Raw genomic sequence first — 112,758 nt, 5'->3', positions numbered from 1 at the left:
CGCCACCACCACTACATATTTTTATATAGGTATTTATGTCTTTTAAAACATATTTCATTTCTATTCCTTAAACCAACCAAACACTGTAATATAATACCTAAAGTCTATTCCTTCCGCGAACCAAACAATATAATACAATTCATATTCTATTCCTTGCCTATTCCATTCCGTGAACCAAACATGCTGTAAAGGAGTGTTTGGTAAATAGCTGTTGGCTGATTGGGTTAGTGGGTTTGACTAGCTGATAGCATTAACTGATTGTAAAAAAATATTTGATAAATTAATTATATATTAACTGATTACATATAAAATAATTTTTTCAAAAAACTGATCGAAAAAGCTACTTTTGAATAGCTTTTTAAATTTTAGCATTTTGAAACAATAAATTATTACAAAAAATTAATTAAAATTTCATATTAATTTTAACCAAGTTAAACAATTAATAATAATGAAATAAACCAAAATTAACTTATAAACTAACTTTACCAACAGGCCTAAGTCATCCATAAAATTCATAAAGAATTTATCTCCTGCCAAATTAAAACTCAATAATGTATTTTATGTAAGAATTTAATAATTTATATAGTGCACCGCCCACGTTAACAATATATATATATATATATATATATATGACCTTTACACTGCCTACATACCCAAATTCTGGCCATGGATAATCTTAAAGCTATCCCATCCTTTAGAGACAGGCAAATTCTAGTTGATACGAAGATGATTCATGACTTGACAGGGAACTCAAAAGCCAATCATACTTGGGTATAGCTATTTATTGCTGGATGGTGGAGGTGATATATTATATATATATATATATATATATATATATATATATATATATATGCCCAATTGCCCACTTTAGTGTTATCATCTTATGTTGTAAAAAGCCTAAAACTCTCAATCATAACTAATCTACCTGCATCAATTGGCCCACTATTTCACACTTTATTATTAATATATATATCACAAACCATTTGCAAAACTCACCTTTTTTATATTAGAGAAAAAAACAATTAATAATCTAACAACTACATAAAGTGAGGCTAACCAACTCCTCCGAGGCTCGTTGTAAGGAGAGATCAAACTCTCGTTTAGGGTTCAGAGAATTCATATAACCTCTTCAAATCCTGACCAATTGAGGCCATCTACTTCATACAATCTTTAGCTTCTTGACGAATATGTGAACACATTTGCACGATCAATGTCTTCGTAACATATTTCGAGTAGTTTCTAGAATGAAGTGTTGGTGCTCATGGATGGTTATTAGTTCGAATCTAATGTTGGTATCACACCCTAAACAGTTTCGAATTAAATAAAAGGTTGCTATAATATGTGAAAAATATGTGTTTAAATGTATTAGATTATAATACTCATAAGGTGTTGATAAAATTATGTAAAGACACGCGTGTCTCTTTTCTCGTGATTCAAATTTAAAAAATGTAGATATTAGTAACCTGTTTAATATTTGTTTAATTGTCAAATTTTATTCAATTTTAATACTCCGTAAAATAAAGGCCTCAAATGTATTCATTTAAAAAAACAAAGAAAAAAGAAATCATTACTTATAAAAGAATCAATAGTCTTATCCCTTTCACAAGTGGAGAGTTTCACACACAACTCGGACAACTATTTGACGCCTCTTCGACCTTTTAGTCAATTGATGATTTCTCCTTTCAAATATTTGAAATGCATTTACTAATAACAGAAATAATTCTTTTTTTTTTGGAAGTTACTGGCTCTATTACATTGTAGTATCTGTTCATATACTTTCTCAACCTACTGAAACACAAAGAACCAATAACGCCTTCACTGAGGCTTGAACTCATAATCTTCCAAATGGAAGTCTAACCCGGGTACCATTAGACCACATAGTCCTAGTAATAACAGAAATAATTCAATTTTATGAGAAATGAAATTTCATTTTCTTGAACATAGACATATTTTGTAATTTGGAGGAGTGGATTTTTTTTTTTTTTTTTAAAATTAAACTCATTTAGTATATATACTCTATCCTCAAAAGAAACAAAAAAGAAAGAGTTAACCCAATCAAGTTAAGAGCTGTCTATTAACCTTTTCGGTTTGAGCTAGTCAGTTATAAGAAAGTTAAATTGGTTTACTTCTTTAATGTACTAAAAAAAGGTTTACTTTCTTAATAATATTTTACCTATTAAAGTTGAATTTTTCAATTGAGACGGTCATTTATGAAAAATATAAATTAATTTACCTCATTGTGATTATTTGCCGGGTAAGGCCACATGATATATTCCACCCAGAACACACATTCAAGTGGTAATTATAAGTTTTTTACATAAATAACAAAAATTAAATTTTACTCAAACATGCATTCAAATAAGGATGACAAACTTTTCTATAAATCAAACTATCAAAGAGAAAAAAAAGGTTAACAACTATACATGTAATAGAATTCATTAAAATATATGCCATTTAATCAATAATCAAAATATATGCGGTGGTAATACATATTAATATTTATTTAATTTTGTCTTCTATTTTTGCATTAGAGAATCAAAGTAAAGACTAATCATTGAACACTTTTGCTTTTAAGTCAACAATTTGTGTGAGACTATTTCACTGTAAGATGGGTCGAGTCGGATTAGATTAAAATGAAAATGTAATACTTATAGTCTTATACACACAAATGTGGCAAATTATGCTGTGAAATCGTACCAAGACTATATGGTCTAATGGTACCCGGGTTGGACTTTCATTTGGAAGATTATGAGTTTGAGCCTCAGTGGAGGCGTTATTGGCTCAGTGGCTCAGTAGGTTGAAAAAGTATATGAACAAAAACTACATTGCAATAGAAAAATGCTATGGAATCGTGTTCACCTTTCATAATTATGAATATATAGGTTCAAACATTATAAACATATAGTTATGTAATTATGAATATAGAGATAGAGATTCAATAATTGTGAATATGAAGTTTAAAATTATGAATATATAGCTTTATAATTATGAACATATAGTTCAGTAATTATAAGCATAGAGTTCTGTAATTGTGGATATAGAGTTCAATAATTATGAATATAAAGTAAAAATTATGAATATATACCTTTATAATTTTGAAATATAATTCAGTAATTATGAATATAGAACATAGTCCACTTTGCATCTTACAAAATAGACACAGTTCCACAGCATAACAATTCGTAGATAGTATCACACGAATGTGATACTTTCTTTAAACCGCCGCCGTCGTCATCATCTATCTCTAAAAATGCGTGTTTTGCAGCATGCTAGCTTAGTTTAATGATTGATGGAAACACAAAACCAAACCCAACAACTTGGTATAAAGTACAAATTTATAATTGCAAACTAAATATTACGATTTTGCATCAACAACATTGTACTCAATAATCTATTAGGATTATAGGGCCACGCTTGGAATAAAGTGGATTTGTACATACACCATTGTTACAGAGTATGCAGCTCTTGATTTTTCCCAAAATTCAAAAAAAAAAAAAAAGATTAAGAATTCTTAGGAGAATTTACAGAAGTACAGAACCCATTTTTGAGTTGGCAACAAAAAATCAACGCTGTTGAAAATAAAAAAAAAAAAAATTAATTATAGAAAAAATTACATTTCTGGTACTCCAATTATATTCGTTTTATAGACTTAGTCCCGTGTTACATGCACGATCATCTTTTGATCCTTAACTTTTGTCCAAAATGACAATTTTAATTTCTGAATGATCAAATCAGTCACTTTATTAAGTGATAAGAAATAGTTGCGAAAGACTAAAATCTTCAAATCGAGCATAACTTAAAGATTAAAATGATTACGCTCATAACTCAAGACTAAGACCGTAACACGAATATAAAAAATGCAATTTTTTTTTTTCTAATTGAAAACAAAAAGACGAAATTAAAGGAGCTTACTGCTTAGAGTAAACTCGGATGGGAGTGAGTCACACAGGTGAGTCGAACCGGAGGGAAGTGCGACACAGAGGGCAATTCGACTGAGTTCTGAGCCACTTATCGACACACTCGGAGTGAAAGCAGTGGCGGCACTGAGGAAGAGACTTAACCTTATCGCCGTCCTGAAAAATCCCGAGACAGATGCAGCACTCCGCTTCTCCGCCGCCGTTTCCGGAGGAGCGGTGGAGCGTGATCGGGATGCCGTCGATGACGCAGGGATCGAGGCCGCGCGGCGGCGGCGGCGGGACGAGCTGCGGCGCGTGGGCGGACTGAATCGGGCGGGGGCGGAAGCGGCAGACCCAGCGCGCGTAGAGGACAACGAAGGTGATTAAGAGGATGATGGCGAAGAGGACGACGATGAAGAAGAGCGTGCGGCCGCGGATTTGGAAGTTACTGTCGTCGAACTCGGAGTAGTGCCAGTGGAAGGGGTGCGACTGCGGGTCCTGGTAATCCAGCGCCGCCGCCTGCGACGGCGCCGCGGTGATACGGCGGAGAGAAGACATTTTTGGGGGATCCGATCTGAGGTTGTGTTTGGTTAGTCGCATACACGACGATGCTTGTCGTTTTAACCTTTTAGCTCTCCGAAAGAGGCAGTGGCGGCTATTCACTCGCTCCCCCAGCGCGTGAGGTTCTAAACCAAGTAAATAAACAAACAAAAAAGATAAAAGACAAAAGAATAAAAGTGACACTTGTGTTTGACTCTCTACTCTCTCTTCAATTCTTCATCCTCTTTTATCATTTTTGTAAAAAATAAAATAAAATATCTCAATAATTTTACCTCTCCTATTCATATTCATGCCAATCTATTTCTGAAAGTGACACTTGATTGCTTAACATTCAAGATATTTTTCTCGATTAAAATTAAAATTTTATCTTATAAACTTTTAATTGCATAATTAGAATACTATTGTATTATTTATTATCATCTCTAATAAACTATTTGATATATTTTGTAACGATGCATGAAATGATGGGTTTCAATTATGCTTAATAATTTGATGAATTATTTCAAATCTTGAAATGTGAACAAGTTTTGATCAAATATAATCTAAAATTATTGACACTAAATATGCGTATAATAACAAAGATCGATCATGTAGTTGTGAAAAACATCAACTAATAGTTTGATTTTGACAAGAATAATTGTGGGAGGGAGGGCTATGGAATGGTTGTGACTTGTGAGTTTCTTATAATTGAGAGCAAAAGAACAACATATATGTATGTATATGTGTGTCTATATATATATGATGGGTTTAAATGTGAACAATCACACCTATTAAAAAGTGAGAATTAATTTTTTTCTTTCTAAAAGGTTGAATCTCCGACCCCACTCAACAGAGCATCTGGGATGATATAAATCATGATAACTCAACTGAACCGGCTAGACCTTTGCTTACTGCGGACAAGGAGCCCCCCTCACTTTGAGAGGTTGCTCCCACACTGCCGCATGTGAGACTCGATCCTAAATTTCACCCCTATGACCAGTTGAGCTGCCCATGCGGGCAAAGTGAGAATTGATTTAAGCCACTCATCCGGATTCATCAGTGTTTAAGAATTTTAGTAAAAAAAATACTTATCAATTTTATAATTATTATAAACTTTGAAGTTTACAATATTTATAAAACTAGTCACTCTTTTTTTTCTTCCTTATTTATAATTATTATAAACTTTGAAGTTTACAATATTTATAAAACTGGTCACTCTTTTTATTTTTTTCTTCCTTATTTATAATCATTATAAACTTTGAAGTTTACAATATTTATAAAACTGTCCACTCTTTAAAAAAAAATCAGCAACTCTCAAATGTTGATATAACCAAATGGATGGATTATATCAATACTCACTTTTTACCTAGGAATATGCTCTCACTTGTTGATAGTTGCACATTAGTTATTTACAATATATAGGATCAAATGCGACAGGCTTCCCAGGTGCGACCGTGTGGATACATTTGGTCAGTCCATCTAAAACATTATCAAAGGCTGAAATTCAATGAGAATAAGAAAAAAAATGTGATGACATTTTTGTAATTTTATAAAATTACAATTGGATTGACGGTACAGTGGGAAATGATTAAAAATGCGTTTGAGGATGCTTGAAGGTGCATTTGAAAACGCTTGATAGTGCATATAGAAACTTTTGTGATGATATGGGGAGGAACATTTAGAAATTCTTGACGGTGCATTTAGACTTAGAGCATTTCCAAATGCTTCTCCCCCATGTTATCACAAGCGTTTTTAAATGCACTGTCAAACATTTGTAAATGCACCATCAAGTATTTTTTAATGCACTTTGAGTTATGTGCGAATGCACCATCAATTACATCTTAATGCACCAACATTGTAGAAAATTATTAAAATATCACCGTATTTTTTCATTTTTATTGATTTTCAATTGTTGATCATATTTAGATGGATGGATCATATATGAATCTGCACGTCTGCACCTGAGAAGCGTGCCGCATTAGAACCAGACCTTATATATATGTGGGTGTTCCAACGTTTGATTGCACATGCGATGCAATTATTTTAGAGACCAAAATATGTGATGTCTTATTGGTGGACCTTTAATTTTATGACGACCAAATTGAAAGAAGTGTGGGTATGTTTCTCTAGTTGGCTTCTTCTCGTTAGAAGTGGAGTTAAAGATCATTTATTCATAAGTATCTCGTTTGATCCATAGGCATTAATTGATTAATGATTATGCACCATATCTCAACATTAATAATGTGACACCTATCTTATAAAATATCCATCAAACATTCAAAACTTGCTAACTAGCTATGGACCATGAATCCTATCCTACGTACCTCACATCAAAACCTGGTTAGTTGTGGGATGTGAGGCAGTGTTTTGTATTAATTACTTGGATATCTTGCCTGTGGCACATAATTTTATTAGGTGATCAAGTGGTGAGTACAAAACTAACTTTTTATACCATTAGTATTATAATATGTTAAAAATGTTTTTTTCGAGATCTCACTTGTTGGAGTATTTTAATTTATCAATTGAGATTTAATTAAGTCATATATATATATATATATATATATATATATATAGATTAAGGTATGTTAATTTCGGTTGAATGAATGCTATTTAATTTAAGAATTAATATTTGATGCATTGCTTATGTATATATGATCATAGACGGAGCCAAAGGGGGGGGGGGGGGGGGAGGGTCAGCTGCCCCCCTCACCCCACCTCCACCCCTACCCCTGCTCCATATATAATTTTTGTATGTATATATGTGTATATAGTACATTTTTAAGTATTAGTATATAAAAATTGTTAATTGTTCATAAGAAATGAGTTAAAATAGTTGGTAGAGCATGCATTTGGTTATAATAAAGGTTAGGCGTTTGAATCATATAGTTTTTTGGTTCCTTCCCTGTGACTCTAACACAATCACGTTTTAATAGTTTTTTTAATATTTGATACACATATACATACACACACACACACACACACACACACACACACACACACACACACACACACACACACACACACACACACATATATATATATATATATATATATATATATATATATATATTCAAATTATTTTATCAAATTAATTATGTTTCATATTTTGTTATGAATATTTTTATAAAGTTTCGATTTGTTTTATTTTTCGCCCATATCCAATAATATTTACACCTATATTTCTTAGGTAATTTATTTATTTATTTTTAAATATCTCTTTTATTTTAATGTTTCGCCTTTACTGAAAAAGAATTTGTGAATCGGTCCCTATTGCGCCTCCCCCCCCCCCCCCCCAACAAAATTCTTGGCTCCGTCCCTGTATATGATATACACCGTCGGAGAAGATGTCACATCATTTTTCTTAAATGTCAATATAATAATTTAGAAAGTAATATATATTGAATTTAGATGTTTAGATAGATATAGGAAATTAGATAGCTTTTGTTAATTAAAAATAAAGAATTTTTAATTATAATATAATAATTTAGAAAATAATAAATTTTACAAATATAATAATTTAGAAAGTATTATATATTGAATAAAATAGATATAAAGTATCAATGTACCGTGTGAATAATGTTTATGGTTGAGATTGCTAATCAATTCATTCATTGTACTTGAAATAATGCTTATGGTAGATAATTTTTGTTATATGAATGAACCGTTCAAATTATTATATAAGTAATAAATTTGTTTAGAAAATTAGATAGGTAATAAATAATAAATATGTTATGGAAATTAGATGAATTTTGTTAATTAGAAATAAAGAATTTCCTAATAAAATACATAATAATTTAGAAAGTAATTTGTAAGAAAAGATTTGGTCAATATTATCCTTTTTTATTTAATGATGTGACACTTTCTTTTTTACTACTAGTGTGTATAGTATTTATACACCCGATAATGTATTAAATATTTGTCCTTAATTATATTGGTTTGCGTCCAGAGCCGCTAACCCGATGGCGTGTGACTATTGATTACAAAAAGAAATAACGATACACAAATCAATTTTTGTATACCAAATCTTATATCATTTGATTTGATATGGCTCCATTTTAATTAGTCAATTCATTTGTTGCAATTTCTAAATTACTAACAAATATAAAAATTATAATATTTAGCTGTTACTACATATTTTCTCCAAAATCGAGAAAATCCCAATTCAGATTATATCACATATGTCTAGGTGCATGTCCAGTAAAGTTTAATCGATGCCTTCATAAAGTAAATAATTAATTTTACTATTTAAAAAACGGCTGGATTCGCAACTCTTTTCTTTTATTTTTTTGAAAGGGGATTCGAATCTTTATAATAATAATAATTACTAATTACTAGTCACTTTAGATATAAACTAATAAATGGGGCAACCAACCTAATTAATCGGGTAGTTACTAGTTAGCTAAATTTCATGTTAGAGCTGTCTATTAGCTATTGGTTTGAGTCGGAATTTATCAGTTATTGACGCCCTAAATCGGTTTATCAAGTTACATATTTTTCTGTAAATCAAATATAAATTAATAAATAATTTCTTAGTAGGATTTGTGTGAAACCATTTCATATTAGATGTGTAATACTTGTTAGCTAAACTATAATAATATTCTATGGTCTTATGAAAATTAACGTATTATATTTTGATTAAAAATTATTTTATGTCTCATGTAAGACAGTACGCAAGACTTATTCAAAGTTTATTGTAAGAGTGGAGAGAGAAGAAAAGAGTATGACCTATAAAGGTGTATTTTTTATGGATTCACGTGAAAAAAAAATGGTGTTGATATAAGTTTCATGCACTAATATTACCAAACGGACGTGTTTAAAGACTTACCAAACTTTTGTTTTTTTTTTAAAAAAAAAAAATTCTCTCTTTCTCCTTCAATTCGGCCTCTCTATAAAAGAAACTATAAAATAATAATAATAATAATAATAATAATAATAATAATAATAATAATAATAAATTTAAAAAAAAAAAAAAAAAAAAAAAACCTTAAATGTTGAGATTGATGTTATTACATGTGGGTATGTACTGGGAGTGTACTGTAAAACTGATCCGATGAGCAAGTGGCATGGTTAAGGAAAGGGACAAATATCATTTGTGAGTAAGAAATTTGTCACCCACAACAACAACAACAAAAGATCACAGAGGTTACATGTCTATATTAATTGTAACTTGATCTCCAAAACTCAGCTCACGCTTCTCTCATGTTTCTAGCTTTAATTTCTACATTATTTTTACTTTGGATTTTTTTATTTATTTATTTTTTATCCTGTCTTTGTTCCTACGTCATTCTCCTCCACTTTAATTTAGTATTATCTATTACGTGACGTGACGTGCACTAGATAAATATAGTCATACTTACTTGGACCGATCAGCCTCTCTAGTTTAATTAGTTTTGTGAACAATTTTTTTTTTATTAATTTAGTTTGATTTTGCTCTCACTCTTTTTTTTTTTAAAATAGAAATCACATTGATTTTCCTTATAAATAAATAAATAAATAAATAAATAAATATATATATATATATATATATATATATATATATATATATATATATATAATGGTATATTATTCTTGTCCGCAAAAAGTGAAATTTTTTACTCTAAAGCCCTCACACGCCAGTCCAACGAAATTGTCGAGGGTAAATTATATTGACTAAGTGACCTCTTAGATAGGAGAATCAATGTCGATCTGGTGCGTATAAATATCTTATAGATGTAATTCTTAATTTATGACGCTCCCAGGTCATAAGTTATTCTTAAATAATGAGGGAGGGAGTGGGGGTTCACTGGCCATTTCATTAATGGTTTGTGCACGGAATAAATTTTGTTCATGTGTAATATGATATGCAAATCGCACACGAGAGATAAATCACATTAAAAAAATTTTATGTAACAAGTCAACGTGTTAATAACAATTGAACTTAACTTGTGATTTTTTAATACGTGAATAATATTCTAGCTACCTATTAATTCGATCACTACATTTATGTCGCATCTACCATCGTATTAATTAATTATTACTCCGTATTAGATTGATAGTCTCTCCTCTATCGCCTAATAATCCACTTAATACAAGCTAGGGGGATGGGGGCCACCATCTTATATTAATGATTTAATGGTTGGACTGACAGTAAGTGCTCTCTCGCTTAACAAGCCAAATGGGGAGGCCATTGTTATATATATATATTGATGGTTAGATTAACGGCACAGCTTCTCTTGCTTAACAAGTAAGATCAAATCATTGATACACTATATGTTAGATTAAAAAGCTAATTCAATCTTATCACTAACCATAGTTTTTTCAGTTACAATTAATTTAGCATTAATTAGTAGTGTGAAGCAAAAGTTGAGATTGGAAAGTGGATAAAGTTGACAACTTTAAATATCTTTATCCAAGTCAAAACATAGTGGAACCCAAGGCTATAGCAATTTCTTCTGTAGATCCAAGTATAAAAATACATAATTTATATACTAAATGTTCACAATTTTTATATACTAAATGTTCAAAATTTACATATTAAATGTTCACAATTTTATATACTAAATGTTCACAATTTACATCATGAATGTTCACAATTTGAAGAGTAAATACCCAAAATGGTCCCTTGACTATAGCTAAATTCACAAATTGGTCCTCAACTTTCAATTTCACCCAATTAAGTCCTTAACTTTGTAATTTTAACACAATTTGGTCCTCTATCTATTTTACCGTTTGTTGACTGTGATTTTTGAGGATATATATGTAATTTCATGGTCCATCGTCGATTTTTTAAGGTTCCGGTTACATTTCCAGACCGCACTGTTACATTTGAATCCACTGTCGAAAGCAATCTACCAAACCCGGTCACCTTCTTCATCCTCCCTTTGGATTCAATGTAGTTGAATTCGTACCAGAACGAAGAAGACGACGTGTTTCCGAATCGGTGCAACGTCATCCTAGAGGCCTCCACGTGCTCCGACGAGAGCTGAAGGTTCTTTTGGAGATCCTCGATCACGGTCAACAAACGGTCAATTAGATGGAGGACCAAATCGTGTCAAAATTGCAAAGTTAAGGACTTAATTGGGTGAAATTGAAAGTTGAGGACCAATTTGTGAATTTAGCTATAGTCGAGAGACCATTTTGGATATTTACTCCAATTTGAATTGTGAACAGTCAATATATAAATTATTATGTATTTTAATCCGAATCCACCTTGCAAGATGGACCCAGATCCATGGCATAACTATTGCAAGGCTATAGCACACTACTAGTGGGCCTCACCTAGGAGTCTAGTATTGCTGTCCAAGAGTATTTTTGGGCAATTGGGTCGAGCTATGGTAAATATTATATTTTTAAACACTATTGGGTAATTTAGCAAATGCTAGCTAATAGTTGAAAATTAGTTAAAACCTAAAAAATTTATAAACTAGAAGCTAAAAGTTGAGAGATGTTAAATTGAGTTAATACTTAATATAGTCTTCGACTATAGGAGTTTTACTTAATTTAATTTTAAATGACTTTTTGTGCTCAATTTAGTCTTCGACTTTAATAGTTTTACACAATTTAATTCTTTGTTAAAATTTCTGTTAGTTGAAAGTTAGAAATACGGTCCTAATAGTAATTTCTCATCCTTCATCCCATTTTGGGATGATTCCTTCTTCTTCCTCTTATTAAAATCCACCAAATCTTCTTACCAAAATCAACTTCAACCCTAAATAAATAAATATTTGCCTACAAATTTTTTTTTTTAATTAAGGTTTGAAGTTGATTTGGATACAAAGATTTGCATTTCTACCTGGATCTTAATAAGAGGATGGATGAAGGATGTGAAATTACCATTAGGATCATATTTCTAACAATCAACTAACATAATTGTTAACAAATGACTAAATTATGTAAAACCATTAAAGTCGATGACTAAATTAAGTACAAAAAATTATTTAAGATCAAATTGAGTAAAACCACTATAGTCGAAGACTATGTTGGGTATTAACTCTGTTAAATTAGTTGATTATGATTAAAAATGTTTAATAAAATTGGGTAGTGGTAAGTTAATAAAGGTAAAAAGACAAAAACGAAGACTACCGTTATAAAATTTATATATATTCAAATTTAAATAGGCATATATATTGCAATTTAAGATTTTAAAATAAAATTATAGTATAATTGTGAGTTTTTTTTTTTTTTTTTTTTAAATATAACTATACACAAATGAAAAAAAAAAAAAAAAAAAACCAAAGATATGAAAATCTTTAAAATATGAAATAAGATGAAGCAATTAAATAATTTATGTTGAAAATATACTACCTATTATTGTGGGATGATAGGATGGGTTCCAATAAGAACAACCATTCTTATAAAAAAAAAAAAAGGGATTGATCTCAACTAACCATTATAAATTTATAATTCATCAATAATTGAAAGTTTTAATAATAATAAAAAAAACACAAAATTAATTTTTTAATTATTGTAAATTTTTAAGTTTATAATATAGGGTAGAGTTCCAGTGAGAACATGTGCTTAGGTGAGAACATGAGAACACATCATGTGCATCCATCTAATATTTTTTAATGGTATAGATTAGATTAATCGCGTTTGCATACATTTAATGCGCGTTCGCACACACTTAATCTAATCTAGACCATTAAAAAATATTAGATATATGCACACGACTTGTTCACACGTTCTCACCTAAACCGGTGTTGACATATGATCTTAAATCTTTATATATATATATATATATATATATATATATATATATATATAGTTTCATTTATTAATTACTACTTGACATCATCATGTACACCCATTGCATACTATACGAAGCAAACCCTACAACTCTAATTATCTTTTTTTTTTTCATAGAAATACTGGAGTTTTAATTACTATACATCCATGCATTGTAATAAACTACAATGGGATTGGGCTAGCATAGTCCGAATATATGCTAAAATGGGATTGGGCCTTTGTAAATACTGGATTATATATAATTATTTGTGATGGTGCTATAGCCTACAAACATCGTGCCTGAGCCTATCTCGTTGGTTTGGGCAAATTATATCGTGCACTGCGCATCAAAATGATGTCATTTTATTTAATAAAAAGAAAATGGAATTCGTTTCGCGTCCTTCCGCATCGTTCCATAAAAAATTAACTGTGTTCTTTAGTTTCATTTTATATACACTGCAGTTTCAGTTCAACACAACTACAGTTTCATTTCGATATATCTACAGTTTCATTCAATATTTATACACTCAAATATGTGAAAATGTTATTTAATTTTATTTTATATACAGTATAGTTTCATTAAAACACAACTACATGATCATTTCGATATAATTTCAGCTTCATTGTACAATATACACTCAAATATGTGAAATGTTATTCAATTTCATTTTATATATACTGCAGTTTCATTTCACCACAACTACAGTATCATTTTGATATAACTGCAGTTTCATTTGATTATGGAATAAGGTTCAAATTGACCACTGAACGTAACCTGAAAATGCAATTAGGCCACTGAACGAAAAAAAAATGTAATTAGGGAGCTCGTTAGGCTTACTAAATTTAAATAAACATTCATTGTCCTCATTTAGGACATCATGTTTATCTTGACCTTTTTATTACACAATTTCACTTGTAATCACATTACAGATGTGTTAATACAATACCTTGTCTTTTCCTATTCTATATCTCATATTTGTTATTTATCCTTTATTTATTGATTTAAATAATTCGGATGACCCGAATTAATTTATTCTATCAATAATTTTGTTCGCTATACTTTGAATCTTATGATGTTTTAATACAAAAATGATAGGTTAATTTGATATGACCAAAAATTTTAGAATTAAAATGTTTAATTACTCATCAGGCGAGTCATCAAGTTGTGAAACTAACCAAGTTTGCTTGCCATGCCCGCCCGATTAGCTCTACGCCTATCTACAAGTCTACAGCCCCATATCCTTTATATAATAAAGCTATATGGTTTGGGAAATAATTAATGTTATAATTAATGTCACAACATCCTTTATTATATATAAAAAAAAGCACAACATTTAAAAAATAAAATAGCTATATATATTATATAATCATATAAAAATATACTTTTGAAAAATAAAATAGCTATATATTATATAATCATATAAAAATGTGTTTAACTAGAGTTTAAATTTACACATACAAAATTTGAAATTTGCTTTCCAAATGTAATTATCTTAGTTATTATTTGTATTGTGAAAATTATAATATAGATGAAATACAATTAAGAATAAATCAATGTAATTATGTAAATTATCTCTATAAATTTATTTGAATATGCACATAATTAGAGATTATATTAACCATACAAAATTATAATTATAATTATAATTTTAATTGTAATTTTGTATTCTATAAATAATAAATACTTGACCAATGGAAGCTCAAAAATATTATTATGTTAAATAATTTAAAATATTTTTGGTTTTCTATTTTTTATTTATATTTATAATAGCATAATTTTTTTTCTCTACATCGCGCGGGTGAATTACTAATAAGAAATAAAAGAGGAAAAAATCTCAAAAGTCAAAAGTCAGGATATATATGATACTAAACTTTTGTCAAACTTCACTCCAAAATATGTAAATTGTAACATGAAACAATCTTTTTCAGACAGCTCTCTCACATCGTTGACTAGTCCGTCTATTTCACATTGTCCACCTCCCACCCCACAATAGCCACCAGTGCAACAAGTTTTTTAGTTGCTATTATTACTCAATTTGGCTTTAATAATTACATAATCAAAGCTTTAATTTAATTAGATTATTTCTTTCAATCAATCCGGGTATATATGGTATTTCACATACTTCAATATTTCAATATTTACTGTATGTAAATTATTGCATGTACTGTCTGTTTGTAACGTTGTATTTTTAATTGTTGAATTGCTATACATGTTTAGGGGACAGAAATACAGAATAATGAGGGAGAAGAACCTACTACCTACTATATATTATGCATATTTTACTTTTATATTTTATGCTTACAATTTAAACTTGAATGTGGATTGTGGATCTCTATCTAGCTTGTGGCCGGAGATTTGAATTGAATTTCAGAGGTTTTTTTTTTTTTTTTTTTTTTTTTTTTTTTAGTTAATTTCATTAGAGATTTCTTGTATTTAGTGACAATTTCAAATTTAATCCGAGACTATTGTTTTTGTCGTTTAACATCTCAAGTTATTGTTTTTCGAACACTTTTAATTCTTTTCATGACTTTTTCTAATTTTAGTAAGTACATTTTTGTTTCTTTATATTATTTTTTTGTTATTTTTTAATTTCAATCAGTTTAATTGATTATTTAAGATTTTACTAAAAATCAGTTAAAAATATGATTACTAAAAATCATCATACATTTTTTCCCTATTGAGTTTATTCATTAATTTCAAGAGTTAAATTTATTACGGAGTAACATTTTTGTAAAATCACAATTTATAATGTTTTTTTTTTTCTCACTGCACAGAAATTTGCACCGCCCTGTTTTGGTTCGAATCATCTCAAAAGTCAAAACTGGCCATTTGTAGTTTCTTATGAAGGCATCGGAAGTTTACAACGTCGTATTCAAAAATTTAAAAATAAATTGCGAAAACTTATTTTTAATTTTTGTTAGTTGTAATGAATAGGGAAGTTCTATTTACACCACCCATTTTGCTATTTACACCCCCCCTATTTAATAGGTGTAATAGCTTTATAGGTGGTGCAAATAAAAAAGTGCTTTTTGCACCACCTCATTAAATGTAGTCAAACATTAATCTTTATTTTTTATTTTTATTTAATAATCAATCTCTTTATTATTATTATTATTATTATTATGTTTTAATGCATAATTATTTTGTTCAATATTTTTTAAAATTTTTATTTTTAATACATATTTTTTTTAAATTTCTATTTTCAATACATCTTTTTTTTTGTTCGATACATCTTTTTTTAAGTTTATATTTTCAATACTTATTTTTGTTTATGTTTTAATTTTAAATAAAGAGAAATAATAATTAATTTTGTTATTTTAATTTTTTTATAACTCAAATTTGTTGTATATATTATTTTAAATTGATTTAACTATAAATTGAAATATAAAATGATTACTAGTGATATTTGAAATAAATAAATATAAATTGATTTTCTACCTATCTTTTATAAAGATATATGTGGGTTAGAGTTCTAACAATTTTAATGTAGTTAAAATTCTATAAAGATATGTGGGTTATAGTTCTATTGAGACTTTGAAATATAAATTGATTTTCTACTTATCTTTTTATACTGTAAATACTGTAACAATTTTATAAAGATATATGGGTTAGAGTTCTAACAATTTTGATGTAGTTAAAATTCTAATCATAAAATAAGTGGAGGTCAAAGGCTTCTAATCATAAAATAAGTCTACTGCATGTGTTCCTACACTCTTTCTATTTTGAATTTTGTATTTATGGTCGTTCTTCCGTCTCTGTAAAATAGTTTCCTACAATTGTGTATTCTTTGTAGTATATGTTGCTCTATGTACTCAATATTACTCAATAAATTGATTTTCTACCTATCTTTTTTATATTGTATTACTGTAAATACAATAAATTGATTAATTTACAACTCTATTCACAACAAATTAAATTAATTCAGTATATAGATAGACTCACAAGTCACCCAATAAATAAAATCACAAATTCAGTACTCTTTATACTATAATTTTCTCTCTTGAAATGGAACAATGAGATTGTTATTTAGTCAATTGAGAAATTATATCTAATTTAAATGAGTCCTAATTACCTAGCAAGGAAGAACAAACTGGCTTAAAATACAAATAGCAACACTCATAGAAATAAATAACAATTCAAATAACAACTTAAAATACCTCATAATGTCTATGACTTTGATTTTGATCATTGTAACTAAGTAACTGGCTTTGATTATGATTATTGTAAAAAAAAAAAAAAAATCTTCTATCTAATGATCCATGACTTATAGATTGTGTGATACATAGGCTCTGTTTACATTAGTTTGTTTACATATTAAAATTTAACATTTTGTCTTTAAATTAATTAAGAGAAATAATTTTATTAGTTATATTGTCTTTATTTTTCTCCAATGTAAAAATTCTTTACATTCAGATTTATTAATTGATTATATTCACTACATTGTCTATTATCTTTTTTTTGTGCACTGTTTTTTAATTAAATATCAAAGTTATAATATAAGTAATGTTATATGTTTATTTACCAAGTATTTTATTAATACCATGAAAAATTTTAAAAAATATAATTAATAAAGCCAATCATATTAACTACTTGAGGGATTTGTTGACAAAGAAAGTATTCAAATCACACAACAAATTGAAGTGAGAACTACGTCACGATATCCTTGTTTGACAATCAGCAGTTAGCGGTTAGCGTTAGCGGATTTGACCAGCGAATTATATCAACGGTTGGTAAAAAGATATTTGAATTATAATATTTGCGGTGAAAGTTGCAGATAAATTAAAAGAGAAGAGAAAAAAGTTTTAATTGAGAAGGGTAAATTATGTCATCTCTTTAAAATAATAAGGATAAAGATGGAAAAAAAGTTAGGAAGTTAGGAACTTATTTTGAAACGCTACCTAAAGTAGCGTTCCAAAATAAGCTCTTATTTTAAGCTAGAAGCTTATTTTATGAACATTACAAAACATAGTTTATAGCTTATTAGTAGCTTAAAATAAGCTATAAGCTCCTAAATAAGCTCTGCCAAATAGAGCCACCACACATATATATAGTCATATGAGTCCAATTTGTATTCTCTGCCACCCAAATTACCAGTAATTTCATCTCACAAACATCAATATTGAATAATTGCTTAAAAATATATATATATTGAAATTATAAACTTAAAAAAAAATATGTATTACAATTAGCAATTTTGAAAAAATATGTATTGAACAAAAAATATATATTGAACAAAAAAAATGTATTGACAATAGAAACTTAAAAATATATGTATTGAAAATAAAAACTTAAAAAAATATTTCATAAATAATTAGCATTAAAAAATCAAAAACAAAAAAAAAAAAAAACAAAAAAACAAAAACAAGCAAAACAGTGACGGGGTTCAATTTTTTTTAATTTAATATTTTAATTAATTAGAGTTTGAATTAAAATATTATTAATCACCATCATAAATAAGGTTTGACCAAGTGGTGCAAATAGCAAAATGACCCTTATTTAGCTATTTACACCACCTATTAATTATTAAAAGTTTTCACCTTTTTATAACTTCAAAATACTTTATACCTACTTTTGGTCAAAGGGGGTGCAAATAGCAACACCCAATGAATATTTACTAATTATAAAATTAATCAAAATAAGAAAGCAGTAAATTGAAGTATTTAAGAAATAATAGAGTAATCGAAATAAGACCCAGAATTTAGGTTAAGAATATAGAACGTGACAAAAGTTAAATTTTATTCCCATTATAAAAATATTAAATATTTTTAAAATTTTCCCTTCAAACCAAGACTGTGTCCAGTAATTTTTTTTTTTTTAAATTATTCCAAACGAAATGAAGAAAAATTAGAAAATTTGTTAAAATGAACGAAATTGTTTCCTTCGTCGCAAAGTAATTTAGGAGAATCAGAAAGAGTTATCCACTTGGAATTTGGAACACAACAAATGTACAGTAGTGTCTTCATCTGTTACTTTTGAGTTCTTCATCCCGATTTTTTTAATTGTTTATTTGATAATTCCGTAATATTTTAATAACAGAAGATTACCTTTTTCCCATCAATTTTTTCCCAAAACACCCAGCTTTGATGCCGACTTCAATGTCCAAAATTGGAAATTTTATGGGGCAACCTTATTCTCAATTATAAGTAAATTATAACCAAAATAAACGGATTTAGCATAGTTGAAGTCTATATGATTTTTTAAAAAAAAGTTCTACCTAGACACCTTTAATCTGTATTATATTTAGATGAAGCCAATATGATTTTTTGTCACTTAGACTTATAAAACAAAAACAAAATTTACTTGATGCACATCCCCTCTAGTAGTGGCAGGTTTCCTCCAAATAAAAAATGGGAATTTCATAATATTCCAAAAACAAACTCAGATACGGAAGCAAACCAGGCATGAATATGAAAAATATAAACTGTACAACTTTAATTATCCTTTTTTTTTGGCCATGCATATTAGTACAAATTCTTATGGCTAATTATAGTATATAGGTATTTGAAAAACAGAAATTAAAATGAAATATAGAGCGGATAGACATGAAACTGAAGAAGACAACATAAACAAACCTTAAAAAGATGGATTTAGTATATATGTCTTGTCCCTCGGCCGATCGATGAGGAGAATGGTGGATTGCGGCGTTTGTTGTTGCATGCAACTCCATTTCTGCAGATCCCAATTCTCTTGAAACAAATTAAAGATGATTAGATCTTTCCGAGGTTGTCTTGGTTGAAATCGAAGAGTTGATATTGATCGACGTTGGGGTAATCCCAGATGCTTGAACCGGCTAATCCGTCTTCTCCGGTGGGCCAGAACATGGGGGAGCCCGGACTTCCGAACGCCGGCGGCGCCGCCGCCATGGTTGATGAGAGTGACAAGCTTGAGCCCACGGAGCCCACCAGCGAGTTCATTTCGTCGTAGAAGGAGAAATCGTCTTGTTGTTGGGATTGGGTTTTGGGGTCGCTTTCGGGGTGGTTGGGATTTGGAGGGGGTGTAGGGTTAGGGTTAGGGCTTGGGATTGAATTGCACAGCACAATTGCTTCGCTGCTGCGGAACGGCGGTTGCGGTGGTTGGGGTAGTTGGAGGGAGTATTGTTGGAGAATCTCCGGCGGGTATTGGAAGCCGTAGGGTATGTACGCGGTTGCGGCGGCGGCGGAAGGGGGTGGGACGAGGCCGAAACCGGGGGGTTTTGGGAGGATGGGGCGGAGGTTTTGGGTGGAATAGGAGGTGGCGCGTTTGGAGGACTGCGAGGAAGACGAGGAACCGTCGTCGCTATTTCCCGACGGTTGGAGGTTGAGCTGCGCCTTGGAGCCGTAGAGCACAATGGCGGCTCGGTCGTAGGCTCGGGCGGCGTCCTCCGCCGTGGCGAAAGTCCCGAGCCACCGCCTCGTCCGCTTCTTGGGCTCCCGGATCTCCGCCACCCACTTCCCCCAACTCCGCTGCCTCACCCCTCTATACTTAAACTTACTGTTGTCCGGCCCGCCTCTCCCTTTCCCGCCGCCTCTCTTCCCGCCACCACTCTCGCCGCTCGCTGCGGCGGCGTTGCAGTCGAGGTTGTCGCCGGAGACGTTAGAGGTCGTCGGGGGTTGAGTAATAATGGAGTTGTGTATATTTGGATTGATTTCATGAGTGGCCATAGCTTAGCAGTGGAGTTAGGGTGCCTCGTGAAATGGTGCCCAATGAGTCAAAAGAGATGACTGTAGAATGGAAGGCCGGTGATGCCAAAGCTTTACTGTTAATGGTGGATGAGGGCGGTGGATGGCTGTTTATATAGAACCCTGTGCGTGTTTATATATACACGACTGGCTGCGCATGCAGACTTTTTTTTTTTTTTTCTAATGTTTCGTATTCCACATTTTATTTTTTTGTGTTGCAATTCTTCTTATTTTTTGGGATAAAAATTACCGTGCATGTTACGTGCGGTTAATTTAATTTAATTATTTTATTTTTAAATTTCATATTATTTACAATAATTTTGAGATGAACAGATTTTAGAAATGTAAAAAAACAAAATGTAATGAAGAAAATTACGAAATTACTTTTAAAAAAATAATATTACTCGTACTTGAATAACTTGAGATATATATATATATATATATATATATATATATATATATATATATATATATATTTATATATATATAGGTCCGGATCAGGTGAGGACCTAATCTTAGGTGAGGACATGAGGACTAATCTTGTGCGTTTGTTTTTTTATTTGGATGGTCCAGATTTGAGTTCTTGAGATGACATGGATTGATCTTTTTTGTTAAAGTGGGATAATAGTGTCTTTTTCTATTTTTTAAAGTGTGAACGCATGTATAATCCTTGGCCAAATTGGTTTCCTATTTTCTTGGATCATCACCGTTGCAATTTGGAGCCGCGATTTCTTCATCATTGATTGAGTGTTCGCCCATGCAAACTAATCAGTATTTTTTATTTTTTTTCGCTTGTTTTTTTGAGTATAATATTGTCTATATTTGGATTGTCGTGTATATGTATAAATGCCTGGGTAGTACGATTGTGCATTCGTGTGTGCTGATTGTGCAACCTAGTGTTGTAAGTTGTGCACTATAGGCTAGGGAGTTGTGCATTATAGCACATAGTTCAATGCATCGTAGAACATTGGATGTTCACTGTATGATTTTTTGGCGGGGTTTGAATGCACAACAATGAAGTTATTGATGCACAACACTCAGCATAGGAATGCACAACACTCAGTACAGGAATGCACAACACTCAGTACAGGAATGCACAACATTTTGTATAGGAATGCACATCTTTTAATAAGACTGATTTACCTTAAATTTATATATTTTAATATTTTAAAGGGATTTGTTTTCTTAATCCGTGTGATTTGTTTCTTTTAATCTCAATCATACATCATTCTGATTTAATGGTCTAGATTAGTCCTCGCGTCCTCACCTGATCCGGACCATATATATATATATATATATATATATATATATATATATATATATATATATATATATATATATATATATATAGAAGAGCGCTCATATGCGGCGGGGTCTTACGGTGCGGCGATGCGGTCAAATTCCAGAATACACCAACAGTGTTAACAATATGCACCAACAGTGTAATAAAAACACACCCCAATGAAATGTAATAAAACATCACAAAATACACCACAGACTCAAAAAAACACACCATATAACTCACCACCCCCAATGGTGTATTTCCGAACAGTGTATGGTGTTTTTACTCACACCTAATGGTGTGTGTTTGGTGATCCAGGGCTCTGTTTACTCTGTTTTGTGTGGTGTATTTCCTAACGTTGATGGTGTATATTTGGTGAACTATTGGTGTTGCCGCACCGTAAGAAATAACCGCACCGTAAGACACTGCCGCACCTGAACCCGCCTCTATATATATATATATATATATATATATATATATATATATATATATATATGTTGCACATAAATTTCACGTTAAATGTATAATTAGTTTATTTTAATATTGTGTGTCATTATTTGTTTTTATAAATCAGTCTTTATATTGTATATAGGTAATTAAGTTAGAGTGTATTAGTATACAAATTTGTTGATGAATTTTATACTAATTTATTGAGACTAATTCGGAAGCCGTGGTTAATGCTACTAATAAGAGGAAAGATGAGAATCGTCCGGAGGTAGAAACCCTGATTAATGACTGCAAAGTTATTAAGAGAGGTGGTTTTGTAACTGTACGTGTTATCAACCACGTCCTTCAAGAAGATAACCAGTGTGCATGTTTTCTCGCCAACTTGAGACAGAGCAGTCAATTGGGTATAACGATTAATTAGTTTTTACTGATTTGCAGCAATATCTGATAATTAGTTTTCTTTTTAGGGCTTTAGTATTTGTTGTTGTTGTTTTTTTTCCCTATTGTGTATAGCATTTGATAATTTTGCCATCAAAACATTGATTTTGATCATGATTTTGCTGTATTGTATTTGCAAATTTGACTTTTATTAAGAATCTATCTATATTTAATTAATTGTGTAATAAATTAATAAATTTATTGACATTATTACTAAAAACTAAAAAGTGTAAATAAACTTAAATTTATTTTTCCTTTCCTAGCAAGAAAAATAAATAATTTAATAATTTAAACATATCCACTTCCCGGTGCAAATTATTCCCTTTACTAGATGATCATCATCTCTACTTTATATTCCTAAAGAGCCAAAACCCTAGAATGGGAAATTTTATTTATTTATTTTTAAAACAAAGTTTCAGTTCATTCAAAATGAGACAAAAAAATGTTTTTTTTTTTTTTTCAATTCAATTTGGGTATATTTGATTTTTTTTTTTTTTTTCGATTGAGAGATTTGATTTTTAATTCAACAGTACAAACAATAAAGAAAGATTGACCAGATTCAATGTCTATTCAATTTATTTCTAGATTTAGGGTGAATAAACTCGCTCATGTCATGGCTAGAGCTGCTCGTTCTCTTATTGGTCCTTCTAGTTGGTTAGATTCTGTTTCTCCTTGTATTGAACTTTTGATTTAATGAAATATTGAGTTTTCATTTGAGAGAGAGAAAATATGAATTTTAGTTTGTTGTCTTTTATATATATATATATATATATATATATATATATTAATTGGAAACAACTAAAATTTTAAATTTAGTATGACATTAATTATATAAATCCAACATCAAAGCTTCAAATTTGGTAAATGACAATGATACTTGGAAGGAAATTATAAACGGGACTTGTGTTAATTAGATTGATTAATTACAAAGGATTTAGGGTGAAGTGTCAAATAGCACCCTGAACCAATTGCTATATGTCATCCTGCACCCTATACTTACATAAGTGATTATTCGAATCACAAACTAAAAAAAATTGTCCACCTAACCTTTTTAATAGGTTTCCCTGTTGCTTTGATGACATGGATCCGGTTAAAGGCTGACGTGGAAGCTAATTATGAATTTCGTTTATTTATATTGGATTCATCTTCTCCTATCGCAGAAGCTATGGAAGACGACTACTTCCGGCGACCCAATTTCCGTTTCCAGTTCTCCATCGAATTTCAGTGCAAACTAGAAGCCACAAGTCTCTCAAGATTCATCCGCCTATTTATTCACAGCATCCTTCTCTCCTTTTCTCATTGTCTTCTCTTGTAGTCTCTAGCTTCTGCTTGTATTTTCTCATTTCAGTCCTGAAAAATGGCAGAAGTTGAGTACCGATGTTTCGTCGGTGGTTTGGCCTGGGCCACCACCAAAAGCTCTCTCCATGATGCGTTCTCTTCATTCGGCGAGGTCATCGAATCGAAGGTCTGTCTGTCTCAGAGCAGTGATCGAGTCTCGGTTTGACCCGATTCGGCTTTGTTGACATAATCTCTCTGTTACTACTACTATGTTACTTGACTTGACTTGATTGATCTACTGTTCTCTCTCTCTCTGTTACTATTTTTTACTATTACTTTCCCCTGAAACGGTACGTTCATCTTCCTCTTTATGTTGAGAGGTTAAGATCGATCGCTTTTGTGTTTCGCCCCTATACGTATATATGTATTTTCTAAGTTTGGTGTTATTATTGTGTTTTTAGCTTTAGATTTCGATGGTGTTGACTTTGTTGTTGAATTTTGTGGTGGATCAGATCATCAACGATCGTGAGACCGGGAGATCCAGAGGTTTTGGCTTCGTTACCTTCAAGGATGAGCAAGCAATGAAGGATGCTATCGAGGGGATGAACGGCCAGTCTCTTGACGGGCGTAACATAACTGTTAACGAGGCTCAGTCTCGCGGAAGCGGTGGCGGCGGCGGCGGTGGCGGTTTCCGTGGTGGACGTCGTGAGGGCGGAGGCGGTGGTGGCGGTTATGGTGGCCGTAGGGAAGGTGGTTACGGTGGTGGCGGTTATGGTGGCCGCATAGATGGTCTCCTTTGGGCTGTATGCGGTTGTGAATTTTTATAGCCCGTTTGCCCAAAAAATGGATTAAAGTCCAATTGGCAGGAAATTTTGGCCGAAAGGAGTTGGATTGAAAATGAATGTTATATTACATTAAACTGATGAATGGATGCCACATATTCTCAAATTGCTGCCACATCTACAAAACAACACACATCTATGCCAAATCACCTCCACATCACCAACTTATTACCTTTAACTTGAAGGCTACCTGTAAAAAAGGCTAGGTAAACAATTTTTTTTGGTTTGTGAATCGAATAATCACTTATGTAAGATTAGAGTGCGGGACGACATTTCGTTATTGGTTCATGGTGCTATTTGGCACTTGAGCCAAAGATTTATGTTATAAACAAGAATTGTTTGTCTCATATTAGATGATGTGTTTTACATTGTAACGCATCTCAATGTCACATATCACCTTAGTTGATCTGGGAATATTTTTAGAATTGATTTCTTTTAATTTTTCTCATTTTGGATAATGTCACTCTACTACTCTAGCAGCACGTTTGGTTCATGGAATGAATTTGGAGGCAATAAGAATGTTATTACACAAGAAATGGAATTGTATTCTATTGTTTGGTTCGCTGAAAGAATAGACTTTAGAAATTATATTTCAATGTTTGGTTGGTTAAAAGAATAGAAATGGAATAGGTTTTAAAGACATAAATACCTTTATACAAAATAATAATAATAATAATAATAATAATAATAATAATAATAATAATAATAATAATAATAATAATAACAACAACAACAACAACAACAACAACGTTGCAGGAGGAATCTCAACGCGTCAAGGAGAGGCTGAATGATCCCGATTTCGCGTTTTAAAGGCTCGACGCGTCGAGAACCTCATATCTGCGATTTTCTACTGTGAAAAATTATTTGTTTTACCCCTTCTTTTGTCCAACTATATATAACATCATTTTCTTTCAAACCCTAACTATGGACTGCGGGTTGGGAAGACAGATGGAGTGAAGAGAGGCGATTCTTCATACTCCTAAGGAAGAAGGAGGATCCCCACACCTTGCTAGAAGAAGAACCATTGCAAAAGCTTTGAAAGGAAGATTGGAGGATCAAAAGCTACCAACAAGTTGAAAGAAAGGAGCTTGGAAGACATATTTGGGAGAATTATCTCTTCATCTCTTCTTTACTTTAAGTTTATTTGTATCTTCCTTGACATTATTGTTGTTGAAACTATGTTAGCCATGGTTGGCTAAGCTTTTCTTTGGGATTTTTGGGTATAAAAGTGTTTATGAACCTATATGCCTTGTTCTTAATTTTCTTAATGAAATATATATTTGGATTTTATATCTTGTGTTGCAATTGTGTTCTATGTTGTTGATGCTTGTAATTAAAGGCCTAAATTACTTATTTCATTGCTATATTTGTGTCTTGATGGGAGTTAGGATATACATTAGGACACGCACAATTGCACTTGACTATGGTACCTTGGGAGAGAGCATATTTGTTAAGGGATTATGAGATTATCTAGATTGCTTGTTCTTGCAATGGTTATTGTAACTATCTCATGGGAGTAAGTATGTTTCACTTGTCTTGTTGTGGGTTGGAATTATGGGAGTAATTTTTTCATATTTGAATGCAATCTTCCATACTCGATTTAACCCAATTAATTGTTTCACTTTAAGTTGGCAATAGGTAATTAAACACTTTGACCTTCAAAAATCCTGCTCTTTATTTTATTGAAATCCTCAAATTCACTTGCATTATTTTACTCCTTTTGGTTACATGTTTGTAGCAAATTACCTCTTATTAACAGTAGGAATAGCTTCATATGAATTAGTAGCTAGTGCTTAATATCCCACTTCTTTGTGGATCGATAACCCTAGAATACTCCGGGTATTTGTTTGTCAAAATATGCTACAATCAACTGTGTAATATAAGGCTATTTTGGTCTTTCTATGCTTGTCTCTTATCCTTTACCATTTCTTCCCCTCGGAGACCATGTTTGACTAAGGAAATTAGATAATTAAACCTAAAACCTAAAAACCAATGCGAATCAGACCAAAATCGAAGCAACAAAGCATCAAATCCGACGTTCATCCAAGCAAATCCCAACCAAAATCGAATAAATTGGAAAGCTGAATGTGTGGAGCTGTTCCGCCATTCGGATCCTTCTGCTTAGGATTCGCAGGTTGTCTTTGTACCTCTTACAACATATCGTCTATTTTGCGTTATGCGTTATGGAAATTGGTGTTGGCTTCCGCGTACTTGGCCTACATGTGTATCTGCTGCTGGTTTAGTTTGTTTATGGTGTGTTGTTGTTGGTGGATTAGGGTTTGCTGGTCGGATATTTTGGTTTCTGAGTCCCTTGTCTTCTTCTCCATCTCTATTAGGTCCGGTGGCCTTGCTGCTTTTTGAAGGAGAAACCTCCGCTGGAGATTATTAGGGAGAATCTCTTATTGGCTCTACGTTAGAACAACAAACAACGTTAGAGAGGAACTCCGGCGAAGTAATAGAACTGCCACTGCCGCCGCCTTGGTCCACCCATCCACGCTGCAAAACCAGTGGCAACGCAGAAGACGGCACCGGAGAGGAGGAGTTCGTCGACCTGCTCTGCTTCGCCAGAAAAAGGGATAATAGGGGATGCCAGATTTCATACGCCGCCACTGCCCAGCTAGCTTGCCCGGAAAAACAAGGTCGTCGACCACCACTGTTCAACCATGCTATCTACCTGATCAGGTCACCGCCGTCACCACTGCTTTGTCGAAGGGGTCACTGCCTCTGTACACGCCGGAAGGGAAAGCTACGCTGGAGAAGATCGCAAAGCTGCCACACGCCATAGAACCGTTGCTACGCTGGAGTTCCTCTCTGTCGTCATTACCCAATGTAACGGAAGAAAGGGAGGAGGAGGAAGATGGTGAAAGTGTGACAGGCAAAAATGATCTCCACAAGTTCAAGGAATGCACTGAACTGAGGTGTTTAACTCTTCATAGGTGAACCCAACGTCCATCGTCCTTTGGTTTAGGTGAGAAAAGGTAAAGGAGAATAGGCAAACATAGAATGACCAAAAATATCTCTAGATTACACGGTTTCTTGATGGAAATATTAACGATGGACTAAAAGTTGAACAAGTTCAATAATAGTGGTAGCAATGTGGCAAAATTAATTAAGGTGGACTAAAATTGAAAATGCCCCTATAACAGTAGGACTAAAAATGAATTCAATCTTAAGTATATATATATATATATATATATATATATATATATTTATATAATACATTATATTTATTAAACATAAATGTTAAATAATGTGCAAAAGGTATTTTTGATATTTGTAATATAAAAGCTATTCCAAAGAGCATGAGAATAGTTAATACCAAGGCCCCCTCTAGGAATAGATATTCCCTTTGCAAAGGTAATAGCTCATTCCTAGGAATGTTATTCGCACGACAATATGACCAAAACAAACAATGGAATAGGTATATTCCAATGAGTGTTATTCCATTTCTGACCTATTCCATGAACCAAACATGCCACATGAGTTCATTGGGAATCAATGGTTTTTTTCCCTGCATTTGTTTCATTTTAGGCGATATATTGTATGTTAAAACACATATCTATTCACTTTCATAATTTTTTTGCTTCTGCAAGTAGATGTGACTAGGGGCGGAGCTACAATGGGGGCAGCTGCCCAGCCCCATCCCATATATAACCCTTATATATATATATATATATATATATATATATATATATATATATATATATATATATATATATTACAAAGGTTTAGTATAAGTAAAAGAAAACAGCATATATTAACAACAATGAAATGTTAGGGGTTTGAATCTAATTTATGGCATGAATGTAGTTTTTATGGCTATTTGAATAATAATGGTGAGACTTTCAAAAAACAAATTAATGGTGATATTTTCACACACACACACACACACACACACACACACACACACACACACACACACACACACACACACACACACACACACACACACACACACACACACACACACACACACACACACACACATATATATATATATATATATATAATGAGGTGTGTAATTTATAATGTGTTTTCTATTAGAATTATTTTATTAAATTAATTATGCTTCATATTTTGTTATAAATTTTTTTATAAAGTTTTGATGTGTTTTATTTTTCGCTCATATCTAACAATATTTATGACTAACTTCTTAAGTGTTTCATTTTTTTTTAAGCGATCCATTTTGTTTTAATGTTTTGCTGCCCCCCATGAAAAAAATTTATGGATTTGTCCTTGATTTAGAAGATCTTGATGTTTGACATTTTGTTATAGACTTATAGACAATTTTTATTATTTGAACTTCGCCCCCACTCAACTATTTTTCTGAATCCGCCACTGGTTGTGACAACGTATCCACCCACCCCCGATGTCACCTGTCACCTTGATTTCTATCGGAATCAAATTCTTTTTTATCTCTTGTCTCATTTTAGTGATGTCACTCAACTACTCAAGGGAAAGGTCGAAATTCGAGTTGTTTGCATTATTTAAGGCGATGTGTTATATGAGTTTAAGTGGTAAGGGGCTTATAAATAATTTATACATTAGAATATAATGTACAAGTTTTGTTTAAAGAAATATTTGAGCTCTTTAACCTAATTATTAAGACATTAAATATCTTTATATAGTTGTTTACGCCAAGTCGCCAACTAATATAGTTATAGTTAATGTTTTGCTTTAGTATAATTTTTTTTTATATGTATATAAATTAATAACAAGCATTATATTATATATTATATATATTATAGTTATAGTTAATGTTTTGCTTTAGTATAATTTTATATGTATATAAATTAATAACAAGCATTATATTATATATGAAGTTGAAGTTTTAAATTTAGTATGACATTAATTACAAAATTCAATTTGCCTGGTTTTATTAGTTATACTTAACATTTTACTTTAGTATAATTTTATATGTATATAAATTAATAACAAGCATTAATGCATTACATATAAGATACAATTGGCCTTGTTTAATTAATATTGCACTAATAATGCATTAAAGTTGGTCAATGACGATGATATGAAATTTACTATGAAGGAAATTATAAATAGGATTTCTGCTTGATAGATTCATTATATTAGTTATTATAAAGGATTTAAGTTATAAATGATAATTGTGCTTTATGTGAGAAAAAAATTCGATATCACCTATCACTTCAGATGCTTTGAAATACTTGTTAATCAATATTTTTTTTAGTCTCATTTTGGATTATGTCACTCAACTACTCTAGGAATATAATGCACTTCGAATCAAGTTTTTGCATTCATTTCATTTTAGGCGATATGTTCTATGATAGTTGGCGACCGACGACGGTTTAGTCATCGTCGGAAATTTGTCAGGTGTGATGTCGGAACAGAAATGACATGTAATAACAGATCATTTATCAATTATTGGACTTCATTGACTCAATTTAATAAGTTATTCTTGAGCTTCATTGACTCAATTTTTTGGAAGCTAGGAATGGTCCGATCCGGTGTCTAAACGATGTTCACTTGGCGGAGGTCATGGCTATTAAATAATTTCTCTCGTGGATTAAGGAAAGAGCTCACACTACGGTTATTGTTTTTTCTGATTGCCAGACAGTTTGCTCCTTGCTGAATACCTCCGGGATTGATTTATCTTATGCTGGCTGTGTTATTGGTTTTTGTAAGGAGTTTCGTCGACACTTTGAGACAATGCCCTTTCAATATGTATCTCGATCAGTGAAAAAGTGTGCTCATTTTTTGACTAAAGCGGCTCGTTCGCAAACTGGTCTATTTAATTGATTTTCTTTTATCCTTGATTGTATTGGACATTTGATTTAATAAAATATCGTCAATTGATTTTTTAAAAAAATAATTATTTACAAGTATTATACCTGAAGCTAAAACTAATAAGATTTTGATTACTGAATATAAATATTAAATATATCTGTTTTCATTACTTTATACCTAATTTCTTACGGTTTACTCTGTATATACATATATATATAGGCCCAAAAAAGTCTAAGTCAGTTTGGGTTGATCGTTGAAAGGCCTAATCGAGTTGGGCTGGAAGTTGGAGTTCTTTAGGAGAAATATATAAGTTTCTAAATTTTATAGAAAGAGATTTATTTTTTGTTCACGTGACATCTCCGATATGAAAGGTTATGATCGAATCTCAGTGGAAATGATGTTAACTTTTTGAGTTTCAATAGGTTAAGAAAATATGTTTGAACAGATACTACAATGTAATGGAGTCAACAATATTCAAAAAAATTAATTGTTTTGAAAAAATTAATAATTGAACACCAAAATATTATTATATTTTAATACATTTAAATTATTTTATTATTAATAGAAGATAAAAAAAAATTATCATATTACAACAATACTAGTGACTAAAAATGAACTGTCAATTATATATTTAAAATAAAAAATAAAATTAACTCTTATAGTTTTCTACGCTAGCGATACTATTTATAGAGCAAGTTACATTACGTTACGTTACATAATTAAATAATAAAAAATAAAATTAACTCTTATAATTCTCTATGCTAGCAATACTATTTATAGAGCAAGTTAGATTACTTTACGTTACATAATTAAACAGTAAGTGACCAAATGTTTAAAACACTTAAATTTCTTTCACTTGACTCAACACGTTTTATCATCATAATTAGGCACATTCAATATATACTTAAGGATTGAATGTGCCTAATTAGATGCATAACTCAAAGAGTTGATGATACCAAAAGTAAAAAAGTATGACAGAAAGAAAGAAAGGTGTGGAGTTAATGGACGACAATGGCTTCTAATTCTGGTCTTGTGATTCATGATTGGCGTGTACTCACTCAGATTCTCCGTCGAGTGAAACAAAACAGTAGCGCCGGTAAATGTAGAAATATTCACCGGAGACAATTAAGCTTGTTTGACTTTTCATTCCCATGAGTCATGACATAGAAAAAGAAGGGTAAATTATGAGTGGGGAAAAATCGTAGACTATCGTAGTCACAACCCACTCCGTCCAATACCCTTCTGACGTCCACTCTTCCGGTCAGATGTACGGCAACCCTTCACTTTCCCTTTCCCTTTCCCCTCTCCTTCTCTTCTTCTCTTTCCCCGGTGTTTTCTCTCTTCTCCACCGGCGAAATTCGAGCGCCGACGACTGAGCCGGATTCCATGGAGGCCCCCGTCGCGCAGAGCAAGCCGCGGCCCCACGCCGGCGGCCGCGAGGACTGCTGGAGCGAAGGCGCCACCGAGACTCTGATCGAGGCTTGGGGCGACCGTTATATCAAGCTTAACAGGGGTAACCTCCGTCAGAAGGACTGGAAGGAGGTGGCTGACGCCGTTAATTCTCGCCAGGACGGCGTTAAGCCGCAGCGGACTGATATTCAGTGCAAGAACCGCGTCGATACTTTGAAGAAAAAGTACAAGCTCGAGAAATCCAAGTCGTCGCCGTCGATATGGCCGTTCTACCACCGCCTCGATTTCCTCGTCGGAACTACCTCCGCTACTCCGCCGCCGCCGCCGAGAAAATCTACCACCATCACGCTCACCGTCAAGCCCGGATCGAGCCCTAACAACGCAAAACCAACCGCCCTAGTTTACTCCGGCGGCTCCTCGAAGCCCAATTCTAGCGGCTCTAACAACAGCTCCCTCGGCGGCGGCGCAGGCGACGATGACCTGCTCTTTACCGGCCCAGGAAAGAAGCGTAAACTCGACTATGTCGATCTATCGGAGGAAACTACGGCGTACAAGGAATTAGCCCGGGCGATATTAAGATTTGGGGAGATATACGAGAGGATTGAGAGCTCCAAACAGCAGCAGATTATGGAACTGGAGAAGCAGAGGATGGAGTTCTCCAAAGACCTTGAGGTTCAGAGGATGAATATGTTCATGGAAGCTCAGCTGCAGCTCGAAAAATCCAAACGCACCGCTAAGCATTCTCCTGCTCCTGTTGCAGGTGAAGTTTATGGAATTTATTTATTACTATTAATTGCATACCTGAATTGATTTGAAGCTTGAAAAGGCTAGGGTTTCTTATACAGTTCCATACTTAAAGATTAAAACTTTTTGACCAATTCTGTAATGGTTGTCATTCCAAGCCAATTGAATAAAAAAATTATCAACTAATCTGTTCATTAAGAGTGGATTTTCTTGACAACATCACTTTAGGACATACTGTCTAATATAGGTATTGTTGGCACAGTGGGAAAATTGTTGAGTTCTGTCATGGTTACCATATAAGGTCACTAACGAAGTTCGGCCAAAAAAAAATTGAGGCTTTTTAAGATCTTAAGCATGTCTTTGTGTTTAGCTGGCTGCGACTTATTCACATAGTTCCTGTTGAGTTTTACTTGTTTTTTGGTTGATTGTCGTTCTTACAGCTCAAATGATGAAATTTTGAACACTGTTCGATATGGTTATTGGGATGTAGCCATATGAAACTTTTGCTTGTGCCTGAACATTACCTCGGCTCATTTTTCTACATGGTTATTGCACCTGTGTTGATTTCACTGTCTCAGCTATTTCTTAAAACGAGAACCAACTTTTTATATCCATAGACATGCCGAATGTAGTTTTGGAATGGTTATCGAGCAGAGTTGGTGCTTTAAAATGGGATTCACTTGGAATGGAGATATGTCTATCTCTTAATTTGGTTTCCTTTGTTGATTGTTTGCGATTTTCTGACAGTTTGATTATGGTGTAATAGTAGTCTCGGTGATTATTACATGTTTTTATTCCAACCTACTATGTAGCCACTTTGCTCATCTTAGGCTCTTAGACACTTAAAAGTTAAAACCTTTTGTAGTCTATGTTGTGCTGTTTATAGTAGGCTTTACCCTTTCGGACTAATTGATTGCTGATAAAAATGGACTCTAGATGGTAATAATTAACTGTGCCTTTATTGTAAACAAATTGTACTAAATGAACATTCATGTATGTGCGAGACTTAGGTGTATCCCAATAATTAGCTTATATTTTACCTTGATTATGGGAACAAATTCCCCGTGTTCCCACTTTCCTTCTCATCTTAAAGTGAAATAGGTGTGCCAAAAGTTTTCAGGAATGCGTGGACAATTAAGTCCCTCTTTCCATGAGAAGACGATGCAAAGTCATGAACCCTGGTTCAATATAGAAAGGCGGAAAGAGGATGCAATATTTGTTTGAAAATGGTTGTCAAGAAGAGAGAAGAATACGGGCTATCCCCGTGATCTGTCATCATGGCAGACACATCTCGACCCTTCGAGACACAGATAATATCTCTGTGATGCATAATGTCTGAATAGAATGTTTGATATCCACGAGGATGAGTCGCGAGTTAACAGTAAAATTTGCCCTTTGTACATGGATTTAGATTCTGTGGTTGCATCCTCTTTCATACAAACCACAGATTGATTGTTCCAGGCTGTATGTTTTAAATCTTGTTTGCCTTCTGTCCTCAACTTGCATATGCCCAATGATTGAGAGTTGAAATTACCGGCAATATTGAGTGTCATTGATTCCTTTTTACGCTCGCTAACTGTTGAATTACCATTCCCAGGAAACGAAGCTGTAGGCGAGGCGACTTGAGAGAAGGATTCGCAATCCGGGGGCATCTGTGAAGTGTGCCCGCCACTCACTGAAATGATTGATTTCATATAGTGGCTTGTAAATTATCTTATTCTTGAAGTCAATAAAAGATCTCAAGAACTCCTAGAATAATGTCCTTCTATTCATTAATGTTGTCTTGCTTAGTGTATTTTCTGACATGTTTCTCCCTATTTATCAACTATAACATCTTCTTCAAGAAATTGCTGGTTTGGCTTCTTATTTGTAATCATTCTCAGAACATATTTCTGTGTCTGTGTCTGTGTCTGTGTCTTGTAAATCACTGCTCCTACCCCCCCACCCAATACATTCTTTCAAAAGTGTGAAACAAGCAAAAAAAACCCATTTTTTTTTCAGGACTGATCAAATCGATATGGGTTCGGATGTGCAGGGAAAGGTTCATTTTTAACAGAGCTGACAAGCAGCTTTTGTAGGGTCCCATTCCCAGAATTACTACCATACAGGGAAAAAAAATTTAATGATGTGATGTATTATAATTAGCAATTGTCTAATCAATAGATTCTTTAATTAGTTTAATAATTAATAATCAGAGGTGTTACTTGTTGGGGGCCGGTAACTTAAACATTTTCGTTGGGATTAAGGAATTCAGTGTCAACTGTAAACAGTAAGTAAACCAGAATGTTTTTATGAGCAAAAGAAAGATTGTGGAATACTTAAAAGGATTTGTGGCTAATGTTTTCACCACAATCTCTGTTCCATATAAATAATAAATAATTAATTACATTAAACTAAGTAGCATGAAGTCCCAATGCCATTCTGGCCATGGCCCTCCAGATTATTACCTGCCCACAGTTTGTCACTCAAAAACTAACTGAGCGGACAAAATATTACTACATGGAGGGATAAAGATGATATTAATTGATTAAGGGAATGGGAATTGGCCAAATGGATTGAGTGATCCAGTGTGATCAAGAATCAGAGAATTCTGGTGATGATCATAGGTGCCGGAGAAGCCACCGGAGGGCGGAAAATCCAGGTAAGAAGAGGGCAGATTGGCGTTGAGATGATCATAATTAAAGGAGGAGGAAGAGGAGGAAGCGGCGGTGGGGGGATTGGCGGTGGCGTAGAAAGCGAGGCGGGCTCTGGCGAGGAGGAGATCATTCTGGAGCTCGGCCATGCGGCGCTGGAGGGAGGCGATGGCGCCAATGCAGCCGTAGACGGGGTCCCTGAGGCGGACCTCGGCCTCGTAAACGAGGGAGTTGACGGTGTCCTCGCGCTGCTCCTCCGGGACCTCGTTCAGGATCTTGCTCACATTGCTGGCGCCGAACACCTTGTGAACTTTGGCGAATTTCTTGGGGTCGTCGGAGCGGAAGTAGGGGGCGAACTGGCAGTTGGGGACGCAGCGGCGCTTCAAGAACTTGCAGGCGGCGCAGGAAGAGCTTGAGCGTGGCTCCTGATGATTCTTCATGCCTACTAGCTAAGCTAAGCTACCTATAGAAGCTCCGATCCGATCCTCTTTTGACTAATATATATATCATATATGCCCCTATAGCCCACTTCCAAACATTATATATATTGGCTCTTCTTATGTAGTAGTAGTAGTTGTATCACTTGTATGCTTTCCATATGATGGACGTGATAATAACAATGGTCTGCCAACATGGTCACAATCCCCAAAATGTTTTCCATTATTAACTTTTTTTTTTTGAAAATTTTCTGCGGTGCTTCATTAGAAAAATGCTGAAATAATGTCTGGTGGGTGAGTATTCCAGTACATAGTATCAGGTTGCTGATAAGCCGTAGTGGCTAAAGCATGAGCTAAATAATTGTCCGATCTAGAAATATAATTAAAAGAACATGAGTGAAAATAAACGGCAATTTGCCTGCAGCTATCAATGGCATAGCCAACGTAAGAGCGAAACGCAGTGGTTGATGATGTAAGGTAGCGTTGTAGTGTCAAACAATCCGTGTAGATCTCAATATTCTGTTCACCTCGATCCTTTAGCCATGATAAAACTTCCTTACACGCCAAAGCCTCAGCCATAAGTGGTGACGTACAGGCCGGTAGCGGCGCGGTTAGTGCCGAGATATAGGCTCCATCTCCATCTAATAAAACGGCCCCTACAGTTGCATTCCCTGTCTCGTGTAGATATCCCGCATCGACCCTGCATCTTCTCACTGGCGGCACAGAGGATCCGGCGGCGTCGGCAGCACCGCGGCCGGCGGTGGGACTCGCCTGGGCAGCGTGGCGGTTTTCTGTCGGCAGCGTAGCAGTGGCAGTGGCAGCCACGGCTGGGCGGGACTGAGTCCATGCGGTCTTGGCTGCCGCTGCGGCTCTGAGTAGGGACCCCGGGCGTGGTAAAAATGCCTCCCAAACTGCACCATTTCGAGCTTTCCAAATATTGTATAGAATTGATGCTGCATATAACATTCCATCAGAATCTAAAATATTTAGAAGTTCCCCAAACCAAACATGAAAAATATCCGTGACAATATTGGGGATTGTAAGGTTGGATTGATCCCAAATGTTTCTTGCAAAATCACACAAGACTAATGCATGCATTGTATTCTCATGTGATATCCCACACATAGCACAATATGGGTTCACCTCCACCCTCTTTAAAAGCAAGTTCGTAGTTGTAGGCAAAATATCACAAATAGCTCTCCAGAGGAACATTTTCCACTTTGGTGGAATTTTTAGTCTCCATAAAGCTAACCAATTAATAAAGGGGCCTTGATTATTCTCATAATCTCCCACCAATCGTCTGTACCCGCTTTTCACAGAATATAATCCTCTCGGGTCCCCGTACCAATACCATGCATCATTATAATCCCGGGATACAGGTACTCTCATAATTCTCTCGACATCCGTAGGTTGAAATAAATCTGATAAAATTTCATTATCCCATGTACCAGTTTGTTGATCTATTAGCCCCACTACTCTGGCCTCTCGTAACTGTATAGGCATCTCTGTTTGTATCATAGGGTCCTGGTCATCTAGTAACCATGGATGGGTCCATATAGATGTAGTTTCCCCATTCCCAATTCTTCGTCTGACCCCACTACAAATTATGCTCTTTGATGCCATTATACTCCGCCAACAAAAACTGGGATTATTTCCTACCTGCGCATCAAAGAAAGTATCCCTGGGAAAATATCGGCTTTTGTAAACACGAGCTACTAAGGAATCAGGCTTAGTGAGCATTCGCCATGCCTGTTTCCCCAACATAGCTAGATTAAATGCACGTAGGTCCTTAAAACCCAATCCACCATACTTCTTAGGAACACATAGCTTGTCCCAAGCCTTCCAGTGAACTCGGTTGTCCGTCCCAGAACCCCACCAATATCTATTCATCGTTCTTTCTATAGCCGTGCATACTGATATAGGTAGCAAAAAAACACTCATTGAGAAGGTAGGCATAGATTGTGCCACACTTTTCAACAGTATTTCTTTCCCTGCCTGAGACAATAGCCTTTTATTCCACGACCCAATTCTTTGGCGTATTTTATCCTCAATATATGCAAAAGCTGCCTTTTTATTCCTACCCACAAACGAAGGTAGACCCAAATACTTGCCAAAGTTTGGTGCCTGCTCCACCCCCAAAACTTGGGCCACACTTTCCCTATCCACATTACTCGTATTCCTGCTATAACAAATACTCGACTTGTGGTAGTTAACCACCTGTCCCGATAGATCCTCATATACAGTCAGGCATTTCTTTATCTCATTAGCCTCCTCCACATTAGCCTTAAAGAATAAAAGGCTATCGTCCGCAAAAAACAAATGAGAAATCTGAGGGGCACCTCTTGCTACCCTACATCCATGAATTAATCCCGCTCTGTTAGCCTGTTGTAGTAACAACGAGAGTCCCTCCGCACAGATAATAAACAAATATGGGGATAGCGGGTCTCCCTGTCTCAAACCACGCGTGGGTATTATTGGGTCACTCCTTGAGCCATTTATCAGAATACTATAGGAGACTGTGGTCACACATTTCATAATCAAATCAACCCATCTATCATGGAAACCCAATGCCATCATCATATTACGGAGAAAAGGCCACTCCATTCGATCATACGCCTTAGCCATATCCAGCTTAAGTGCACCCCAGCCCCTCAATCCACACTGTTTTCGATTCAGAAAGTGCCCCACTTCTGCAGCTAATAGAATATTATCTGTTATCAATCTATCTGGGATAAAAGCACTCTGTGTCTCAGATATTATTCCTTCCATCAAAGGCTTCATTCTATTAGCCATCATTTTAGCTATTATTCTGTAAATGACATTGCTAAGTGCTATAGGGCGCAAATCAGTTACTAACTCTGGATTACTCTTTTTAGGGATCAACACAATATCTGTCTCATTCAAGCCAGACGGGAGGTCACCTGATTCAAGACAGTTCAGCACAAAACTCGCAACATCCCCTCCTACCACATCCCAGAAATGCTGATAAAAACCCGGATTCATTCCATCCGGTCCTGGTGCTTTATCCGGATACATTGCAAACAATGCATCCTTTACTTCCTCCAGATTAAATGGCCGTAATAGTGAGTCATTCTGCGCCTGTGATACCCTGGGTTCTATCTCCCCAAAAAAATCATCTCCAGTTCCCGGACCCCCAGAGCTGAAAATATTCTTAAAATAGTCCAGAATGCTATCTCTCATGGGATCCCCCTCCAACCAATCCCCATTGTCATTCATTAATCTAAGTAAAGTATTCTTTTTCTTTCGGTGAGAGGCATACCTGTGAAAGAATTTGGTATTGGCGTCAGCTTCCTTGAGCCAGTGCTGCTTGGCCCTCTGCCTCCAGTATGCATCCTCCTGGGCCTCAGTGCGACTCAGAAGTTGCTCTATTCGCTGAAACTCGACAAGAGAGGCCGAGTCAGTGCATCCTCTCAAACGTTGTTGATCCCGTTTCAGCTGCACAATCTGTTTCCCATACTTATGGAACCGATCCCCACCCCATCGTGTTAACCGGTTTCCACAGTATTGAACACAACCCTGTAAACCCTGCCCTCTCCCTTCCTGCCACGCCTGCTCCACCACACCCCTACATCCCTCATCATATAACCATGCCATCTCAAACCTAAAACCCCTTCTTCTAACCCCATCCCTCCCTACCTCCTCCTGAACTGTGAAAAAAATGGCTGAATGATCTGACTTCCTGGTTCTCAAATTCATAACCTTTACATGGGGAATTATATTGCGCCACTCGTTCGTTACTAGGACCTTATCAAGTCTCTCCTCAATCCAGTTTGCAGTCCCTTTCCCCTTCTCCCAGGTATATGGGTATCCAATCATTGGCAACTGGGCTAATCCACAATCCTCAATCGTCTCCCCAAAACCTCGAAGAAGGCTATTCGGATGTGGATTTCCCCCTCTCTTCTCATACTGGTATAGCAAATCATTAAAATCCCCCACCACCACCCACGGGAGATTCGATTTTGCCGCCAACATTCTCAACAAATCCCATGATTCAGCACGCCTATTACGGTCCGAATAACCATAGTAACACGTCATTCTCCAGGCCGGATGACCTGTCATAGTTACCTCAATATCAACGTAGTTTCTTGAGTAACTAAGGAGTCTCGCCGTATTATTCTTCTTCCACAATAACGCTAATCCACCACTCAAACCATCATTGTCAACATAAAATAAGCCTTCGAAACCAATCGTAACACGAAGACGCTCAGCATGATCTCGCGCTACCTTAGTTTCTATTAGAAATACAAAGTCGGGTTGCTTTTTGGACACCATGTCCACCACCTCTCGAACTGTCCGTGGATTACCCAAGCCACGGCAGTTCCAACTCAGCGTACTCATTGGGTTGGGCGGGTCTGTGATCCAGAACCCGCCGTAAACAAGTTTTTTGAGCCATCCACCATCGTCACATCTGTACCATCCCCTCCATTCTCACGGCGGCGCTTGGCCACTGCCACCACCACCTCTTCGGTCTCGGACCTCTCGGCCTCCTCAACCGGGCTACTCCGTACCACCGGTCGGCGGCTCGGATTCCCATGCATCGGAAAGTCCTTCGGCTTTCCACCGAGAGGAACCAACCAAGGGTCCCCTATCTCCCGTGGCCCTCGGTTTCCTCCCACTCGTAGTTCCGCAGAGTACGGATACTGTTCCACCGGTATTCTTGCTTCCCGAGCCTTTATACAAAACTTATAGGAGTGACCCAGCATACCACAACAGAAACAGAAAGTGTGCAGCCTCTCATACCTGAAGTTAACCCAACATGTTGTCCTATCCCTCTTCAGCAATTTCATCCTTCTCTTAATCGATTTATCAACCGGTATAGACACCCGAATACGATAATACGTGATCCAAGGCTCCCCAATAAACCTCTCGTCCAGTTTGACAAAAGTTCCAATAAAATTCCCAACCTGCTCAAGAATCGGGATCCCCGTGTATCCCATCGGTAAATCATGCAGTTGTACCCAGAGATCAATCGTATCCAGCACAACATCAATCGGCATCACACCATCCGGAACCCTCTTGCAAACTAACGAATGATTGTTAAACGACCACGGCCCCTCTTCCAGCACATACTCCACATCCGTCTCATGATAAAAAACAAAGAGGAACAGATTCGGTTGAATTTCCGAAACCTGAACCCCTCGTACCGGTTGCCAAACGGATGCCATGACTTGCCGCATATACTCTGCCTTAATGATTTTGTTCGTCAGAAAACGGCCCACAACGCCCCACGTCTGCTCCGTCACCGCCTGGCCACCGCCTTCGGCCATCCCTGCCGGCGCAAACACGGCATCCTCCTCCTCGTCTAGAACAATGTCCGCCCACCGTCGTGTCAGCACCGCTACACCGTCCCCCTCCGTCGCTGCCATACGCACTTGCCCGCTGCGACTAGCGTCGCCAAACAGTGATGATCACCGGAAAAAATGTAGGAAACCGTCGGAAACCTAGCAAACCCTAGGGGAGGAGAAAACTCTAGCAAACCCTAGAGAGGAAACTGATCAAACATATTGACTATAGTTTTCCATTATTAACTTAAAACTAATAAATCTTTACCATTTACCCATTAATTATTTAAAATATTAAATATTGTTTATTTTTAATATTATAACTTTCCATAGGTGGTTGAAAAGTTGAATTCCCAACTCCAAGAATCCTTACGTCAGAATTCCCTCGTTGAATTGTAGGCACATCTTTTGGGTTTTCAAAGTCAAGAATCAAACCATTGACCTTTGGTTAAGAATGGATGAGTCCCTTCCATTCAACCACACTCTTGACCTTTGGCTAAAGATGGATGAGTCCCTTTCACCCTTCCAGGTTCTCGAAAGAGCATCTGAGATGATGTAAATCATGATAACTCAACTGAACACAGATACTAGACTTTTACTTACTGCGCACAAGAAGTCCCCTCACTTTGAAAGGTTGCTCTCACACTGTCGCCGGTGAATCTTTACCATTTACTCATTAATGCATAAGGTTGGCTCAAGTAGACCAAGCTTGTAGTTAGGGACTAAAAGTGAGAAATAGCGGAAGCCTTTGGCTCATATTTAAACACTGATAAACTACGCATATTACAAACATAGATTAGGATTTGCCTCAATTGCTCCCCTGGTTGTATTACCAATTCTTGTAATTAAGATTTGTAGTTAGTAATTTATTTAAGAATTAATATTTGATGCACCGTACCGCTAATGTACGTATAGAGGCTATACAACAACGGTGAAGGAAAACTTCTTATATTATAATTAATATTCTAAGTATATTAGGTCAACTTCTTATCATTTGTGATAATATAAATTGTAAAATAAATACTTTTATAAAGCAAACTTTCACTCTTAAGTCTTAACTAAAGAGAGGACCACTACTTTGCACGAGACAGAGCAATGATCCTTAGTAGTACATATTAAGGAGATGAATATATAACATCCATATACAAGTCATCACCTGACAACTTATTGTTATCTTCTTCTCATTAACATTACATCTTGGTGACACCAATTCAAATATGATCCTTAATACCTTGTGATAGAATTAATTGACTTGGGTGATCTGAATTAACTAAGTTTGAGTAAAAAATATGAGTAAAATAGTAAAGAGGAATAAATTGTAGTAATATTTCTTGAATTAGTGATAGTGTATTACAAAGAATATTGTAGTATAATGAATTGAACTTGATTGTCTAGCTAGGCAAGACAATGCTAATTTATACAAAGAAAAGTCCAACATTATTCCTAAAGCGTGGTAAGCCGAGAGGTTAAGTCAAGGCTCACCATTTTGAGCCTAAAGACGAGTTCCAGGGTGAAATTGGTTGCTAGCCCTGGAGCCTTTACCCCCTACTTGGGTCTTGTCCCTTGCGCTGAGCCCCAATCCTTCGTGCCTTGTCTAGAGCATCCTCTTACTCTTGGGCCGCGTATGTTTTTGGCGCCCACTCGTGGACAAATCTCAATATCTCCATCACCTTGAATTGACATAAAAACCATCAATAGTTATTGATGGGTTGGATACTGACAATCAAGTATTCGCCCACTACCCAAGTGGCCGGTTAGCCCATGTCCATATTGGTATGAGATTTGGGATACTTGTCTTCTCATTTATGGAAGGTACAATTGACCAAAACCATTTTTCTTCTAGCCAATAACAACGTTTATTCTTTTCCCAAATCCCCTTAGTGATATCCAAATTTCTTTAGCAATATATTTTATTTTCCCAAATCCCCTTAGTGATATCCAAATTTCTTTAGCAATATATTTTATTTTCGATCAAATATGTTGACCAAGTATCGACTACTTTGATCGTAAAATCAGCAATTATATTAAATCTCAAATTATCTAAAATTGAAGTTTGTAATTGGCTCTTCTCAACTGGCCTATTGGTGGAAGATATAAGGAATTTGGATGGAAAACAGGTAAAGAATAAAACTTTTCAAATGGCCGATAGGTTGAAGATATAAGGAATTTGGATGGAAAACAGGTAAGAATAAAAGTTTGCAAGCACAAAATATTTTCAATTGGCCTATTAGCTCAGTTGGTTAGAGTGTCGTGCTAATAATGCGAAGGTCACAGGTTCGAGACCTGTATGGGCCATCTTTTTACTGTTTCCTGCAAACTCCACAGAACCCTCTGATTTCGCAGTATACAACTTAGCTTTTCAGTTTGTAAAAGATCGACTATGAAAGAGTTGTCCACTCATATCATATATATATATGTTTTTGTTCCCTGCACTACTGTTGGTACTGGGAAAGATCAGAGGAGTGCAGGGGAAACAGTACAGTTTGTAGTAAAAAGATGGGGGGCATGGATGTCTTTTGATGAAGTAGCATGGGAAATGATAGTTCAACAACAAAGTAAATGAGACAATTATATTGTGCATTTGTTGCTTCATGGGACCTTATGATGATTCATTATCGTCTGGCAAAGTTAGATGAGATGTTTTGATTGATTACTACGTTGTACGTATAAAAAGATGGAGATTTCACAAGAATGGGGAACCCTATACCTTCATGTATTCATCTACAACATGGAAACCTAGCTACCTATACTAGCTAACTGCCCATTAACCCTAAGGTAGCTACCTATGTAGTTTCTCATGAGTTCATAGCACATGTAGTGTGTGTTACCTAGTAGTGGAGTTGGAAAAAATGTTGCCTACATGTCTCCCTCCCCAAGCCCATGTCTATCTATACTACTCCCACTTTTGTGCTTATATTAGCTATACTAAGATATAGATAACAAATTGTTTCAATAATTGGTGCAGCCTATTTGTATGTTGGGTTTATTTTAGTCTCAGGGTAGTGATTTAGTAGATGATCGAGCAATTGTATTTAAATTTATCTGTTAGCAGCAGGGTGGAGTTTGAACTCCATCATAGACGATCTAGAGATGAGCTATAGCAATTTGTGTTGGGGTTGGTGTTGGTCCTTGAATTGTGTCCAGAAGGGTAGGATGGGAGTTCGAACCCAACACAAACGATCTAGATATGAGCTCCAATAATTTGATTTGGGGTTGGTGTTGGACTTCTTGTGCCCAGAAGGGACAGGTGGGAGTTTGGACCTTATCACAAACGATCTATAGAGATGAGCTCCAGCAATTCGGGACAATTTAGTTTGGGGTTGGTGTTGGGCTCCTAGTGTGCAAAAGGATATGGTGAGAGTTAAAACCCTATCGCAAACGATTTAGATAATGAGCTCCAGCAATTTGTTACAATTTGGTTTGGGGTTGGTGTTGAACTCCTTGTGCACTTAGGGCAGGGTGAGAGTTTGAACTCTATCACATACGGTCTAGAGATAAGCTCTAACAATTTGGTTTGGGTTTGGTGCTGGACTCCTTGTGCACGTAGGGCAGGATGAGAGTTTGAACTTTATCACACACGGTTTAGAGATAAGCTCAAACAATTTGGGACAATTTGGTTCGGAGTTGATGTTGGACTCCTTTGCACAGAAGGGTACAACTTGCTAATGTTTAATAATAACAAGTCTTTTTCTTAAGATAAGATTGACAAGCTACACCCCATTTGCTCAAATTTAGACAGCTAGCTAGAAAGGCAATTTGGATAATCAGTTAAAGTTTCACTGAAGTAGTACCCATTTATGAATATAATGTGCAGTTATTATTTGTGGAAATCTTTGGTTCACATTAAAGGTAATTGTATTTGCTGGTAGCCACTTTTGCTACATTATATTGATTATCATCTTCTCCCAAATTATATTGATTATCATCATTTATATGATTGACTTCACATTGCATTCCCAATTGAGTTTAGTCGCATTGTTAATTTAATCATTATAAGATTTTAAATTTGACTCTTAGTGAAAGCGGTCTATTTGTGTTTTCTATTTGAACTAATAAATCAGTTATGAAAAATCTAGACTCTTTACTTTATTTTTCAACTAAAGTCACACAACGAACTTAACACAAAGAGCACATTCTGCTAATATTGCATTCTTTATCTTTAAGAGTACTACAATATGTATTATTATTGCTATTTCAATCGTCTTATCAAAATATCTCTCTAAAACTTCAAACCAAGTGGAAGGGGTGGGGGGGTGTTTAGACCGTGGGTTATGTTATCTTGTTTAGGTTAGTGTAAATGATATCATCAAAGCAAATTTGAAACGTGGTGGTTTTTAGTCCTATTTTGGTTGAAGTTATCTCGAAAAATGGTGAAATTATAGAAAGATTTTTTCCTTTATTCATTGAAGATTATGATATGAAAACTCGTCGGCCACCTATAATTATTAGTCCATTCTTTACAAGTAAATGATTCTCAACAAGGAAATAGCATTTGATTCTCACCACTTAAATTGCTTTACAACATTTGAAGCATAATAGCATTGTTTTAGTCAATACTCTCAAAATAACATTCCAAAATTAAAGATTCGCTTGCGTGCTGTATTTTTCAAATAAAGAAACGATTATAATTTGACATAATTACACTTTTTAATTTGTCAAAAAATAAATAATAAAAGAAAGATACGTCGACTAAGAATAAAGAACTTTTTTTTTGGAGCATGACAAGTGAAAGGTATTACAAAGTATTTATCAACAGATAAAACGCAATTAAGTAACTATTTAAATTACCAGGATTATGTGGTCTAATGGTATCCGAGTTGGACTTCCATTTGGAAGGTTGTGAGTTTGAGCCTCAGTGGAGGCGTTATTGGCAATTTGGATTATACCGCTAATAATTTGTGATCTAAATAGGAGTTTAGTTTATTTTAAGTGAGATCTCAAGTTCAAATATTGTCAATAAAAAAGTAAGTATTGAGAAAACCTTTTTAGATAAGTTCTATTTGATAGCTAAACTAATTACCTAATCCAAAAAAAAATTAACAATTTAGCTTCATTGAATGCTGCAGCGTATTTAATTTACCATAGCTCTCCCATCAGGATTTCAACATTTCATGACCAAAATAGGCTAACTTTGCAGACAATCACAAGATAGAGTAAAATCTTCTTCTTCTTTTTTTTTTTTTTTTTTTTTTTTTTTTTTTTTTTGAATTTGATAACTTTGACATTTAATTGCGTGGAGAATATATATGAGATATGTCAAATTGATGGTAGTGCTATGTGCATCATCACATTTCATCATCTATCATAATCATACATTATATTGTGGAATATATATGGGATTTAAATAAAGTTTGTATAAAATCGTCTTACATAAATATATATTCTCTTTGTTCTATTTTATATGTTTAGTTTGATTAACGAGATTTGACTAAAATTATTATTAAATCAAGTTTTCATAATTTTAAGTTCAAAGTATATAAATTTTATATATTTAAAAACTACATTAAAAGTACTATTAAACAAAAAAAAAAAAAAATTTAAAACCTTAAAGAAAATAAACAAAGTAAAAAGAGTTGGTAGACAAATAAATAGTAAATATGACATATAAAATGGGAGCGATGGAGTAATATTATTATTATTTTTTTAGCTAAAATGTAATATTTCTTTTATAGATATTGAAAAATAGAGTTAGTACGAGCTGGGGTCCTTCGAGTATAGTGTCAATGCCATGTTTAGTCCTAAATTTTCAATTTAACCACACATGGCCCTTCAACTTTCAAATGTAACTACTTGTGGTCCTTCCATTAGTTTAATTAAGGGTAAAGTTAGGACCAGGGTTGGTTTAAAATTTAAAAGTTGAAGGACTATTGGTGGTTAACTTGAAAGCTGAAGGACCAATGATGGTTAAATTTGAAAGTTGAAGGATCACAGGTGATTAAATTGAAAGTTTTGGACTAAACGTGACAGTGTCACTATACTTGGAGGACCCCATATGGTATTAACTCTTGAAAGATATTACCTCCTTTGTCCCATTTTACCTATCAGTCAAACCAGCTATTTTTTCTTTGTTTAATCTACATTGTGTTTTTAAAATTAATTTTAAAATTGAACTTTTATGTTTTATAATAGTCATTTTAATGTAGATTATAAATTTTACATACTAATACTATTTTTTTAAAACACTCATAATTTTTTATAAGGTAGTATATGTTCTATACTTTCTCAAACTTTTTTCAGTCCAAATAATCAATACTCCCACCACATGGGTTCGATACTAATACTAAACTTAATATTATGAAAAATTGAACTAAAAATAACTTCAATCAAGGACATAAAATCGAACCAAACACATAAAATTGCACCGGAAGAATACATTTTATTTAACACCAAACTTATTCATGACATTTATTTTTAGTGATGTGTACAAGGATAGAAGATTTTCAATCAAGAGAAATTTAGACTTCATCATCATACTTCATATCCCAAGAGACATTAATTCCGGAAATAATGCTTGACCAAGTAATTAGTTGATAGACAGGTACCAATGGCTTAAAGGCACATGGATTCCTAAGTACTTTGTAATGTATGGCCTGGGGCACTGTTTACCCTTTTGTTGTTGTTCCTACGTTGTAAACAACATATGCCAATGCTCTAAAAGGAATTTAATTCTCTCCCCCTTTGATGGCAACTCATGACATTTTCCCCATCAATTTGCACGCCTTTGAGTTGAAATAACACAACTAAATCAAGTGCACCCATTTGATGATAAGGACACATCCATATATAAAATTATTTAAAATATCTCTATGATCTGTGCACACGCATATGTAAGTATACTTGTACCCGTGATTATGTGTGCTTTTAAAAAGCTTATAAGATTTTATCTTTAATTTATTACTAAGTATTTCACATCACGATTGGTAAAGAGTATTACTCATATATATTCTCAAATTCTGTTCTATTTTTTTTACTCCATACTTGACACATGACATGGCAAAATGTCAGTGTGCACAAAAAGGTGCTGCCCACTTTAAATATATTTCTCACACTGTCACTGTCGAAGTTCGAACTTTGATCTCTTATCCTAAATAGTGCCTACTGAAACAGTATAACAATATATAAATTCTACTACCACAATATGATGTGATGTAAATTATTATCAACCAAAAATAAAATGAAGTAATAATATAAAAAAATGAATGATTAAAAAAGTTGAAAAGATAAAAAGGGAGAAATGTAAAAAGCCAAAAATTGTCACTTCAAATGAGTAGGAAAAAGTAACTCGAAGAGGCACAATAGATAACGCTCCTCCAAAGTCCAAAACCCCACTTGGGAAGAAAGTGTTAAAATAATGATTGTCGTTTCCCAACCCAACAAAGAGGAAAGGCCCGCAAGGTGTCATCTCACCATTTTTGGAACACCAACCAACCCCTTCTTTTCCCCTTCACAAATTATTCTTTAAACCCACACCCCAACTCACAAACTGTTGTCACTTGACCACAACGTCTTTTAAATGTTATTGTATTTAATAATGCTGACTTGTAACACGTGAGCACGGCGTAAAGTGAGACGCGTCGAGTGTATTCAGGATCGACGAATTTTTTTATTTTTTATTTTAAAGGGAATTATTAAAAAATGGAATATGGTCCGGCCCACAAATTGATATGAGATCAGATGAAGTACCAGATTGAATTGATATCTTGAATTGATTTCAAATGAAGGGTTGTGTCAAACACTGTAGCTTGATTTGCTCTCTGTTTTTTGCTCTTTTCTTTTCTCCCATCATCTTCATTGCACTTCTATAAAGTAGTTCTTTCCACCTCTGCCTTTACACCACCCTTGTTTTTCTTTTGTTTTCTGCGATCACTTCCAAATAAGTTTTATTAAATAGACTCCCAAATCATACTCTTTAAATTTTATTTATTGATATGGCGGGCATTGATAAACTACTTTTTTCACGTGGATCCCAATACTAAATGTCTACATCAAAATTTTGTGTGTGGATTAGAAATTAGGAATACATGTAGTATTTTCGTTCCAAATACCCCCATTACATTACGTGTTCTCTCTCCCTTTTTGGGTTAATTTTTCCCAGTAGTAAAAAAAAAAAAAAAGAATTGGGAAAATATCTATTGTTAATTAATGGGATTTTTTTCTTCTGTATTTTTAATGGGAATAAACACATAAATATGAAGAACAAGTTTTCTTGATTTAATAATGGATGAGAATGATAGGCCCAATATGTAAGCCCATTTGATTACATCTATATATAGGACCCATGAACGAAAGCCCAGAAAGGTCCATGGGGCAAATTATATCGTGCACCGCAGTTCATAATCGATTATGCACCACGTATCAAAACGACATCGTTTTATTTAATGAAAAGAAACAGAATCTTCGCAAAAAATAATTCTTTTCTTCAGTTTCATTTTGTATACACTGCAGTTTCAGTTCAACACAACTACAGTTTCATTTCAATATAACTACAGTTTCATTCAATATTTATACACTCAAATATGTGAAAATGTCATTTTATTTTATTTTATATACACTATAGTTTCATTAAAACACAACTACATGATCATTTTTCAATATAATTACAGCTTCATTGTACAATATACACTCACTCAAATATGTGAAATGTTATTCAGTTTCATTTTATATATACTGTAGTTTCATTTCACCACAACTACAGTATCATTTTGATATAACTGCAGTTTCATTTGATAATATAAAAATAATACATGAGACAGTGTCGGTTTAGATACACTGTAGTGTCACTCCGTTATAACTGCAGAAACGACGCCGTTTTGATGCGCGGGGCATAATCGATTATGCACCGCGGTGCACGATATAACGACTGGGTCCATGGGGAAAATTATGCTGTGGAATCGTGCCCACCTTGCAAGGTGGGCATAGTTCCAAAACGGTGTCGTTTTCAACGAAAACGACGCTGTTCTAATTTTTAAAAAATTGTTATTTATTTGTCGTTAATGGCGTTTCTCTCTTCGCAATCGCATTATTTCGTATTCGCAGTACATATTGGTATTCACACTCAATGCGATGAAACTAATCCAATTGAGTATCGATTTAGATCCCGATAAAAAGAGTTATTCCAATGTGTTGTTTACTCAAACCCCTTCCACTTATATTACACAAATGCGATAAAATCTTTTGGTTACCAGAAGTAATTTTTATTATGGGCAATTATGATTATTTAAGAACAAATTGCACAATATTATACATAAATGTGCAATCATACTAGAGCCTAACATGCATACGTGAAGTGCATTCTCTTAAATGCACTCCAAATTTTGAAGTGCATTCTCTTGAATGCACTCCAAATTTTGAAGTGCATTGGTATAAAGTGTATGTACTGATCAACACTACAAAATGCAATAATTAATAAATAATGTGCCCTCAAAAATATGTGAAACACATTTCTCTTGAGTGCACTTTTACATATCATTGGATGCACTTTGTAGTTATGCATGATATATATTTTTAAAGTTTAAAATAGAGTCAATTTCAGGAATGGTCCATTGACTAATGACATTTATCAATTTTTATCCTTGAGTTTCAATTGGACCATAAATGATCCCTTGACTATTAATATTTGCCATCCCAGTTTTCACCATCGACTCTCAATTTGACTATAAATGGTCCCTTAACTATTTATTTTGTTCCAAATTTGGTTTACTAGTTAAATGTCCATTTATTAGTGAATATTATATTTAACTGTAATAATGCAAAAATTGACTTCTTGTTGAGATTAGAAAGTTGGGTTCATAAACTTAATACATTGGGTTCACCATTAGTGGACATATGATGAACCAAAATGTTACATTATTATCCTTAAATTTAATGTTTACTAAATAGATGTTTAACTAGAGGACCAAACTTGGAACAAAATCAATAGTCATGAGACCATTTATGGTCAAATTGAAAGTCAATGATGAAAATTGGTAAGTCAATAATCAAAGGACCATTCATGCTCCAATTGAAAATCGGGGATAAAAATTAGAAAATGTGAATAGTCAAGGGACCATTCTTGGAATTACTCTTTAAAATATTTACAAAATATCGCTTTTTTTTAAAATCCCTGCTTTATATGTTGATCTTCCCTAGATCAATGGCTAAGATAAGTTTGTAATTTTTACCTGGACAGGCGTTCTCACGAGCTGAGATCCATCGTTGTGTGTGTGTGTTTTCACACGCCCAAGAGAACATGTCTCTAGAAGAAAAGCACAATTCAATCTCAACCTTACATCTATAAAAATCGAACGAATCATAATAAATTTAAAAAATACGGTGGCATAATTGTAATTATTGTCGATTGAAATAAGAGTCAAATAGGCCACTCAACTGCGCACTCAATTGCAATTAGGTCATCGAACTAAAAAAGAATGCAATTGTGTCCCTAAACAACGCAAACTCATGCAATTCAATCCAAAAATGACATGTTTACCTGGAGAGACGGTTACCAAATTTTAAAATATATTTTTTTAATAATTTTAAATTTAAAAAAAAAAAAAAAAAAAAAAAACCTACGTCGTCTCAGGCCGTCTCCCTAGCCGGGGAAACGGCCTGAGACGAAAGTTGCTTTGTCTCAGGCTGTCTCCATAGCCGGGGGGACGGCCCAAGACGAATTGAAGCTACCACTTCGTCTTCGCCGGAGACGAAGTGGCAGGCAATTCTCAGGCCGTCTCCATGGCCGGGGAGATGGCCCAAGACGAAGCCACCCCTCGTCTCCGACGGAAACGAAGATTTTTTTTTTAATTTAAATTTAAATTTAAATTTATTTAAAGACTTTTATGAACTTTAAGAGTTTGGGGGTATTCAATTCAAACTTTTAGAGAGTCTTTAAAAGTCAAGCGGTATTCAATCAAGATTTTTAAAGAGTCTTTAAAAGTCGTGTGGTATTCGATTAAGACTTTTAGAGAGTCTTTAAAAGTCATGTGGTATTCAAAAAGTTATGAACTTTTGTAGACTTTTTAATTTTAAGACTTTTGTAGACTTTTCCTTCTCAAATATAAATAGTTGAAATCCAACCATCAACCCCAAGATTTCAAAATTTTCTTTCTAACAACTTTGAATGTTGTCTCTCTCTATTTAAACTCTATTTTTTCTTCATATTTAAACTTTATAAACCTATCTAAATTTAATAAAATTATTTTTTTCTTCATTATCCTATATTTTCCTCATACCTAAACTTTACCAATTTTTCTCTCTCCTAAACTTTACAATCTTTCTCTAAAAATTTGAAATAATATTATTTTTACTTCATTATTATTTGTTTATATTGATTTTTATTTTTTCGATCTATTAATTTTTTATCCCTAACTTTCTCTAATTCTCCAAAGTCTTATATATTGCAAATAATAGTTCTTTGCATGATGTCTAGCAATATATCAAGTATAATTATATATATATATATATATATATATATATATATATATATATTATAAATATTAGATTTATTTTTTTATGCAACTTGTAATTATATTTTTAAATATTTTATTTGATCAACTCTTTTATTATAAATTTTATTATTCAATATTGTTATAAATTTCTAATGAAATAATTTTTTTGATGCTTTTTAATAATATATATAAGTAATTAGCATATAAGTCTCAACATACTATGGATAAAAATAATAATGTTGAGAGTGTTGATGTGGGTGAAGAACTATATAATAAGAAAATTTTATGATATATTAAAATTGTTTTGTAAGAAAATTATATAAATGATAAGAATCAAAACCATTGAAAGTTTGTAAGGATGTATTCAATTTAGAATTTCAACAACTTTTGTAGACTTTTTAAAATAAAAAGTTGATAAAAGTCTGAATGTTTTTTATATAGACTTTTATAGAGTCTTATAAAGTTTTAAAAAGTTTTGAATGACTCTATGAAAGTCAATCAAAGTTTATTAAAATCTATCATTTTAAAAGTCTTTAAAACTCTACAAAAGTCATGATTGAATACACACCCCTTAATCTAATCTAGACTATTAAAAAATATTAGAAGGATGCACACGATTTGTTCTCATGTTCTCACCTAAGCCGGTGTTCTCATATGATCTTATATATATATATATATATATATATATATATATATATATATATATATATATATATATATATATATATATATATATATACGAGTTAGGGTTTTGATGTTTACACTAGCCTTTCCCACATATCACTAAAACCTGTTACGTGTGTATGTACCCAACCAGACATCTGTCTGTGTCCCTCCCCAAAATCCAGAATGTTGGACGCAACACTTTACACTATGAACTTTCTATCCACATGCAATAACAGAGATTCGGTACAGAATTGTTATAAGTGGTCGCATTTTAATCGTTTTCACCACCCCAGACCTACGATAATATGCAATAATTTTTATTTTTTTTGAATTTTTACGTACCTAATCTGAGGCATGTTTGTTATACCCAAAAACCTACAAGGCAGGAATTCGCAGTCAATTTCTCACCTTCTATATCGACTTACTTCCTGGGTTAGTTTAGTAGTACTAGTAAACTGCTAACCATTAAAGCTGCATACTATATATATATACGTTCCATACATGATTGCTGACATATCTTACCATCTAATACTATATATAATTTTAGCATTATTGTTAAGCTTTCTTTGTTCTTGTGTTTAATCCCAATGCATACATGCATGGAGCTTATAAAATGATGTACATTACAACCCTAACCAAGTTGATCAGGTTATTCACTTGGCTGCAATAAGAGCGGTCAATTAACCTTCTTAGTTTGAGAGGATCAGCTAACCTAGACTGATTTACCTCATTCTAGTCCTTTGTCAACTAGATCACAAAATAATTCGGAATTTATCCCGTGCAAGTTTTTTCCTCATTACTAAAAAATAATTTGTTTTAGAAATAATATTATATTTGGGTGTATAGTTTATGCATTGAAATTGCAGGAAGAAGAAGACAATTAGGATTGGAGTTTGTTTACCTTAATTATATATGTTGCACATGAACACTGACAAAGATAGGAAATTTGGGCATTATATTAATCAATTCTGATTAATAAGGCACTGCATCCAAATCTCACTCAGAACGTACAATAGATTCATATATTTTGACGATATGATTGATCACAAAGAGAGATGTAGTCCGCTGTTTTCGATTCTTGTCGGCTGCTTTGTCGTCCCATGATGTTTTTCCGACGAGGAGGAGAACAGTGAGAGAGACAAATCGGTGGTATCAACGCCACCGACGTCGTACTCTCCGGCATCTTCCTCGTCGAGTTTCAGTCTTTTTTGATCATTCTCGTTCCTCGTCCTTAACGATAGACTCAAATCAAGATTCACTTGATGATCGCATGAAGAATCTGGCAAACTTTTCCTTTTCAATGTGTATGTTTCTTCAGCCGCCGCCGCCGCGGCGGCAGGGCAGTGGTCCGCTCCGTCCGGCCGGAAAACCCCGACACATTCTTCTAGAATGTTCCGAGTCGTCTGCGGCGGCGGCGCCACCGCAGGAGGATCTCTCCCTCTGTCTAACTGCAATTTCTTTAGGAGAATCTGGTTCGCCGGAGAGCTTCCAAATTGATGAGAACCCAAAACCCTTTGAGCTGGGAAGAAGTGAGGCTGATGGAGCTTCTCATTCTCCATGTTTTTGCACGCCGCCGCAGATTGCCGGGAAATCGCCGCCGCCGTCCGGAAATAATCAGAACTGAGAGGATTATTATGACTATGATGATTACTATTAACGTTGTTGTTGTTATTGTGCGATCCGTAAATGTTTCCCCCAAAAATCCTCTCACCCGCCGGCCCATGTAAGCCATGTCTGATCATACTTGAAGCTCCGCCATTGATATAAGGATTGTAGATCGCATTCGCTTGATGATGACTCCTTAAAGCATCTTGGAACCTAAAAACACAAATCAAAAATAAAAAATTAAGAAAACCAAGATCGAAATTGAAATTGTTGTCAACAACAAATCAAGCTCGATCCCTTGATGAATTGTTTTTGATAAGTGGAGCTAGGGATTCAAGGTAAGATTCGAGCTTCAAAAATCCCTAAAAATTCAAGGATTCATCCTCGACCTAATTAAAGTAAGATCGAGTTTCAAAAGTCTCATCCTGAAAAATGCAGGGACTCATAATTATAGACCTAATTAAGGTAAGATCGAACTAAGAACATAGAAAATGCATACCTTACAGTGGGATTAGTTGTTTGGTTAAATCCTTGTAGCCTTTGGAGGTGGCCGAAGTTAAAGATATGGTGATGATCTCCATTATCAAGAAGCAGCCTTCCATTAGAAGAAGTAACTGCTACATACCAAATGTTCTCATCTCAGACTATACATGAATTTATGATGATATATGGATCCGACCCAAACAACTACAATTCCATATATATGTATATGTGTATACTATACATATGGAGAGAGAAAGAGAGGGAGAGAACCCTAGTTTTGGGATGGATGTGAAATTGAAACAATATAATAGATCCAACAATTACTTACCTTGATTAAGGTCATCCATCTTCTTGCTTCTATACATCTGATAATCCAACAAAATCATCAGAACCATCCATAACATAAGATTATTATAACAAAATAAACTGAATTATTAGATTAAGAAAAAAAAAAAAAAAAAAAAACTACCTGGAGGTGGCTCTTGACATGGGCTATGCTAAGGCCTTTAATGTTCATCAGTTGAAGAACCAACTTAGGTGTTGCCCCTGAAGCACAAACAACATAAGACAAACAAGATCATCATCAACATCAAACATCATCGTCGCAAATCAAGAAACAATAATATGTGGGTAACCCGTCAAGATTGCTAAGGATATGATATAGATTTGTAACCACAAGGCCGGTCATCACGGATTGAATTCAAATCCTGTCTTTCTGGTATGAACTGATCAGCTATGGACAACTTATATTAATTACCTGATTCTTTGTCGGCAAGATCACAAGTTGGAGTTTATTACCCTCGGGTAGTGGCGAGATGGAAAGGAGGGGAAAACAATAAGTGCAGAAATGAAAAGAAGATTGAGAGAGCACATACTATCTTGTCCTCCAAGGGTTTCAACGGCGTGAACGAAGCAAAGATGGAGGTCCGGCGTCCACCGGAGGCGGGGCGTTTTGGAGCGGACGTATTGCCTTACTGACCCAGAAGAGTTTCCGGCCTTCTTTCCGTCTTCTTCCACGGTGCTGTTGCTCGAGCTGCTTCCATTATTGCCCTTGCCTTTCTCGCTAATTCCTTCTTCTTCTTCATCATCTTCTTCTTCTTCTTCTTCTTCCTTTAGATCTTCTTCGATCTGGGTTTCAGGGCTTTTCTTGGACAACTCTTCCGGGCTGCAACTAATCCCCCCTTTCATCTCCTTTGATCTCCACTAGTTTTGCTTAGCTTGCTTGTGAATATAAAGGGCTTTGAAGATTTGGGATATGATGAGGGTTTAAAGCTATATTTGGACTTTTCTTCTCAGTGTAAACTGAAGTTTGGAGCTTGGAAAAAGCTGTTTCTTGGGAAGATTGCACAACTTTCTTCTTGCCAAAAAGTTGCTAAAATTAGGCATGAAATGAGCATATAAACACAACCCCTCTCTCTCTCTCCTCCCCCCTCCCCCCTTTCCCTATTCTATTTTTGTTTTTTAAAATTACATTAGGTATCCCAACTCAAGCCAGACTAATCATAAGCCTAAAAAAAATCTCGAATTGTTCCTGTCAGTCCCTAAGTTCTCACCCTTGTCAGTCAAGGTGACTCCAAAATTCTAGTGGGATCAAACGATCCCATATTGCCGCTTGCATAATTGGTAAAAAATCTCAAGTTGCTCCATCAGTCAATAAGTTCTCACCCATGTCTGTACATTCTGTGTACAAGGAGTTCAATCGGTCAAGGTCTAACTTAATGATCCCAGGTTGTGATTCGAACGGTATATTACTGCTTGCATGATTGGTCGAACTAGTTGAGCTAGCCATGCGGGTCCCTTTTCTATTTATTTAAGAATGCATAATTTGTATGTTCATGTGTGGATTATAATTAATACGATTGAGATATACCTCACTTTCTCTGTATAATACTTAAGAATTTTGTAAGAGAAATATTGGATTTGATCTGGGAAATTCTAGTCAAATTGGGTAAGTAAATGGTATATTCTTGTTCATTTTTATGGTTATTTTTATAGAGAATATATATATTATTATGTTGTGGCCTGTGGGTTTGAAGTTGTTCAAAACCCTAGCCTTTTACTGGTCAAAGGACTTGTTTTTCTTAATTAATAAAATTATTACCTAATCACAATATTGCAGAAGATGAAATTATGTTTTCATCTTACATATGCCTCTCAATTATAGATTTTAACCACTCTCCAAACTAATCCTTTCCTTCCTAGCTAGGGTGGTACATATAGTATATGTATATGGTACTAAGAGTTAATTATTAGTTTGGTTATCAATTACTCACGTAATTATGTGATTATGTAGTTTGTATATTTACATTATTTTCAAACTTCACCTCTATGACCAATTGAGCTGTCCATACGGACAATTTGATGTTTACATAACATTATTATTCACAGTTTTTTCTTCTTCTTTTTTTTTTTTTTTTTTTTGGATCAAGGGGAGAGCAAAAAGAAGCACAACCCTATACTACCTATAGGTTTGTCGATAACAATAATCTCATACTGATTAGCTCTGATTAATTTGGTCAAATAGTCTGTCACCTAATTTTAATCCTGGTAAACATATTCCACTTTAACCTAGCAACCCCGATTAACATTATTCACAAATTTATTGAACTATTGAATTGTATTTAATATAATTTTAATGATGTCATCAAAAAATGAATAGGTAACGAGGGATGGTAATTCACGAAATACATTTTTATTTTTTAAAGATTTTTTAGAGTTGAAACAAAATTAGCAACAAATAATTAAATTTGAAAGTAAACCATTATAGTCAAGAGTTAATTAATTAAATCAAATGAATAATTAATCTTTTGGGATTTGAGGTCAAAGTTGCTAGCTAGGGTTGTTAGTGAACTTTTTTGGATCTATTAATACGTACATATATAGCTAGACCAGAAAGAGTTGTACTGTAGAACAATCTCACTGTCTCTTGAATGCATCCCAAATTAGATCAAGATTCCAATTACTGTTTAATTAATTATTAATTATTGAGTATTATTTAATTTCTGCTACTTGCACAGTGGATTATTTACTAAAGAAATCGGTTAACGTTGGCAGTGTCCACCATGCATATCCACACCAATTTTCAGATTAAAATATTATATTTTTTATTTAACGTAAAAAAATTATGTCTATTTATTTATTTATTTTAGGTGTATATATATTGTACGTAGCGGGTATCTTGCTAATAATTGACTTGTGTCATCTGATCTGACAGTTTTATTATTCAGACAATAATGTTTTTTCTTATTCTTCTTCCTCACGCCACATATAGTTCCTAGAAAATTTTAATTATATTCTTATGATATATTACTATCGAGGTATATTCTGATTTTATTAAAAAAAAAAAAATTAAAAACCATTTGATATGATGTGTGTTACGTTAATAAAGAGTAAAATAAAATAAATTTTTTTCTAATGTAGTTTAACTTTGTTGTGTGATATGCAAGTAATTACGTATGAGTGAAATTTATTTAGCACACACTCTCAAATAGTAATGACGAATTTTTCTTGTCATCTATAAAATAAAATAAAATGGTGTAAAGGTATATGCACGCATTGCCACCATCAAAGATGTCGATCAATACTAATGCATTTTACATCAATTTCAAACTCAAAATTTATTGATAAAAAGAATAAAGATAATAAAATTATATATGAGCCACTCTTTTTTCTTGATAAATCAGAGCACATCACATTAATAGAAAGTATAAAATAAAGTTTTAGAAATATTCCGTATTAGTCTTTATTGTGACGTTACATATCACAAAATGTCATAATAAAATACCCAAAAAAAAAAAAAAAAAAAAACGACATTATATACATTGTGTGGGTGACAACAGACATGTACTACTGTTAATCACAACAAAAATGTTACGGACAAAACACACCATCTGATTCTTATCTATCGTTAAAGATTTTGTCGGATGGGTAACCAAATGTACGACGTACAGTTACAAATATACTTTTTTTTTTTCCTTAAAATTACAGTACCTTTTAATTTCTTGTACGTTCTTATGACATTGTTTTATAGAATTTGTATTTACATTTAATTATCATATAAACTCTTTTGTACTTATTACGAAGTATTATATATGGAGTTAATCATTCACATATAACTAATAAATAAAGAGTTCTGAACTATCAATATGTATTCTTATGTCATTGTTTTACGGTTTGAACTAAGTTTTTTCTTTTTTTTTTTTACCTTGTAAATTTAATAATATTTTATATACACTTTCAAAAGATATAATTTCTATGAAAATTTTTAAAGTATCAATCATACCAGGTACAACCAAAAGTGAATGTAAAAACTTTGGAATTTACATGTACAAGCTTAGCTCACTGGTCCATAGACAGTATTTGAAAGAAAAGACTAGATTTAAACATCAGCAGTGACAGTGTGGGAATTATGCCCAAAGTGAGCATATCCTTTATACACGTAATTTACATCCTCCCAAATGCTCTGTCGGACTGGGGTGTGGGGGCCCTTGAGGTTTGGGATTCAACCTTTTGGGAGAAGAACAATTTTGGGATTTATACCGGCATATTGGATGCAATGTGGACATTCTCCCTACAATTTTTGGAGAGGTAAATTGAACTTTCCTTGATCCTATGTAATAGCATGCAAACCACACGGGAGTCATCATAAATTACACTAAAAAGACTCGTGCAACGGACTCAACCAAGAGGGTGTTGACAAATTTCCTATTATACGTACCTGGTATAAAAGACACTGATACTGATTAATATCGTAAACTTTTCTTAAACGCTATATACTAACACTAAATTAAACATTACAGAAAATCAAATTGTAAATCAATCAAGTCTTGTTAATTAAATCAAACACATAAAATGAGACGAATTGAATAAAGTATCAAAACCGGTGCATGCATTACCTTGACCTAAAAAGGTCAGCTGCCATTATAACAACTTTGGGTGCTTTCATTTCTCTACCATTATGCATGAGAAATAAATATTCTTTGCTCGTGCGAAGTGTCTTACTGAATTTATCGGCTGAAAATTCACCCCCAAAAAGTAAAAAAAAAAAGTTTTTAATTATCTCGTGAATGATAAGACGAGCAGATAAACTCACAGCCGTCCAAAGCCAAAAAGTTAAATGTGTTCTTGTGATGATAATTGTATATGTTGGCCTGGAAAGAGATTGGATTCCCACTCCCCTCCTAACACAATCGTGTGATTGAGACAATTTCCTAACGTTGTGGTACCAATTATACTCTCTACCTTACACAAATTAATATTGAAATAAAGTTAGTAAAAAATTATTAATTGTGAATAAATATTATGAAAGATTTTTTTTTTTTTTTTTGGGGGGGGGGGGGGGGGGGGGTTAAAAATAATGGAGAAGAGAAGTAGGTTATATATTCATTCTTACCTTTACTCGATCTTGGATTTGATGAAATTAAATCTTGCAGTGGATTTCACCAACTCTCCCGTACATAAAAATGTTAAGAAATTCAATGTAACGAGTCGATATTTATTTATTTGTAATTTAATGATAAGATAATGGTCCTTTAATTATACCAAAAGTATTTGCCAAACCTACTGGCATAAAAAAGTCTCTTTCTTCAAGGTATTTTAATTAGTCTCTCACTCTCTTGTATTTAATTTATACCACAACCCTTCTTTTGATATTATGCACTTGTATTAATTCTAATTCTTTTCTTATTTTTTGGAAAAAAAAATGCAATTTATTCATTTTAGTCTCTGATAATTGCAATTGCAAAATTAGTCCTCAATGTAGCCAACTGCGTACAGTTTTGGTTCATCGCTAACTTTTGCCGCCATTCTGGTACCCACAGTTTATTTTTTACTCGGCACCTAATGCCGTGTTTTATCGTACACTGCTATTGATCATTTTCAATATGTTGTACCGTGTTACAAGATAAGATAAATAAAAAATAAACGGTGGGTGACAGACAAAAGTTAACCACCAACATACAATGTATGGAAGAAAAAGAGATCATTAAAAATTGGTTTTGGTAGGGCAATAAATTCTCTAATAGCCAAAGAAAAGTTTTCCAAAATGAATTTATTGAAGTGTATTGTATATATGTGTGGGTGAAAAGTTTTGGTAAGGTGGAAAGGGGCTTGTGAAGACTATAAAAAGGGATGCAAGCAGGGAGGTTCGTTGGTCTTCAAGATATACATTAAAAATAACCCAAAATTCAAGCTGTAAAGTCAACTTCCAACACCACACATGTTTTCTTCTCTTAATTATTTTTCTAATAATATTAATAATGCCCCAACCATGCATATATATGCATTTTTTTTTTATATAAAATAATTTTAAAAAAATCGTGAAAGCTATTAATGCGGATCAATCTTTCTCCTCCCTTGGAGCATGAGAAGCATGTCTGTCCTTTTCCCTTTCTTTATTGTTACAGCAGCTATATACCCCCCATACCAATATTTTCAACATAAAATTAAACATTTATTAGTATGCTAAAAATTATAACTAGTAACGAAATTGTAACTTTATTTCTTTATACTTATGTAACAATCATCGTCATGATTCGATGATTGTTTTTCATAGATGAAAAATAAGGTTTAATCTCATTTATCGATTCAGTCAAGATCAAGGATCCAGAATGAAGTTATTTTTTTTAAAAAAAAAATGTGGTGACATATGATAATTTTGTGTAAGTTAATTTTTTTGTCTTTCAAAGCATTTTTTTCCTTCTTGCAGAGCACAATATTGTACCCTTCAGAGTATAATGTTGTGCCTTACAGAACACACTGATGTGCCTCCAGAGCACACTGATGTGTCTTCCAGAGCATATTGTGTGCCTCCCAAAGCACATTGTTATGCCTTCGAAATGCAAAATATTATTTTGCTTTAGAGTACACATTGTTGAGCCTTCCAAAGTACATTGTTGTACTTTCAAAGTGCATATTGTTTTGTCTTGGAGTACACATTGTTGAGCCTTCCAGAGCATATTGTTGTGCTTTCCTGTGTACACTGTTGTGCTTTCCAGGAGACAATTTGGTGTCTTCCATGATTTGAACAAAATGCAAAGACAATAGATCAAAGATGATTTACTAGAGAAGATGACATTGTGTAGATTAGAAGCACTTTTTTTTTTTTGAATCGTTGATGATCTGGACAGATCAAAGGCTCATATTTCTAATCACTTTCGCACCTGAAGTCTTTTCTCTCTCACACACACCACACACACGTGTATGTATATATGTAAAATGAATGTGCATGCATGAAGAAAAATAAAGAAATTTGGAGAGGATCTTAACATGATTGGTGTACATGCATGGTCATATATGGTCATGGTCATAATCAGTCATAACCATGCATGATTGCATGATGGATGTATGCATGGCCACTGATCATGCATACTCATAGATGATATGCTTGGTTGTATATATATTCAAGTTTAGAAAAATGCCGGGTGTATTTTGCCGATATTTTTCTTTAACTATACATGAATACTAATTGTATATTACGGAGTAGTTTCTTTTTATTGAACAGATTTTGAAGCATTTCATAAAATTTCCACAAATTTATGGGAAAAAAATGTTTCAGGAATGCTAATCGTTGAAAGTTTTTGTTCAACATAGAAACTTTTATTAAAGGTGAGCATTTAAACATCTCAAACACATGCATTTTCTCCCAAAGAACTTATGAACATTCCCCTAAAACATTTCAAGTTAGTTCCCTAATTAAAAGACTTCAAAACACATTTTCTAAAAGTAGCTATAGCTAGTAAACAATTAATATTTACACGTATTTAAGGAAAAATACTTTCAAAATTCAAACACTCTCATATCGCTGTTGGAAATTATGAAATTTCCGACCACCTGAAAGTGATCTTAAATCAAGTCTAAAGCCTTGTTCCGACCACTTTTGGTATCCGGAAAAACCTTTGTTGCTATTTCCGACCACTTTTTGATTTCAACTTGATTTAAGATCACTTTCAGGTGATCGGAAATTCCATAATTTTCAGCAGTGTATTTTGTAAATTTAGACATTTTTCCAGCCTTTCCTTATGTATTGTGTCCTCGTTTCTTATTTTCTTGCCACCTAACTTCATATTTTAAAGTCCGGACTTCAAATTAGTTTCACTATAAGAGTATTTTTTGAATGCGGTGTTTAAGTCTTATTTACTGAACGTATTGGGTATGTCGCAATGAGTTTTATATGCTATTTATTTATTGCTGTTTAAAATAATTCCAAATAAATATATTTATTTTTAAAAAATGGGTATTATATTAGACAAGAGGATCTCAAGTTCTCAACTGCTACAATATAGAATTAGACATTTTATGCCAACTTATTCTCAGGGTCAAAATATATACTCCAAATAAAGCTTGACTTAATTAACCGAATTGTCGGGCACCGTTGATTGACAGAAGGTTTGTTGAAATCCAACGGCCGATGGACTTGCATTGAAACCTAAATATGCTTCACTGAACATATGATTAATTAAGGATAATATAGACAGATAATATTATTTAAATGCTTCATTTTCTGATCTAACGTGTGCATGGATGGGTTTAGTGTCATAATTAATTATTTTTAATTTAATAATTGTATTAAAGGTATTGTTCGTCTCCTTGTCAAGCATTTTTCTGTGTCCCATGTGAATGACATCTCACCTTCCATGTCCCATCTGCCCATTAATTTTTGTTATTTATTGCCCCATTTGTTAATAAAATTCAACAGACACTTGAAAGTTGGATAATTATAGTTTTTTGAAAACGAGAAAATTCGTAATCACTATTTGAAAGTGTGCACTGGATAAACTCTGTCCATTTGTAATAGCGCCTAAAAGTTTGCAATTTAGTACAAAAATTTACCTATAGTTAAGTATTGAATATTAAGTTATAATATGATACAGTAACATAAAAAAGGGCATTTTTTAGTGTCTCAATTGTGACCATAGCAAGATTTATTTTAACCTTTAAGGTTTTTAACTAAAGCTTAACGACATGGACCAAATTTGTAAGTGGTTGTAATCGTTATCCGGATGGCAAAAACTTGTGTAAGACTGTCTCACAAATCCTTATCTGTGAGACAGGTCGGGTCAAGATGAAATGTAATACTTATACTAGCAAATGTAAAATTAAATCATAAATAAAATGTTTGTTACTTATAAGGAAAAACATAATACTTTTGAAGAAAAATATAATACTTTTATATTTTGATGGAAAAATATTATTTTTTTACCAAAACTATTACAATGTCCTTTATAAGTATTAGATACATATTACGGACCCTATCCAGACTATGTACCTTTAATTAACATATTATATACATGTTGCAGTTAACGTATTATATATCAACAGTTAACATATTATGTATCTTCAGTTTATTTACATGTACATAATCTGTTAACCGAAGATACATAATAGGTTAACGACAAATACATAATTTGGATTAGAGTCCACAATACACATGATGAATTTTGATCCATAATATAATTTACGGACCATCTAAACTGATCTAAGCATGAAATGAAGTTTCACACAAGGCATTGACTACATCAGAGTGAAAGGTCTAGATGGGTCTTTGCAAATACTAATGTCTCACTCTTCTATAATGTATTCGCTTGGTTTCCTCTTTAAGGAAAGACAGGTGTCTCAAATGCCCCAATTTCGTCAGGGGTAAGTATATCTGTCACTAAGGATGTTTTTTTTAATGTTATATGTTTACTGTTTATATCATTTTATATAGTACGGAATAATACATAATCCAACCTACTCCAACAGAACTATTCCCAGTAATAGCATTCTTTTTAGTTCATTCTACAAGTAATTTTCCATCATACCTAATAAGTTCATCTCACTATTAAAGAATTATAATCAAATGTTCCATTTAAGCAAAGGTCTCTTAGAAATTTCGGCATTGTTTATAAACAAGGAGCATATTCAATAATCTAAGAGCATATTCCCAGTACGAGTAAAATGACACAAATATATGGATCAATGAAATGAATGTAGCAGGGCATATACCATAGTATCCACAAATGGGGTAGTAGAAAAATACGAATATTTGACTAGTACTATGTTGTTTTGCTTTAATTTCAAGATAATTTGCATCTGTGAAATGAATTTATTCACAGTACTAGCACTATTTGAGGTTTTGAAGTACAACATGATATATGAAGCTGCCTATGCCACCCAGAGATAGAAAGGGATTCAAACTTTAATTTGAATAAAACGTTAATCTAGATCTATTTTGCGAAGAGGGGAAAGTATGTAAGATTTACCTTTGGTAACTGGTAAGATGATGGCGTTAAGCTCAAATTTAGCTGTATTGAATTGAAGAAACAAAAAATTTTCCAGCTTCTACAATGATGAAGAAAAGCTAAACTGCACACCGGTCTTCGCCCTGTCATGTTCTTGTTGTTTCAATATGTGGCAATAATTGACCTGAAAAGTAAAATGAAAAATCAGAATTTTTTTTTAAAAAATCCCTATTGAGTTGCTTATAAAACAGAGATCGAGTTTATCGATCTAATAACAGTCCTGCCCATTTAATATGTGCAAATGATGCATCATCCTTTAATTTTCAGTGTCTCGTCAGGGAGAAAGGGGGCATTTGTGTAAATTCAAATTTTGGAAAGGAATATTGGATTAGGAAACACAATAATTTTGGTGAGTAATGGATAACCTTCTGAAATTATTTCCTCCACCTGATGACAGGTTCTTGCATCTCGCCAACTTGAACTTTAAAAAAACAAAACAAAATATTACATAAAGATTGTAAGGTAGATGACAAACCTCCATACGGAATAGCTTAGTTGGTATAATGATACCAAATCCTGCTGAGGATCTAAATGAATCTTGGAATTTCTGAAAAGAGAGATCTCGAAACGCGTTTTCGGACAATTTGTTAGTTCTTCCGGTACAAATAAATGCATGGCCATGAATACCAGCTTCTCTCAATATCTTCAGTGGAAGATCGAAAGAAAGATCAGTAAAAGCAGTAATGGCAAGGTCACCACCAATAAAATCCAGCCCAGAAGCATTATCAGAACTTTCACCATTAGCACTTTCTCCAACTTGCCTTCTAGGCTCAGCAGGGCCGAGTCCCCTCGACTTAAAACCAAAGATAGGTGTTGGGCCACCCAAGAAGCAGACCGGAGAAGAGTTGCCACCCATGAAAAATCTCTGAGGCAGATACGAGGGCGTGTTTAGAGATCCATTTCCCCATGGAAGAACAGCACCAGCAGAAATTCCAAAGTTCAATGCAGCATTGTAGAATCCCAAGGGTAAAGCATATCGAAGATCAAAGACCTATTTACAAAACCATGACCTTAGTTAATAATATACATAATTTGTCTAGCAAAAGATGCAAGGTAAATACCCAATGATCTCTCCCAAAAGTAACTAACTTTAAAAGTAGGAAGTAAGATATGATAGAAGTAGGAAAATCCATTACAACAGAAGAGTTACTAGAAAGTAGTGAAGTATTAGGAAAGAAACATTGTATAAAGTGTATAAGAATCTTCACAAAAATAGAGAGATGAAATAGTCAGAATACAGCTTGCAACAAATACTCATGCAATAAAGTTCTTTACAAAAATAGAAAGATTATCCTAAGAATATAGCTTGTGCAACAGATACTATAACAACCTATGCAATAAAGTTCTTCACACATAGAAAGGATGATATACTAAGAATATAGCTTGCAAAAATACTATAATCAATCCATGCAATAAAGTTCATTAACAATATGCTTAAAAGATGCAACACATAAGAAAAGTTATATGAAAAAGAACATGATAAAAGGTTACTAAACCTGACGTATAGAGCGTAAGCTTCGATAATCTGGTGAAAGGCCAGAAATTTCTGATGTAGCAACAAATGCATATCCTTGGGTCGGTCTCAAAGGTGAATCTCTCAAATCAGTTCTAAATGTATACTTCAATGCTGAGACTAAACGATGTCCAAGCTGTCTCCTTACAGTTGTAGATGCCATTTGTGATGGATCTGTTAAAGCTCGCCAAGAGATATTGTATTCTAACTCATGGTTTCTGGATGATAATAGGCCAAGGGAAAGACCTAATGCACGCTCTTTGTAAGAAGAAAACTTCAACCAATCTTGAGAGAGAAGAGATAACCTAGCAGTCACAGGAGTAGTCAACCTTTTGAACCTAGGCAAAGACAAACCGGTGCTAATCTCTGATGTTTGGTCCCAGCCATAAGCCAATGAACCATCCCATATATCACCATAGCCAAACAAGTTTTTCAACTTCAATAAGCCTTCAAGTGACCAGCTTCTAGCCTACAAAAGGACTATAAAACATTATCACAAAAAATGGAAATTGCTAAGCCATTCACACATAATGCAGCAGTAAATTAGAAAGCATCTTGGACAGAAAAAGAACCAGAGCCAATAAATACATAATAGCATATTAGCATGGGCAGATATATTATAAGTAGCAGGCATTTGATGCACAAATCAGCTGATAGAAACTAGAAACATCTAATATATATATAAGAAAGTACTCTTGACCTTTCCACATTCAGACACTAAGAAGAAATTATTTAATAGAATGGAAGTACATTAACTGGAAATTCCATTGCACACAAAGTGACCTAAAGTGAGGCCGTATTCTGGCATAGGTCTACACTCTACATATTTTAGATTAAAAAGTGCACCTTATCAGAATGATAACATTTCTTTATTATGTGACCTTAGAGTTTGGAGTTTTTTTCCAGACACTAATCTGCTGCAAAGCAGGTATGTTCTCTCTCCTCACCTAGCCACTATCAATATCAACTTCATCTGTGTAGTTCCACACTCCCTCCCTATCTCTTTTCTTCTCCATTTCCAGTTTACTATGAAGACCGCTGGCAAAATTAGCAGAAACCTTGGAGCTGAGATTTTAAGCCATGAAAAACTTGATGATGTTCTTCCAGTAAAACTTAAGCATTGCTGCTAATTGAGCTCACTGACAACCAATTCCTAGTTGTTGAGTAAATTGTTATTGTGAAAGTTGAAGATGCCCATTTCAAATGTACACACACACCTGCTTCTCACTCCTTCCAAAATCCCATAAAAGAACTCCTAAATATTGTGTGTTTATTAAGCCACTTTTGACAGATAACAAATTGTCAAGTGCACAGTATAACATGTTGACTGTTGAGGATGTGTTATTTTTATGAATAAAGTGGGTGGGCATGGCTAAGAATAAGAAAATAATTTTCTCTAATGTATCTCTTGAAATAAACAAGCACTTTGAAATTTAAAGCCTCAAAAGTCAAAGTTTGATTGTTTCAGGTTCTTGCCATATATATCCTCTAAATCGTATCACAAACTCCATGTCTCAGAAGTCAATATCCATAATGTCAGCATTAATGATATCAGTATTTATTATTAATAGAATCATAGCCACAGCATTATATGAATAATGAATCATCTTCCTCTAATAATCATCAACCGTTTCATTTAAATATGTAATCCAGGAACCCACACTAGATTGGTCCACCCCACTTCCTGATGCATCAGTCAAACTAACATAAAGCCACTCATTTTCATAGTCTCTGCTTTCCAGAACCAGATACTTTAAGTATGAATATGTGACCTACACAATCTACTTCTATGCTCTTTGAATTGTATGAGTTATTATGTATGAACAGATACACTATACACACAACAAGAAATTGCCTTTTTCAAATCTCCAGTAATTCTAAAGCACCAGCTTCACCAACAATTACCAGTTACAAGTAGGGATAATTATCAAAAAATGGCACAAACTTTACTGAAATTCAAAATAATTTAAGAACATTTATATATTGAAAAATTAATACACAGACTTAAGGTAAAAGAAAAAAGTAAAGTAAAGTAAAGCAAACTCATATGATTTAAAGTCTTCCGTTTTTAGTCATTAACCCTCACAAATATACCAAGCAAAAGCATTTTGAAATGGTATAATCAAACTTCATAACACCAAGTACATTGTTCTAGTCTTGAAGAAGCTGTGTCCATGTCAATTATTACCCGATAAATACAGCATAGAGAAAGATCAAAACTAAATTGAGTTGAATACCTCAGGCTTTGAGAAAATCCCAAAGTTCCCACTAAGAGGATTTGCAGTTTCAGTGACTTCAACAACCACATTGGCAGTCCCGGGGAGCTCCGGCGGTCCAGCATCTAGAGTAATATTCACAGAATCGAAAATTCCAAGGCGATGAAGATTAGCATTGGCAATACTAGCGGCTTGGAGCAACTTCTGGAACGAAGTGACAGACTTGAGGGCTTGGAGCTCGGCCTCGATGACCGAATCCTTAGTCTTGGTGTTTCCCTTGATCAACACATCATGAACACGCAACGGGACTCGTTCCGTTGACAATCGCCGGAACAGGTTGTCCATCCGCATCCGAGTACCTTCATTAACCGCCTCTGCTTCCTCTTCTTCATCGATATCTTTGTAGTCCTCTTCATCACTGGCGGCGGCTGCTTGGTTCGACCGTGTTTCATTTTCCTCCGGTGAGGCAGCCATGGGATACAGCTGAGGTGGTCGAGAGGTTTTTGTAGAGGGTTTAGAACTTAAAAGAGTTGTCTTTTACTACGGAGTATTACAAAAAAGTTAATTCCAGCCATGGTCACGTGATTATTGCCATTTTCTAAAATTGGTCTTCTACTTTTAATTTAGACGAAAAAGACATTCACCAAAGGTCCTTTTGTCTAATAAGTCCATTCGTTCAATAAGCGTTTGTTGACCGTCAGTTTAAGGGACAAATTTGTCTATTTATTATATTGCTTTTTTGTTCCTAATTTTCCTCTGCTCAACCTCTCCGTCGTGCGAGACCGAGTGGACTCCCTGCACAAGTTCCTTTGCGACTTAGTTAACAGTAACACTCTTCTCGGCAAACACGAGACGGACAGGGTCTCAGCCGAGATCACCGCCGTCATCCACCAGATTATCATCAACGGCGCTGCACTTCTCGCCTCCACTCAAGCCGCAAACGGACTAATTCCAAAAGCTCTAACCAAACGTCATCTAGTAAGCTACTGTGTTCGGAAACTGGTCTCCTTGCGCCGAAGGAGCGTGCCGACGAGGATTCCGACATCATCGAGCTAGACGCGGTGGAGTTGCTGGCGGAGCATATTCATTTCTGCGAGATATGCGGAAAAGGATTCAAGTGAGACGTGAATCTCGGGATGCACATGCAAGCTCACAAGAACCAATTCAAGACGCCAGAGGCATTAGCGAAGCCAGAAAAATGCTTCGAATCGATCTCGGGTCGACCCGCCATGTTCTCCTGCCCCTTTCCTAGGTTGTTCCCGCAACAAATCACACAACAAATTCCGGCCCCTCAAGTCCGCAATTTGCGTGAAGAATCATTTCAAGATAAGCCATTGCCCGAAGATGTACTCCTGTAACAGGTGCAACAAGAAGAGCTTCTCAGTAATGGCGGATTTGAAGAGCCATATGAAGCACTGCGGAATATCCAAATGGAAATGCTCATGCAGAACCAGTTGTTCACGCAAGGATAAACTGTTCAGCCACATAGCCTTACTCGAGGGGCACATGCCCACGGTCGAAACCGAGGAAGCGGCGTCGCCGGTGCGTGAGGCAGAGGAAAATTAGGAACAAGAAAGCAATATAATTAATAGACAAATTTGCCCCTTAAACTGACAGCTAACAAACGCTTATTGGACGGAAGGACCTTTGGTGGAACAATTTAGAAAATCTAGTGTCTTTTTTGTCTAAATTAAAAGTCGAAGACTAATTTTAAAAAATCGCAATAGTCGGAGGACCATTGCTGGAATTAATTATATTACAAAACTTGACTTGCTCAAAAAAAAAAAAAAAAAGCTCTATAATTGTAGTCTTATTATATTATTATTACGGAGTTTATTTTAAAAGTGCGTTAGAATTAAGTATAATTATAGTTCGATTTGAATTTAATCGAAACTTGAATTGTAGGGGCTGATTTCAATTACGGTTCAAAATCAAAACTAAAAATATTTCAATTCAGGTTATTAAAATCGAGAACTAGAATTATCAGTGAAAAAAATAAAATTTAAAAAATAGAAAATATTTGACTTTAAAGTTTTAGTTTTTTTTAGTTTTAATATTTGATTTAATTATTTTAAAAAATTTCAGAATGAAAAGAATTCTTTTGAAAAAATAACGGATGAATCTGGACTATTTAAAAATAAAAAATAGAATAAAAAAAAGTTTGAACATATGATTCAAATCGGGACTGGAATCTTCCTAAAAGGTTTTAGTTTTGATTTATCATTTTTCAAAGTCGTGAAGTTGTGAACTGACAAATTTAGAATTGGAACTGAAGGGTGGTCCTATCTAATTAAAATTATGGAAAATTACACTCCTATTTCTTACTCTATCTCACAAATACTTGATGTAGACATATTTCTTGGGACCCACATGATGAAAATAATCAATATTTGTTTGTCATGTCATGAAGTACAAGTAAAGTATTAGAATTTGGGAATACATGTAATAGAACTCTAAAATTATAAGAATTAGAGAAAATAACAATAAATTTCAAATATATATATATATATATATATATATATATATATATGTTGATAGGACAGTATAAATTATTTAAAAGTGGGAAAGAACTGCAATTTAACATTAAACTATTAAAATCATCTAGCATGATTGAGAATATATATATATATATATATATATATATATATATATATATATATATAAGTTTTAGGAATAAAACTGAATAAGTTGATTAACTTCAGTAAAAGGCTAAAACAATAAATACCAAATAGGTTGTAAAGAGTTCTTCTACACATATTTTCAAATCCTCTCTATTACTTTTACCACTTTTATTGCTTAAATGACAAATTATGATAAGACATTTTTATCCTGTGAATCTTACTAAATATATTTATATCAAAAGTATAAATGTAGAGTAAAAGTTAGAGTAGCCGTAGCATTCTTCATTTGTAAATATGAGCTGGGAATGATGCAAAGGATCTCCCAACACTGTCACATCTTCGCACCTCTGGAAATAAAAATTTCTCCATATGCCGTCTCCTGTTTAACTCTAATGAACTCTTCTGTGGCAAAAACTGAGTACAAACAACACAACTCATCTTCAGATTTGAATTAGTGCAAAAATAATGAATTCAGAACCTTATCAAGGAGGAAACAGAGATATGCGTACCGCAAGTATGATAAAACATGCATGCTGCCTGTTTCCTGCTCATCCCAATAGTCAAGTCATTCAAACATTCTACCTCTGGTGAACCGGGTGTATTGAAATGAGTCTTCAGCTGCCTGTGGGCATCATCATGCAACTAACAAAAATTAGTTGATCACATAATGAATCTGAGTTTATAGTTAAAACTGGTGAATTTTAGAAAGACATAAACATGAGTTTAGTTTACATGCGAATAGAATCAGTTATCTTATCACAAGGCTGGGCAACAGTTGGATTTTGTGTCTGGGTTGGTCCAGTTTCTATCAAGTCTGCAAAAAGAAAACAACAAAGTTATGACTGAAATGCTGGACCAGAACAACTACAACTAAGGTTACAAGTCAATGAAGAAAGCGTAATCAGTATACCATTACCAGGTGTGAAACCAGTTTCAGACAGTTCAGATAATCTCTTCATTTTAAGGTTTACTTCAGGACCATTTTCTGCTACTGGTTCAAGGCTACTGCTGCTATGCCTGGATGAAGAGTAGGGCCTCTTCCTGTTGGACCTAAATAATTGTGAATTCAATTGACATATTAATCACATAATATTTCAAATGAGTATAATTATGATTGCCTGGATTAAAAGAAGATTAAAAAAAAAATACGCAATTAAAACTAACCTCCCCAATTTGAGGTCAGAATTGGATGATGGGAAGCCATGTCCAGATTCTGAGCTAGGGATAGATCTGATTCCATTCCCTGAAGACCACAACAATGTTAAATTTACTTCACTGAGTCCCAAGGTTAATGCTAGAATTGTCAAACATAGTATAATTTAGTATACCAGAACCTCCTGGTGTGGCCATTGGATCATTAACAGTAGGTTTGCTTACTCCTCTAGCGTCACTTAGTTCTGTGTCTATGTTTGGAACATTGTTTCTCAGATCCTTCTCGAAATTATCTGGTATCTCATTGAAATCATCCACTTGTTTCTCCCTAGAAGCAATCATTTGGGGGTCTACTCCACTTTGAAAATCCTCAAAGGGCTACATAACCAAAATACTCAATCAGGCAAAAAGATAACTGAAAACCTAATAACAAGTTTTTGGAAAGGAAAATTAGTTTACATTTCCTGAAAGATCTGGAAAAGGATTTCTTTCTAATGGAGATGATGATGATGGTTCAGGGGGTCGGATGCCAGAGGTCCTTCCTGCACATGAAGTAGAATTTGTCTATTACGACTCATGTTTGCAATAAGAATCTAAAAAATGATTTATGAGACTATCTAACCAGAAGGTGAATCGTGTGGAGGCTGGGTACTTTTCATCCATAGGTTTAAAAGAGGCATTGGATAATGAACTTCTCTACTCCCTTTTGTTAATAGCCTCTCAATTAGCACAAGAGGAGGCAACTCCATGAGCCTGGCTACCTTCATAGTTGAAAATGCATCCAAATTCTAGAAAGAATAGAAAATTTGACATGTGTAGTTGAAGAGTGAGATTTCCTAGCAGAGTTCAATTAAATTCCATATGAAAATGTCTGTTTGTGATAAATTCTTACCATTTCTGCTACTCTTACTATTTATTGAAACATATCTTGTAAATGAAACTAACTATGCTTAAGGCAAGTGGAAGGTGTGGAACCAAAGGCATTGAAAAAGTAGATTTTATCATTTGGACCCCAGAGGCATACCTTTCTCTTTCTTCCTCTTCTTGAGACTATATCTGAACAATTTTGAAGCCAAGTTTGATATATGTGACCAGGGATGATAATCTGATCATTATCCATGGTAAAAGCTCTAGGCTTTCTTGCTTTCTGTCGAGGTGGAACTGGCCTTATATGGTCCTTTGGCTGCTAAGTATAATATTCAAATACAAGAGTAACCAGAAATGCTCTTAGTTTTTCATTTTACCAGACTCTATGCAGAGTTTTTCTTGTTTTATAGGTCTGTTATTTAGTTACTCATGTTGGAAAACAAACCTGAATATCTCCTTTTCCTTCATCAGATTTCTGATTGGCCAGATCTTCAGGATATTGTTCCAGAATCTCATCAGCTGCAAGAACTGAAAAATATTTAGTCTGTAAAGGATGTATGCTCAACCACAAATCATTCTCTCTGCCAATATAAAGAAATTAGTCTAAAAGCATTTACACACACACACGCATAAAATGTTTTTTGATGCTCACCATTCTGCTGCTCATGTCTACAGTGCTTAGGTGGAGATGGTATGAGAGTATCTGGGATTTGAGTATTGTCATGATCAGCAAGATTTGTCAGTGTCTCATCTACTTCAATATCAAACCTGCCATGAAGTTAAAATAAAAATAAGTAATAAATAAAAGTGCTGTTTTACCGTGAGAATGAAAATGCACAATCTATTTCAGTAAAACTAAAGCCTATAGAAACCCCTGTTGAGAATTGGGTTATTGTTGCATTTGTAACAGAAACAAATTAAGTAACTCTAGAATTTGGGAACTAAAAAGTTGAGATTAACTAAAGTGAATATGGAATTCACCTTTCAAAATGATTGTTTAGATCTGTATCTTCACGATATGAGTCAAACCGATCAAGTAAGGTAATGTTATCTGCGTCAACTGGAGGGAGGACATGGATTATCAAAACTGATTGTAACAAGAAAATTGATAATCATGGTATTAGTACTATACCATCCTACCAAGGCTCATTATATTTACCTTGATGGAAGTCATGGCTTGGATCTTCTTCTAGATTGATATTAATGTAAGGATTTTCCACATTATCCAGACTCTACACAAACAAAGTATTATTGAGATTAAATCCAATATGCAATTTGTCTTTAAAAAATAATTATGGAGTAGAGTTTTATTTCCAATCAAGCATAAAAAAATGCACAATTTGTCAGTCCTGAAGCATAATCAGCAATAACCAAGTAGCTATAAAGTAGATCTCTATAACTGAAATTAACTAACCAAGTAGCTATCAAGTAGATCTCTATAACTGAAATTAACTAATGATGCTAATAGTGAATGAATAAAAGGTGAAAACAAGAGCAACATTCAACAAGAAACATATGGAATGAACATGAAACAAAACTAATCATTTTTTGTAAGTTTTTAATTAACATTTTTTTCAATTGAAAATTTGAAATAGCAAGTGTTTTTCAAAATTAACCACTGCAGCATAGGAGGTATGCTGGAAATCCATCATATTGATTGTGTTGGAATGCCGAATTTGATGCTCTATTGATCCAAAATCATCCTCCCGGTTTTCTGGCAGAGTCACAGCTTCATACCTTCAAATAATCAATATCACCATTAAATCAAAAGGAAATTTAGCAGATACTCATCAATGATTCAATGATAGTTATGTAACCACTAATAAATATCAATTAATAAATCCCAGTTATTAATTTGGACGGATGTTAAAATTCGTCTGTCCTGAAAGTGACTAAAGATCAGGTTAAAGTACGCCGAAACTATGCCGGAGATAATGGCACTCACTTGGCTTGTGCTTTATTTTTGGGATGCAGGGTAGGATCGAGTGTAACAGCTTTGACCTTCCAAGCTTCATTCAGTTCCACCTAAAAATTTCGAAATATTCATTAAATTTGTTGAAAAAAATCCAAAGGTGAAAAATAGAGGAGGATACAGCGCTTGTGAAGAATCGACGCTTACCAGAAGGCGGTTCACGTCATCTGCAGAAACAACAAAAATTCCAGCAACAAAAGCAAAATCGTAAGTAGGAATTATTTCCCATAGAAAACTTAAACCGAAAAATTAATAAGCGGAAAAGCTCGGCAAATGTTCACCATAAAGAAGTTTCACTTTTCGCTGATAGACAATCACAACTCCACCTGAAAACAACAATAATGAAAGCGGCATTGCAGAGCTAAAAAGTAAAAACCGTCTTCTATTTTATGAAACTTTACCCATGAGTATTCCGGAAAGTCTCAGTGCCATCGGAACCGACGGATTCAAAATCTCTTCGCTGCATAATTTAATTTCCGAAATCAGTGAACCAAAATGCACTAGAAACGAATTCGAGAGTAAAAAAATGAATCGAAGAAAAAAGCTCATTACCATATCTTAATAATGTTCAGTTTGTTTAGCTTCTTCCTGTTCAATTTTGCTTGCATAGTCGCCGCCATCCTTCATAAGCACACAGAGAAACAACGGAGTACAGATTTGAGCTCAAAAATCAATGGCGGCAATACAAGAGAAACGAAAACTGACTAGCATTATGCGGAAAAGCATAAGATAAGATAAAACTTCACCATATTTGACCGAGAGGAGCTTTGCGAGCGAGAAGCAAACGCGAATAGAACATCTGATCGTCGTTTTCAGCTGCAGAAGTGCAGAGTTTTGAACACCGAAGAACTTGCAGAGAAATGGAGTTACTGGCGGTTGATGCTTATATGTGTACGTATAGAGAGAGAGAGAGAGAGAGTATGTGTGATGTGTGAGTCCGGGCGCGTTTAAGTGCATATACCCGCCATAACAGAACGAGATACGCTAGCAGGTAGAGAGCATAGGGGAATGCAGAGAATTGTGTTCTAATTGCTAAAGTCACTTGGAAAGGCATACAATTTCTGTGCCATAGCTCTCTCTGCACTCCACGTGTCTTCTGTGTGCCTGCTTAGCAGTGCAAAATGGAACTTAAGAATCTCTTAATCACTCTTCTCTTGCTCAAATTGATATTATATTAATTATATACACCCAAAAAAAATCAATTCAATATTGTAATTATTAATTAATATTATAATACAAATACAAGATTTTAATAAACATTGCTTACAATTTTTCTTTTTTTTTACAATAGCACTCAAATCATTATAATACACTAGTGTGGCCCTTAGGTTTGATTTTATAATTTGATCCATTTTCCCATCCAATGAAATGTACGGAAAAAAGATCAAATTCATAAAAGCTGAATTTTATAAAATATGAATAACTTATTCTCAAGAATATTATTTTTTTAGAACAAAAAATCTACAAAATAAGCATAAGCACTCATGAATGATGAAACTATCAAGTTTTATGTTTTTTTTTTGAACAAACCATAACCAGATTTCATTAAAAGATACCAGTATTGTTACATAGAGGAATGGATACAAAACGAGGAATATAGTCAAAATACTCCATACGACCCTCCTCTACACAATATAGAGCTCTCTTGGCTAAACAATGAGACACCATAACATGTTGCCGGTGAACAAAGGCGAAAATTTACCATAGGCATTTGACTTAAAAGCTCCCGAATGTCGTTCACAATTAAGCCAAAAGGTGATATATTCCGTCCCCCCGCCACCGCCGTTGTGACTAGTTGAGCATCGGTCTCAAGGACCACCCGCTCCCACCCCTTTCTCTTAATCCAACTTAGTGCCTCTCTAGCTCCTAAAGCTTCCGCCTCTTTTACCGTATGCAACCCATGCTTAGCAAACATTACCACTCCCCTAACCGTGCCATCCCAGTTAAAGACACTCCATCCAAACCCCATGCGCTGTCTTCTATAATCCATTGCAACATCCACCGTAACACGAATCCACCCAGGGTCATACACCCTCACCTGCCCGTCCCGAACACTAAGCAAACCCCCCCTTGAAACATCACCATCCCTTCCCCTGATCTCACGCCAATTCTGAGCATAGGACAACGCATAACACACCATAGTTTGAGGGTCCGTGTCCTTTTAATGCCAAACCATAGAGTTTCTAGCTTCCCAAATTGCCCACGCCACCATCACCACCTGCTCAATCATCATAATAGATAAGCTTCCAGACCACAATTCATCTAACCACCCATGAATAGACTCAATATAACCCATATTCCAGTCCCCATTTAACACACGCCAACTCTTATGCGCAAATTCACAATTAGCAAAAAGATGAACCGTGCTCTCGTTTGCTTTTCCACACAACACACAAACAGGATCACAAGGTACGTGTTTTAACAGTAAAGCATCTTTGGTGGGAAGCCGAAGCGTGCATAAATTCCAGAAAAAGCATTTAACTTTTGGTGGCACTCTCATCCGCCATATACCCCTCTATGCTACCCCGTCCCCCTGTCCAAACTCCCCCGAGGCCAACCTATATGCGCTACACACCGAATACAGTCCATTTTGCTCCCGACTCCAAAAGAGAGAATCACGGCCCCCCCTAGCCGACAAAGGTACACTCAAAACCAAATTTGCATCCCGCTCCTCCAAAATATCTCTTACCACCCCATGATCCCACTCATTCTCATCAATACGCATCAAAGAACTCACCCACGGATCCCCCAAGTATTCCTGACTCGGTGTAGTAACATAAGGATGTCCCCCAAGTATTCGCCCCAAACTTTAGTCCCCTCACCATTTCCAATCCTCCATCTAACCCCCTTCCTCACCAACTCTTGTGTTCCCCAAATACTAGACCACACATATGACGGATTTGAACCTCTTTTTGCCTGCAAAAAAAGTGGATTTTGGGAAATATCTCGCCTTAAAGACCCTTGTAACTAGAGCATTTGGTTTAGTAAGAAAATTCCACCCCTGTTTTCCTAACATCGCAAGGTTCATCTCCCGCACTCTCCTAAAACCCATACCCCCATACTTCTTCGGCACACACAAATCACTCCACCTACTCCACCTTATTCCCCCTCTTTCCCTTCTTTCACACCCCCACCAAAAAGAATTCATGATCCGTTCTAGATCATCACTTAAACCCACCGGGAGAGGAAACACATTCATCGCATAATTTGGTATACTTTGCAAAACAGTCTTTAGAAGCACCTCCCTACCCCCTCTAGACAAGAAACGGTTCCCCCAATTCATAACCCGAGCCCTAACCCGGTCCCGAACAAACCCCAAAATTTCCTTTTTTTTCCTCCCCACATATCCAGGTAGACCCAAGTATTTTCCATGTCCCTGCTGTTCGCCAATCCCTAAACTCCCGCAAACAGCCTCCTTATCCTCCCTATGCACATTCCGTCCAAACACTATAGATGATTTATCAAAATTTACCTCCTGCCCACTCGCCATCCCGTAATCTCTCAAAACATCCCTTAGAATCTCGGCTTCAAAATTGTTTGCCCGAAAGAGCAACAGGCAGTCATCTGCAAAGAAAAGATGGGATATTGCCGAAGCCCCTCTCGCTACCCTTAACTCGTGCAACATCCCCTCCTCCTCCCGAACTCTCAACATAACACTTAAGCACTCCGCTACCAAGATAAATAAATAAGGTGATAACGGGTCCCCCTGTCTTAGCCCCCTCTCCGGTACCACTGGCCCCCACTCTTTCCCCTCCACCAACACCGTATAGCGCACACTGGACACACACTCCCTCATAATCCCCACCCATTTGTCACTAAACCCCATCTTCGTAAGCACTTGACACAAAAAACCCATTCAACCCGATCATAAGCCTTACTCATGTCAATTTTTAGGGCCCCAAAACCACCCCTATCCCCAGGTTGACGTTTCAAACAGTGAGCTGACTCAAACGCAATAAGCACATTATCTACAATCGACCTCCCCGGGATAAAAGCACTCTGGGCAGGGTCAATAATAGAGTCCAGCAACACACGCAGGCGAGTGGCCAGAACCTTAGCAATAATGCGATAAATTACATTACATAAAGAGATAGGGCGAAACTCAGACATATTCTCTGGGGTTTTACATTTTGGAATTAACACAATATGTGTATCATTCACCTGCTCCGGCATCTTTCCAGTATTCATAAACAGACAACAAAAGGAAACTACCTCGGGGCCTAAAATAGACCAATAGTTCTAGAAGAATCCCGGAGATAAGCCATCCGGTCCTGGAGATTTATCCGGATGCATCGCGAACAAGGCAGCCTTCACTTCCTCCTCCGTGACCTCTCTCACCAAAGCCGCATTCTGACCTTCATCAACCCGATTCTCCAAATAGTTAACAACCTGACCCACATCTCCTCCACCAGCCGTGAACAGGGCAGAAAAATACCTCACCATAATCCCTCCCATCTCCCGTTCATCCCGAATCAGCACACCCCTCTCATCCCTTAGGGCCGCAATTCGATTCCTCCTACGTCTTGTATTCACCGAGTTATGAAAGAATCTAGAGTTACTATCCCCCTCCCTATACCACAACTCTTTCGCCCTTTGCCTGAACTTATCACTCTGATTTCGTAAACAGCCCAAATATTGACGTTGGACAACCCCAAACTGTCGTACACTCTCCCCATCCCGCAAGCCCCGCAGCCTTCCCATCTCATTTTTTACACCGCCGAATAACCTCAACCTCACCCTTGTTCTGGCCCTTACCCCAATTCCACACTCCCCGACCACACTCGCTCAACCTCTCCCCGATCGTACATCCCTCCAATCTATCCCATTCCCGTTCCACAACCTGCCTGCACTCCGGAATATGTCCCCAACTATTCTCGAATCTAGGCCTCCGCACCACTCTCACCGGTCCACCCCCCTCCACTGTCAAAAGTAACGGCATATGGTCACTCGTGCTGCCCTCCACCGACTTTGCTCTAGCGTGTGGCCATAAATCTCTCCATTCACCCGAAACCAATATTCGATCGAGCTTTTCCCTCACCCAATTGCATGTACCCCTTCTCCCAAGTATATTGGCACCCATCAAACCCAAAATTGGATAATCCACTCTCCCTAACAGCATCCCCAAACCCCCTAAGCAACCACCTAGGGTACGGAAATCTCCCCTCTTTCTCCCAATCCCACTGTAAATTGTTTAGATCACCCAGCAAAACACAAGGCAAATTATTTAGAGTGGATAAGTACCTCAAGAGATCCCAAGTCTCACGCCTCTGGCTTTGATCAGGTTCCCCGTAGCAACCCGTGAGTCTCCAACGTGACCCCCCCCCCCCCCAATCACTCTTGACCACTGTATCAATGTAGTGGTTTGAATACCCCCTTACTTCAATATCTACCCCTGCATTCCAGAGGAGCGCGAGCCCCCCCCCCCCCCCCTCTTCCCGTAGCATCCACAATAAAGCAACTATCGTACTTAAGTTTTACTCGCACCCGTTCAAGACGTCGGGCATCCATCTTCGTTTCACATAAAAAAATAACTTGGGGCTTCTTATGATAAACTAAGCCCACCAAGAACTGAACTACCAATGGGTTTCCCAGCCCACGGCAGTTCCAACTTAAAATATTCATTGGGTCGGGTGGGCCTGGATCCCAGGGCCCACCTCACAAGAAAAAGAGTCTTGCTGCTCAATAGTCATAGGACTAACATCATTTAAAACCCTCCCCTCACCATCCGTACGCCTTCTTTTAGCCTCAATAATGACCACCCCCTCACTTTCTCCCTCACCATTTAATCCCTCATTTATGACCCCCTCCCTATTCAAACCCACACTCATTGCCCCAACCGTTACTCCCTCTCTCACAGTTTCACTACTCCCCACCTCTCCTTTCTTTTCGGAAAAACGGCGCTCCATCACAGCCCCCTCATAAATCTCATTAAACACACCATCTGTTACGCTTGCAACCGCCTTTCCCGCCACCTCCGGCTCCTCCAGTACAAGCCACCTATTCTCCGGCGCCACCCCCGTTCTCCGGCCACCCGCCCTCAACCACACACCATACAGCTTACTTCCGCCATCCATAGGATTATCCGCCGCCTCCGGGCAGAATTTATCTGCATGCCCGATAATCCCACACTCGAAACAAAATGACGGTAGTCGTTCATAGCGGAGATCAACCCAGAACCACTCCCCCCCCCCCCCCCCGGTTTCTTCATTTTCATTCTTGCTTTCAGAGGATGCTTAATATCCACCTTCGTCCGAACGCGCATGAATTGACGTTCACTTCCATCAAAATTCCGTTTGTCCGACTGCTCAAACTCCCCCACATAGTTGCCCACGACTTTCGCCACCCTCTCAGACATGAACCCCGTAGGTAGTTTATGAAGTTGGACCCAGAAGGAGACCATATCCAGAGGAACTTCCATAGGATCCTCACCATTTACCACCCGGCGGAGCAAGACCAAATTCTGGTCGAACGTCCATGGCCCATCATTCATAACTCTGGAAATGTCCCTTTCACAATAGAAAACAATCAGGAAGCGTTTCTGCCCCAGTTCACGAACCAAAACCCCTTTCATTGGCCGCCATGCCGTAGCCATGACATCCCGGAAAACTACAAGTTTCACCGGTCTTTCAGTGACAACACGACCCACCGCCGCAAATCGGAGATCGTAGCTAGGCTTCGGGATCTCGTCAATTTCAACAATCACGCCGTCCTCATCATCATCAATGGCCAAAGCTTCATACGCTTCCGCCAAGCCACTAGTACCACCTTTCTCCATGGAAAAACGCACGGCACAAAGCTCAGAAAACCTAGACGAGAAGGCACTCACAAGGAGAGAGGAAAGCACTCACAAGGAGAGAGGAAAAAATTAAAAAAAATGCCTTCAAGTTTTATGTTAAATGACTAATAAATGTTACTTTTAATATATAAAAAGTTTATTTTTAATGTATTAAAGATTTATTTTTTAATATTTAAAAAATAAATATGTAGTACACTAAAAATGAATATGTATATCAAATTATTACTGAATTGTTAATATCATCTTGTAAAATAGACAATGATCCTCAAGTATAAGGATTGCATGAAACTTTAGCAATTGAAATTCATTTCCTATGGCAATTTACATCATGGACAATGAATTAAAACAACAAGGTAAATAATATATACATGTAAGGTACAGAATATTATAACACAAAATACAAAAAATCACAATATAAAGAGTACATAATTTGTTTTTATAAACACAATTTTTTACAACATAACACATAAATTCATAATACAAAACACAATTATTAATTTATTTCTAATACAAAATTTAGAACTCAAAACACACAAAACATAAACCCATAAACTAGAATTCATAGTGCAATCCACTCCTATGGCCCTAGTAGATAGTCATAGTTTTGGGCCTGAACTACTATTCTAAGTTTCTAACCCACTTAATAGCTTTTTTTTTTTTTTTTTTTTAAACCAACCCACCTAATAGCTTGGCAATGGTTATGCTGTGGGAGTATGTCCACAATGTAAGATGGATAAGGTTCTATATTCATAATTATTGAATATTATGTTCATAATCATAAAATTTATATGTTTATAATTTTTGAACTCCATATTCACAATTATCAAACTCTAATTAACAATTACAAAGTTTTATGTTCATAATTATAAAAGGGAAAATGACATTTTTTCCCCCTGAGTTATATACTTATAGCATTTTTTCCCCCTAAATTATTGAAGTGGCTGTTTTTCCCCCTAAAATGTTAAATGGACATATTTACCCTTAAACTAAATATTTAATTTTTTTTTCTCCAACAAATTATGACCATAATTTGGTTCAAACTAAACAAACACTATAGCAACCAAACAGAAATATTTCAATTACAATTTAGAATCGAAATTCGATATTTAGAGTTTATTAAAACCGTGAACCAGAACGGACGGTTAATGTTCCGAACTGAAAAAATAAAATACATTTATTGTTGAATTTAGACTATTTTAAAATAAAAAATAAAATTTTAAAATAAAGACGGTTCAAAATCGCGAATCAGATCCGGAACCGCCGGTTCACGGTTCAAGATTCAATTTTTTTGATAGATAATTTTAATAAATTGACATTTAAATATTGGGTTCTAAATCTGAATTATAACCGTAAACTATTAATTCGATTGCTTTAGTATCCAATTCAATTCAAATCGAACCGTGGTCATCCCTACGTATACGCAATAATTTGTTGGAGTAGTAAAATAAATAAAATGTTTACTTTAAGGGTATAAATGTCAATTTAATATATCAGGGGGGAAAAGGGGGACTAATGTGCTTACCTAAATAATTGAGAGGGAAAAAGTGCTATAAGTATATTACTCAGGGATAAAAAGTGTCATTTTCCCATTATAAAACTATATGTTTATAATTATAAAACTTTATGTTCATAATTTTTGAACTTTATATTCATAATTATTGAATTTTATATTTACTATTACAAAATTTTATATTCATAAGTATAGAACTCTATGTTTATAAGTATAAAATTTTATGTTCATAATTTTTAAACTATATATTCACAATTATGACAATTTTAAAAGGTGGACACGATTTCACAGATAATTTGCCGTAGCTTGGTTCACCTAAGTTAACATTGTGACTTTATTAAAACAAGCACAACCGTTGGTTTTTGTAACTCCAACAACTCAACAAGGAGTTACAAAAAGTAAACAAGTCTAAATAGCCTATACTCAACTTAAAATTTTTGCTCAAAAAAAAAAAAACATCACCAATATTCCGTATATTCTTATCACGTGCGACGATACTGGCAAATCCAACTCCTATTTTCATCCTCGTCATGTAATTCATCTTCGATTTGGAGGCTCTCTTCATAGTTAGGAGCAATGGTGAAATTGGTGGAAGTTGTGGACCAAGAAATACGCATAGATTTTGCGTTGGGTTCCAAATGCCGAGCCACCGTGACCCTCCGCTCACTCACGGCGGCGGCCCCCGTAGCCTTCAAGGTCCAAACATCCTCTCCTCACAAATTCCTGGTCAACCCACCGAGTGGACTCGTCCCGCCGTTTCGCTCTGCCACCTTCCAGGTCATCCTCAAGCCCCAGTATGAGCTTCCCGCAACATTCCCACGCTCCCCTTCCGATCGTTTCCTCATCAGAACCGCGTTGGCTTCTGACCTTAACTCTGTCTCCCCCGAGTCGACTCATTCCGAGTTCATACACTCCTGGTTCAACAAAACCCCCCACGCCTCCATCCACGACGTCAAGCTCAAGGTCGCTTTCGTCGGCCCGTTTCTTCTTCAACATGCGGTTATGGTCGGAGACTGTGAAGCCGTCAGAGGCATTGTGAGGAAACAGCGCTCCGTTCTCTCCGCGTTGCCGACTGGGGAAGCTGAGTCACTCGTCCGAGTCGCGACTCAGCTGGATAACTCGGACGAGATGGTGGATTTGCTGCTTGAGGCGGGGCTGAAAGGCGGCGCCGGCCTCAATAACGTCCGGTTCACGGCGAAGGGATGGACGGCGTTACACATTGCCGCGGCGCACAATCGGACGGACGAGATTGAGAAGCTGGTGAGAGGCAACGCTTCTGGGTCGTTGGATTGTAGAGACAAGGAGGGAAAGACGCCGTTATTCTTAGCGGCGAGTAAAGGTCACTTGGGTCCTGCTAAGGTGCTGGCGAGTGCAGGAGCGCAGGTGGACACGCGTAGCATCGACGGGAGAACCGCTTTGTACAGAGCTGTAGTTAACGGAGATTATCAGATGGTACAGATGCTTATTGAGATGGGTGCGGACCCCACCGTGACCGACAATCTAGGACACTCGCCTATTGACGTCGCAAGAGATAAGGGACACGTAAGTTGTATACCCGAATTACACGTGTCAATAACACATATACAACTCTGACACATATACTTACCCTCAATTTTAATTTTTTCACAAAATTTTAATGTTTATATTTTTATTGAAACCAACCTACTGAAAATAACTAATTAGCAATTGTCATATTAGAAAGTAAAAGTGAAAAATTAAAAATAAAGAGTATATATAATAAAATTTTAATAATAATAATTGTAAAAAGACCTAATAAGTTGATCAAATTATTATCTTAAAAATCATACAATTTTAAATTTCAAAACAATGTTAGTCAAGATAATTTTGGTAATCGCAATGTTATAAGTTTGAGTTTTAACAAAACAATTTAATCGATTAGTTATGATAACATATACTAATTCATCTTTTTGTAAGTTTTTGTTGCTCGGAGTCATAAGATGAAAATTATTCCATGCATATCTTTAAACATGGTTGAGAAAATAACTAGCGCTATCATGTCTAGACGTTTGTGTATTTTTTATTTTTTTAAAATTTATTTAATTTTTTAAAACTTGATAATTATAAAATATTTATTTAATACCTTAATAGTTAGTACAAGAATATTAAATATTCACCTAAAAAATATTAGATTTGAATAATTTAAAGTTACTCCACTCAAAACAATGTCAACGGACTAGGCGGTACCTAAGAGGCCTAATGGATCAGCCCCTAATCGGCCGCTTAGTCGGCCAACCGCCTAGGTGAGCGATTATGATAATAGGTTAGGTGGTCGGCCAGTATCTAGCTCCTATAGACGGGATTTTTGCAACAGCCTTTAAATAGTAATTCAATTAAAAGATTTTAAATTCTATTTGTAATGAAAACGGTCCAATAATTTTTGTAATGGGCGGCAGGAGGGGATTGTGAAGATTGTTGAAAGAGGAGAGCAAGTGGTGCAAGCGGCGAGGCGAGGAGAGCTACGGCTTCTGGAGTCGCTACTGGAAAAGGGGGCAATCACTACTTTCTGCGATCAATACGGACTGACGGCCCTCCACGTGGCGGCCATAAAAGGAATGAAAGATGCGGTGATGATTCTGGTTGATTTCGGGGCGGACATAGAGTGCCATGACGCCGGCGGCCACACTCCGCTGCACCTGGCCGTGGAAGGCGGCTGCGCTCAGACGGTTGAGGTGTTGATCAACAGAGGCGCCGACGTCAACGCTACAAACATCAAAGGCTTAACTCCCCTTTCCATAGCGAGGTTGTTCAACTATGAGGATATTTCACAGCTTTTAAATCAATGCAATAATGCTGCTTAAGCAAGCGTAATTCAATTCTCTGGTTTAATTATACCGGAAATCTAATCTTATATCTTTGACTTTAATCATAATGCATTTAAGCATTTTCAACTAATAACTAATTTTCAGTAGATATGTCAAATTAAATAATACTAGTCTTGATGAAGCAAATTACTTGTAAAAACCTCCAAACAATACAAGCAGAGAATAGGGGAAGGTGAATTGTCGGTACGGACACATGATCGAAATTTGACAATCGTAGTGTTAGAGTATACCAAATGATGATTTTCTTGTACGCATTAAACACTAATTTTCTTACTTAATAGACTGTTAAATCACCATATGTTATCTCTCTTTTCTTGTACGCATTAAGCACTAATTTTCTTACTTAATGAACTGGTAAATCACCATATCTTATCTCTCTACTATCATGTCGAACTGACGGAAAGTGAGAATTTTGGAGAAAGAGAATAGGGGAAGGTAAATATGAATAAGGAATTAGAAGTGAGAAAAAGTGGGTAGACAGAAGACTAATGTGTTCTGTAGCAATCAATGTTTTAGGCTAATTTCATCCCTGCAAATATCTCCCACTCTTAAAAATGGGTCACACTCCTACATCATCCTATTTACAAATCAATCTACTATTCATACTCGCAAATCTCTCTCACTTCCAAAAATAGGTCCCACTTTCATTTTATATTATATATATAATAATAAAATAATAAAAAAGTAAAGAAAATGACAAATGCAATGATAGCCTTGCAATACCAAAGTACAACAAAGACTGACATTGTTGTCCTTTGCAAACTTGCTAGAAATGCAAGTTTGCAATACGGATGGCGATAAATAAAAAAAAAAAACAATTTTATTTATTCCATGTCATCATTCATGTCATTTAGTAAATGTGATATTTGCAGGGTTGGGAGAGCCTCATTTGTCTAATTTCATTCATAGGGCACTATTAGGATGAGATTTTTCTTTTGTATAACTACTTTTCAAAAAGCTAAGAGTAAAAGAGCATCTATTCATTTCATCATTATGATGTTTTCTTCCCAATCAAAAGAAAAATGAAAGTGTAAAATTTATAAAGTTTTGATTTGTCAATGATTGTAGGGTTTTGTGAAAGTATGAATTCGATCCGGTTGTAAACACTAATGTACAAGCATTTGGAGTCTAACATAGGCCAGTGGAGACACATAATGCGATTTGCCTCCTCCACCAATGTTCATGGTAGGAGCGGTAAGAGGCTTTTAAATTCAAACAAAAACTCTGCACATTGTGATCATAGCTATCAAAGAACGTAACCACAGGTAGACTAGTCTAAGTTGCCCGCAACTGAACATATCAAACCATGAAAATCAATAGGTAGCTTCAATCTGTAGTTAAACTTAAAATCTTATATTCAGCTTTAACGTAATATAACATTACCAGGTAATATCATAACTTGAACCAAACAAGATACTCAGATTATCGTAACCAAATGTCCCCTAAGGACAACCTCAACTAAGTTAGTCAAACTATTTGGTTAATAATCACAAGGTTCTAAATTCAACTCCTAATGGCAGCGGCCTATCAGCATTTGAAAAGGTTAGGATGATTTACATGCTTGTGTTCCTTATCTAGTGCATATCCTCTAGTCTATTAACTTTTTTAGTTTGAGCTAGACTGATTTACATAAGTACATACTTGTGGTCCTTATTCAATGTATATCCTCCTCAGCGAGAGTGAATTTTTTTCGGCGAGTATTGGTACAGTATTACTCATAATAACACCCCCTAGGAATGGGGAAAAGGCGGAGTGAAACTATGTGGGCAACAAGAAATATGTGGTGCGGTTTAAAAAAAAAAAAAATGTGGTGCAGAGATTAGTAATTAAAGTTGTGACAAATTGGTGATTATGGGCCTACGAACGAAGATATCTGTCTTTTTTGAATTTTGGCCTAATGTCGTCGATGATTGCTGGCTCAGGTATCGGCTTCAAGCCTTCAACATAGTACAAACGCAGGCGTACGATTTCAATGTACAACGGTTGTTGTTGTTCGATATGTCTACTGTGGGCGTGTGGTTGCAAAAATCGCTCCAATTCATTACGCTTCGGTCATTTTAGATTTTTGTTTAAAAATGGGTATCATTCTGTTTTATCTGCTAGTAATGTAATTTTTAAATTTGGATTAGTACTTTTAGATTTTTGTTTTGATTTTTTTGGTTCATATTAATGCTTTGGATGTCATTATATTAGGATCTATTTTTTTGATTTTTTGTTTTTATATTTTTAAAATATTTATTTCATTATAGGGTTATACAGAATTAAAAATTAATATTCGTAATTATTCAAATTCCACATTACTACCAGACACACTCTTAATGTTGAAATATTAAAATTGTATAAAATAATATTTAATAAAAATATAAGGAAAAATGGTTAAATAGACCCTTGAACTTTAGCTTAAAAGTCAATTAGGTCCCTAAACTTTTTAATGGTGCAATTACACCCATCAACAATTCATTTAAGTGCAATGAAGCCCAAAAACAAATTAATGGCCTACTATCACAGGTCATTAGGGTTCAGGCCACCTTGCGGCGAATTTTTTGGCAAAAAAAAAAAAAAAAAGTGACCGACGAAATTTTCAACAAAAGAAGTGACCGGCAAAATTTTTGGCAAATCTGGGTCAGTTGCTGGCACTTTTTTTTTTTTTTGTCAGAAAATTCGCTGGAAGGTGGCCTGAACCCTAATGACTTGTGATAGCAGGTCATTAATTTGTTTTTGGGCTTCATTGCACCTAAATGAATTGTGAATTGTTGATGGGTGTAATTGAACCTTTAAAAAGTTTAGGAACTTAATTGACTTTTAAGCTAAAGTTCGAGGGCCTATTTGACCTTTTTTCCAAAATATAATGACAAATGTAATAATAACAACAACAACAATAATAAAGGTTAATAATTATTATTACAACTTGGCATCCAAATTACTTAGAAAAACATGGAGTGACATTCAACTTAGCAATTAATTACCTGGTGATTACATGTAATAAAAATTAAAATTGATTGAATTATACTTTTTTTTTCTATCAAGTTCGAGAGTCTATTTGAAATTATTTTTTTTATTCAAAAACTTAATTCTATGTTTTGACAAAATTCAGTGATATATTTGATTATTATTATCTTAATAAAAGAATAATTATGGACCAAAACTTATAATAACTCTAGAAAAAAAAAATCACAAAATTAAAATTTAGCATCACATTCCGTGTATAAATTCTGTTGCTGTCGGTGTCGGACAGTAGGTATTTTGTTTGTGTTATCTTATCTATCTATGTGGCGATTAGCAGAAACTGGTACGACGCAAATGTCGCTATCCTTATCAACAGGAATCGCAGGTTTAATTTGGAACTAACATAACCCAGTCAAGATAAATACATGGAAGGTACTACACAAAATATTACTCCTACATACGAACAATTGTCGTCCATGAAATTCTCACGCACTGCCAGTCGTTCGAAGAAATCGTGATTTCAGATTTCATCGATTTCTCATATAAGAGACGAGTAATTACCCAAAATGATTATTAACTATAGTGATTTTTTTTAATTTTATCTTAAACGATTTTGGTTACCTAGACTTTTGTGTTTTTGCTCATACTTTGTTTGTTATTCCGTCAAATTGGTGTTAAATAAATGGACAATTCATTATTATGTCAAATTGTCCCTTAAATAAAGGAATAATTCAATAATCTCAATATTGATCTCTCTTTAGGGTCCGTTTGGAAAGCAGGAAAGTGACTTCTGGAAAATGAGTCATTTTTCAGAAAACATGTCATTTTCCAGTGTTTGGTTGCATTCTTGAAAACTGTCTTAGTGTGTTTGGTTAATTTTCCGGAAAATGAGTAGAATTATTATTATTATTATAAAAATTTTAGACCCACAAGAATTATTATTATTATTATTATAAAATTTTTAGACCCACAATTATTATTATTATTATTATTATTATAAAATTTTTAGACCCACAGATCCACACCATTCCTCTCCGGTGAAAAGAAACAGATTTCTTCATCAACTGCTTTCGCTCATTTTCCGGCACCGACAGCCAGATCGCCGGCGTTCTGAATAGGTGGGAGTCTCCACCTAGTTGAGACGTCCATGGAGGTGGGCGATCCTCCACCAGAGCTTACTGAACGGCTGAAACGATTCATCGAGATCTGCGTCGTGTTGTGGTGCGACTGCGACTTTAGAGGCCAGCAATGGTCTCACTGGGGTGAGACGGTGGTTGGAAGTAAGGTGGTGGCGCTGGGCTTGGCAACGGCGGCGACTTTGGAGGCCGGTGAACGGAGATGACGAACGGCGACAATGGTGAACGGCAAAGACGAACGACAACACTAGGTTGAAGCTTGTGTGCTTGTGGGTTTGTTGAAGGAGGACTTGTTGATGAATGTTGGAGGCGCCAGATTTTCAGCGTGGGAAGTAAACAATGGAAAATGACTTCCCCTAAAAAAAAAGGGAAGTCATTTTCCGGAAAAATTGACTCATTTTTCATTGACCTTTCATTTTTTAGCCTAGCTAAACACCAGAAACCCGAAAAATAATTTCCGAAAATCATTTTTTGGGTTTCCAAACAAACCCTTATTCTCAATTTGCGAAGTGCAAAATTCATTTTTATTTTACGAATTACTACTAGATTCATTTTTCTTTTACAAATTAATTTTAGAATTACTCTCAAACCTACAAAGTTATTTAAAAGTCATAAAATTCATAATTATAAAATTCATATTATATTTAAAAGCATTGTTAATAATTTGAGTAATAATTATGAAATTATTATTAATTGTTAAAAGTAAAAAGTTTAGGTATTCTAAATGATTAAATAAATTTAATATAATATATATACTAATAGAAATGTAAAGATATAAGAAAAATTTATGCGATGTATATTAACTTAATAAGCATAGGAATAGAGACATAACTCAGGGTTATTAACCTCAATTCATATTTATAAGTTTTTTATATTTATTTTTATTTTTATTTTATTAGATAGATTTTAAATGTCAAACAAATCAAATAGCACATCTGCTGCTTTCCTTGAAAGAATGTAACATTATTGAATATTGATGGTGTTGAGTCAATAATACTAAATAAATAAATATTTTTTAAAAAAGATAGATTTTAGATTAGATTATATATTTACCCTTAATATTTTCATTCATAAAAGAGGAAAATAAAAATAAAAATCGCAGTTAGGGAAAATGGCACTTTTTCCCAAAAATCGCAGTTAGAGAAAATGACACTTTTCTCCCTGAGTTATATACTTATAGTACTTTTTTTCCCCTAAATTATTATAGTACTTTTTTCCCCTAAATTATTTAAGTGGTTCTTTTTTACCCCTGAAACGTTAAATGGACATATTTATCCCTAAAATAAATATTTAAAATAAATATTTCATTTATTTTTCTTCTCCAACAAATTATTACTATAATTTGGTTCAAATCAAACAGATACTATAGCACCAAACCAAAATATTCCAATTACAATTTATAATCAAAATGCGATATTTAGAGTTTATTAAAATCTCGAACTGGAATGGTCGGTTCATGTTTCGAATTGAAAAAAATAAAATACATTTATTGTTGAATTTAGATTATTTTAAAATAAAGACGGTTCAAAATCGCGAACCGGATCCGGAACCGCCGGTTCACGGTTCATGATCCAGTTTTTTTATTCTTAAATTTAATAAATTGAAATCAAAATATTGGGTTCTAGATCTGAATTACAACCGAAAACTTTTAATTCGATTGGTATAGTGTCTGGTTCAGTTCGAACTGAACCGTGGTAATCGCTACATATACATAATAATTTGTTGGAGAAGTAAAATAAATAAAATATTTACTTTAAGGGTAAAAATATCAATTTAATATATTAAGAGGAAAAACCACCACTTTTAAAATAATTGAGGGGACTAATGTGCTTACATAAATAAATGATAGGAAAAAAATGCTATAAATATATAACTTAGGGGGAAAAAATGCTATTTTCCCCAGTTATGTATCCCCTATTAATTTGAGATCAAACGTTGGATCTCGCACTTTACTATAACGAATTGAAAGTCAAATCTGAGTGCACGAAAAAATGAAGCTTTTCGCACTACTCGCTCTGTTCTTCTTCATCGCCGGCTTAATCACTACGCTCACTTCGGCGCACGAGAAGCATTTCATCAAACAGCTTCCAGTCCCGCCTGGCGAAGCTCCGAAGCAGTACTTCGAAGTCACTCGCCCCTTGGCCGTCACTAGCCAGCTCCCATCATGCGCCCTACCGCTTCTCACTCACAGCTTCGGCGACACGAAAGGTCAACCGCCTGTGACGGCGGAGTACTCCCCGCCGGCGGAGTGCTGCTGGACGGATGTCGTCCTGGAGTTCCAAGCCGCCTGCCGGAGCGATCAGGAAGATCGCATCGCCGCCGTGTGGCTTGACGGGGTGGAGCTGCTCCGCACCACCACCCCCCAGCCGGGGTCTAACGGCGTCTACTGGAAGGTCAGTAAGGACGTCACCAAATACTCCTCTTTGCTGAACAGCAAGGAGCTCTCTCTCGCGGTCATGCTGGAGAATTCGGTCAACGACGTTTTCACCGGAGTGTTTGACGTCAACGTTACTTTCGTCTATTACGATACTAGAGGCGCGACGGCGATCGGAAACTGCGTTCGCAGTTCCGAGACGGTTGAGGAAAATCCGATCGCTATGACGGTGGACAAACCGATGAATCCGCCGGTTCCAGATGACGGACCGGCGGATTCGATCATTCCGATCTCGGCGAAAGGAGAACACGGATTTTGGTTCTCGATTCATACCGATGCGCAAGTGGTTTCAAAAGAAGTTACGATTCCTCAGAACGCATACAAAGCTACAGTGGAAATATACGCAACTTCACACGGAAACGATGAGTTTTGGTACTCGCACCCTCCAGATTCATACTCAAAAACTAACAATTTTGATGCAGTGAACGGGAACGGAGCTTACCGGGAAGTCCTGGTGACGATCGACAGGAGCTTGGTGGGCGCACTGGTTCCATTCCCGGTGATATACGCCGGCGGAGTGAATCCCCTGTTCTGGGATCCGGTGGTCTCAATTGGGGCTTTCAACGTTCCATCTTACGAAATCGATTTGACGCCATTCCTCGCCCTACTGCTCGACGGAAAGCCGCACAAAATAGGGTTCAGCGTAGCGAATTCCATCCCGTACTGGCTTGTGGGCGGGAATCTGCACCTGTGGTTAGAACACGGCACGGAGAAAATCCAGGCGGGAGTTATCGACACGGAAGCCCCAAAGTTCGAGCTGGAGCTTCAAACTGAGTTCAAAGGACTGGATGGCTCCTTCAAGGTTGAAATGGAAAGGACGAGCAAGTACGCGGGGTGGGTGAAATCCAAAAAGGGAAACCTCACGTATTCCATTAAGCAAGAACTGAAGTTGGAGAACGAGATCAAGTACGAAAACGACGCTACACACAAGAAGGTGGAGCAGAAAATCAAGGACGAAGTTGAAACCAGAGTTACAGGGGAAATAGGCACACAGATCTCCCAGATAAAAATCAAGAGGAAATTCCCATTAAAACTCATCACCAAAACGGAGTCCGGGAACCAGGCGAATTCCAGCTCGCTAAGAACTGAGTTAGAGAACGAATGGAGCGTTAAGGTGAGCGGAGATTCCAGCAGCAGTAAAGTGTCAAACAGCCAGGTATGCAGTGGAATGTTGGATGTTGAGGGCAACTTTGTTCTCTCCGGTACAGCCACGATGCAGCAAACGTACACCTACAAAGATGACGATAAGTGCTATAGCCGGAAGGTTTCAGTTGCGGATATGAACCTTGTTGAAGACCAAGCCAACCTTCTTTGCACATCTTACCAGCTGCGATGAAGACTCTTCTAAGCTCTAATGCTTCGCCTTTCATCGTTGCGCAGTTTCTATGCATTCCCTGTATCCTACTAGCTTAGCTTTTGGTATGTCAAGTACAGAAGTACTTGACTTGTGAAAATGGTTTTCCTGTGCTGCTGTAAATTTTTTATAATAACAATGCAGCCTGCTAAGGAGTGTTTTTGGTTGAGTGTCATATGTTTTGGTATTTGGTCACAATGTTTAGTGTACTTCTGATGCTTTGTACGGAGGAGTATAACGTTTTTGGGTATGAAATAGCCACCTCTGGGTTTTGATTCATTTCTAAATTCTAATTCAATTTCTACTGTAACAACAGGACAAGAAAAGGAAACTACACAGAATAAAATGTTGGGAAATAATTACCAATAGATCAATGATGATGCAAAGCTGCGGCATCTGGACACAATAGAATGCAGAAATGCACAACATATGTGCAGATAAACAGCTCCAGAATGTGCTACTTGTCAGCAAGACATTGTAAAACTGCTAAATGAATACATGAAACAGGTAATTATAAAAAGAAAAAAAATGCTTGACAAAATTCAAAATTGTATACATCCACCCAGTAGTATGGAGAGTGCTGCATCAATATTGGAAGTGTATCTTCTGAGTTGGGGATTAAACGGAGTATTCATTCTGTTATGCCATGTCCTGAGTTCTCCACATCAATTTCTCCCATCCCCGTATCTTCTTCCTCCTCACTATCTTCATCACCGCTGACCTCCTCATTCTCACGGGTTAGCTTAGCCATCTGTTCAGCAAGGAGTTTATCCTCCCTTTCACTCACCTGCGATGGAAATAAAGATCACATTAGCCTCATTGCAAAAAGTAAATAAGACCATAATTAAAAATAAATCCAATATTTCAATACTAGGAGTGTTTTTCTTTTCTTTAGATTGAGCATTGAGTATGTCAGGGAAATCACAGCAACTCACCGCTCTAGGAGCCTCCTTCACAGTGAGTTTTCCCTTATGACGCTCAATTTCCTCAGTGCAAGCTGCAATTGCTTGATTAAGGACAGTTATGCCTTGCTCCTGCAGTAGGAAATACAGCACACCATAAGTCACGTAAAAACATTGGATGTAGGAAAATCAATATATGACACAGCTAGCAGCCAACAAACAAATGAAAAAATGGCCATATTAAAACCAGAAAATCCAGATCACATATATTCGGCATGAAATGGCTTCACAAATGTGCACATTACTATTTTAATGCTCAATACAGGAGCAATTGACATTATATATCAATACTAGGCAGTAGTAGGTCAAGTTTTGATAAGAAGGGAAGGAGCAGGCACATTAGAAAATGAAGGAAAGTACAGCATGAGAGAAACAGCTGCAGAGATGTGGCAGTAGAGACGTTCAAGTGCCAGGCTTTATTTTACACTGAATTCTACATAGAGAAAACAAAGAATCTGTGGGGTTGAAAGTAATATACCATCCATAGGCACTGGGGTGGGGGGAGTATGTTTGGCAGTGGAGAACTGAACTAAATGTATCTACATGATAAAGTTCAAGAATAAAAAGTTTACAAATGAAGCAAACTGAAGAAGAGGCAGAAGAAGGTTAGCAATCTAGCATGTAAGACTTGATGCCCATGACTGTATATACACATCTATTTAAGAAATAGAGAAAAGTATGTGATATGTCTACTTCTTGTTCCAGAGTATCTGTCAAGGTCTGCTTTCATTCTACATTCCCCACTTAACTTAGGATATATCCAGGCTACTAAACAATGCCTATGCACAAAAGCTAATACCTTGTCAAGAGTCTGAGTGTTGAGAACATATGCTGGAGGGGCGACAAGTTTAATTTTAACAGGGCAATCGATATTACCAGCAGCTTCAGCTTTACGCATTGCATCCTGAATTGTAAAAGTGAATGAAAAAAAAAAAGTTCAATTCTAGGTAACATACACTATATTGCTACTTTTAAAAACTAAATACATCTGGTTAACACGGCAATGAGAATGCAAAAGGAAAAACCTTAATGTGAAGAACACCATCAAATTGAAAACATTTCATCTCAATATCAGCCCGAATCTTCAGTGGTTGTGGTGTCATTCTTCTCCTAATATTTTTTACCAAAGAATCTTTAACTTCCTCTGATAGTGCGGGAACCACCTTAGTTACCTAAAAGAATAATAACATAATATAATCTCATTTACCATTCAATGCAAAAAAAGTAGTCATATGAACATCAAAAAAAGCAAAGATTACCTCCTTCCCATCAGGGCCAACATCTTTAACTTCACGGGTGAGGGAATTTAGAACAGAATCTGGATCATTAACAACCAACTTGAAAGCCTGGAAGCAAACCAAAAAACATACAAGTAACATGTTACAAATATTTATTAACTAGTGGATAGCAAACAGAATCTTTGAATATTGATGATTCTCACCTCAAAAGCATGACCATATTTTCTATATAAAGGCCAACCAACATGGATGTAAAGATCCTGCAATTATAAGTAACGTGGATTACTACATATTCTCACATAAAACTGTTTGTATAACCATGCAGCATTGAAACAAGGCTTCAACATCAATTCAGAAAGTAGGTAATGCACAAAGAGCAGCAACACAACTAACCGGAACCATATTTTTCAAACTTAAACCAATTAAGCTAACCAAGTGTAGTTGAATACAAACACATATAAATATAAGCTCACTTCCAAAGAAGAGAAAGTAGAAACAGATAGGGCATGTATGCAAGGAAGAGCAATTCCGTATGCATTCTCCCGCCCTTCAAAAAGGGCTTTCCTTCAGATTTCCAACTTTCAAATGAAGCAAAACCAAATCCACACCAAAAAAAGCTATAAGAATTAAGTAGCACATTCATGAGCAAAGCTACATTCGTTTAGGCTTCACAAAACTCCTCATAAATCTTCACAAAGTGTTATAACAATGGCTTATAACGCATGTTAAACAAGCTACATAACTTCTAACAAGGAATTCCTCATGTAACAAAGGGTTAAAGAGTGTTTATGCGGAAATTCATATCAAGCCTACTTAATCATTCCTACTTCTGAAAATTAAATTGCAAATGCTTAATGCTCCTCAAATTTACAGAGTCCAGGCACCTCATATTAACTCGCACAAATCACATTCTAAATTCCACGTCTCGGCCATCGCATAGCTATTGGCAAATACGAAGGAAGATTGAGCTAACCTCGAGATCGACTTGCATGGTTTCCGCGACATGGCGCATAATGGAGTGAACAAGCTTGCTCTTATTATACCTCTCTTCACAAGCCTGAATATCCTCCTCGGAGACCCGGCGTTTGCTGAGATCGATGTAACCCTTCTCCTTGTCAACCCGAAGGACCATAACGGGTTCGATTCGGCCCACCTTGATTAAGCTACTGATGCTACGAATCCGGCGGCGAGAGAGCTCGGAGAAGAGAATCATCCCCTCGATATTGTTGTACTCGAGGAGCGAAACATAGGCGCCGCTGTCAGCCATACTTTTCACCTGTATCATCACCGCGTGGTCCACTTCGGGGTACTTAGCCTCGTACATCCGGCACTCTAAGTTCGGAGTGTTGGTCGCCATGGTCGCTGAACTAGGGTTTGGTCCCTGTGAGGGTTTTTGAGAGACCGGCGATAGAAATGGGGTTTTTTTGAGCAGTGAATTTAGGTGGATAGCGACCTTGCAGTCGCTCTAATCTCTAATCGCAATTGTTAGTTACAGTTAAATTTTCTGCCGTTCAAATGGAGTATTTGTTTGTGACATAACATTTTCTTATTCATTACTCCTTATAGAAATGTTCATGGACGGTTCCAATTTATAATTTTTATATTATAAATTTATAATTTTTATACTATATATTCATAATGTTTATATTGTAAATGCATAAAATTTATACTGTAGATTCATAATTTTTAAATCGTAGATTCATAATTTAAATACAGTAGATTCATAATTTTTATATAATAGATTTATAATTTCTATACTGTAGATTCATAATATATGTATTGTAGATTCATAATTTTTGTATGTAGATTCATAATTTCTAAACTGTATAGTTATCAAATTATGAACATATAATTATGTGATTTGTGAATACAGAGTTCAACAAGTAAGAATATGAACCTCAAAAATTATGAACATAGAGTTCTGTAATTGTGAATATAGAGTTTAATAATAATGAATATGAAATTCAAAAATTATGAATATATAACTTTATAATTATGAACATATAATTCAGTAATTATGAATATAGAACAGTGTGCACCATGCATGATACACACGGTTGCACAACATAATTTGCCGAGTTTAATGGGCTTGAGCATTTTGATAAGGCTCGCCACAACCTGCAAGTGTTAGCATTGCAAACCCAATATACAAGCCCAATTGCCCCATATTAGATTAGTAGTGCCAGTAATCCAACTAAGTTAGTCAGGTAATTAATTTGGTAATTATAAAGTTCTAAATTAGACTATCTATAAAAGTTGTATATGCTTTATAAGTTTTTAAGTTGGACTCCCCATGAGAGATCACAAAGTTCTAAGTTACATTTCTCATGAGAGTCGTCTATTGATCGACTTCTCGTAAGAATTGTATATTAACTCGATTAGAATTACAAAACTTGCTTCATTTATAACATACCTTCAAATAATGATTACAATTTTTTTAAAAAAAATTAAAAGATTAGTAATGTCAAGTAAACCACCTCAAGTTGATATGTGCGGGTTGATCTAAATTACTTCCATAAATGGGATTGTGGTCTAACCTTGCACCATATATGGAGTCGTGCCAAATCAACCACTGTTAAAATGGAAATTGAGGCACTGCCATAGTACCATTTTTCTGTAATGGAAAGTTTAATCTATTACGGAGTATTAAATAAGGTATATTATTGCAAGAAAGGGTTTGATCAAAGGTAATTTGTAGTTTGTTGGCATGGCGTCATTAAGTGAAGGAACCAAACAAAAAAACAAAAAGAAGAAGAAGAAGAAGAAGAGCTTGATTGGTACTTTTCCAAATTGAGCTACACCACAAAGAGTCGAAGCAAGCTAGGCAAGAAGCCAACTCACTCAAAACATGATAGAAACTCAAAACTAATTGACTAGACTAGTCTCCCTAATAAGCATTTCTCACAAGCTTCTGAAACTAAACATCCAAGATCTCTAGTACCATCATGGGGAGCAAATCATCATTCTCCGGGAGGAACAAGCAATTCAGAAAGTCAAATTAATGTTAACTTTCTCCTATCACGCAGCTACTGCTTCCCCGTTGAGGAGCATCTGGTCGAAGTGCCACACGCCTAAGAGCACAAACAAATAGAGATGGTAAGAGGACGGAATAAGCAAACTTCTCAAATCACACGATGAATACATATTTGAAAGGGACGTGTAATAGAAGCAGAGAACATACCATGTCCTTTGCCCACTCTTCTCAACTGGGCCACATACTCAGATATCTTCCTGATTGATTCCACCTAACAGGACAAGTAGCAAACAGTCGTCAATCAGTAAGAATTAATGTGTACTTAGGGACATCTGCATAGAGTATGACAAAAGCGCAAACCTGCTCCTGTAGGAACTCGCCTTCAACATAGTCAGCCAAATGAACATCATTATTTCGATCAGCCACCTGTTAGTGTAGAGATGAGGTATATCAACCCAAGGCACATAAAGTAATATGTATAGCCAATCTCGTACTTAAGACTCTCTGAGAAATGAAACAGATTTTCTAGAAGTTGGAACTTTATGATGAGTTTAGAAACCAATTTCAGCTAAAGCCCATATAATTGAATTTATTACTACAGTGAAAAACAAAAAAAAAAAAAAAAGAGTTAACCGAAAGACGAAAAGTAGAGCATTTCTTACAGCATGCAAATTTAGAAGCTTCTCGTTAGTCAACTTCTCCAAGGAAAGTGCAAGCTCCATGGCTGTCAAACAAATTCACATACAATATGTCAAATTAATCTGTCTCTAGGTGAGAATAAAGCTCAAAATCTATGCAAGCAATTTTTTTTGTTGAATTGGAAGCATGTCTATGTGTTGTGAATTAGAACTGTGAACCATAATCAGTAACAGGAAATGTAGTTCTAAGAGGCCTACATCCAATATAAACTGTTTGGAATCGTCCAAACCAACATCTTTACACATCTTTGGACAATAAGTTGAATTATAACACATTCAGTTGCAAAAACACCTATAAATCATTAACAGCATAAATGTAATGTAAAAAATGTGAATTAAGTACATACAAACTACATCCTTACAGAAGTCCATAGAAAATTGACCCATAGCGCAATGCATCTACACTATTACATGGAATTGACAACTCCAGAAAACAGGTTCAATTTCCACAAAGTACAAGCTAAAAATGGTCCCAAAGTTGTCAATTTTTGGTTAGATAGAAATTTGAATGTATGCACTGACATCAAAATTAGGGAACCACACATTTACAAGATAAAATAAAAGCTATGGCATATGAGTTATGACTGTAAAATTCAAAAAGGATAAGGTAAAATGTCAGGAAACAAATCTTACCATACAATGCATCTCCCTTCTCAGCATCATCAAACTCAGAGAGAGGCATCACAATACACTGCAGCTTAACTTTTCCACCTCGTTTGTTCTAATGCAGGTAAACGATGCAACTTAGTACTACTTACGCCCACTTAATTACAAATAATAATGACAAAAGAAAATAAGAAATGGATGAATATTTTTTTAAAATGTCTAAGGGACATTTGTTCAAACACCTGATATTCCATCAGTTTCTCAGCATGGTCTCTTTCCTCTTCGCTAGATTCCTTGAAAAACCTTTATGAAGATGAAAACAAGCCAAGATTATATAGTATTAAATAGGTATCAAAAAAGGAATACACGTTTAAGTATCAGAGATTTGAGAGATTTTTTACTTGGCAAGACCCTTGAGAGCGACGTTGTCCCTATCGAAATAAGCATACATCGCATGGTAAACATACGAAACATTGTACTCAACACTGCAATCGCATCAAAGAGAGTCAGTAGACAAGCCAGTAGCAACAAACGCAAATCTATAACAATTTCCTAAAAAGCAAACGAGATATCCAAATTTCCTGAAGAAATACGCATTCAAAGCTTAAATTTCGAGAAGACTCACTTGATCTGTTCGTTGATGGCAGCTTCACAGTCGTCGACGAACTTCTGGCGGCAAAGAGAAGTCTGAGGGCCACTCGGCACCATACTGAGCTCCTTCTTCACTTCCTCAAACGGCTCAAAAATAACGCCGGTCAACGGCTTGTTGTTCGAGCCCTTGGAAGCACAAACCACGAGCGCATTTCCATTTCCGGCCTTGGCCGGAAGACCTTTCAGCGACGAAGCAGAGGAAAACAGGGGACTCAGATGATCCCCATGGGAATTCAACAGAGGAAAAGCCGAAGCTGCTTTGAGAAGCATGGCTTGCATATCGACGGATGTGTGTATGTATCGCCGGAGAGAGAATTGAGAGAGAGAATGGTATCAGTGCGGAGAAATGGGGAGTGGGCGGAAGATATATTAGATATGGAATGTAGTTCGGAAGTATGGCCACCGTTAGATCAGTGGCCACGTGGATAACCTGGATTAATTATCAGGACGGAGCGCGTGCCATACCCGTGGCGCACGAAAGATGGCCTTTGTGGAATCCCGGCTGAAAATCTGGACCTGTACCGTCTGTTCAAAAAGTTGGAATCCGAAAATGTTTTTTTTTTCTTTTTTTTTTTCTTTTAAGGTAAGAAAGATTTAGCACAATTGTACAAAAATATCTTAGTCAAATTGGTGAGATAATTGATATTAATAAATACATTATCCCAAGTATACATCGTCTCAATCTTATTTGCTTTGCGCTTCCGAGCCCCACGTATGTCTACAATGTCATACTACACTTAAGTACTTGTACAATTGTTCCACTATGATTGTCGCTTTCACAATTTTTTACTTGACTACTTATTCGCTTTCGAAACAGTAACACCTTGGAATAAGCCCAATTATTGAACAATACACTTTTTGATGAAATAGTTTAATTTACAAATACTTAATGTATATAAAATCTTATGATATTAATTTAATCATATAAATATTGCAGATTTTTAAAAATTTTGTGAATGCAAACTAAGTGGTCCAAGTTCCTAAAAGCACATGCACAATTTGTGGTTGATTTAAATGGCATATATACTTACATTCTCAATTTGATTGAAACCACAAACTTTTCATGATATCCTTTTCATTTGTGTTGATATTTTTGGGGGAATTAATTAGTTTCCATGTTTCTTGAATGACCAAATTGGGATTGAAATTCGAGAACCTTCAATTCCATGTTTCATACTTTATTTTATATTAAGTAATGATTAATACTTTCAAAAAAAAAAAAAAGTAATGATTAATATGAAGTTACACGCTTCTAAAGGTGTATAACGTTACTCTTTGTTTTTTTTTTTTGTTTTTTCTTCCTTTCACTATTTTAGTCTTTTAATTTGACTAAGCAACAATACAAGATATGTGATAAAAATTTGTGTTATGGTAAAAGTATAACTATTAGGGGTAATTGAAACTCAACAGGGTACCTCAAGTGGCAAATGAGCTTTTTTTATGGGGGGAATTCCAGGATAACCTGGGTTCGATTCCCATTGGGCCAGCTTCTGTGCCTCTCGGAGCGAATTGGATGGACCTGGATCGTCGAATTGGGTGGACCTGGACCGTTAAACCGACAGAGAAACCACATTGTGGTTTACACCAAAAGAATTAGGGGTGATTGAAGTGTAGTTGGGGTATATGTATGATGCAGAACGCAGTAGCTGAACAAAGAATTCTAATGATTCATTAGAACAAAACAGGAAGTACATTCATAATAATTTTCAAGTCCCTCTTCTGGTTACAAAATGGCCTAATATATAGGCATAAAACAAAGCAACGTAACATTCAAATTCTAGGAATTGTAAAAGACACATGGAAAATGAAAATGCATTTAATATAATCTAGGGAAAAGATTCTTGAGCCTCCAAACAGATATTACTCAGGTTCCTTGTGTTGTGTTGCTGGTGTGAACGCCATCATACTCCCCTACCTGTGAAAAACACGTCCTCGAGTTAGCTTCATCTGGATACAACTCTTGGCCAGGATAAAACTTGAAGATATCCGCAACGTTGAAGGTTTTCGAAATCTTCCAGTCATCTGGTATGTTCACGACATAGGCATTGTCATTGATCTTTCGTAGAATCTCAAATGGGCCATATTTCTTTGGACTGAGTTTGTGAAAAGTGCCTGCAGGATACCTCTCCTTGCGTAAGTATATTAACACATGTTCTCCAACTTGAAACAATTGTTGTCTGCGCTTTTTATCGGCTGCAGCTTTATATTTGGCATTTGAAGCGCTCAACTTTGCCTTAACTTCTTCATGGACATTCTTGACTTGTTCAGCCATGTTTGAGGCAGATTTGTGTATCCCATCAACCTTCGGTAAGTGAAGAAGGTCTACAGCATGGCGTGGAGTTTTTGTATACACAACAGAGAATGGAGAACGCCCAATGGACATATGAACAGAGCTATTGTATGCAAATTCAGCTTGTGACAAAGCAAAATCCCACTGCTTAACATGCTCTCCACAAATGCACCGGATCAAATTCCCGAGAGTACGATTTGTGACCTCAGTCTGACCATCCGTTTGTGGGTGCGCAGAACTACTGAAATTCAAACTTGCATCAAAGCGCTTCCAAAGAGTCGTCCAAAAGTGAGAGAGAAATTTTGAATCTCTGTCAGATGTTATGGATCGAGGGACACCGTGAAGACGAACAATCTCTTGAAAAAATAGTCGGGCCACATGAACAGCATCAGAAGTTTTTTTTACAAGGGATGAAATGAGCCATTTTGGAGAACCGATCCACCACCACAAACACCGAATCTACTCCCCTCTGTGTTTTGGGAAGGCCAAGCACGAAGTCCATGGATAAATCTTCCCAAATATTCTCTGGAGTTGGCAAAGGTTTATAAAGACCAGTATTCTGCACATGCCCTTTAGAGGTTTGACAAATAGAGCATCTCTTCACAAAGGTGGCCACATCTCTCTTCAATTGTGGCCAATAATACCTCTCTTCTAGGCTAGCAATCGTTTTATCTCTGCCCATATGCCCTGCTAAACCTCCACCATGCAAGTCCCTAATGAGCTTTTCCCGTAAAGATGTCCTTGGGATGCATAAGCGATTTCCTTTGAACAGATATCCATCTAAAATATGAAAGTCTTGAGTTGAGTTGTGTTGTTGAGCTTTCTTCCATATTTCTTTGAAATCCTCATCAAAATCATAGAGGTCCCTTAGTAGTTCAAACCCAATGAGCTCTCCTTGCAATGTGATCAACAGGCTCCTTCGTCTACTAAGGGCATCAGCCACTTTATTTGATACTCCAGATTTATGCTTAATCACGAAGGAGAATTGCTCAAGGAAAGATGACCACCTTGCATGCATTTTGTTCATGTGTTTCTGATTTTGAAAGTATTTTAAAGCTTCATGGTCTGAGTAAATCACAAAATCACGAGGCATTAAATAATGAGACCAAACCTGCAAAGCTCGTACCACTGCATAGAGTTCCTGTTCATAAGTAGACCATTTTTCACGAGCTGGGCTTAGTTTTTCACTGTAGAATGCCACTGGTTTCTTTTCTTGAGACAACACAGCACCTATTCCCACTCCACTGGCATCACATTCAACTTCGAAAACTTTGTTAAAGTCTGGCAATGCAAGAACAGGGGCAGATGTGATTTTCTCCTTTAGTTCATTGAAGCTAGCATTAGCCACCTCATCCCATTTGAAATTTCCTTTACGCAAACAATTAGTGATGGGAGCTGCAATGCTACTAAAATCTTTAATAAACCTTCTGTAAAAGGTGGCTAAACCCTGAAAGCTTCGAACTTCCCCCACGGTCGTTGGAGTCGGCCATTCTCGTATTGCCCTCACCTTTTCTTCATCAACTCGTATTCCATCTGCACTAATCACAAAGCCAAGAAAGACAAGTTTTTCAACCATAAAAGAGCATTTTTTTAAGTTGATGTACAACTTGTGTTTCTGAAGAGTCTGCAATATCAACTTTAGATGCCTTAGGTGTTCTTCCTGGTTCTGACTATATATCAGAATGTCGTCAAAATATACAACAATGAACTTGCCATTGAAAGGCCTTAAGACTTCATTCATGAGCCGCATGAAAGTACTAGGAGCATTGGACAACCCGAACGGCATTACCAACCATTCATAAAGACCATCTCGGGTTTTGAAAGCGGTTTTCCATTCGTCTCCAGGTTTAATACGCACCTGGTGATATCCACTTCTAAGGTCAATTTTTGAGAAAACAGTAGCACCATGGAGTTGGTCTAGCATGTCATCCAATCGCGGAATTGGGAAACGATACCTGACGGTGATCTTGTTAATAGCCCGGCTATCAACGCACATTCTAAAACTGCCATCCTTTTTTGGAGCGAGTAATGCCGGCACAGCACATGGACTCTTACTTTCTTGAATAAATCCCTTCCGTAAGAGTTCAACAACTATATTATTTACAGCCTCATTCTCCACGGGATTCATGCGGTAATGTGGGAGATTAGGTAGACTTGCTCCGGGTATCAAATCTATTTGGTGTTGAATGTCCCTTAAAGGTGGCAATCCATCAGGAAGTTCTTCTGGTGTAACATCTGAAAATTCCTTTAGCAAAGATCTCAGCTCATCAGGAACAAAATATTGAGAGTCTATTTCCTTACCCACCACTAGCAGGATAGTTTTGAAGTCTTTAGCTTCTGCAATAAATTCCTTCCAATTTGCAGTGACAGCACATGTTTTTCTTTGGTCTGCAACATTCCAAGAAATAGGAGGGATTAATATCTTTTTACTTTTCCACAAAAATTCATAAGTGTTCTGCCGCCCATGGTAAATAGCATCTACGTCAAACTGCCATGGTCTTCCTAAAAGAATATGACATGCATCCATGTCAATGACTTCGCAAGTCACAGTGTCTTGGTAGCTCTTCCCAATAGAAACCGGCACACGGCAAACCTCCATCACTATAACAGATGGCCCTTCTTTTATCCAACCCAATTTGTAAGGCTTCGGGTGAGGCTTAGTTGGCAGTCCTAAACGTTGCACAAGTGCCTTGGATACAATGTTGTCACAACTGCCATTGTCAATAATAAGTTTACAAACTTTTCCCAGTACACTGCAATGAGCTCGAAAGATGTTGTTTCTTTGGGCAGGATTATTTCTTTCAGTAGTGCACAGAAGCCTCTGTACAACACAATTTAAGTGTTCTCCGACTTCTTCGGCAACCTCTACTTCATCTTCATTAGTGACTCCCTCTTCGTCAAACTCATCTTTTTCCTCCACAAGGTTGACAGATTTTCTAGCTCGACATTCATTTGAGCGGTGTCCTGGTTCACCACATTTGAAGCACTTGCCCGTCATTGGTCTTGCATAAGGATTTGGTGCAATACTTTTAGAAGATATTTCACCACCTTTTTGTCGCTGGAATTTAGAATTATTGCGTACTGCCTCCTGCAAATTATGAGATAGTGAAGGAACAAAATTTTGGTTTGGAGTAGTTCTCTGGGAATTAGTCTCTGTAGTATTTCTAGACGGTGCTGCCATGGACTGTTTACGAGAAGTAGCTTGAGACAACAATTCCTCAGCCCGCAAAGCCATATTATAGGCTTCATCAACCGTCCAAATTGGAGTCAAAGCCATTCGTTCTCGGATATTAAATCTCAACCCATTTATGTAGCGTGCAGTTTGTTGTTCAGGAGTCTCAGACAGATTACAACGCGCTCCAAGCCGATAGAATTCTTCTGTGTATTCATTCACGCTCCGACCTCCCTGAGAGCAACGTTGATATTTTTGAAATAGCTGTTGCTGATAGTCAGGGGGCAAAAATCTCCCCATCATGAGCTTCTTCATTTTTCTCCATGAGGTCACAGGCATTTTTCCTTGCCTCCTCCTATTATTCTGAGTCATATCCCACCAAGCGGATGCCCCACCGCGTAACTTGTTTGCAACATACTTAACCTGCTTGTTTTCAGGGACATCTAGCATCTCAAAACTGCTTTCAACTTCATAGCACCAGTCTAAGAAAGATTCAATGTCTAAGTTGCCATTGAAGCTAGGAAGGTCAATCTTGGGTCTGTAGTACTCTCGTCGTTGTGCAGGATAATTGTGGCTTGTAGTATCTTCGTCATCACTGTCATCCATTTGCTCCTGAAAGTTATAGCGCCGGGGTGGGTGTTGTGCTTGCCTCGGAATAGCTCCTTCCACAGGTTGGTTTTGTCTGGGATTGGCAGCCGGATTTATCCCACCACCATTCATTCCCAAACGTATAGCTTCAAGAATACCACGAAGTTCTTGGAACTCGCGGTTAGAGTTATCCTCGTGTGCTCGAAATGCTGCCCAAAGGGCTTCTACCCCACGGTCATCGCCAATGGGTTGATTGCTACCACCGCCGGTATTGCCATCTCGAACCATTTTGGGTCGTAACAATTTGAGAGGGATGTACCGCTATCTCGTTTGTTGCCTAAGAACTTAATGGCTCTGATACCAACTGATGCAGAACGCAGTAGCTGAACAAAGAATTCTAATGATTCATTAGAACAAAACAGGAAGTACATTCATAATAATTTTCAAGTCCCTCTTCTGGTTACAAAATGGCCTAATATATAGGCATAAAACAAAGCAACGTAACATTCAAATTCTAGGAATTGTAAAAGACACATGGAAAATGAAAATGCATTTAATATAATCTAGGGAAAAGATTCTTGAGCCTCCAAACAGATATTACTCAGGTTCCTTGTGTTGTGTTGCTGGTGTGAACGCCATCAATGTACATTCAATTCGTCAATAGATGTGTGAATCTAATGTAACCTGGACCGTTAGTTGGGGTATATGTACATTCAATTCGTCAATAGATGTATGAATCTAATGTAATATGGTCTGGTGATTGAAGTGTAGTTGGGGTATATGTACATTCAATTCGTCAATAGATGTGTGAATCTAATGTAACCCGGACCGTTAAACCGACAGAGAAACCACATTGTGGTTTACACCAAAAAAATTAGAGGTGATGGAAGTGTAGTTGGGGTATATGTACATTCAATTCGCAATTCGTCAATAGATGTGTGAATCTAATGTAATATGGTCTGACAATGACAAATGAACGCAAATTAAATGACGGATCATAAATTTTAAAAATAAAATAAATTATTATATAGAAATTCAATCAACATAGCATATCAGATGTAGTGAATTTAGGGGCAAATTATATTATGCACCGCGGTGCATAATCGATTATGCACCGCGCGTCTTTTTTTTTAAATAAAAATTAACAATGTTTGTTTCCGCCGTTTCGCACCCTTTTGCAAAATGTAACTCTGTTATTCAGTGTCATTTTGTATACACTACAGTTTCAGTTGAACACAGCTACAGTTTCATTTCGATATAACTATAGTTTCATTCGATATTTATAGACTCAAATATGTGAAAATGTTATTTAATTTTATTTTATATACACTATAATTTCATTAAAACACAACTACATGATCATTTTGATATAATTACAGCTTCATTGTACAATATACACTCAAATATGTGAAATGTTATTCAGTTTCAGTTTATATACACTGCAATTTCATTTCACTATAACTACAGTATCATTTTGATATAACTGCAGTGTCGGTTTAGATATACTGTAGTGTCAGTTAGTGTTTAATACACCAAACAAGCGGACTCCGTTAACTCTAACGGCGGACCATTTCTTTACTTAAAGAAACGACGTCGTTTTTTACCGCAGTGCACATGCACCGCGGTCTATAATATAACGACTGGAATTTAGGAAAGCCAAATTTACAGATTAGGTGTATCTTCACTAATTGGATTTTATTTTTATCCATTTTTAATGGTTATGAATTGAATTGAGACAATTTAGCGAATCTATAAATTGAAGTTAGTACACAACTTATGCATTTGGAGGTTTGCTATTGGGTAAAATACTAAAATGTGCATTTATTGTTACTTCATTTTGGGTTCTTAGATTTTTATTTTTTTTGAAATCAAAATAAAATTGAAAATCCAATTCTCATCATATTTTGAATTTCAAACTATTTTTCGTAATCTTTTGAATTTCAAACTTGCCTTGTACATTATCCTTTACGCAGTTCAATTCTCCGAGACTTTATTTTTCATGGTTAATATCAATTCGCATAATATCAAAAAAAAAAAAAAAATCAATTCACATAATATCTCGTAAAATTATATGTGTTATTTTTTTACACCATATATTAATACACAAAAACAATCAAATACTATTAACCCCATTATCAATCTTCACCCCCAAAAAAAAAAAAAAAATTAAAAATCAGATAACATTTATTTGCTTTACAGTTTTACTTGGTAACAATTTTAATTAAAAATTTTAAAATATTATTTTTATTTTTTTGAATGACAATGAATCGATCGCAAAAATCAAGGGTAACCTCTAGACACCATAATTATACTATACTCACTCCACAGCTCTTTTTCATGGTGAATTATTCTCATTCTTCTTCTTTTTTTTTTTTTTTTTTTTTTTTAAAGTAAAATAGGAAAGGGAAAATCCAATGCTAGTAACTTCTCATTGAAATTCTTCTGGTATGTGGAATTCTTTCTTGGTCTCTAAGCATCATGCACTCTCGGAGAAATATCATGCGGACTCTTATAAATGGTATGTCATGTTAAAGAGTAATAATGGACCAATTTTTTTGTACATGAGTAAGTCAATTTATTTATTTATTTATTTTTTTTAACAAAAGATAAACAAGTATCAATGAAGTATCTAACTTCTTCCTTAATATCCCGAATAAGTGTACCAAAGTAGTAATATGAAGTTTGGACCATCACTTCCTTAGTTTGTTGAATATTTTGGGCATGCATGTCAACGGTGACAAGCTCTAGCAAAGTCACGTGAAACAAGGATATGGAAGGCTGTTTAAGACCCATTTGAGCATAGATAACACAGAGCAGGGCTTTGGACATGTTAGTGCATGGGCGAATCATATCATTCAAAATGACGAGTGTGGGAAACATAATTATCAAGGTTGAAAAAATCGTTAAGCGCCCAGTTTTTTTCTTTTAAATTTAAAAAAAATTAAAATTATTTAAAATCTCGCCTAGGCTGCCTAGTCCAAGGCGACCTATTCGGCGCTTAGGCGGCCGACTGCCTAGAACGGCGATTCCGTCGAATTTCTAGGCGGCCGGGTGCCGATTAATCGGCGCCTAGGCGCGATTTTTGCAACCCTGGTAATTATTATATATGAAGATTATGAATTCAATTTTCGTTATTACTTTTTCAATCGAGCATGTGCACTGTCTTGGTCGTGTCTGTCGCACACAGTCTTTTTAGTGTGATTTACTATCAGGTGTAATTTGTGATGAGTTATTACTAGGAGCGAAATTAACATACTACACATTCTCATGTAATAGTTAGTGTAATTAAACATCACTTTTGTTCATCTTAATTAATCAATAATTTCTCACCATTTTTTTAGACAATATTCAAGAAATTTGTTTTATATTAAAATATTTTATATACAATTTGACAATAATTGAACTCTAACCTAACCAAAATTTAAAGTAATTATCAAATATTGAATATTAGGGTATATATTAAACAAATTGGTAATTATGAGATATTTTCATTAAAATATATCAATAATTAAAAGCACCAAACATATATTAACATGTAGCATAAAAGTGGATATTTTATTATAATAATATATTATTAACCAATTGTGAAACACAACTCATTAAGATTTGATTAGTAAAGATGAGGGGCCCTTGCTTAGCTTGATAGATACTTAGAAAGACTTCTTTTTATTTATTTATTTACTTTTTTATATACTATTTGTTGTCTGTGCAACCAGATATATATCCTTCAAGTAAAGTAAAAAAAGGAATTGAAAAAAAAAAACAATAAAAATCATTTTCAACCAATTGTAAAAAGTAATTTTAATTTACAAAAGGAAAATACGTAATTACCATCAAGAATGTGTATTGAGTAAATCTCATATATGTAATAATTTGTTCTAGTACATGAATTACATTTCACCCACTCTATCACCTATTTCAGGACACATTTATAAATTAACTGTATCTCATGTAGATAATTCAGAATGCACACTATTATAAGCATGGATAAGTATGACTTTGTCGTTTGGCAAGCAGATATTTAGCAGTAATAATTAGTATAAAATTAATAGACGGACCAACATTGTTATAAAGTGAAATCAGATTTCTCATTGTCTTTATCACTAGGTTTTATCCATGCCAATGTAGCATTTATTATGATTTGGCCTTATATCCTTGTCCAAAGTGAATCTTTTTCTCCCAATCCCCAAGGGTCCCCACACTCTGATTGGACAGATTATTTTGGTGGATATAAATCACATTAACTCAATAGCTAAATGTCGTTAAATTGGGTATAATCCCACATTGTACTGTCGCCGCGGAAGTTCAAACCTTGATCTTTTCTCCCAAATACTAGTTACTAAACCATTGAGCTAAGCATGTGCGGACTATCCAACGTGAATCTCACACA

The 112,758-nt window shown here is 35.3% G+C and overlaps 12 protein-coding genes, 1 non-coding gene and 1 pseudogene across 16 annotated transcripts; 6 read left to right on the top strand and 8 right to left on the bottom strand.

Annotated features, from left to right (window-relative positions):
* Positions 1 to 3,863: 3,863 nt before the first annotated feature.
* On the bottom strand, positions 3,864 to 4,534 carry LOC109147695 (RING-H2 finger protein ATL66). The gene has a single exon (XM_019295330.1). It carries the CDS (start codon positions 4,494 to 4,496, stop codon positions 3,942 to 3,944), a length of 555 nt encoding a protein of 184 aa, XP_019150875.1. The 5' UTR covers positions 4,497 to 4,534; the 3' UTR covers positions 3,864 to 3,941.
* A 15,313-nt stretch (positions 4,535 to 19,847) lies between these two features.
* Positions 19,848 to 20,780, bottom strand: LOC109147826 (ethylene-responsive transcription factor ABI4). Its single transcript, XM_019295482.1, has one exon. It carries the CDS (start codon positions 20,778 to 20,780, stop codon positions 19,848 to 19,850), a length of 933 nt encoding a protein of 310 aa, XP_019151027.1.
* Positions 20,781 to 24,244: 3,464 nt separating this feature from the next.
* On the top strand, positions 24,245 to 25,070 carry LOC109147825 (glycine-rich RNA-binding protein-like). Its single transcript, XM_019295481.1, has 2 exons — positions 24,245 to 24,430; positions 24,756 to 25,070. Exons 1-2 carry the CDS (start codon positions 24,323 to 24,325, stop codon positions 25,068 to 25,070), a joined length of 423 nt encoding a protein of 140 aa, XP_019151026.1. The 5' UTR covers positions 24,245 to 24,322.
* A 6,840-nt stretch (positions 25,071 to 31,910) lies between these two features.
* Positions 31,911 to 34,898, top strand: LOC109148174 (trihelix transcription factor ASIL2-like). 2 transcript variants are annotated; one of them, XM_019296010.1, is made up of 2 exons: positions 31,911 to 33,006; positions 34,594 to 34,898. In XM_019296010.1, exons 1-2 carry the CDS (start codon positions 32,232 to 32,234, stop codon positions 34,623 to 34,625), a joined length of 807 nt encoding a protein of 268 aa, XP_019151555.1. In that variant the 5' UTR covers positions 31,911 to 32,231; the 3' UTR covers positions 34,626 to 34,898. The 2 variants fall into 2 exon arrangements, with proteins under 2 accessions (XP_019151555.1, XP_019151554.1); XM_019296009.1 differs by having other exon boundaries at positions 31,911 to 33,015; positions 34,597 to 34,898.
* A 415-nt stretch (positions 34,899 to 35,313) lies between these two features.
* On the bottom strand, positions 35,314 to 36,159 carry LOC109147889 (LOB domain-containing protein 21). The gene has a single exon (XM_019295553.1). The coding sequence runs from the start codon at positions 36,070 to 36,072 to the stop codon at positions 35,527 to 35,529; it is 546 nt and encodes a 181-aa protein (XP_019151098.1). The 5' UTR covers positions 36,073 to 36,159; the 3' UTR covers positions 35,314 to 35,526.
* A 7,434-nt stretch (positions 36,160 to 43,593) lies between these two features.
* Positions 43,594 to 43,667, top strand: TRNAI-AAU. Its single transcript has one exon. It is a non-coding gene; the product is annotated as a tRNA-Ile (tRNA).
* Positions 43,668 to 54,321: 10,654 nt separating this feature from the next.
* On the bottom strand, positions 54,322 to 56,927 carry LOC109147717. Of its 2 annotated transcripts, none has more exons than XM_019295361.1 (5): positions 56,425 to 56,927; positions 56,019 to 56,095; positions 55,878 to 55,914; positions 55,566 to 55,683; positions 54,322 to 55,279 (listed from the first exon to the last, which is right to left on the bottom strand). In XM_019295361.1, the coding sequence occupies exons 1-5, from the start codon at positions 56,735 to 56,737 to the stop codon at positions 54,505 to 54,507; spliced, it is 1,320 nt and encodes a 439-aa protein (XP_019150906.1). In that variant the 5' UTR covers positions 56,738 to 56,927; the 3' UTR covers positions 54,322 to 54,504. The 2 variants fall into 2 exon arrangements, with proteins under 2 accessions (XP_019150906.1, XP_019150907.1); XM_019295362.1 differs by having other exon boundaries at positions 55,566 to 55,680.
* An 8,575-nt stretch (positions 56,928 to 65,502) lies between these two features.
* Positions 65,503 to 70,083, bottom strand: LOC109147690 (sorting and assembly machinery component 50 homolog). The gene is made up of 4 exons (XM_019295319.1): positions 69,580 to 70,083; positions 67,326 to 67,811; positions 66,305 to 66,820; positions 65,503 to 65,953 (listed from the first exon to the last, which is right to left on the bottom strand). Exons 1-4 carry the CDS (start codon positions 70,030 to 70,032, stop codon positions 65,870 to 65,872), a joined length of 1,539 nt encoding a protein of 512 aa, XP_019150864.1. The 5' UTR covers positions 70,033 to 70,083; the 3' UTR covers positions 65,503 to 65,869.
* A 48-nt stretch (positions 70,084 to 70,131) lies between these two features.
* LOC109147824 lies at positions 70,132 to 71,124 on the top strand (annotated as a pseudogene).
* Positions 71,125 to 72,300: 1,176 nt separating this feature from the next.
* Positions 72,301 to 76,969, bottom strand: LOC109147823 (sister chromatid cohesion 1 protein 1). The gene is made up of 20 exons (XM_019295480.1): positions 76,917 to 76,969; positions 76,723 to 76,791; positions 76,572 to 76,630; positions 76,452 to 76,496; positions 76,318 to 76,337; positions 76,144 to 76,223; positions 75,815 to 75,935; positions 75,358 to 75,430; positions 75,180 to 75,258; positions 74,851 to 74,966; positions 74,644 to 74,726; positions 74,356 to 74,514; positions 73,954 to 74,119; positions 73,791 to 73,873; positions 73,470 to 73,709; positions 73,344 to 73,438; positions 73,096 to 73,220; positions 72,912 to 72,993; positions 72,689 to 72,801; positions 72,301 to 72,593 (listed from the first exon to the last, which is right to left on the bottom strand). The coding sequence occupies exons 1-20, from the start codon at positions 76,967 to 76,969 to the stop codon at positions 72,511 to 72,513; spliced, it is 1,944 nt and encodes a 647-aa protein (XP_019151025.1). The 3' UTR covers positions 72,301 to 72,510.
* A 7,917-nt stretch (positions 76,970 to 84,886) lies between these two features.
* On the top strand, positions 84,887 to 87,330 carry LOC109148065 (serine/threonine-protein phosphatase 6 regulatory ankyrin repeat subunit B-like). Its single transcript, XM_019295818.1, has 2 exons — positions 84,887 to 86,018; positions 86,891 to 87,330. The coding sequence occupies exons 1-2, from the start codon at positions 85,053 to 85,055 to the stop codon at positions 87,293 to 87,295; spliced, it is 1,371 nt and encodes a 456-aa protein (XP_019151363.1). The 5' UTR covers positions 84,887 to 85,052; the 3' UTR covers positions 87,296 to 87,330.
* Positions 87,331 to 93,341: 6,011 nt separating this feature from the next.
* On the top strand, positions 93,342 to 95,466 carry LOC109148063 (peptide-N4-(N-acetyl-beta-glucosaminyl)asparagine amidase A-like). The gene has a single exon (XM_019295817.1). It carries the CDS (start codon positions 93,393 to 93,395, stop codon positions 95,169 to 95,171), a length of 1,779 nt encoding a protein of 592 aa, XP_019151362.1. The 5' UTR covers positions 93,342 to 93,392; the 3' UTR covers positions 95,172 to 95,466.
* A 131-nt stretch (positions 95,467 to 95,597) lies between these two features.
* Positions 95,598 to 98,889, bottom strand: LOC109148066 (eukaryotic translation initiation factor 2 subunit alpha homolog). Its single transcript, XM_019295819.1, has 7 exons — positions 98,363 to 98,889; positions 97,593 to 97,649; positions 97,411 to 97,497; positions 97,177 to 97,323; positions 96,951 to 97,055; positions 96,125 to 96,223; positions 95,598 to 95,976 (listed from the first exon to the last, which is right to left on the bottom strand). Exons 1-7 carry the CDS (start codon positions 98,744 to 98,746, stop codon positions 95,821 to 95,823), a joined length of 1,035 nt encoding a protein of 344 aa, XP_019151364.1. The 5' UTR covers positions 98,747 to 98,889; the 3' UTR covers positions 95,598 to 95,820.
* A 1,251-nt stretch (positions 98,890 to 100,140) lies between these two features.
* Positions 100,141 to 102,645, bottom strand: LOC109147945 (ferritin-2, chloroplastic-like). 2 transcript variants are annotated; one of them, XM_019295625.1, is made up of 9 exons: positions 102,293 to 102,645; positions 102,147 to 102,152; positions 102,069 to 102,098; positions 101,910 to 101,970; positions 101,695 to 101,782; positions 101,026 to 101,087; positions 100,724 to 100,789; positions 100,571 to 100,634; positions 100,141 to 100,460 (listed from the first exon to the last, which is right to left on the bottom strand). In XM_019295625.1, the coding sequence occupies exons 1-9, from the start codon at positions 102,595 to 102,597 to the stop codon at positions 100,408 to 100,410; spliced, it is 735 nt and encodes a 244-aa protein (XP_019151170.1). In that variant the 5' UTR covers positions 102,598 to 102,645; the 3' UTR covers positions 100,141 to 100,407. The 2 variants fall into 2 exon arrangements, with proteins under 2 accessions (XP_019151170.1, XP_019151169.1); XM_019295624.1 differs by having other exon boundaries at positions 102,069 to 102,152.
* Positions 102,646 to 112,758: the final 10,113 nt, after the last annotated feature.

Source organism: Ipomoea nil, unplaced genomic scaffold (genome assembly GCF_001879475.1).
Source record: "Ipomoea nil cultivar Tokyo-kokei standard unplaced genomic scaffold, Asagao_1.1 scaffold2036, whole genome shotgun sequence".
Classification (NCBI taxonomy): Eukaryota; Viridiplantae; Streptophyta; class Magnoliopsida; order Solanales; family Convolvulaceae; genus Ipomoea; species Ipomoea nil.
This window is presented reverse-complemented; position numbering and strand designations above follow the sequence as displayed.

What these genes read in the sequence shown, in the direction of transcription:
- LOC109147695 (XM_019295330.1), bottom strand. Translation starts at nt 4,496, where the DNA reads ATGCGACTAACCAAACACAACCTCAGATCGGATCCCCCAAAAATGTCT.
- LOC109147826 (XM_019295482.1), bottom strand. Translation starts at nt 20,780, where the DNA reads ATGGCCACTCATGAAATCAATCCAAATATACACAACTCCATTATTACT.
- LOC109147825 (XM_019295481.1), top strand. Translation starts at nt 24,323, where the DNA reads ATGGCAGAAGTTGAGTACCGATGTTTCGTCGGTGGTTTGGCCTGGGCC. An exon ending in GCGAGGTCATCGAATCGAAG is followed by an intron (nt 24,431 to 24,755) that starts GTCTGTCTGTCT and finishes GTGGTGGATCAG; the next exon opens with ATCATCAACGATCGTGAGAC.
- LOC109148174 (XM_019296009.1), top strand. Translation starts at nt 32,232, where the DNA reads ATGGAGGCCCCCGTCGCGCAGAGCAAGCCGCGGCCCCACGCCGGCGGC. An exon ending in TTCTCCTGCTCCTGTTGCAG is followed by an intron (nt 33,016 to 34,596) that starts GTGAAGTTTATG and finishes TACCATTCCCAG; the next exon opens with GAAACGAAGCTGTAGGCGAG.
- LOC109147889 (XM_019295553.1), bottom strand. Translation starts at nt 36,072, where the DNA reads ATGAAGAATCATCAGGAGCCACGCTCAAGCTCTTCCTGCGCCGCCTGC.
- LOC109147717 (XM_019295361.1), bottom strand. Translation starts at nt 56,737, where the DNA reads ATGAAAGGGGGGATTAGTTGCAGCCCGGAAGAGTTGTCCAAGAAAAGC. An exon ending in ATGTCAAGAGCCACCTCCAG is followed by an intron (nt 55,915 to 56,018) that starts GTAGTTTTTTTT and finishes TTGGATTATCAG; the next exon opens with ATGTATAGAAGCAAGAAGAT. An exon ending in GATGGATGACCTTAATCAAG is followed by an intron (nt 55,684 to 55,877) that starts GTAAGTAATTGT and finishes TTTGGTATGTAG; the next exon opens with CAGTTACTTCTTCTAATGGA.
- LOC109147690 (XM_019295319.1), bottom strand. Translation starts at nt 70,032, where the DNA reads ATGGCTGCCTCACCGGAGGAAAATGAAACACGGTCGAACCAAGCAGCC. An exon ending in GGATTTTCTCAAAGCCTGAG is followed by an intron (nt 67,812 to 69,579) that starts GTATTCAACTCA and finishes GTCCTTTTGTAG; the next exon opens with GCTAGAAGCTGGTCACTTGA. An exon ending in CTAAGCTATTCCGTATGGAG is followed by an intron (nt 65,954 to 66,304) that starts GTTTGTCATCTA and finishes TTTACTTTTCAG; the next exon opens with GTCAATTATTGCCACATATT.
- LOC109147823 (XM_019295480.1), bottom strand. Translation starts at nt 76,969, where the DNA reads ATGTTCTATTCGCGTTTGCTTCTCGCTCGCAAAGCTCCTCTCGGTCAA. An exon ending in AAGGAAAAGGAGATATTCAG is followed by an intron (nt 74,515 to 74,643) that starts GTTTGTTTTCCA and finishes TATACTTAGCAG; the next exon opens with CCAAAGGACCATATAAGGCC. An exon ending in TGAAACTGGTTTCACACCTG is followed by an intron (nt 72,994 to 73,095) that starts GTAATGGTATAC and finishes TTCTTTTTGCAG; the next exon opens with ACTTGATAGAAACTGGACCA.
- LOC109148065 (XM_019295818.1), top strand. Translation starts at nt 85,053, where the DNA reads ATGGTGAAATTGGTGGAAGTTGTGGACCAAGAAATACGCATAGATTTT. An exon ending in TCGCAAGAGATAAGGGACAC is followed by an intron (nt 86,019 to 86,890) that starts GTAAGTTGTATA and finishes AATGGGCGGCAG; the next exon opens with GAGGGGATTGTGAAGATTGT.
- LOC109148063 (XM_019295817.1), top strand. Translation starts at nt 93,393, where the DNA reads ATGAAGCTTTTCGCACTACTCGCTCTGTTCTTCTTCATCGCCGGCTTA.
- LOC109148066 (XM_019295819.1), bottom strand. Translation starts at nt 98,746, where the DNA reads ATGGCGACCAACACTCCGAACTTAGAGTGCCGGATGTACGAGGCTAAG. An exon ending in TTGGCCCTGATGGGAAGGAG is followed by an intron (nt 97,324 to 97,410) that starts GTAATCTTTGCT and finishes TTATTCTTTTAG; the next exon opens with GTAACTAAGGTGGTTCCCGC. An exon ending in TGAAGGAGGCTCCTAGAGCG is followed by an intron (nt 95,977 to 96,124) that starts GTGAGTTGCTGT and finishes TTTCCATCGCAG; the next exon opens with GTGAGTGAAAGGGAGGATAA.
- LOC109147945 (XM_019295624.1), bottom strand. Translation starts at nt 102,597, where the DNA reads ATGCAAGCCATGCTTCTCAAAGCAGCTTCGGCTTTTCCTCTGTTGAAT. An exon ending in GCTCTCAAGGGTCTTGCCAA is followed by an intron (nt 101,971 to 102,068) that starts GTAAAAAATCTC and finishes ATCTTCATAAAG; the next exon opens with GTTTTTCAAGGAATCTAGCG. An exon ending in AGCTTCTAAATTTGCATGCT is followed by an intron (nt 100,790 to 101,025) that starts GTAAGAAATGCT and finishes CTACACTAACAG; the next exon opens with GTGGCTGATCGAAATAATGA.